The sequence below is a fragment of the Euprymna scolopes genome, chromosome 19 (genome assembly GCF_053919585.1).
Source record: "Euprymna scolopes isolate OS-2025 chromosome 19, ASM5391958v1, whole genome shotgun sequence".
NCBI classification, from domain to species: domain Eukaryota; kingdom Metazoa; phylum Mollusca; class Cephalopoda; order Sepiida; family Sepiolidae; genus Euprymna; species Euprymna scolopes.
Genome location: NC_136500.1, coordinates 86,197,381 through 86,341,559, shown reverse-complemented (window position 1 = coordinate 86,341,559; position 144,179 = coordinate 86,197,381). Strand labels below are relative to the sequence as shown.

The 144,179-nt window shown below is 34.1% G+C and overlaps 2 protein-coding genes across 2 annotated transcripts; one reads left to right on the top strand and one right to left on the bottom strand.

Moving 5' to 3' along the window:
- Positions 1-25,399: 25,399 nt before the first annotated feature.
- On the top strand, positions 25,400-86,254 carry LOC145239817 (mitochondrial carrier homolog 2-like). The gene is made up of 12 exons (XM_080103347.1): positions 25,400-25,557; positions 42,179-42,263; positions 47,273-47,379; positions 51,542-51,667; positions 54,392-54,449; positions 58,203-58,254; positions 61,542-61,601; positions 63,138-63,231; positions 66,446-66,478; positions 69,168-69,235; positions 77,086-77,161; positions 85,518-86,254. Exons 1-12 carry the CDS (start codon positions 25,477-25,479, stop codon positions 85,635-85,637), a joined length of 960 nt encoding a protein of 319 aa, XP_079959473.1. The 5' UTR covers positions 25,400-25,476; the 3' UTR covers positions 85,638-86,254.
- Positions 86,255-95,168: 8,914 nt separating this feature from the next.
- Positions 95,169-126,469, bottom strand: LOC145239816 (uncharacterized). The gene is made up of 5 exons (XM_080103346.1): positions 126,198-126,469; positions 110,980-114,087; positions 103,421-103,481; positions 99,415-99,494; positions 95,169-95,453 (listed from the first exon to the last, which is right to left on the bottom strand). Exons 2-5 carry the CDS (start codon positions 114,075-114,077, stop codon positions 95,321-95,323), a joined length of 3,372 nt encoding a protein of 1,123 aa, XP_079959472.1. The 5' UTR covers positions 114,078-114,087; positions 126,198-126,469; the 3' UTR covers positions 95,169-95,320.
- Between the last annotated feature and the right edge of the window lie 17,710 nt (positions 126,470-144,179).

The window sequence follows — 144,179 nt, the reverse complement described above, 5'->3', positions numbered from 1 at the left end:
CGAATGATCTAAGAATGTGATAGAACCCTGAGAGACGCCAGCACTGATATTATGAGTTTCTGATCTTTGTTCATCGACTACTACTCTTATAAGCCTACTAGAGAGATAGGATGTAATAATTGAGAGGACATTTCCCGCCATTCCAAAGCTAAAAATTGTAGAAGTAGACCTTTATGCTATACCCTATCAAAAGCCATGGATATGTCAAGAGCTATTGCTTTAGAAACGAAGCCCCACGCCGAGAGATTCACTAATCCTGTGTGGTATTACAGTTAGCACATCAGCTGTAGATCTAGCAGAATGGAAACTATATTGCATGTTACTGAGTAGGTTATTTCTGCTGAAGTGGTTCTATTTATCACAGATTCCAGCAACTTACTCATGACACGCAGAAGACTGAGTGGTCTATACTGAGAGGCAGATGACCAATCTCCGGAATTTTTAAATATGGGGCAGACTGATAAAGTTTTCCAAGATTTTTGGAAGCACTTCGCCTTAATGCAACGTTTAAACAGCTTTATAAGTATGGGAGCTAGTTCCGGTTGAAACTTTTTCAGCACTATGATTGGAATGCCATTGGAGCCAATTGCTTTACTGGAATCAAGATCTTTGAGAAGCTTGGCAACATCACACAGATCATCACATCAAATTATTTGGGTTCATCAGACTACTGTTCTCATCTTGACTATGATTTTCACGTTTCGATTGATGTAACCTCCAACCTTCTTCAGTAGTATCTTGTCACTCGGGAATATTTTTGTTGAACTTGGGATTTTGGATGGAATTTCGAGCGGAACACTTTATTTACTTCACGGGGGTAGCATGCTCTTGTTTCGTCAGCCATGACTGGATAAAGGTCCTAAATAATTTACAATTGTATTTTTTCAGTCGTCCACACTCAGGATTGAACCTTCAACCTTCAGAAGAATATCACTTTTAACAATTGATTTTTCCAAGTACTCTAACTACTGCGCCACGTGTCCACACTCAAGATGAGAGCAGTAGTCAGATGAATCCAAATAATACAATAACCAATACTCATCTCGAAAATTTAAAAAAGTCATCACACACAGATATTTGCATTGTGTGTTTTCAGCCACAGGAGGAAATACAGGAGGTAGGTAGCCATGATCGAAAAGGGTAGAATTTGCTGCAAAGTCTTTAGCAAAGAGTTTTGCTTTGTCAGATGCTGATGAAATTATCTTAGGTCCATTGATGATGGTTGGGATAGAGGACACATTACGGTTGAGTACTCTGTTATAAAAGTCGGTCTATCTTTTATGAGTTATTGGCCTCCCTTCAATTCTCTCTCTCTCTCTCTCTCTCTCTCTCTCTCTCTCTATCTATCTATCTATCTATCTATCTATCTAACATATACGCATTTATCTTTGTTTTGTCATAAATAAAACTCTTTAAAACCAAACCAACATCGACGTGGTTCTTGATTAATACCCAAATTCAACAGGTTTGGTGAAACCTAGGTTACAACCAAAGATGCACGGGTGTATAATGTTTATACACTTATGACAGTAAGTTGTAATCATGAACAGGTATGTAACATTAGGGCTTGCAAATCGAGCAAGGTTTGGTTCAGAAGACACAAAAGAATGGTGTTTGCACATGTGCAGAAGACACAAAAGAATCCTGATTGGATTGTGAGCATAGAGTAACTTAACTCTTTACTGCCAAATTGTACTTTCAAATCGCCTTTCAAAATAACCACTTGTATGGGAAATATTTCTTACTCTTATGGCTTGTCAGCCCAACTGGTCTTCAAAGTACAGGTCTATGCATGGTTCAACAAGTGAATGAGGGGTTTGTTTATGTTCGTGCATCAATTGCATGCTAACTTCGATCACGTATGGGTTTCATGATCAAAAAATGTACTTATTGCATAAAAAAATCATGGCGGTAAAAGGTTAAAGGACGCCTCTAGGTTGTATTTGAATTTCTTTCTTTTTTTGCTAGAGATCACATAACAGAATAAAGTTTGAAGATATGACCGGAAATTGTTTCATTCTATCAAATTGCAGAGGGAAATTATTAAACTCGTCTCAAAAGTGACTGTATTTTCCCCCTAAAGACAAGAAATTATTTTACATTTGAACATGTGCAATGAATAGAAATAATTTCTTACTGGGGAACTAAGAAATATTTATAGCTTTTAACAAATTTATTTATTTATTAAAATTCGAAAGTTAAGAAAACCAAAACAATATATGCGTTTTTTTTTTTTTCTGTAAAAATTATTTATTTACCTTTATAAACAGATAAATATTTATTTTTCAAAGAAATCTTTAAATTCTTCTTCTTTTTATTATGGTGAATCATTTTTTCTTTTAATTGTATTAATTTTTAACACTTCGATGCAATATGCCTTGGTTGATGTAGACAAATGTAAAATATTTTAGTTCCAAAACAAAATGTTTTCTCACGCGCCCCTAGCGTATCAAAGAAAAATAAACAAGTAGGTGCTAGCTATAAAAAAAAACGAAAAAAAAACAACAAAAAAAAAATGCATAGCACAAATTCATAAAGATGGCGACTACGTTTTTTCAACAGTTTTCATATTGTTGTTTCACCTGTACAGTGTAACTTGTTATGACTTTTTTTATTATCAAGTTGACAAGAAAGGTCTTGCAGTTTTTAACTTTTAACTTTAGATGAACATATCTTAGCTCAAACAAAAATTGATTGATCGAAATAAGTACCATCAAAATCAACACACTTTTGCAATTGTATTTATGTCAGTAGCGTAAAAATCTTGCACTCTGGTGGCAACGAAGTCGCTGAAGGCATTTCTAATATCGCTTAGGTTTTTGAAACATTTCTCACACAGAAAGTTGTTGAGATGCTTAAAAAAGTGGTAGTCGGTAGGTGAGAGATCTGGGGAGTATGGCAGATGAGGCAGAGTTTTGTAGCCCAATTTGTTCAACTTCTACAGGGTCGGTTTACAATGTGCAGTCAGGCATTGTCGTGAAGGAGAATTGGGCCTTTTCTGTTGATTAATGCTGGGTTGGATGTTGTTGTTGAAGTTTCTGATGCATTTTATCCATTTGTTTATAATACTTTTCTGCCATAATAGTTTCGCATGCATTCAAAAAAACTGTAATGAATGAGACCAGTTGCAGATCACCAAACAGTCAGAATGAACTTTTTTTCGTGCAACTCTGGCTTTAGGAAGTGTTACGGAGCTTTGTCAGTGTCTAACCACTGAATTGAGCATCGCCGGTTGTTGTAAAGAACCCTTTTCATCGCAAGTCACAACCCGGTTGAGAAACAGGTCGTTCTTGTTGCGTAAAAGAAGGGAAGATGACACTTCATAATAGCATTATTTTGGTTGTCATTCTATTCATGAGGCACCCATTTATCAATTTTTTTTCCAATCACTCTCATGTAGTTAGAAATCATCGTATACATTATGTCTAATTCAGAAGCAAGTTCTCGAACAGTTGTGCGTGGATTGACTTTGACTAAAGCTCTTTCTTAATTGATCATTGTCAACATCCGATGACCGACCACTATCATCAACAAGACTCTCCAAATTTCTTAAGCGACCATTCAGCTGTGCATTCAATAGTGATTCTTGGGCCAAATGTTTTGTTGATACCGTGAGCTGTTTCAGCAGTTTTTTGGCCTAGCTTGAATTGAAATAAGAAAATTGTGCAAATTTGTTTTTGTTTTTTTAATCTTGTATCAACGTTCTGAAAAGAAAACATAATTGTTTTAAAACGATTGTAATTCAGACGATTAGACAGAGCGAAAAACGCTCTTTCAAATGATATATAAAGTAAAGGTATTATAATAAAAACTTATTTGAAAATACATCATTTGAAATCAAAATTTAAAATTCCACAAGAACTTTCTTCTCAACCTAATATTTCGGTACTGATGCAAGAAGGTACTGTACTGAAATAATAAAGTTTGTTTTGCAACTCATATGTAATTCACTTAACAATTTAATAAACAAAAGCTACTGTAAAACTATAATTCCACTAAAAAATATTATTCAAAAAATAGCACGATACCGTCTCTGCATAAGCACCATTATTTCTTTTAAAAACATGGTTATAGTAAATGAAAAGTTTAGGAACAGTGTTGAAACTCATTTCTCTAAATAATTTATGTGACTGAAATAGGAATTTCATTTATTTGAGGTAAATAAGCTTCATTAAAAAATGGAGTTTATCTCAATTTGCTTGAAATAACATAACAATTTGGGGGTTCACAATAATATTTTGATGGGCTATGACGAAAACCAACTTTATTATTAACTAGCGGGGGTACCCGGCGTTGCCAGGGTGTTTGGAAATAAAAAATGGAAAATAAAGAATAAGCGAACTTAATAACCCTGTTTAAATATTATTTAAAAAAAAACAAAAAGAAAACAACGTGATGCAAAATAAAGAATAAGTGTACGATGTTAAAACTTCTTAAAAATATCGAAAAAACCAAAAAACAGGGAATGCGATGGAAAAATTTTTTTTTTAAAAATGAACGAAAAATGGCATAAATAACACTGTTTCAATATTAAAACTTCAAAAATCAAAAATATATATATATATCTGATACGTTGGCTTGAACGTGCAATCTTAAGATAACGACACTGTTATTATAACAACTGGTCTTTGACCGCATGAGCGAAATTAGGTCATTTTTTGTTATATTTAAACTAATTCAAGAAAGAAATATGTTTGCGCATACGTGTATGGCTAAATTGTCATGAAAGAACAATTGTTTTGCTATGTCTCCCTGTAGAAAAGTGCCCTGTTGAGGGTGAAGGAATTAATGTTTTTAACCAATTTTTCGATATTTGTTGTCCGAAGGGCCAAGCTTCAAAATGATACTGATCTCGTGAAAATTCGTTGCCTGTGTCGAAAGGTTTTGCGAGACATCCAAATATACATACATACATACATACATACATACATACATACATACAAATAGATGTTTGCCCTTTATATCATTGATAATTTAATTTCTACTGTAATTTTGGTTTGACGTGAAAAACGCTGAACGAATTTGAATGTATTTTCTAGATTTCAAAAAATTTCCATAAAATTGCCTTGAAAGCAATAAAAAAAAGGAAAAAAAGTGATAGGAACTGGTTTTAAATATGCATCTCAGGCAATCGATACTTTTCCTATTATATTATCTGTCTGACCTTAACCCTCCCATACTAATCTCCTTAGGGATTTATTCCAAGAATTACTTCGATCTGTCAAAACCTTCTAAGAGAAAATCTATTAAAATGCCGAATTGACCCAAGCAATTCACTTTAGTTTAACGCTGAAATCCATTGTGGAAAAATTAGAGATATTAAAAGTTTTTAGTATAGATATTCTTTCGCATTTGTTTTTCATTTCTGTATGTCAACAATGAAAAAAATTATTTCCCAGCATAAAAGTATAAAAAAGGCTGAAGAGAAAAATGGCAAATTTTTCACGTTTTGATACAAATTTAAAATATCAAATCATATCTTGGCAGTTATCTGATATAATTATCAGTTTTGACGAAGTTAAAAATGTCAATGCTGACCCTAATGATAATAATGAATGACTTGTATAGTTTTTTTTGTTTTTGTTTTTTCAATCATTCAAGTTATTTTAACATTTACCAGTTTTACCTCAAATATTTACCTTGCACTCGGTTTCTAAATATGTGCGATATTTGTCAAAAAACTTATAAAAATAAATGCCAATTCATTATATAGTTAGATACTATGAACTGCAATAATTGTATTACCAGCTGTATATATAATTATGTTGACACACTGGTTCTCGTTAGATCACCAAAGTTAAGCAACATTCAGCCTGGCTGGTACCAGATGGATGACGATTTGGGAATTCTAGGCACTGTATGTTCTCTCCGCTTATCTTGGCATTGTTTCCAGTGGTCATGAACCTCCACTTGCCATTGGAATTTAATAACGCCGACTCAGGAAAGGTGTGGTTGGAGATTGCACAACTCTTGCTACAAAAATTCCACGTGCATACACCTTTAAAGTGGGTATCCATAATCTGTTAAGACTGAAGGAAGCTACTATATATAAATATATACAGGGTGACCCCAAAAAAACAAAAGCTAAATGGAGGCCATCTAGAACATATGCTGTAGAACGGAGAAAAAAAGGCCAAATACCCTAATGTTTTGATGTGATGTTTTGAATATAATAAACTAGTTATGACCAAAGTTTAATTTCATTCAGACAAAACACTAAGAAACGAAGCCTTATTATAGTTGGGACCCGTTTTTTTTTGGGGGGGGTCACCCTGTATATATATATATATATATATATATATATATATATATATAAAGCTGAATGTGTGTGTGTGTGTGTGTGTGTGTGTGTGGTCACGAATAGGCTCCTATATGGTTGACTATTTTAAAAAACTGATTACATATAATGATAGAAGATGTATCGACACACAGGAATGGGTATGTTTGATCTGGCAGAACAGTGGTTCATTAAAATTTTGGGGGTCTGCATTCGCGCCTGGTCCACAAAGTATGGAAAAAAAAAATTTTTAAATGAAAAAAAAAAAACGTTTACAAGTGTTTTTGATATAGATGTACATAAGAATTCTTTGATAAGTATGTTTTAACTAAAATAGGGATGGTATAATAAAATTGTGGGGTCTGCGTTCACACCTGGCCTCCATAGAATAGAAATAGGCACAAACTTTAATAAAGACTTTTCCTATCTATCTGCATAAGTATACTTTGATAATTATGTTTCAGTTTTAAGAAATATGGTATAATAAAATTATGGGGTGTTCGTTTGCACCAGACCTCCATAGAATGGAAATATGTCACAAAGATTCTGATCTGATATCTAGTAAAAGTGCAATTGCAACCTTTCTGAGGAAACTACAGTTGTATACAAATAATACCATGCATTTGAACAGTTTCCTTGTTTGGCTTCTGTTAGCAGCGATTTGCAAGATGAAGATCTTGAATTATATGGTGAATGTATGGAAAATATGCATAAAGATAAGCAAACTCGGTTTAGTGACTTACTCATGATGGTTGTACTGCTTTGGGTTTCAATTCCTTTCTAAGTTAATTTTGCTGATATAGACATATTTTTGCGAGAGCCTCTCATCGAATTACAAAGTGAAGAAATTATGTGTGCAAAATTCAAAGATGGAAAGTACAATGTATGGAAGACAAATGATGTTGCTACGAAATACCCTATGCTCTGAGATTTATCTCAGAGCAAAGGGTACTTTGTAGCAACATTGTTATTGATTTTCCAGCATTTTATCTTTTTGAATCAGGATTCAAAAGCTCACAATAAACTTGACATTGTGAAAAAAGGTGATCTTCGATTATCATTAACATCGATTCGATGGAACCAGATTTAAAGAAACTCGCCGAGGAGCATCAACCACAGGAATCACGTTGAATAATTATGCCCATCTCTCTTTTTTTTTTATATAATACATTTCATTTTAACTATTTATCCAAAAATTTGACTAGTGTACATAATGCTACAGGGAATTCAATTGCCTAAAGAGCTCTGATCTCCATCGGCTTGACCATGGAAGGAACATTGTAATATTGGAAAGGAATTATTATCACTATAATTTGATTATTATTATTATTATTATTACTAATTTTCATTATTATCATTATTATTTTAATTGTTGTAGAATACTTTATTTGGATTAAATTAGTTTTATTTGAAAAGAAAGCTTCATTACATACTATTTCTTTGTTTATTAAAACCTCAAAATTTATATTAGTGAAAAATATAATATTGTTTTATAATCAATAATTATGAGGAGGTCTACCAAGAAAAACAAGGGAAAAGGGGTCCATGGATAAAAAAAGGGTTAAGAATCAGTGCTCTAGAGCTTTGCAGTAACCTAATATATAAACGGCTATATGTCTGTCTGTTTGTCTGTCTCTCTATCGGTCTGTTTGTCTCCATATTTTCAAACTCTATCTCATCAGAAATTAAAAGTCGCAGAACGGCACTAGGGACCTCAAATGATTGAATTTTTTACAGGTCGTTCTTTTATGGGTCTTTAGCCGGTCTTTAGAATTGTTTTTAAGGGGTTAAAAATGGGTCAAAATTGAAAAAAATCGTTAAAAATTTTCTACATTCATCTTAATTTATTTTTTATTTTTAATTTTTAATAGGTTTACGTGCGGGTCACATTGGTACAGTGGTAACATCACCAGCTTTGAATGCTATAGGTTCGGTTTCGATTCTAGCTGATGGCACCTAAATACTTTTTTTTTTTACTTTGGAAATCACGACTCTTTCATAATATATACGAATTAAGATATCATATTTAATTTAAGCGTATTTTATGTCCCCCACCCCCCGCTAGTATATAATGCACGCTTATTGAAAGTGATTCATTCCATCAAAAGAATTTGTCAGACCAACAGTTAGCCCGGGGAATTCTTTTAGTAGAAAGAAACAAACGTTTGTGTAGCTCACTTGTTATAAGTATGTATTTTGACATTATTACATATGTTGCGGTTTCAAAATTACTGCCTCCATTTTTCTTTCTTTCTTCACCCCCGCTGTTTCTCTTCGCCTTCCCTTCCCTTAAAACAAAGGACGCAATAGGCTAATGCAAGCTAAATGTATGAACAATATCCGGGTTCAGCGAACACATTCACCTTCCCTTTCTTTCCGTCATTGACTCCTCTATGCACGTCGGAATTCAAATATATCAAGCTTAACGTCAACAATTCAAACAACTGACTTTTTACTTTTAGACAAAATTAATTTAAATGGAATCAACAAACTCCCAAGCTACTTTTGATTGCAAAAATTTCGTTATGGAATTTTTTTTTTTTTTTTTTTTTTTAATTCAATTTTCACCCCAAACAAGGCACAGTGCCACTTTGAAGCAGGGGGCTACTATTAGGGAATTAATTAGCGGGGTCATTATGAAGGGAGAAGAGTAGAAAGATGTTTGTTAACATTACACTTGAACTTCTGCATATCATTGCAGTTGGGAAAGCAGAATCCCGGAAGGGAGTTCCAAAGACCCGCAGTTCTGGGGAAGAAACTATTGGAGTAAAAGGCTTTCTTGCACCTAGGGATCTCCACTGTAAAGGGATGAGACTTAGTAGCTTGTCGGGTTTGTCGGGGGTAGTTACGTCGGGGAGGTACAAGTGTTTGCAGTTCGTCAGAGCATTCACCATTAAAGTATTTGTAGAACAGGCAGAGGGATGCAACATCTCGTCGATGGGACAGAGGTTGAAGCCCAGATGACAGTTCAGGACCTATCAGGTTTGCGACTCTTTTTTGAACCCTGTCCAGGAGCGAGAGACAAGCAGCAGATGCACCAGCCCAGATGTGACAACAGTACTCCATACATGGGCGAATGGTTGCCTTATAGAGGTATAGGATACTGGCAGGCGTAAGTAGTTTTCTAGCACGGTAGAGGGAGCCAACCTTCCTTGCAGCAGCCTTGGCAATGCTCTCAATGTATCTATTCCAGTTCATATTCCCTGTAAACGTTAGGCCGAGGAGTTTAAAAGAAGTACTTTCAGGCAATGTGTTCTTGGCCATTGCTATTGGTGGTAGAGAAGGTTTCTTGTAGTTATTGAAGGAAACAAGCTTAGTCTTAGCAGCATTGAATGAGACCAACCATTTTTGTCCCCATTCCACTACGGATTGGAGGTCATCCTCTAGTGTTTCTGCCATTTTCTTGGATATGTGTTCATTTGTTTTCCCCTCATATCTGTTATAGAGAGTGGTGTCATCGGCAAATATACCCATCTCCGAAACAATATTATCAGGGAGGTCGTTTATGAATATCAGGAACAATAGAGGTCCAAGGATAGACCCCTGAGGCACTCCCGCATTTATGTCATATTGTTTGGATGTACGTCCGTCGAGGACAACTTTGATTTTTCTATTACTTAAGAAGGATTTAATTACGTTATGAATTCTTCCAGTGATTCCATATGATCTAATTTTCCTTAGAAGACCATCGTGCCATACCCTGTCAAAAGCCTTAGATATATCAAGGGCCACCGCTCTACCCTCCCCTGTTTTATCCAATGAACGGTATATACGTTCAGAAACTACAGTTAAGATATCTGCTGTTGAACGGGCTTGCCTGAATCCATATTGTTTGTCAGTCAAGAGTTTAGCAGCTGTTAGGTGCTGGACTAGGGCTTTATTAACTAAGGACTCAAATATTTTGGCGAAAAGCGGGAGGAGGCTAATGGGGCGATAATTTAGTGGGTCAGTTCTTTCACCAGAATTCTTGAAGACTGGTACCACAGAGGCGGTTTTCCAGCAGTCGGGAAAACAAGATTCGTTAAGGCATTTATTGTAAAGTTTGGACAGAACTGGAGCAACCTCGGCAGAGCATTTTTTTAATAGCACAGCCGGGATGAGATCTGGTCCACATGCTTTAGAGGTGTCTAGGTTTTTTATAATAGCATGTACCTGAGAAGGGGTGATTTTCAAGTCGTCAAGTGTGGCGTCTGTTCGCAGAGGAAAATCAGGGAGTGAGTGGTGTACCAAGTTCAGTGTGGAGTTTGAGGCAAACCGACTGGCAAGCAGATTAGTCTTGTCAGTTGCCGTGCAAGCAACCTCATGATTGTTTGTTAGTGGGGGAATAATTGACTGTCCATTATTAACTACGCTGTTGTAGATTTTCCAAAAATCCCGGGTTCCTAATTTCTGTGCTTCGATGCGCTTTCTGGTGGTTTCAGAGTAATCTGACTTAGCTGTGTCTATCACTCTCTTACAATTATTTCTAGCTTCTATAAACTTCTGTTTATTTGAGCTGGACTTATGTCGGTTGAATCTGCGGAACGCATGCTGCCTTTGACAAATGGCAGCTGCACAAGCAGAAGTAAACCATTGGGGGGAGTGGGGCTTGCTATAGTATTTCCGTGCGGGAACATGTGCTTCAATAGCAGTTTTGAACCATTCAGTTGTCTCATTTGCACACTGTTCCGCTGGAAGAGTAAAGATATTTTGCCATGGGGCATCTCTGATGAGCTCCCTGATGGCTTCCCAATCAGCCTTTTTGTAAAACCTCGTTGTTTTGAGTAGTGGGTCTTCAGTTTTAGGGCGAGAATTTAGGCTGATTTCTACCATTATCACAGCGTGATCAGCATTCCCGAGTGGGCTATGGGTATTTGTTGTACAGTCATTGGGAACTGTTGTCAGAAAGAGATCTAGAAGTGAGGCATGTTGATCGTGCTGGTCTGGGAAACGTGTCGGAAATGTAACCATCTGAGATAGGGAATGAGATATAGAGAAGCTATATGTGGCGCTACCAGCTACGTCTGTGTGATTTGAGAATCCGAGCCAGTTACTGTGGTGGACATTGAAGTCACCAAATACATGTATTTGTGCGCTAGTATCGAGGGAGAGTGCTATATCTATGCTGTCTGAGACTTTGTTTATTAGGGTACAGTCTTGGTTTGAGGGAGAGCGGTAGAGAAAATATAAGTAGCTAATATTGTGTTGCATATTTAGTCTGAAGCACATAAAGGCCTGGCCCTCTGATTCTAGTTTTATTTCTCTAGTTAGGGGGAGGGTGTTTCGAATATAGACTCCAAGTCCATGCATATGTCTGTCCGAGTCCTTACGGTAGAGTGGGAGATAACCAGGCATGTTAAAGTGGTTAGAGGGTATGGAGGAGTGAAGGTTAGTTTCACTTAATGCTAAGATATCCGGGGTGTTTACAAGGAGAAATGACTCAACATCATCTAAGTTAGTTCTAAGCCCGCGGATATTAGTAAATGCAAGCCTCAAGGGAGGAGGCAGGTTGGTTTTCTTTGAGTTTGGTCCTGGTTTAAACGTAACTTTTGCTTGAGCTGTCATTTCATTTTATTTTATTTAAAAGTTTCAGTTAGGGTGGATGAGTGAGGGGGTGCTGGACAAGTAGTTGTGCAGAATACCAGACATGCAATACAAGTAGACCATCAGCTGTCCTCACCCACAGGATTGTGGCCTCAGGAAAGCCCACCGGGGATGAGTGCAGGGTCCCTTTCCATGCGCGACATGGCACTACAAACATCCCGATATTTTACAACTGTTGATGGAGCAGCCGCTCTAAGCGCTACCAAAGAGTTAGGGCTCCTGTACTATCAGTCGGAAACAGCAGCCAGGAACTGTCAATCCGGTACCCTCAATCCATTAGGCAAAGCCAGCCCAGTCCAACTGCACTGACATATATGGCACTGAAGCACCCCACTGTGTCCAGTTAAGGGGGATGGGATGTGGCAGGAGTGGGGAAAAGCGGCGTTCATTACCCTAGTCAGGAAACAAGGTCAACCACTGGGTGATTCAAGCGAGTCCCTGTGATAGTACCTCTACGCCTGGCCAATAGGCAAAGAAGGAGTATGAAAGCCAAGCGATAGACAGAGTCTATCTCCTCCTTAAGCAGTTTAGGTTTGCCAACCGGTGATTTGTTTGAGTCACCAGCTCTAGGAAGGTTGTCGTCCAGGACTGAAGAGACCTCCCTCCCCTAGGTTTAGTTTCAGAGTTTTCCTTCTCCTAGACGGATGGCCTGGGAAGACCTACGGGTCCATCAGCTCCGAGGGGGTTCGCCCCGCGCCTGGGTCCTAATCCAGGTATTTCTGCGACCCCGCATGGGTAGTTAATATTTATTGGTTATTTAGGTTAATATCTCCTGGAAAAATCGGGCATTTAGGTTAGCTTCTACAGAAGATTTTCACTCCTCAAGTGTGGTTTAAAAAGGGCATTATTATGCTGTCCATTTTCATTTATACTGAGAGAGGGTATACGTAAAATTCATGCAGTGGAAGCAGTTAAATTTGCTACAGTATTGGATCGAGAGAGTCGAGTTGATGTATGGTTAGATATAGTTTTGTAAGTTTAGCAATGTATGGTTAGATATGGTTTAGTAGGTTTAGGAATGTATGGTTAGATATGGTTTAGTAGGTTTAGGATTAGGATAAAGTGTTAGAGTATGATCTACTTTCTATTAGAAATTCTGATTTGGTGCCCAAACCGGACATTTAGTAAGACTGAAAGATTAGATATGCTCAGTATAGAGACAAGAGAACATTTGATATGGAGTACAGTTATACCTGATAGATATAGGTTATTGCATATTCTGTAAGTATAGTTAAAGTATAGATGGATGGATAAGTAGTATTGTATACGAATGCATGGAATTTTAGACAATTTGAGCAAGTTGCCTTTAGACTACAACTAAGGAGAATGACTTCGCCTTTCTCTTAATATCCGGAAGTTTTTATTTCAATGAGTACCGGTTTAGTTTGTGTAATAATTATTGCAATACTATCTCTTAATAAAGAGATATTAACGGTTACTGTTCATTATAGATTACTTTAAGTCAATGTATTGGACTAAGGCTAGTAAGTATTTACTTAGAAGCTTGGTTATGGGTTGGGAGTTATAATCGGGAGCATGCCTAGGAAATTTTAGGTGTTAATGGGTATCGATTTACGAGTTTGTTAAGGTCAAGGGCGGAGAGCAAGGACCCATCTAAGTTACGTGAGACGGATTTGTTTAGTGTCAACTTAGGAAGTAGAGCAGATTTGATTTGTTAGTAATCAGGAGAAAGAGAATTTAAGTAAAAAATAATAAGGTTTGTCATGCAAAACAGACAAGGCAGTCATCTTGGAGGTAAAGTATCTATAGGAGGTACTTGCTTAGTATACAAGCAGCAGTATTTTGTAGTTTGGAGAGGAATTTTAGGTACAATAGTTTCATGACTTATTGCAGAAGTCCGTAGTCAAGGTGAGGGACGATGTACTTCTAATATTGAAACTGGGTTTATCTAATTTTAAAAGTAGTTGACTAGAGTGTTATTAGGTGTTCTACTTAGCTTAGGGATAGAATAAAGATTTAAGGTAATATTCAGGGTGATATAAGCAGTTTCATGAGGATTGGATATATGATCACTGGATGTTGAACTGCTCAGGAGGATTCTTGTATCAATTAAGAAGGATGTCTTCGTGATATAAGATTTGAGAAATTAAGAGTCTGGGGATACAGAGAGCTTTGAGCCGATGAGGATTCAGTATAGGCGATTGTATATAGGTAACAAAGGTTGTTTAGTGTAGTACGCACGTATTGTACATATTAAGTATACCGCTTCAGTTCAATCCTCTAACGCAAAGGAAAATCCGTTTGTATTCCGGTTTGCAATTTTGTCAAGAGGGGAAATTTAAAAACAGCTTATCTAATTGTTGATGATATCAGTTTATAGACAATAGTACAGACTGATAAATTGCTGTGTAAGGCATAAGAGCCCCTCATCTTCAGATGAGATGATGGATCACGAGCATAAGTTCGGAGCAGGGATCCGGAAAGGAAATGGCAGTGTACAAGCAAGGGGGGGGGTCACTGATGTTTATTAACTTTTTATTTTTTTTTTTTTCTTAAAAAAAAAAAAAAAAAAAAAAAAAAATTTTTTTTTTTTTTTTTTTTTTTTTCGATGGCTGATTATATTAAGTATCGTACTTAAATAAAGTTTTCATGTCCTCTAAATAACTTAGCATAATTTCTTTTTTTACCGAGTTTGTCTTTACTATAGCATTGACTTATTAATTAAGTGACATGGCATTGTAAGCGGCGAAATAGTCTATTTAAGTGAAGAAAAGTTATCGGTTACAATATGCCTGAAAATGGAAAGAATATTAGCTTTAAATTATATGCGAACAGTTAGGAATTTTACTTAGCTTTGTTTTTTTTTCCTTGGATACTCGAGGCTAAAAAGCATGGTGGTCGTTTCACATTGGCCTCATACGGTCAAATGGCACTTGTGGTACCAAGATGCTATCTAATTAGGGAGACGGTGTGGGCTGATTTAGAGGGAGGGGGGTCACTTAGTGAAAAGTGTTCCATTTGGCGGCGCGACATATTTCTTTACATGTGTATCGTTTTTAGAGGTATTAATGTTAACAATTGAATACGCGTTTCAAACAAATATGATGGAAATAAAATATTAATAGATATAACGTAAAAATAATGGCATATATAACGTACAAGGTGAAAAGCGGAAAAAAACTGAAAAGGAAATGTGCAGTTGAAAAGTACAGCTTTAGGAAAGAATTTAAGTAATAAACTTACGGTGCGTAAGGATTCGTTGAAATAAGTTTTAACCGTCGTGAAGGAAAACCATCAATAAATTGAGAATCATAGAGTTTTAGGTTTAATTCAATAAATCTAATTATTTATGGGTTTTTTTTTTAATATATGCAATAATTGAACATGCAATAAGTCTGGATTTATAACACGGTGGAAATGATATTTAAATAAGGTTTTCATGTCCTCTAAATAACTTAGCATAATTTCTTTTTTTACCGAGTTTGTCTTTACTATAGCAGAGTAGTTTGTTTGTCTTGTGGGGAGCGACATCACTAACATAATTCTTCCCAAATAAATATAGCCCGCTTTGACCCAGTCAAACCAGGCTCGGCCAGGGAGTAGGAGGCGGCTCCCGAAGCACAACAACTGACGCTACCAGTCACGTCGACCAAATTCACCAGCCAAAGGATTCCCAGCAGCAGTTCAAACAGCCCTTATCAGGGCTAAATCAGCAGCCTTATCAGGACTAATAAGTTTTTCTACTCATGCGATTCACTACTGCTTGCCTCCTGAGACCCACCAGCTCACTTCAGTGACTTTCTGTTCACTCCTGCACCTTCCACCTCCTTCTGCAGTTTTCCAGTTACCTTGCATGTACCTCACTCCTCCGGCTTGCAACCTTGCATGCACCTTGCTCCTTCAGTCTGCAACCTTGCCTGCACCTGGCTCCCTACCAACCGTCCGTTCCTTAACACTGGCCCTACGTTCTCAGTGTCATTCATTCCTTAATACTGACCCCGCATTCTCAGTGTCAGTGTCCACCGACCGTTCCGGATCACCCTGACGGCCAACTGGTCATCCAGACCCAGCGAGCAACCTTAAACCATGCTACATATAGAGTACCTGCTCCAGACCTCCAGACTTTAGCCTCTTGTGACGTGCTACCTTCAGGACAACCAGCATCCAGATCATACGATTTTTCGCTTCCTTTGCAAATAAAAGGTGAACTCTCGTCTTTAACCAAATAACCTGTGTCTGTCATTCTTCTTTGCCTTTTTGCTGTTTACTTTTTGCCCGTGTCTACCTTGTTAGTTGTTGGGTCGATTGTCCCCGGACAACCAGCCCTGTAACGCATATATACACACAAACGCTTACATATTTGCAAAACATTATGGTTTGTTCTTCAAATGAAAACAGTATTTTTATGTGAAGAAAAAAAAATTAATGTCTATTTTATTAGTAAAAAGCATAAACATACTTTATTAGTTTGTTTTAACATAAAAGTCGTGGTTTTATGGTTGGCAGAAATAATTTAAAAAAAATGTATTTTTTAGTATATAATTTCTTAAAATGATTCATAAAATTTTAGGAAAGATCAACTTTTATAAAGAGAAAAAGAAAAGAAAGGTGGCCATAAATGCAATTATGTTAGTAGCTAAAAATCTGTAAAACTTTTGTAAAAACCTTTTATTATTAATAGTCTGACTGTTTGGCAGATTTTGATTGCTAGGACTTGCATGGCATAATTTTTCAATACAAGTACTGAATCTATATTTATGACGGTAACGTCTGAGCGACCGTGAATGTTGAAAGAATTAAAATAGTTCTTCAGAGAAAAGATTGAATCAATGTGCTCTACAAGTTCATTGGTCAGTGTATGACCAAATCACCTTGCAGAGACAGTTCTCTACAAGAGAAAACAATTCTTTATTCATGACTGTTATATCTCAGTTTGAAGCAGTCGTAAACATTTACATTTCTTCCTCCTCTGAGATTCGTTGTGAGAACTCAGAGGGGGAGGGGCATTAATTCACCAGAGAAAATAGTTCTCTGTAACTGCTACAGTGCTTTAGTTATATGAGGACCAATCAGCTTTCAGGGCATATTAATTTCAAACGTCCCTCGAAGAACTACTTCAGCCCCTTTGGTATTTGAACAGCAACTCCAGAGAGATGATGCTGGCTAAGTGGTTAATGACATGGATTGATAACTTGGGTGTGTCAAGTTCGAATTCAGTTCATTTCATAGAAACGCTTTCACATGAGGATGTTGGTAATCTTCATGTGATGTCTTTCTAGAAAGAATTCTAACTAGAAAGATATCAGGGTAACAAACGCAATAATCATCAAATTTCAAATGAAATGAATGAATGATTTTTTTTTTTTTTTTTACTTATGTTCACCCCTTACAAAGCATATCATCACTTGAACGTAAGGGGCTACTACTTGGGGCCATGTCTAGGAAAGATTAACAAGATATTTGTTTATGTTACATTTAAACTTCTGCATATCAGTACAGCCAGGGAAGCAGTCAGCAGGAAGGGAATTCCAAAGTCTAGCTGTTCGAGAGAAGAAACTATTAAAATAGAAAGCTTTCTTGCATTTAGGGACATCAACAGTGAAGGGGTGAGATCTTATTGCTAAGCGGGTTTGTCGGGGATATGTACGTCGAGGGGGTACAAGTGAAACGAGTTCATCAGAACACATTCGATTAAAATATTTGTAAAACAGGTACAGTGATGCAACATTGAGGCGATGGGACAGGGGCTGGAGCTTAATTGATAAAGTGAGATCGATTAGATTGACAACTCTTTCTTGGACCCTATCTAAGGGAGAGACTAGTGGTAGATGCACCAACCCAGATGTGGCAACAATACTCCATGCATGGGCGAATAGTGTACCTTGTAGAAGTATAGGATACTCTCAGGTGTGAGTAGTCTTCTAGCTCGATAGAGGGAACCCACCTTTTTTGCAGCAGCCTTTGCAATGTCCTTAATGTATTTGTTCCAGTTCATATTGCCCGCAAATGTTAAACCGAGTTTGAAGGTAGAATTCTCAGGTAGGGTGCTATTTGTCATGGATAGGCAGTTGGAGAGGCGTCTTGTCATTGTTAAAGGAGAGCAGCTTAGTTTTACTAGCATTAAATGTTACCATCCATTTGGGCCCTATTCCACTATGGTCTGGAGGTCATTTTCTAACAATTCTGCCATTATCTTAGATTTATGTACATCTGTTCTTCCCTTATGCATATTCAACAACTTAGCATTTGTCAAGTCTCCTCCATATCCCCCTTTTTCTGTTTGGTTGAAGTGAGTCTGTTGATTGGTCTGAGGAGTACCTACCAAGCCATTTGACCAGCATATCCATCTCCTCATGGAGAGCAAGTCTCAATCCTGAGATATTTATGAAAGAGTATTTCCAGGCTCTGTAATCCTCCAGCTGGTCGAAAAATCTCGTTAAACTTGAGGAGAGCATTTCCAGATGAGTCAAGTAGAGTGGAGGTTGCAGAGTTCTGCTAAAGGAAGGAGGCTGATAGTGTTATTCCGCACGGGTTTGACCAGTACATCTGACTGCTTTAAGGACGTCTGACTAACAACATAATCCATGGTGCGTTGCAAGGCATTGAGAGGAGTTGGGCCGAGCATAGGACTGACTCTGTGATGATGAGAGGAGACGACCGAGTCCTCATCTCCACTAGCACTGGTGGCTGTGAGGGCCACTTCTTTTTGGGCCTTTATTTTCTTTAGTCTTGTTTTCAGTTCTATCTCTTTCTGAAGCGTGCTGATTCTCAATTTATCAAGCTCCTCTTCCAAGTCTGCTTCACTGTCAACAATGAGGGAGAGGTGAGTTTTAGCTGCATCCACTTTGGCCCGAGCTGAAGAAGTTGACAATTGAGGCTGAAATTCTTTCTACTGCACACAGGGGTAAACATATTGTTGGGCAAGTTGGCAGAATGAAAGGACAGACTATCTGTAGGTAGCTTTCTCACTGTAAACTAATCGATACAGAGTTCTGTTGTAGCCATATGGTTGAAGATTCCTGCTGGCATTGAAAATTTCACTGTAGGCAGGAGTAACCCATTCAATGCCGCTCCATGAGATTTTTTTTACTGTTCTGCTTCTCGGCATTTATTCTTCGGAAATCTTGTTGCAGTACCTACAGTACTTTCAGCAGTCAGACCTGGGAAAGCACGTATTAGTCAGACAGAATAAACTCAAATTATTTCCACATAGACAATGTATTGTGTTGCAGATGCTTTATTAACTAGTTAAAACAAAATCTCATGGTTGTATTGGGAGGTGCCTTTCTGGAGTGGAAAGAAAAAGCAGTCTTCTTGGTTCAAATTCAGTGGTAAGAAGCAACAAGGCAGAGAAACATAAAAACGAGGTTATGATGAGTTCACATGCTGACGTGAAGGCTACAGTATAAAAATAGTGAAGATTGTAACCACAATTTTTGTTACGTTACAAACAATGTTTACCCCAAACAAACGGCCAGAAAAGAAGGAAAATTAACAGAAACGCTTACACAGAAGAGTAAACAAAAATGAGATTCAAACTTGGAGAGCCAGTTACGACTGAATGCGTCCCTTCCTCAAAAAAACACCCCGTTTGAAGATGTGACACTATCCTTACAAGGAGTCTAAAAAATATTGACAAACATTCTATATTTTTCCCGTTGATGTACTTCCGTTTAAACTTGTGTTTATCATATAACATTTCTATCACTTCCTCATATATAATAAATAGTTTTCATTGGAAATGTTTCCCTAAAACTCACAAATTGGAATGCCTAAATGAGGACCCTCTAAACATTCAACTTTGTGTTGGGTTTGTCAGTGGTTATCTCTCATATGAACTTATAATTAGGTGTCAAAGGTAATAAAAGATGATGCTTTACATTTTCTTCCTATTTCTTAGCCACAAGATGTCTAACCCTAATCCTAACCCTAACTTGTCACTGCCAGGAACTCACCATATTGCTTGGACTGATCATAAAACTTCTCTTTTGGAATGCAACAAACATTGCCTGGCCATTTGGCCCTAGGTTTAACAAGAAGATCCAAGAATTCAATATGGCGGCAACCACACACATATGAACTTAATGTAACACACACACACACACACACACACACACACACACACACACACACACACACACACACACACACACACACACACACACACACACAGACATGGTCTGAGTTTAATACCTACATATTTACATACTTTCTCAAATTCATATGGACTTTTATCTATTCTCTACTAATGGGACCATACTGTATATCAATACTCTATGGCTGACTGGGATAGCTTCCGTATATTCATATCTGATCTACCTCTGCATTCCATGTTTAAAAAGGATGTGTCCTCTATAGTGTCAGACCTGACCGAATGGTTAATTGTAGGCATAGACCGATTCATACCATCCAAAAAATTCCAACAAAAACCTAACAGCCAGCCATGGTTCTCCCCAGAATGTGCTGCTGCCATCACGCACAGAAATCACTTTTTCCATTGCTACCAACGTAATAGATGTACTGAGACTAAAGATGCTTTCAGGGCTGCCAGCAACCACTGTAAAAGAGTAATAAAAAACGCAAGATAGCTATATGCTCAGTCCGTTAAATCCAAAGTAGCTGAGCAGCGGCTTGGTTCCTAACAGTTTTGGCAAATAGCAAACAGGATCCTGAACAGAAGCGTGCGTTCTATCCCAACCATCATCAATGGACCTGAGGTCATCTCGTCAGCATCAGACAACACCAAACTCTTTGCCAAGAACTTTGCAGCTAATTCTACCCTATGCGACGAAGCCCATCAACTCCCTGTATTTCCATCTATAACAGACAACACACTGTGCAACATACAAATATCTGTACGTGATGTCGCTAAGCTAATCAAGAACCTTGATTCCGGTAAAGCAACTGGCCCAGACGGCATTCCAATTATAGTGTTGAAAAAGCTTCAACCAGAACTTGTCCCCATACTTACAAAACTGTTTAAGCATTGCCTTAAGGAGAAGTGCTTCCCAACACCCTGGAAAACCTCATTAGTATGCCCTATATTTAAGAATTCAGGTCATAAGTCATCTCCCTCTCAGTACAGACCAATAAGTCTCCTGTGTCATGAGTAAGCTGCTGGAATCCATATTAAATAGAGAAGTAGTCAATCACCTCAGCAGAAATAATCTTCTTAGTGACATGCAATATGGTTTCCATTCTGCTAGATCTACAGCAGATGTGCTAACGGTTATAACTCATAGGATTAGTGAATCTCTCGACAAAGGCTTCCTTTCTAGGGCAATTGCTCTTGACATATCAAAGGCCTTCAACAAGGTATGGCATAAGGGCCTACTTCACAAGATTTCCAGCTAAGGTATAACTGGAGATGTTTTCTCAATTATTAAATCATTTCTCTCTGATAGGCTCATAAGAGTAGTGGTTGATGGGCAGAAATCAGAGGCCCAGAGTATTAATGCTGGAGTCCCTCAGGAGTCCATCCTGGGCCCAACTCTCTTCCTAATCTACATCAATGATCTCCCAAAACACATATTTAAATCATTTGTTGACATTTATGCTGATAACACTACCATCTACGGCAACACATCAAAGGCCATAAATGACAAAGTTCTCTCTGGTTCTCTCTCCTCTGATCTTGGGCGTGTGGTACAATGGGGGAAGATGCGGCTGCTTATTTTTAATGCATCTAAAACCGAGCTTCTATCTTTACATCATCAGTGCGCTGATCCCCATCTGGCATCAATTGAAATGGATGGCTTTCGTCTTGGGGAGGCTCCATGTTTTGACAAGCTTCTGGGTTTGACCTTTACTCCTGATCTGAAATGGAACACGTACATTGTCTGTTGCCCAAGTCGCTGGAAAAATGGTGGGATCCTTCTACCGCTCCAGAAGATATCTCACTACTGATGTAATTCTCCATCTGTATAAAAGCCAAGTACGTCCAAGGATGGAGTACTGCTGCCACATCTGGGCTGGAGTTGCTAAAAACAGCCTATCCTGCCTTGACAGAGTACAAAATAGACTTTGTGACTTATTGGGGGATGGCCTTTTCTCTTCCCTGCAATCTCTCTCCCACAGAATAGACGTTGTGAGCCTATCTTTGTTTTATCATTATTTCCATGGCAAGTGCTTGTCCTAACTCCAATTTCTGGTCCCCCCCCCCCCGCCAATCTTTCATGAAAAACACTTGTCTAGCTGAAACCTCTGTCAGTAATTTTCCTCACTCTTTATCTGTGCCTAAATCAAAATGCATATTCCATGAACAAAGCTTCTTTCTTAGAAGTGCACGCCTGTGGAACTCTGTTCCATTTGCCTGTTTCCCACCTGACTACAACTTGGATGTCTTCAAGTCCAACATAAACAAATTCCTGATGAATCGCCTCCTTACGTAAGACACTTTATCAAATCTCCAATACTAATGATTACTACGATACTATCCCATTGATTACTGTGAACGCAATAACCCTTATCCCTGAGTGGCTTCCAGGCTTTGATAAGTGGTGTCCTCCATATAAAAGAAAAAAAAAATGGAACACTTATTCCCCATTACATGAACACTCTAACCTTTTGTCAGATAAATCTAAAAATTCAGTACACAAAAGTAAGACGCTGGAAGTGGACTCGGGTTAGCTAAATATGAAACGGAAGTCACTAAGCATGAAACGAAATGCGGAACCATACAGAAGCACTTCTTGTTTTATCATGAAACAAAAAAATAATAAACTTATTTTTTTACATTTTTATAAATATTTTTTTTTAATATTTAAAATATATACAGATGGAAATATTTTATTTCAAAAAAGTAATTTAAACTTTCATAGTTTATATTTCTATAAATAATTTTCTAAATATTTAAAATATTTTCATATGGAAAAAATTAAAATTTACACAAATGTGATCACATAATTTTGTCATAAATAAGATATCATAAATTGAATTACGAAACCAAAAGTTATTATTTTTTTTATTGTTACATGATAACACAAGATGTGTTAAAACTAAAATAATTTTTTAAATAAATTATTTCCATATGGTTTTGTATTTCGTTTCATGTTTAGTGATTTCCGTTCTGTTCCATATTTCAGCTTAAACCGAGTCCACTTCCGATGTCTTAACTTTGTGTACTGAATTTTTTTATTTAACCTTTGTCTTCATCCATACGTATGAACTTATTCAATTACTAACACTTCCGGTTCTGGATATGACCTTAAACTATATCCGATGGTGAGGTCCCAGCTTGCGGGCTTTGGGGAGTGTGGAGCCACCTCTTAATGTCCATGGCTCCCAGGTCCACTCTGACTCAGAGTGGCAGTACCTGTTAGGGTCCCAACTATGGGTTAAATAAAAACTGACTTGAAAAAAAACCCAAATATATCCTATTAAAATATTTTTCTTCAAAACCACTGGATTTGGCATTAAATAACCTGAAAAGGGTTGATATGCCGTAAAACAAAAACAAGCAACCAACCAACTAACTACTAACACTTCCATTTTATTTCCTTTTATTTAAACCACAATGAAGATGGCCCCATAAAATTGTTTAAATGTAAAAATTGTTGCATACGGGGAGCACTGTATTTTAACTCTGCTTGCAATGTCTCTTTGTTTGTCAGGAATCCACTGTGTGTGCGCACAACCAGTGATAACTTTGGCGTTGTCCAGCTCAATATGCAACAGAATGAGACTAGGCATCTTATTTTACACAAAACAAAGTCGGCATAGAATAGATATGTAAATCGAGTGTGAGAAATGGTCTGGCTGTGCCCAGCTTTACCCGACGGGTAAGCGGAAGAAGGAGAAACGCATGTTCGGTTAAAATAAATATGTGGCAGTGAGATACCTTTTTCTTAAGTGGTGTTGAAACAATTATAACGATAACAAAAAACTTTTTTTCAAATATTTTACCCATATTTTTATTTATTCATTTACTTTATTTGTTTGTCCATTTGCAACAGCAGCAACATTACACCAGCAATTCCACTGCAGTTCTTGTTCAGCCAATGCTTACAAGTACCACAAAAAAATGAACTGCACCCAACCTCCTTTTCCACACACTATTTAAATTTAATATTTAAATTAATAAAAAATTTAATATTGGTATTTCAAATAATCTATGTATTAATAGGATAGCGTGTGTGTTATTTATTTTGTGTGTCACGCTTACATCTGAGTGACTGTCGTTTAATTGTTATGGACTTCCATTTCTTATGATAAATAATTTTTTTTTTTTTTTTTCAAATCATAACTTTATCATATATAAAAATTGTTAGAACATTAACTCTATAATAATATATACGAAATCTGCAAGAATTAAAATATCATATTAAGCATACTTTACGACCGGGCTACCCCAGGCGTCTCTTTTGCAGTTTTAACAAAAGAGCTACAATAATATCAGAGCGTCTCCATTTACGCTGAATATCTACAGAATTTCAACATTAATATATTACATATGAATGAGTCCACTGTGGAATTTCCACAGGTCTCGCCTTACAAAATACTCAATATATATTTTGTGGCAGTTAAAGTTTCTATGATTTTCTATTTTTCAAATTTGGCTTTGTGGCCCCTGAAAATATTTCATCACTTCCAAAGGGGTCACATGGCTCCTGCTGAGAAACCCTGGTGCAAATTAAACTATAAAGAACAGCATTTCTCAGTTCTTTTCCTTTTTACATGCTCTTTAGGTGACGAAAATAGAAGAAACTCTGTTTTGATTACAATAACAACATGCGCTATGATATAATTTAACTTCATAATAAATTTAATATTTTAAATTTTAATTTTAAATAATATTTAATAATTACAAAATACATATTTTTATTAAAAAGAAAAAAAGGATAGATTTGGAGATTAATACCGTCAGCTACCCCCCCCTCACACACACACGCACAAAAAAAAAAAAAATAAAAATAGATTTCACGTATCTTTGTAGGCGATTACGTGTGAACAACTTTGAAAATATTGGCCGAAAGAAGACCCCCTCCCTCCGCACAAAAATTTTGAATTTTATAAATTTAACATAAAATGATTCTCCATTTCCGGGCCATTCTAATTTTTTAGGGCTATTAACCAAATTTGTTTTACCACTAACCCTAAGTTCGACTAGCAAAGTCATAAAACAAAAGCAATCGCCTAAAAAAATAGTCCCTCCCAAAAACCTCACAGAATTTATCTCCCATAGCAAAAAAAAAAAAAAAAATAAAATAAAATAAAATAAACTATTGTTAACTGCCCTAAAATGCTAGGATGATTAAGAAATGAGAGATCATTTTGTGTTAAATCTATATGCCAAACTGATCCCCCAATCTAATTTCTAAAAAATAATTGCGTTATATTTTTTTATTTTATCTTTTTTTTTTTTTTTTTTCCGCCAGATTTTGTAGTGTTTACATGCCTAAAAATAAAATATCGTTTTTGGAAGAGAGTGTCATAATACAACAATACTAAAAACACAGATACGTTTTGTGACTCTTGAATTTTCTGTTGCACTCCGTTTTTCAAATCTAACTTTATGAACTCCTGAAATCCCCCCCCCTCGTAAATGAGTCATACGGCCCCAGTTGAGAAACGAAATTATTTTGAGTTTGTTTAAAATTGATACTAGAGTTATCGTTCTTTGTTGCAATTCGTCTAAAATAAAATCCACCTTTACAATGTCGAAAGCTGAACACGGTTTCAGTGCTTTCTTGACCACTGCCTTTTATCCAGTGTCTTATGCCAAGTTCTTGATACAGGTATTATATTATCGTTCTTTTTTTATTTCCTAATTATTGATTTAAACATCCATTTATTATTAGACATTTATGGGGGCCAATCCATCAAATCGCAACTGACTACCACCACCGTCTCTACTTTTTACCTTTAAACTCTCAAAATACATACCTTCCTTTTTCAAAAAAAGGCCAGATAAAAAAATGTTATTATCTTTTTATATTGTTATATTTTTTCACAGCATAACACTGTTTTAATTATTTAATAATTAATATCCGTGTATTTTTAAAAAAGTCATTTCGTCTTTATTTAAAATATAGTTGTATAGTAAGTAATGTCGTTCTAAAATGAAATAAATTAATAACTATATAATTATTACGTTAACTATATAAATAACCTTCAAAGATATATATCTGCTTAAATTAGTTTTAAAAGATTTTATTTTTAAAACTAGCAAAAAAAAAAAAAAAAAAAAAAAAGTCGTTGCTCAGGATTGAATGAGGAACCCTTGTATCTTTCTGCGTCCAAATTACCCCCCTTCTTTTTTCTTAACATTTAATAGTGTTCAATTTTGGAGGTAGGACCCAAGGATGTTTGTTTTCTACTCAGTATCGACTTTAGTAATTCAAGAGACATTAATTGAAAACGATTTCGTCTAATTTATAATTTTAAAGACCAACCAACCTCCGCCGCCCCATAGCGGAACACCTTGCGCTTCGAAATCAATGAGAACAACTTCCTTGTTAACATTTTTATTTTTTAAGTTCTATAATTTTTACATTTTTAAAAAGTTCTATAATTTTCAAGATTTAAAAACCCACTAGCTTTATCTGGATGTCAAGTGCGAACGCACACCTCACAATAATGTAACTTTAAGAATATAATATATCACTAAAATAGGTTTTTTAGATACCTCCAACGCGCGCCACAGATTTACCCCCCCCCCATATGTAACACGATGTAACTGTAATTTAATTTAATATTATCATCCTAACTCCTTTTACCTTTTAAAAGTAGAAGCTTCAAATAAACTGCTGATATTTTAAAAAAAAAATTTACAGCATACAAAAAGAATCAAAATTCTACACTAAAATCGTGTTTACATTATCGACGCCTTTAAACAACGTTCATATGTAGTGAAGACGTTCGTGTTTAAAAAATCTAGCAAAAATCAACTAATGGTCAAATTGTCATGACATTTTCGATACTTATTCATTTTTAATTTAACTTGCGTATTAAAAGTAGTTTTCATTAAATATATGAAGGGAAATATTTTTTTAGATGTTCTACTCCCCCCCCATCATATTTCATGTTACGAAAACTAAACAAAATAAATTCAGGTCCGTAAAAATTGCAACGTTTTATAAAGCTGAAGTGTTCAAATAATTAAAATGTATATAATTTTTGGATTTGTCCGAATAGTCTTGAAACAATTCTAACTAACGATGAAATACACTATTTGTTGCTATCAACCCATTCTTTGAAGTCTTAGTTTTTGTTAAAACAATATAATATATATAAGCCATTATAAAATTTACTTGAAGTTGTAAACAAAATATGGACATGAAATCCATATCATTATGTTTTTAAAAAATTTACGTTTTTTTTTTTCTTTCTCAATATTAACTTAATATATTAACTAGCCTTGGTACTCGGTGTTGCCAGGGGTTTTGGAGGTGTGTGTTGTTGAGCAAAAAAAAAAAAAAAGTGGTAGTAGGAAGGCAGGCTCGAACCCATACTGCGAAAGAGGAAAAAAAATGTGAAAAAAAAAAAAAGTGACGCGTTAGCTGTTGTGTCCATCGCCAAACCGGAAGTGACATAGGTTTAAATTAAGGCTAGACAATCGAAAAGAGGGGATGACTTTTGAAAATATTGGTGAAAAAAGCGACCCCTCCCTGTAAACAAGTGCCAAGTTGAGGGTAAAGGAGTTAATGTTTTTGATATTTGTCATCCGAATGGTTGAACTTCAAAACAATACTAATCTTGTGAAAATTTCTCACCTGTCGAAAATTTTAGGCAGACATACTAACATACATACACACATACACTAACAGACAGGTGAGATTTATATAATAGAAGATAATTAGTTAAATTATACCAAAAAACTGAATTCTAAAAAATATTTAAATAGAATAAAATTCCAATATTCCATGATATGAAGTTTTAAAAATAGATTTTTGAGTAAGATTTTCCAATTTAAAAAAATATTTTCATAAAAAATGACTATTGGCAATTATAAAATAGCAAATTCAACTACAACTTGAAATTATTTTAATTATTAAATGATTATTTTTGCGGGGGTGGGGGGGTCAATTTGATTTTTAGCACCTATTTTCAAAAATTGTATGGATGCCTCTAATTAATAAAATTAACATAAACAATAGCAAAAAAAACGCTGCTTTCCTGATTCAATTAGTGTCTAGTGGCTTCTGTAAAAAGTATGCACAATTATAGGTGGATGTAAAATGCTGATGTGGCTGATAATGCGTAAAATGTTGGTGAATTTTACACAAAAATTTGGACATCCCTAAGGTTCTTATTTAGAATTCAACCTAAGTAAAAAAAAAAAAATAAATAAATAAATAAATATGGAAAAATCTTAATGATTTACATCCTTGTCATGGAATGGAAATGTCATCTTCTAAAAATTGCATAAATTGATCAAGTAGTTTTATTTTTATAAGGAAAGTCATTTTTAATTGATTAATGGGAAACCACTAGTATTACAAGGCTGATTTCGCAAATTTGAATTATTGTGGACTTATCTGCCCTTATTTTATTTGTTTTTCAAGATGGCGACGCAAAACAATCATCCCTTTTTGCTTACTTATAAAATTTGATTTTCTTTAAAAGAAAACACATCAGAGATGCCCCATGGACCGATATCTTCTCTCTTCCTGCTGAACAGTGTGCCAACTGAATGGTGCAAAGCAGGAATTGAAGCACATTTTTCCACACGGAAGTATTACAGCAAGCCCCACTCACCCCCATGGTTCATTACAGATTATGCAGCTGTTATTGCACAAAGACAGCATGCATTCCGCCAGTTTGTACGTCATAAGTCAAATACAAATAGGCAAAATTCGTAGATGCTAGAAATCGTAAGAGGGAAATAGCGACAGCCAAAAGAAAGCATGCTGAAATAATTAGGGAACGCATAGAATCGCAAAAGATAGGAACTCGTGATTTCTGGAAAATCTATAATAGTGTAGTGAATAAAGGACAATCAGTAAGTTTTCCACTATCCAACAACCAGAAGGTTGCATACACAACAATTTGCCACCAACTCCACCTTAGAGTCAACAAACAACTCCCTCCCAAATTTCCCTATGCAGATTAAAGCCACACTAGATGATGTAAAAATCACCCTTTCTCATGTCCGCGATATCATAAAAAAAACTTAGACACCTCCAAGGCGTATGGGCCTGATCTCATTCCTCCTATACTAATTAAGAAATGCTCAGCTGAGCTAGCCCCCATATTTTCCAAGCTCTACAATAAATGCCTTGCTGAATCTTGCTTCTCTAATACCTGCATGATGGCCTTTGTGGTACCAGTGTACAAGAATTCTGGTGAAAGGATTGACCCTCTCGATTATCTTCCTATCAGTCTCCTCCTCCTCTTCGGCCCTGTCGGTGGGGCATTAGAATATGCCGACTGCCCCCCTGCAGAGGGTAAAAGTCCCTCAATGGGGGTCCTGGATATGACCTTAAACTATATCCAGTGGTGAGGGCCCCAGCTTGTGGGCTTTGGGGAGTGTGGAGCCACCCTTTAATTACTATTGCTCCCAGGTCCACTCTGACCCGGAGTGGTAGTACCTGTTAGGGTCCCAACTATGGGTTAAATAGAAACCGACGTGAAAACAACGAATATATTCTATTAAAAAAATTTTTCTTCAAAATCTTTGGATTCAGCATTAAATAACCCGAAAAGGGTTGATATGCCGTAAAACAAAAACAACCAACCAACCTCCTCCTCTTTGCTAAAATCTTTGAGACCATAACTAATCAAGCACTAGTCCACCACCTTACAAAAGCAAAACTTCTCTCTGACAAACACTGTGGATTTAGGCAATATCGTTCTACTGCAGATATTTTAACAGTCATCTCTGAACGCATATACTATGTACTGGATGAGGCAGGTGAAGCAAGGGCTATAGCCCTTGATATATTCAAGGCCTTTGACAAAGTCTGGCATAAAGGGCTGCTAATGAAAATTAAATTGTACGGTATAACTGGATGTATACTAAATATAATTAGATCCTTCTTGGACAATAGAAGCATAGAGGTTGTCATTGATGGACGTACATCCAAGCAGCATAATTAATATTAACACGGGAGTACCTCAGGGGTCGATCCTTGGACCATTATTATTCCTGATATTCATAAACAACCTCCCTGATAATATTGTGTCCAAGATGGGTATATTTGCTGATGATACAATGCTCTATAATATGCATGAAGGAAGAACGAATGTACATAAATCTAAGACAATGGCAGAATCGTTAGAAAATTGCCTTCAGACTGTAGTGGAATGGGTCCGCAAATAGATAACATTTAACGCTACTAAATTGCAGGGCAGAAAAATACCTAGATAAATATTTTAGTTTTTTTTTTTTTTTTTTTTTCTTCACTTATTTTACAGAGTTTCTGTCTTTTTTTTTTTTTTTTAAATTCCTTTTTCATTTTGTCCTTTGTTAATCCATTTTGTGTTTAAAGGCATCCCCTCCCTCCTTGTCTGTGGAAATAGCCAAGATGCCCATGATACGATCAATCTCATTAAAATTTGATTTTCCTCTGGAAAAAGAAAATACTTGATTAAATTAAGCGTTTTATTTTTTTATTTCTATTTTTTTTTTAATGAGAACTTTATTCCATAACTGGTATGTGCAATGTAGTTCTTTTTCGATATCATTTTTTAACGTCTTTCATAAACTGCACAAGAACCACCAAAAACATGAAGTCGGAGCAAGTTTCATTGTACACGTGAAGTGCCAAAATAAAAACTCGACTGGAAAAATATAGACTTCATGTTTATAATAGACAAGTTGAAACTATGTTAAGGGCACATAATTATAAGTTCATAATTTTTTATTCAAGGACAATTACCTTCCTCCTAAAGAGTGAATCCAAAAACAATGAAAAGCATTATTTTACCATTTTATTTTGCAAAGTTTTCAACTAAGTTTTGGTGAATGTTTTTTATTTGTTTATTTTTTGTTTTTCTTAAAAGAAAATAGCTTAAACAGAAGTTAGTAATTTTCTCATCATGTGCTCTTACCATTGTTTCAACTTGTTTATAAAGATGACGTCTATATTTTTTACAGTCAGATATTCATTTCAGCATTTGACATGTACAATGAAACTTGCTGTAACTTACTGTTCTTAGTGTTATTTATTTTACGAAAACAGGCAAAAGTAAGAGCAAAGTTAATACCAAAACTTATATTGTTCAAAACAATTTATGTGATTAAAATGGGATTTAACCAAAATTCTTGTAAAATTTAAAGCAATACTTTAAATGTATTCAACGACAAAATATAGTTAATTAATAAAATGTTAATTTTCAAAACCAATATGCAAATATCGGGAAGCTTCAAAAAAATTCTTTATTAAAAAAAAAAAAAAATGAATAAATAATACTAGCTAGTTTTAGTAAGCATCATTTTATTGTGATTTTTATAAAACACTAACAGCATTAATTTTGTTTCTGCGTTACTACTTATTAAGGCCAAAAGCCACTTGATGATAAGGGATAATTTGATGGATAGATTGTCAGTTGAATAATGACGAATATTATGAGAGGACTGAATATGGGTGGGATAAGGTAGGGTTGCAGAGCGAGATTTTTGGAGGAGTCATGATCGGGCGCTTCAAAATATTAGGAGTCTTTTTCCAATATAGGAAGATTTTAAAACTAAGAAGTCAGTCAGAATTTGAGGAATTCTTTGAGTTGAAGTTGGACATTATTTTGACTCCTCAACCTTGTTTTTTCAAGACTATGTATGACACATATTTGCTGATATCTGATTTGAAGTGACTGTGTTGTTGTCTACAGGGAAACAGTTCTGTGGCAATGTGTTCCACAGATCGGAAAGTTCTTGGAAAGAAACTCTGTTCATGGAAATTTTGCCTGATGTTAGGCATGCAGAGGAAGAATGGAAAGTTCTTTTCAATTGTGGTAGCTAGATGAGGTCTTGTTGTGAATGTTGTAAGAAGGAAGCAGAGATTGGAACTTTGTCAAGCACCTGACTAGCATTTGTCATTCACTTGAGTGACAAAGATTGAAAAACATTCTTAGCAAGTTGGATTCTTTGGACTACTGTTCTCATCTTGAGTGTTATTTTCACGTTTCAGCCAATGTCAAGCTCAGGAATCTGTGTGGAATTTCGAATGGAACGCATTATTTAATCCACGGTCCTAAGTAATTTGCAATTGTCTTCTTAGTATTGCCTGCATTGAGGATTGAACCTTCTACTTCCAGAAGACTATCACTTAGAACTGAATTTTACTCAGCATTTTATTCGGAAAATTTTAGTATGAATTTGGGGAGGCTTAATAGAATTGGTACTCTTGTTTTTGGATGTATAATCTTACTAGTTATTACTAATAGATTATAAATTTTTATGACCTCTTACGGATCAAGTAAATATTAGATACCCGTAGCAGAAGACAAAGATTGTCGAACATTTCAAGTGGCACCGGTTGTTCGACCTTGACATTGCCGTTGGTTGTTTGTAAACACGTTAAGATTTAAAGAAAAAATATATATTTACAAAACATTTTCTTTAATATTAAATATTTATAAAGCTTTTAAGGATTAAAAGAAAAAACTTTTTTCTATTTACACAAAACTTTTTGTGTAAGTAACAAAACGAACATAAATTTAATAAAATTTATTAAAATAAATGGGTATCTTTCTGAGTGCGTTTTTTTTTTTTTTTTTTTTTTTTAATATATATTTACAGAACTTTAATAAAACTAATAATAAAAATAAAAAGAATGACCTATATTAATTACAAAACATTAGAAACTGAAAGTTTCAGACGCTAAACTTGTACTTAATTTGTCTTTATGGAGAAGTAAGCAAATAGCAAGTTTTTTTTTTTTTTTTTTTTTTTTTAAATGAAAATTATAAAAAGGTTTATCTTGTGATACTTCATCTTTATAAAAATAAAAGTTATAAAAGATATGTGAATAAAATATATTTTTTAAAGTCTTGATTGTTTATACTTGTGATTTTATTATGCATAAAAATTGCCTTAGTCTAGAAGGATTTCTCCTTCACTGACCACCTACATACATCACACTTTAAATAAATATTGAATTGTATTAAAAACGCACAAAGAAAGATTTAAAAAAAAAAACAAAAAAAAAAACACTGTACATAAAAATTAATCTTGGTCGCAAAAATCCGAACAAGTCAGTTATTTTATATTTGTTCCTGCCATTAAAAATTTGGTTATAATAATTTTATTTAATTTTTTTTTTTTAATTATGTCTTTCTTAATTGACATCGTCCGAAATTCTCAGTTATAACATCGGTTTATTTATTTATTTGGTATTATTTTACGACCAGCCTCAGCATAGTATAAACAACGCCAACCAACCCATGTTAAGAACGGCTTTTGAGGTTGGAGGTGTTTATTCCGAAAGCTGTTCTTAACATAGGGAGGTTGGAGTGTTTATAATATGCTTGGGCACGTCGTAAAAATTTACCATTTATTTATATTATTATTATTAATAATAATAATAATAATAATAATAATAAGTTTTATTAAAGTTCTGTAAATATATAAAAAGAACGTACTCAGAAAGACACCCATTTATTTATATATATTTTGTTTAAATACGTTCGTTTTATTACTTACATTAAAAAGTTTTGCGTAAATAGAAAAAAGTTTTTTTTTTTTAATCCTTAAAAGTTTTGTAAATATTTAATATTAAAGAAAATGTTTTGTAAATATATATTTTTTTCTTTTAAATCTTTAAAAGTTTTGTGAATATATTTTTAAAAAAATCTTGCTTGTGAACATTTGAACATGTTTGTTATTTGACGTGTTTACGAACAACCAACGGCAATGTCAAGGTCGAACAGCCCGTACCACTTGAAATGTTTGACAATCTTTGTCTTCTGCTACGGGGTATCTATTCTTTACTTGATCCCATCTTACGATATGCGTGTGTGATATAACCTTATCTATTTATAATTAATAGTTCCCATATTTTATTGAATAAAGTGTTTCAGTCACAATTCCATGCAGATTTCCAAGACCGACAGAAAGAATGCATTATTTAATCCACAGTCCGACAAGATACACCTGCAACCTCTCTCCCATAGGAGGGACGTTGCGAGCCTGTCTTTGTTTTATAATTCCTTCCATGGCAAGTGCTTGTCTGAGCTCCAATCTCTGGTCCCTCCTCGCCAATCTTTCATGAGGATCACCCGTCTAGTTGAAACCACTGTCAAAAATTTTCCCCACTCTTTATCTGTGCCAAAACCAAAGCGTAGATTCCATGAACAAAGCTTCTTTCTTAGAAGTGCACACCTGTGGAACTCTGTTCCGTCTGCCTGTTTCCCACCTGACTACAACCTGGATGTCTCAAGTCCAACATAAACAAATTCCTGATGAACTGCCCCCTTAAGACATTTTATCAAATCTCAACACTAACGTACTGTACACGCAATAACATTATCCCCGAGTGGCTTCCAGCCCTTGATAAGTAGTGACCACCTTGTAAAAAAAAAAAAAAAAAAAAAAAAAAAAAAAAAGGGTTGGAGATTGTGAAAATATCTCTCAAGATGAGAACAGTAGTCCAAATGATTCAAATAATACAAGTTATCAATCCTCGTCTAAAAAAACTCCAAAACATAGATCCGTGTGTTCTTTATAGAAAATTGTGTTGCCAAAGAAAAGTTTCAGTGTTATCGTTAAGAAGCATTTAATTTTTTATATTTAAATAATGTTGTAAATGAAGAAAGAATAGCCAATTGCAGCGATTACTAGCTGATATTTCAATTGTTATTGATAGGGGCATCCTAAGTGGGTGATATGTTGTCTTGCCTTCTTATATATAATCGTGTCTACGTCTTCTTGCTCTCTAACGTGTGTATGTGTTTGTTTTAATATGGCCTCTATGTGATCATCTCTTCAAGCTCGTCTGTGTGCATCTGTTCCCATTTCATTACATACAAGTCTTATATATACGGTTTGTATACATTTGTACAGTCTGATGTGTATACATGTTGTAGAGATCCTTTAAGAACCCTTAAGTTGTGTATCTACCTTAGTAGTTCTTAACTGTTTGTGTGTGTGTGTATATATATACGCGTTAAGAGTTCACCATGCCTTTTTTGTCTTCTGGGATGCAATTCTTCCCATCACTGGTCGATGATTTGTAAAGAAGCGTTCAAGATGAAAACACGGCACTGATTTTCTGGCAAGGATCTCTTTATTTGTCTTCGAGTGAACCGGGGGACCCTTTGCATTGCTTACTTAAGCTTTCTTACGTTTTCATCCGTGCATCTTTTCTGACCCTCCTGGTCTCGAAACTAACTTTATCTCCATTCAGTTACAACTGACTACCAACATTCCTCCAAATTCGATTGTCTACTCCAAAAATCCCCATGTGAATTTCTATTTATATCAGGGTATATGTATGGGGGTGGTGTACCCCCCCCCACCACCACCACCACCCTGTTAACTGGTTTGCACCCAAAGTGCACCAACCCACTTTGTACATGCTCTGTCAATAGAAGTCACTGATTTTGATATGTGTCACCGGAAACCCCTAGACCTTTCTGCACCTACTCGACACAAGTAAGTTGGGTTCAAATCAGTACTGCATTAACCACATTACTGACACACAACATGGGGAGTTGTGCAATAAGATGCTTGTTCACTTTACATTTAAATTTTTGCATGTTGGTATAGTCAGGGAAGCCTAGTATGGAGGAAATTCCATAGGCAAGTTGTTTGAGGAAAATAGCTATTGCAGTAGAAAGCTTTCCAGCATCTGGGAACCTCTATAGTGAAGAGGTGTGATTTTGCTGTTTGTTGGAGATATTTACGCTGAAGGGGTGGGATACAAGTGTATTATGTTGGTCAGAACACATTCTATTTAAAAACTTGTAAAACCATAGGGATATAATATTGCATCTTTCGGAAGGAGGCTGAACCTTGATAGACAATGTAGAGCAGGAATCGGCAACTCATTCGAACTTGCAGGCTGAATCATGTTATAATTACAGGTTGCAAGCTGGACGAAGGTCATTAATGAAAAAATAAGGAAAATTATATATGCAGACCTTCTGTCAACTTCAATGTTTAAAACCATAATTAAAACAAACATTGAGTAATAAGGAAACAAAAGAAAATCTGAAATTAAAAAAAAAAAAAAAACTAATAATAATTAGGTTTCCTAAAAGTACGGCAAAATACTTCAAAGTGAAAAAAATCAACCAAACTGAAATGGATGAAATTATGACGTGTATGTTTGAAAGTGTTATTGAAAATTGTACAGCAAACAAACCACACGCACGCAAACAAAAACGAAACGCTTATACACATACATACGAGTACAAAATGTTGCAAACATAGACATTTACGTTTTATGTTTATTTGAAATAGAGATAGTTGGGTTTTGATCACATTTTTGCTGTCATAGTCTTCAAATTTGGTTGGGTGGATCAGACAAAGATGACAGCAGGCTTTTTGTTAAATATGAAAACCTTGTCCTATGTTAAAAATAGTCATTGGTAATCAGGCTTGCGGACTGGTCAAAATGTCTTTGTGGGCTGGATCTGGCCTGTAGGTTGCACACCCTTGATGTAGAACCTCATATTTGGCTTCTTCAAACTACTGTTCTTGTCTTGTGTGTTATTTTCACATCTTGGTCGATGTAACCTCCGACCTTCTTTATGTGTATCTTGTCGAACTCGAAAATTTGCACAGAATTTCGAATGGTACTCTTTATTTACTTCATGGGGGTAGCATGCTCTCGTTTTATCAGCCATGACGGGATAGAGGTCCTAAGTAATTTTGCAATTGTATTTTTTGGTTGGACAACCTTCAGGAAAATATCACTTTACAATTGAATTTTCGTCCACTCTCTATCTGTACCTAAATCTAAACACAGATTCCATGAACAAAGCTTCTTTCCCAGAACTGCCCTCGGTGGAACACTGTTCCACTGGCCTGCTTCCCAGTTGAATACAACATAGTAGCCTTCAAATCCAATGTAAACAAGTTCTTGTTGAACTGTCCCTATAAATAATCAAATTCTACCTAATTTACACCTTTAATGATTACTGCACTATCACTTTACATCTATTAACCCTTTTCGTCGAGTGAGCTTTGGGTCTTGATAAGTGTTGATTCCCAAATAAAAAAACAAGACATTTTGAGTAAAAAATGAAAGTGAAATGATTCGTTGGGTTTGTACAGTAAATAAAATAATTTTGGTTGTAATTATTGTTTAATCGACCTCATAACAACTCAAACAATTCAAATATTAAAACTTGTTTGTATTCAGTATTCAATCTGCTGTACAAAAAATGACTCAACAGTCAACACCAAGAAACCTGTCACATTCAATGGTTTCATCGACATGTCAAAGTGTCTGTCACCAATTTTTATTTGTTCGCCTCACTTCATATATATATATAAAGATGTTTTCTCTGTGAATAAAAGTTGTTTAAGTGCAAATTCAAAACGTAAGTTTAGTAAGCCAATTCAACGCAAATTTTGAAAAAAATAAACAAAACATACATTTGTTTATAAATAAAACTTTTCAACGTAATAGCGTCCTCATCAGAATAGACATTTTTTTCACCCCATTTTTTTTTTTTTTTTTAACCCTCATAAAAGTAATTCTGTGAAATGAACTAGATTCAAATGTGGCACACTGAGGTTGTCAATCTTTGATGCCCCTGATGATACTGATAATTTTTTGATTAATTAGTCCTGGGATGCGTGAATTTGATTTCCTGGGAAATTAATTTCAATTCCTCAAATAAAATTTGAAGAAACAAAAATTTTAAAATTTAATAAGTTAGAAAATATTCATTATATATGTTATGTTTTCTCCAACATAAATTGAATAACAGTTCAAATTAAAATTACCTCTTCCTCCTCCCTCCGCACCAAAGGGTCATGTGACCAAAATCCCAGAATGTGCATTTCAAAGAATGGTTGATTCTACGAAGCTGCTCTTCATGTTAGATGACAATATATTCAATGAGGAGTGAGAACAAGATCTTAAGCTGAGAATCCTTGTTCGGTTCGTTCTATGTACAACCCAAAAATATATTTCTCTGGTACTTGTCGAAAAATTAATTTGTTCAAAGGAAAATGGTCAGTGGGTTGGCTCATAGTATGCTTGATATCATGAGGGTAGGGGTAAAAAAAAAAAAAAAAAAAAAAAATGGAAGGTTAAAGAGAATCCACAACCCTCACAATATTCTATGTACAATGCAATGTTTTGTCTTTTTATGAAAAAATTAGCTTTCACATGGATGGATTGTACTGCATTTTTTTTAGATTTCTATGTCTCTTTGATGTAGAATACATAGCTATCGGTGTGTCTGTGTGTGTATAATATATATATATATTTATCATAATGTTTTCTTTTAACAATACAGTTATTTATTATTAGCAGAACCCATGAAAATTACATGGAATGAGAAATATATTTAATCAACAAATGTTTGAAGCTGATATTTTTCTGGATAGTGCAAAAAAATTATTTTTTTTTTAACTGAAAAAGCAATAACACGTAGTGAGTTTATTAACATTTCTATGAAAATAGTGTCCATTGTAATTTTAAGTATAGAACTGATCCAAATGGGATAAGCTAACAAATATTAATAAATACTCAGGAAGTAGTATTGTGCTACATAGTTCAATATAAATAATAAAATTGTATTGTAAGAGACAATCTTTTACTCCTTCAGTCCAGTACCTATTTCTTTTGAATGCTCCCCTTTTGTTTCTTATGTAATGTTTCACGGACTTCTTTCTTCATGGTGAACGACTGCATGTCGAAATTACTATGTATTCCTTTCTCACACCGTTACAACAAGGATCATATATTATTATTTTATTAAAAAAATGAATCAACATATACCCGGTCATAAAAAAAACTTGTGGTAGGTTCCCGATCGTAAAATCTGCTTTTAATAAAAAAAAAAAAAAAAAAATTGTGACAAGGCGGGGGAGGGGGGGGTCATTTGGTGCCATCAGCCAGAAGCAGTGTGGAGAGGTGGTATAGTAAGGATATTGAACAACCAAAGTCTCTTCAAAAAGTAATTAAATACCCGTAAATACTCGTGCAAGCCAGGCTTGAACATGTAACGCGATAGTAGAAAAAGAGGTAAAAAAAAAAAAAAAAAAAAAAAAAAAAGCAGATGTTAGCTGTCTCGCCCAAACAACGTTACGGGTCTTCAAAATAACCTTAAGCGTACATCAAGATAGCGAAGCATGAATGACTTTGCAAAAATGTTAGCACAAAAACTGACCTCCTCCTTGGAAAAAAACGGCACAGTTGACGGTGAAAGAATTAATGTTTTTGGCTAATATTTGGATATTTGTTGCCTGAAAGATTGATGTTTCTAACAATACCGATTTTGTCAGTGGTCATTACGTGTGCCGAAAGTTTTTGGCAAACATACAAACACAATCACGAATGCTTGACGCATGCGCAGTCGTTTAGAAAAGACAATTTTACTGACCCTCTCTTATTTAAAACTTTATTTGTATATGAAATAATTGACCATTTCTTTTGTAATTCTCACATATTATGCGGCTGAGGGATCGCTTTTTCAGATTGTACCAGTCTCAACCCAGTCCGATGCGGCGGACAAGAGTTTTAGCGAGACAAGCATACATACATTCAAACACATACACATACACCGATGTTTGAGATTTATATTATAGAAGATGTATAATATTTTTCAATATCCACATGTTTCATCTTAACCAAGAATCACCAGTGTGGCTAGATATAACTGTACCACCGGTCACAGTATTTAAACCCTGAACTAAAGTTACTTTTGACTTTCATCTGACACCTTGGCTCCCCCACGGCCACTGAAACAAGTATGTGACTAAAGAAAGGAAATATTTCTGTCATTCATTTAGCAGATATAGTAAATGTCTATTAGAGTGTTCGACCATGGAGAGTGAACTTCTCAATTGGTCAATGTAGCTGTGATGAGGTCTTTCAATTGATCTTTTGCCGTAATAGATTCCGTATTAGAAGGGTTTCTATCACAAGTTCTGACTTATTTATCCAGGCATGATCAACAAGTTGAAGCACCCCCTCTCCCTCTCTCTCAGCAAAACTAACAAAGAAGGAAGATTCCCTTATCGGCATTTATTGGTTTGATTTTCATCTGACGGTACTTATGCAGAGAGTGATCCGTGCTGAAATAATGTTATTTAAAAAGCCATTCTTAACATGGGGAGGGGAGAGTGTTTTGTACCTATTCTGTACTTTAACCTTACAATTGAATAAAAAACATCATAAAACTTTAAGTAAACGTGGAAATACGATTTAAAAAATAGCGCGGATCACTTTCTGCATTAGCACCCATCTGACCGTTGTTCAATGAAACTTGTAATAACGATTGTGTAAGTTCTGTCAAGTGATGTTAATGGTGCTACCAGATCAGGCTGTCAGAAGATATTTAACAAAACATGAATGTTTTTGTTTTTTCTTTCCCTTTGCAAAACTACATCATGTTCTGCAAAGTCAACAACAGTTTTTCTCTAAAAAAACAACCGAACGAAACCCCATGAATAAATCTTTGAAATATAAAGGTTTTGAAGAATAAAATTACTGGATTCAGCATTAAAAAATCTGAAAAGGGTTGCCGTGCTGTAAAACAACCAATCAAGTGACGTTTCTTGTTCATTAATGCCCAAACTGTCGAGCTGTAGAGAAAAGAAAACTCTACTGTGATCCTAAAAAGATCCATCTTAAAATTGTCTGTCGAGAAAAACTGGATATCTATAGTTGTCCTTTTTTTTTTTTTTTGTGTATGTGTGTATCTTCCAGCCATCCACAAGAGCAAAGCTCCAAGGAAAAAAAAAACAATGTCCATAGTAGGTGCTTGACTGAGCTCCAATCTCTGCTCTCAAAAAACCTTGACAGTAAGAACTCTCCTTTCTTCCAACACTGTGAACCTAAAATCAAATAAAACTGCCATGAAGAGTTTCTTTCAAATAACTTCTCACCTGTGAAATGCGTTACTGTAGGACTGCTTCCCTATAGTCTACAACATGTTAGTTTCCTGATCCATTGTCAATAAAAAAAATATCCAGGTCTTTTTGAATTAATCCAAGATCATTCTCAATCCGTTCACAGTACTGATCCAACTAAAAATTTTGTTGAGCCTTTTATTCTCAAGTTTTTGATTCGTAAATAGTGAAACATTAGTAGTTGAACAACAAAAAAGGTTTTGATGTGAAAGTGTGTCGCCATGTATGTGAGTTGGATTTGACTGAGCTGGCTTTTTTTTTTTTTAATTTTTTTATTTGGCCAAAATGCTCATATAGATCACTTGCCTCAGAATTGGATAATGAGTCGCGTGATATGATATTACCACTTCCCCTGTATGTCCCAAGATTTGTAGATATGAAAAAATAAGGTTAAAATCAGAATTTTTTTTTTTTTTTTAAATTTTTTTTTTTATGCAAAATTCCAAGTTAGGAGATTAGTATTAAAAGTTATGGGCAGAAAGTTTGGTGAAGAGCATAGCAAGATCTTTCTCTTTGTCCAATGGACTGTGAATTAGTGAATCCTATTAGAATTTGGTCGCACTTTTTAGGATTGTTTTTGTTTGCTCCTTGCAGGGAACAGATAACGTAAATATTAAAGATGTAATTTTTACATTAGAATGCATGTCGCCGTTAAGCAAGAATATTGTTTTGTTTTCCATCGCACATACACATCCCTGCAGCAGAATGCATCGAGCAATAAAATTATGACTTGAAACTTATTAATTTTTTTTTTTTTGTTCTTATTGATTTAAAAAAATTAAAATTTTACATAACAAAAAACGAAAATCCACGCTTTTCAAAAAAAAAAAAAAAAGTTTTAAGATTTTTTTTTTTTTTTTTTTTTTTGTTTCTGGTGCTACCAGATCAGGTTGTCTGAAGATACTGGCTTCCTGAGACAAATGCACCTCACAATGATGTTTTTTTTTTTTTTCTACTTCATTTTTGCAAAACTCATGTTCTACAAAAACAACAACCCATCTCTCCCCCCCCCTTTCTTTTTTCCATTTCCTCTTTCTCTATCTCCCCCACTTCCTGCGTGGTTTTCTAAAATGTACCAAACATTAATACTGTAACCCTTTTCCCTCTCCCATTGCAAAACTCATTCATGTTCTGCAAAGCAGGGAACATAAACGATAAAATCCAGTATAAAACAACCAAAGCAAACACTATAAACTAGCGATTGAAGATACAAAGAGCTTGAAGAATAAAAACCTTCTACAAAATAACTGAATGCAACATGAATACTATTTCCAAAATAACTGGATTTGGCATTAAATAACCCGAAAAGGGTTGATATGCCATAAACAAAGCAACCAAACCAACCTAAGACTTTTTTTTTTTTTTTTTTTTTTTTTTTTCAGATCGGTCATGAACCGTTACCCTTATATGAGACCCGGACGATCACGGGAAAACCAATTTTGGCATACCCAAGTGTTTTCCGATATAGTAAGTAATTTATTTTATTTTATTTATTCAATGTTTTTTTCTTATTTTTCTGTTTATAATGCACATTTTCAGTCTTATTAGACTGAGGTGAAAAAGAATTGTTCCATTTTATAGTTAGGTCCACATTTTAAGTCTAACATTTGTCAGAAATCATTTCAACAAAACACATTCTTGAGTTGTGAAGAAACATAAGTGTTAGACAAATATGTGGGATGTCGACCTTTTGAGAAAATAAAACGATTAAATAAAGAAAACTTGCTGTTTTGTTTTTTTAATCTTTGTTGACCATTTATCTATATATTAATACGATAGCGTGTGTTATTTTGTGTGTCACACTTACATCTTTTTTTCTTCCGAGCGACTATCATTTGTTATGACTTAATTTTATCAAGAATTCTTCCAAAGTTTTGGTTTTGATTATAGCTGATGACACTCAAGTCATAATTTTTTTTTTTTTTTTTTTATAAATAAGTTTACCAAGAATTATTCATAAGTTTCAGTTTCGATTCAAGCTGATGCACCAAAGTCATATGGATATATTTTTTTTATTTTTGAAATCAAAAATTTATAATAGATAAGAATCAATAGAAAATTGACGATGAAATCTGCATAAATTCAAATATCATATTTAAGCATAATTTACGACCATGTGCCCCTGCAGTTTTAACAAAAGAGCCACAATAATATCAAGGCGTCTCCATTTATGCTGAACATCCACAGAATGCCAGCATAAATATATTACATATGAAAAAGTCCACTGGAATTTCCACAGGTTTTGCTAGTTATTTATTAGGACAGTTAGCAGCATATATTAATGTTTTCTTTGTTTTTGGCTTGTGAGGCGATAAATTTCAAATATCTTCCATTAAAAAAAAAAAAAATAGAAATTTGTTTTAAACGCATGCATTTATTAGAACCAACATGTGTTTATTTAAAAGAACTATACGAGTTTCAACCTTTACTTGTATCGTGGATTTGGAGTCCATCTCGGTTAGATTAAAATACATTTTATTATAAGGTATCCATGTATATTCCATAAGTTAGACAAGTGTTTTATTTCCTCAAGGCTGATAACACTCATTTTTCCTAATACACAAACCATAAAATTTATTTTGAACCTAACCTGGGCAGACTGCAAATTCATGCTAATAGAAATAGTTGAGACTTGTATGATTTAAAAAAAAAAAGAAAGAAAATCACGTATATAAAACAAATAAATTTCTACTACTTTTCACATCCATGAAGGACAACGGTTTTCTAAAAATTATCAGTCTTTCAGAAGGAGAAAAATAAATATTAATATATGCCTCTAATTAACCAACCAAATGCTGAATCGAGTACACTCCAAGAAATACCAGCAAAAACGCAACAACTAACTGTGGTTTACTCCAGAATGTGATGGTACTTTTGTGCACAAAAACTATTTCTATTGCTTTCAACAATTAGGACAAATGTTTTGAAACTAAAGCTGCCAGCAACCACTGAAAAAGAGTAATAAAGAATGCAAGAGGGCCATATGTTCAGTCTGTCAAGTCTAAAGTAGCTGAGCAGCGACTTAGTTCCCACGAGTTTTGGTAAATAACAAACAGAATTCTGAATAGAGGTGTGTCCTCTATCCCAACCATCAAATACAGGAGGTAATTTCATCAGCATCTGACAAAACCGAACTCTTTGCAGCAATTTTACCCTGTGTGATCAGGGTCGCCTACCTCCTATGCTTCCTCCTGTGACTGAAAACATGCTATGTGACATACAAGTATGTGTGCATGATGTTACCTTGATTCCAGTAAAGCAACTGACTCTGATGGCATTCCAATTATATTGCTCAAAAAGCTTCAACTGGAGCTAGCTCTCATACCTACAAAGCTGTTTAAACATTGCCTTAAGGAGAAATGTTTCCCAATACTTTGGAAAACTTTATCAGTCTGCCCCATATTTAAAAAATTCTGGAGATCGGTTATCTGCCTCTCAGTACAGACCAATTAGTCTTCTGTATGTCATGAGTTACTTGCTGGAATGTGTGATAAATAGAGAAGTGGTCAATCACCTCAGCCAAATCACCTACTCAGTGACAGGCAATATGGTTTCCATACCGCTAAATCTACAGCTGATGTGCCAACTGTAATATCACATAGGATTAGTGAATCTCTCGATGTGGACTTCGTTTCTAGAGCAATTGCTCTAGTATTTTGATAGAGTATGGCATAAAGGTCTACTTCACAATATTTCCAGTTACAGTATAGCTGGAAATATTTTCTCAATTATTAAATTCTTTCTAGGAGTAGTTGTCGAAGGGAATTGATCAAAAGCTTATCGTATCAACGCTGGTGTCTCTCAGAGTTCCATTCTGGGCATAGCTCTCTTTCTGATCTTCATTAATGATCTCCCCAATCACATTCTTAGATCATTCATAGACATTTATGCAGATGACACTACTATCTCTGGTAACACTTTAAAGGCCAGCAATGACCAAGATCTTGTCTTCTGATGTTAGGCACATGGTACAATGGGGAAAAAGGTGGCTGATTAATTTAAATGCAGCTAAAATCCAACTCCAACTTCTCTCTTTCCATCGTCAATGCTCTGACGCCAATCTGGCCCTAATTAAAATGAATGGATCTTGTCTTGGGGAAGCTCCATGTTTCAACAAACTTCTGGGTTTGATCTGCACTCCTGATCTGAAATGGAGAACATACATCAAATCTGTTGCCAAGATCGTTGGAAAAAATGGTTGGATCATTCTGCTGCTTCAGTATGTATCTCGCTACTGATGCAATCTTCTACCTGTATAAGAGCCAAGTATGTCCTAGGATGGAGTACTGTTGCCACATCTGTGCAGGAGCAGCTCGGAGCGTCCTATACTGTCTTGACAGAGCTTTTCTTTTCCCTGCAACCTCTTTCTCACAGAAGAGACGTTGCAAGCCTGTTTCTGCTCTATTTTTATGGCAAGTGCTCAATTGAACTCCAATCTCTGCCCCCCCCTTGCCAAACTTTCACAAAAACACTCTACTAGCTACAACTGCTATCAACATTTTCCTCCACTCTTTATCTGTGTCTAAATCTAAACGCAGATTCCATGAACAAAGCTTCTTTCCTAGAACTACCTGCCTGTGGAACTTTGTTCCTCTGGCTTGCTTTCCAGCTGACAACATGGTTGTCTTCAAGTCCAATGTAAGCATGTTCTTGTTGAACCGTCCCATTAAATAATCAAATTATTCCCAATTTCTGCCACTACCGATTACTCCACTGTTGTTCCGATAACCACTGTACGCTCATCAACCCTTTGAGCCTTGATTAGTGGTGACTCCCCTTGTAAAAAAAATAATATAAAATAAACAAACGATGCAGTGAGGTTTCTCTATTTGGTTTGTTTTATTTTCTCAGATACACACACTAGAAGGCACTCTTCAGTGTTGCCCAGGAATGAATAAAGGTTCTCTCTGGGTACTCTTGCTCCCAGCCTTGAACCTTAATTTATCATTTATTTTTTAATTTTTATAATTTTAAATTTAAGTTATAAATAAAATGTGTATAAGGGTGTGCGTAGAATCCCAGGATACAGTTTTTTTCAGGTTAATGTGTGGAATATAATGTTTTTCCGGGCCCTGGTTATGGTATTTACCTGACTAAAAGGTGGTATTTATAATGTTATTTGATTATATACATGTGTATTATATACTGTACTGTATTTTGTTACTAATTTTTAATGCTGTAGCCTGAGGCTCTACTGTATTGGAAAATTAATTTCAATTTTGACATGTTTTTCTAAACTTTCTAAGCTTCTTCAAAACTGTATTAAAAATCAAATGTGGATGGCTACTCTCGACAAATGTTCATACTTTAAATATAAACAAAATGTAAGGTTTCACGTTTAGAGAAAATATTTTAATTTCCAATTTATGGAGATGCTATCCTTGTGTAACTTCAGTCTGCTAGTTATTAGATGTAGATCTATTTTCTGTTGAGCATAACATTTAATCTGAGTTTTATTCACTGTTGCTCCATTATAATAAGATGTATCCCTATGATACGAAAATGCTAAGAATATATTATAGTGTAAATTAAACAACAAATAAATGTTTTTATTTGGTGATATTTAAAATATGAGCAGAAACTAATCAGCAAAAGTTGCAGACGTTTACTACTTTTTGCCAAAAAAAATCTCATTGAAATAATAAAAACGTCTTCTAGACACCACACCTTTCCCAAACCAGCATTGTTTGAATTCAGTGGCAAGAAGTTCAAAATGACTAAAAATAATGCCAGGACAAGTAGAGAGCACTCTCACATACAGCTCTTGCTATTCCAAGGTCACCCACCTGGTACTGGCCAGACTGAACAGGGCTTAACTTCAGTGATCTAACAAGAACTATTGTCAACATGATTATACTATATGAAATAAACATAACTTTTACCTTTTAACAGTCACGAATCCTAACATCTAGGATTAGGGATGGGGTACTTATTTAGTTTACGACCAAATCTTCAGCATCTTCTGACAGGTTACATAAGCAGACAGAAGATGTTGAAGTAATTATCCAATCAATTGTCAGAAAACAAGTTTCAATGAGAGCATGAAATTTATTAAATCCAAAAAAAATTTTCAACCCGGAAATGACTTTCAACATGTTATGTTAACATGAAATCTCCCTTGCCCCGTGTTAAGAATGGCTTCCAAAATAGGAAGCCATTCTTAACATGGGGATGTGGGGAAACGCCACATTTTGAATTAATTGTCTTTGCTTTGGCAATTTTTGGCTGCTTATGTAACCTACCAGAAGATACCACCGCAAAATTGCTGGAGATTGGGTTGTAAATTGAATAGGTATCCCCTTTCCCAAAGCTATTTTTTTTTTTTTTTTTTTAAGTACTACTCTCTTTATTGGGTCAATAAAAGAAAATAAATGTCTTAACGTTAAAGTGATTTTTGTTGATAATTTTCTGCTCCTGTTGTTCCGAAGTAAATGTTCTTCAGCAAGTTGTAATCTCACTATATCTCTCTTTTCCAGTTGCATATATCTATGGGATAGATGGTTTCTTCGGTCTTTACAAAGGATTATGTCCAAAAGTCTTGGCAGGAGCTACTGGCAGTATCATTCAGAACAAAATGCTTACTGTAAGGAATCCAAACACGTATGCATACATACTGTGGATCTTTTCACTTTTCTTCTTGTTTTTCCCCTCGAATTGTTCTATACAAGAAATTTTTAGCAGAAGTTGTGCAGTAATTTTTATCTGAAATCTTTAAAAAAAAATTAACATGTCAAGATATAATATCAAGAAAAAAATTAACATATCAAGATATAATATCAAGAAAAAAATTCACTTTGCTATGTAAATCTAATGTAAATTTATCTTATGATTTTTTTTTTTTTTTTTTTTAACAGAAAAAAACAAACCGAGTACTCACTATACTGGCGGTTCTCAAACTTTATACAGTCTGAGTGCATTTACAATACTCTAAATAGTGACAGGCACACGCTATACTAAAAAATAGGGCTAATATATTATGATTAAGTATATTATATTAAAACAATATAACCTATTTAATAAAAGCAAGATGAACCTATCTTTACAGCCAGTAATTCTCAAACTTTATAAGTTTATTCATTTCCATGTTAAAGAGAATAAGGCCTATACTCTCCAGAATGTGTGTATTTTGTAGAAATGTGTGCAAACCTTTTATTCACTTTTATATTTTACACAGGTTTACTGATTATCGACACAAGTAAAACTGAAAAGGAATAAAAAAAAAAACAAAAAAACAAAGTTTCTTCAGAAACACATAAATATAAAATGAAGACAATGAGTCTGTAAAGAGAGTCATAGACTTGATAAACTTTCAGAATAGAAAATATCTGGGCATATCTTGTAGAAATGAAAACATACTAATGAAAAAAAAAATGTTTGCATTATTCAGTTTTATGATCACAGAGAAGAAAGGCAATAACATTTACTGGTGATGTCCAAAGATTGTTGAGATATTTAAAGGAATAGAAAACTATGCCATGGGGCTGTGCAGAAGGCAGCTAAAATAGATTGGAGACAATCCCTAGAAAAGCCTCAGTCAATTTTGAGTCAGAAAGAAATCCTTAAGCAAAAAGGGGCCAGCAAAGGGAGATAAAGGTTATACTCAAGTATTTGCTGAAGACATCTTCAGGATTGTTTTTTTGCAGGGTTGCTTTGCCATCTTCCTATATATAACACCTGTTATTCTCAAATGGTCACACATCTGGTACTAGTCAAGTCCAATGTTGCTTAGTTAGACCCAAGTGGCATTTAAGCTGACATATTAAAATTTGATTTTTTTAACTAGCCAATTTTCATTTGTTATTGTTGTACCATGTTATTGGCACTATGATAATGCACCTGGCTACAATTTATTAAAATATTTATGTAGCACCACCCAGACAGCTGGTAATATGCAAACATTTTTCAATTATGTCCAGAAAATAAAAATCATATTTTTTAATTGAAGGATATAAAGAGTTGTCTGTTTTACAATATTTTTTTATTTTTCTGTTTAAGTTAAAAAATAACAATTAAACACTAAAATGATTTCACTGCATTTCTAGCAATGTTCAGGTACTTTTGAACTTTCTTAAAATTTTGTATTAGTTGATGTTATTTTTTCTATAGCCTGTAAATACACTGTTTATTTTCTTTAGCTTAAAATGTGAGGCTAAGATGTTTTTTCTTTTTGGTTCACTTGACACTCATTTACAGTTAGTGGTTCATAATTATTGGCTTTTGAAAATGTTATTGCTTAGATTTTAAACATCAAATTACTTTTAAAATATGCAAACTTAGGTAAATCGGCTGTGAAATTTTACAAGAATTAAGACAGACAAAAATAAAGTTTATTCAAAACTTCAAAACTAGCATTTCAGCCCGGTGTTGCCCAGGTGTTTGTAAGTGTATGTTGGGCAAAAAAAAAAAAAAAAGCGGTCAATTTTTTAAACTTTGACCCTTTCACTATTATGGCCTCTTAACATTTATTGTTTTGGGCTCAAATCAAGTTAAGTTAGATCCATGTCCAAGGAACCTAAATCTAAAATTTTAAGTGTTTAGACCCAAAATTGTTGGAGTTTGGTAGAGTTCTTAAAGGTCAAATCGTTGAACTTTGACCCCTTAACAGCCAAATTTCTGGCCGAAAACCGATCACATAGATTTTCCCAAATCTCACTACACTGTATATCAAATTTCGAGTCTGTAGACTTAAAATTGACAGTTATTGTGTAGGGAAATGTACACACAGATACAGACACGTTCACTTTTATAGATATATAGATAGACAAGTGACATCACTCTAACAAAAAATGTGATGTTTGTGAAAGTATCAAGTATTTTTTCCCACCTATTTAAATGTAAAAATGTTTTTGCTAAAACTAACAAATCACTTGGATGAATTTGATTTTTATTGTCAATTACATTTTTTGTCTTTATTCCATGAGTGACAAATTATTTCATTTTTTAACTTTTCAGTGTTTTTATTTTTTAATTTCACTATAAACTGAGCACTCCCTACAAATATTTAAATATTGATTCTTTTTTTTCTTTTATTTTTTTGATAATCTGGTTGATTAGTACCCATTTGATTATAAAATGGAAAAAATCGTGAAAAAAAAAAAACCCAAAAAAAAACGAAAATAAAAAAATGGTAGGGGTACCACTTGTACATGTCAACCAAAAAATCAAATTTCACATTTTCGATTGTACAAAGCAAATCAGTTTAATTTGCTGTTAAAAACTAATGCAATGGATAAAGGTACATGCAAGTTTAGATATTTAGAAAGCTTAATTTTCTTGTCTTTTTGACCATATAAATATTTTTAAGATTTGACCAGAAATATGTGAGAAATTGCAAATTAAACAGGTGATCGTGAGGCTGGTTGAGATTGCTTTAATTATATATTCTAACTAAAGAGATCTAATTAAACAAATTATATTCTGGTAACAATAACTCAGTAAACATATAAGGACAGTTTTTATATTTATATTTTAATTTTTTTTTTAATTTAAGAGGTTGCTGGTTTCAATATGGTTAGGGTTATCCGTTTTAAAACCAGGTGTAGTTTAAAAATTATTTTTTGATATGTTATCATTACTGACTGATAAGAGATAAATAAGAGATGAAAGCAAGAAAACAGGGGGGGGGGGAGAACAGGAAGGGAGAAAAAAATCAAAGTTATTTATGCGTAAAAAATACATAAAGGGGGGCAACTCTGAAACTCTTTAAAAATAATTGTTCTTGTCAACTAAATCTATATACTATTAAAGCATTATACTGTTTTTTGTTTTTTTTATGGCTCTGTTTGTGTACAAATAGAAACATTATTTATTGTCTAGAAAGAAATAAGCATTTTAATTTGCAAAACTACTGTGTTAATGTGTATATTATTAACACAGTAGTTTTGCAGATTAAAATGCCAGGTAGAATTTCACATAAGTTTGTGAAACTTGAGACATGTTTTATTAATGTAAAGGAATTCACATAACCATAAAAAACTAATCAACTAGATGATATCCTATCTTGAGCAATAGATCATTATAATTAGCTAGACAATATTCAAAATATCATTTTTTTTTAACTGGATATGTGTGTTTTATGATTTTAGAAAAAATTTCTGAATTTTTATGAAGATTGACTCTTTATATTATTTGAATTCTTCAGACTTCTGTTCTCATCGCGAGTGTCATTTTCATAATGTTTTGGGCGATGTAATCTTCTTTAGGTGCATCTTGTCAAACTCTCAAATCTTTCTATCAAACTTGGAAATCTGCATGGAATTTTGAACAGAACCTTTTATTTCACGGGGGTAGCATGCTCTCGTCTTGTCAGCAATAACTGGATAGAGGTCCTAAGTAACATGCAATTGTATGTTTGGTCATCCAAACTGAGGCTTGAACCTTCAACCTTCAGAAGAATGTCACTTTTAGAACTGAACTTTTCCAATTCATATGTAGTAATAAATATTGATATTTACATCCAGAAATAGATTTAAGGGTTCGTCAATTCATACTAGAATTGTCAGTAAGGACCCGTGGTGCAGTGGTTAGAGTACTTGGAATTCAATTTTGGAACAATTCATTTTAAAATGATAAAGTCAGAATTTATTACCATAACAACACAAATTGTTTCAATTACTTTTTTGCATTTCATCTTTGATGATTGGATGATCGTTTTTTTTATTTATTTATTTATTTTTTTTTTTTTAAATGGATGTGAAAAGTGACTAAACATTTATTATACTAATTAATTTTTTTTTTTTTCTAAGTACTTGAAAGTTGAGGATGACCGTGAGAAGCTGATCGAAGATTCCGATGAAGACAACAGTTCAGAAGCTGAATATCAAGATGAGGATACAAACATCCTTGTTGCCATGAAAACTCTATCCAAACTGGTTAGTGCGCTGAAAACAAAGTTTATTTCTTGTCTAGAACTCGCCCTATATTAAAAAGCAAAAATAAAGAAAAATCTGTATTGTGACGAAACAAAATGATCATATTCCAAAATTCACATAAATTGATAAACTAGTTTTATTTTTATAGAGAAAATAATTTTCAAGCCATTAATGGAAATTCATAGGCATAAATCTAATAAGAGTGAATTATTCTTGAGTTATCTTCCCTTGCTTTTTGACATTTCTTTTCAAAATGGCAAGTGAGACAATTACTTCTCAGATACTCATAAAATTTGATTTTCTTATTTAAAAATAAAACTACTTGATCAATCTAAGTGATTTTTTTTCTAAGTATAATTTCGTTTTGTCTGTTACAAACATCACACAAATTTTTCTTTAATTTTGTTTATTAATATGAGATTATGTACACAAAGTTTTAATAAAAAAAGAAAAAAGTGCATATTTTATTTTGATAGTTTTTTCTTTTATTTTTTAATGTATAAGAGAGTTCACATTTAAAATCATTTCTAAATTATAAAGGAAAGGAATGATAAAAAAATAGAAATATTATACCACATATGGACTGGTTCATAAACCTCTAGTCTCTTTCTATTAAACAGAGTTTAAAAAAGGTGTTTCCAATCTAATAGGTCCCCGTACTGTCAACCCAGCTTTTAACCCCTGCCCCATCGCTGCAATGTTGCATCCCGTGCTTATCTAGTACCAAGGTCACGGACATGTATGTAACAGCAGCAGCAGCAGCATCTCACATATGCAAATGACCAAGCTGCAGTGTGAGGTTACGTCACAGAGAAGGAAAAGGAAAGTGTTTGAGAAGTACGTGTCAGTATGAGAGGAACTTTTAAATGGTTGGATGACTGTGTGCCAGGGGACGAGCTGCATACATAGCACCTGGTTGTAGCTACAGACTGGGGAACAGGCAATAGGCCAGAGAGAAATGCAGGGATGCACTCATTGTCGCTGGCTTGGAAAATTATGTGTCCATAGTTTGGTGATAAAACAGCCATTAATAAATGCCTTTTTGTTTCAACTGAAAAAAAAAGCTAGTGAAATTTCTTTCCTTTGTTTCTTTGCATACAAGTCGGATCCGAGTGAAAATGTAACGGTCACATTACAGTTTTACAAATACTTTAATGAATGTGTTCAGATAAACTTATGGTGGCCCCTTGATGGAAATACCCCCCCCACACACACACAAGCACACACCTGATTTACCCAACAAGCAGCAAAATCCCACGCTTTCACTGTAGAGGTCCCTTGATCTCATATTTTGCTTCCTCAACTGTACTAAATGCAGAAATTTAACTGTAAAATGGACATCTTGCTGTTCAACTCCCTGTAGACATGGTTCCTAATTAATTGTAGTTCTACATCTCTGTGGCAATTTGCCGTGTATAAAGTGAATATGAAAAAAAAAAAAAAAAAAAAATTGATAAAAAACAAATAAATTAACGGATCATATAATTAAAAAAAAAATAAACAACTAATAAAATAATGATCCTCAACAAAGCAGTAATAACTCTTAAGAATTTAGATATAAAATTAAGGCAGGGGTGGGGGGGGGTGTCTGTTTCTGTCCATAATTCACCTCCATATTAAAAAAACAAAAATGAAGAAAAATCTGTATGATATGTGTACTTGTGATGAAACAAAATATAATATTCCAAATAGTTTTATTTTTCTAAAGAAAACTATTTTTAATGGTTAATGGGAATTTGTAGGCATTACAGCATAAATCTAGTAAGTAGGAATTAATGTTGAGTTATCTTCCATTACTTTTTTTTTTTTTTTTTTTTTTAAATGGTGGACAAAGTAGTCATTTCTCAAATACACATAATATTTGATTTTTCTTATTTAAAATAATCTTAATTCATAAAAGTTCACAGAATATTTTTTTTTTTTTTTTTTTTTTTTACAAAATAAGGTTTTAAATCATACATTATAGTTAGCACTGAAAACTATATTATAACTGATGCTTAATATTTTATATTCAATCATTTCATGTCTAAAAATAGAGTGAGAGCAAATAAATGCCTTGCCAATCTACTATTTTTCTCGGCACTTCTACACTATGAGGACGAAATTTTGGAAATTGTGATACTGGATTTCATATGAAAACAATGGTATTTCTCGTATTTTTAAGATGATTATAATCCAAAAATTACAAAAATCGATAAGGTAAAAAATAATTTATTAAAAAAAATAGAATTTGATGAAAACGATCATAAGACACTGAGTTCAACAGGGAGGTAATTTTCTGTTTCAGTTTAAACAAGATGGCCGAAATTTTTCACCTACTAACACGATTAGTTGGGTTTTTTTTTTTTTTTTTTTCGACTGCATAATTTGGAAGCTACCATTGTAATTTGTTAGAATAGAAAAAGACATCCGTAGAAAGCATTGTTTTTAATTTGAAAACACCATTTATCGACTACAAAAACTTAATAGTGTAGAAGTGCCTTTTTCTTTTTTCCCTCCCTTTTTCGTCCTCCAAAAAACGAAAAGATTTGTAAAATTATTTTTCTATCTGCTTTAGTTTAGTTGGTATGATAATCTTAGGAATTTGGATTTCAAACGAGATTGCAACTGAAACATATATGCATATATGTAATCAACAATGTTTGTATAAATAAAGGAATTGATACTTATATATCTATATATAATAATCATTTAAATAAATCTTTCTCTTCATCTTCATTATAGATCTCTAAACAATTGGCTGCCAGAGTGGTTGCCGTCACTGCCACTCATCCATTTCATGGTGTGTATTTTTTTTTTTTTTTTTTTTTTTTTTTCTTAACCTTGATTTCTTAATGTACAATTACATAAATAACTACAAACCTCCGGCCAGAAATCTATAAACTTGTGTCAACACAATAAATTGCATTGTGGGATTAAATTTTGTCATGAAAAAAATTTCCAACATAAGTAAAATTACTTTTTATATTTGTTTTGCAACAATCTATTTTTTTGTATATACCTACCAATGTTTTCTGAGGGAAATGTTTACGCATTTATCACCATTTTTTTTTATGATTTACGTGAATTTTGATTCAGAATATTTTTATATTAGGATTGATAATTTTGATTATTTGAACTTTTCTCATCTTGGATGTTATTCTCACATTTCAAACTATGTAACCTCTTTAGTTGCATTATGTTGAACTGTACAGGATTTTGAACAGAACCCTTTTAGTCCATAGTGGTGGCTTGCTCTCATTCCATCAGCCATGACTAGGGAGAAATCTTAAGTAATAAATAATTGTGTTCTTAGTATCCCTCGTTCTGAGAATAGGAACTGCCACCTCCAGAAGAGTGTCACTCGGAACTGGTTATGACTTAACAGTTATATCTGTCCCACTATGAGTCCTTGAAAAGATTGCAGAGTTCAACAAGACCACATTAAGATGAAAACAATAAATTAATCTGAATTACCTGAATTTATATGTGAAGGAGGAGCATAATACACTAAACTAAGCATAGCCTACTATACCCACCTTTATGCCATGTTCCAGAATTCATAATGATAGAGTAATTACCTAAGAAGTGAATCCTATACTTAGAAATATATGAGCGTCTACACATACCTAACTTAAAAAAAATAAATTGAGATAGTGTTGCCCGGGATCTACTACATTCAAATTTATTTCTAAATGTTTTTATCTTCTATAACTATCCTCTTTTTGTTAATTTCAGTGGTTAAAAATAGCAAATAAGAAATACTAATTCTTACTAAAAGAATGATTTATTTGCCTTATTTGATATATGTATTGACGGATTGATTGTTGCTATTTCTTCTGATGAGTTAAGGGCATTCACTGATTGATATAATAATTAAGTGATGGATTTTGCGCTATGAAACAGATACTGTCAAGAATTGTCAACTGAATTAAAGGAATAAGATGGTCAGCATCATGAATTTTGGAATATAGTTTTTTGCCATTTATTCACTACACTGAATATTCGGCGTTTCATCCAGTCTAGGATTCGTCAGGCTTATGCGTGAATTCTGTGGTTGTTTATCGTTTTTATATGGTCCTCTTTTGTTGAGGATTTTAGTTAGCCAATCAGCTTTCTAGTATCCACCGCGCCCCTTCCTATCAGCCAATGGGCATGCATTTTATCGAACAAAGGATCTGTTTTAAAACTAGGTTAGTGGTTTAAGGCAGACATTTTCTTTCTTTTTTCTTTTTTTTTATATATATATATATAAATATACATATGTGTACATACATATATATACATACATATGTGTGATCGTTTATGCATATTCATGTTTATTTTATTTGTTTATTTTCTATTGTTTTTGTTAGTTTTAAAACTATTTTGTATCGCTATCCTAGAGTAAGTTTTATTTTGTGAACACAGTTATTTGCTATTTCTCTTCTACAGTTTAATAGATTTTGGGGTTCTTTAATGTACAGGATAGCAAATTTTTCATGAAGGCATAATTTACATGGGTCATCTAAATGCCTACACGTGGTAGCTTGTCTTATTATTTTCCATTCGACTACTGGCGAATGTCCGCTTTCTTTGAGTTCCCAGTATTTATTCGCTAGTGTTGTTTTTATACGGTGTTTTTTATTGTTGAATGTACTTTTGTCATCATAGTATCGGGTTTTGAAATCTTTTGTGGTCATAGTATCGGGTTTTGAAATCTAAGGAAGTCATGCCTACGCCGAATATTCAGTGTAGCTTAATCGCCATATTTTATAAATTACTAACTAGCTCTACCTACGTATTGAGCACTTTTGAAGTAAATACTTAAAGTTTACGCATAAATCTATACTTTCATATATTAATTTTATGTGAGTAAATGAAGTAGTTATATATATATATATATATATATATATATATATATATATATATATATATATTTTAAGAATTTCTCCATCTTAGAAAACTTCAGAATCATATTTTTTAAATAAATTCTAGGAAAAGTCACTTTTGATTAATGTTTAGTTTTAAAATATTCAAACGAATAAATGATTTGCAGCAATTTTATATGGTATCTTTTCTTTTTATCGTAAATTGAACTCTTTTATAAGAAAAAATTGGTGAGGTACACATGGGCTTGAACACAAGATCATTGAATCTGTAGTTGAATGCTCAACCATTAACCTATATCTCCAGATTATAACAGATCTGTTTTTTTGTTTTTTTAAGAAGAAATGATTTGCTAAAAATTTTATGTTCTTTGGCTGATGTAATGTAAAATATTCCCCTGTAAAAATTATTCTTAGAGAGAAAACTATTTTTAAGATTGGATTTTATTTTTTATTTTTGATACTTATCAGATGAATTTCTGTACAAAATTGCCAGACATAAATTAGCTTTGTGTGAAATTTGCAAAAGGTAGGCTCAGCCATTTCAGAACCTATGAGGAAGGAACACACACACACACACACACACACACACAAAGTAACTTTTATATAATAGTAGAGATAACATGGCACAATAATACCAAATGAAAATTGGTCAGAATCAAAGTTGAAGTTATTAACTTTGGTAATATATATGTCCAAGTTTTAAAAAGCTAACTGACAAAATTTTGTGTATTATTTAAGAAGCCAAGAGCTAGAGATGCCTAATTTGCAACCAGGCCGATAGAGAGGTTGGAAGTGTTCAGTATGTGATGAATGAAAGAACAGAACTCGTTATGTAGCATTGGCTTTGGGTGTTAGTGAATATGGAGAAGTGAGTGAATATTACTGAAGCTTGAAATAGAATTTCATTTAATTTAATGCTCTTGCATTTTTTGATTTCAATAAATATTCGATTAATCGTAAAATAATTTCGAAAAATACTAATTCCATGCGTAACTGTCAATGTTATGTTGACGTGATAAAAACGTGTTGTCTTATTTTATTGCGATGCCTCCGTTCGGTCTCAACAGACAATAGACACCCCTGTAAGGTTAGCTGCATTTGTAATTGTGAGATAAAGGTTGCACAAACTCCGACACCTCCCTTGAATCAGCACTGCTTGGGTCCATTGGCAAGAAGAGGCCCAATACAGACTACGAGATAAATGGAGAGCACATACAGCACCTGGAATTCCCAAATGGTCACCCATTTTAGTACTGACCAGGTTCGACGTTGCTTAACTTTGGTAATCTGATAGGAACCGGTGTGTCAACTTTATTTAATCTATGAGGTAGATTGTTCTCATTTAATCAGCCATGACAGAGTAGAAGTGTTCATTTCTATGCTGTTCTTAGTTGTTATCGCCCATAGTAAGGATTGAACCTTCAATCTCTAGAAGACTGTCATTTAGAACTGATTGTTAAGCAACACCTTTCACTTTTACACCACACGTCCACATTAACCCATTCCATTTTGAAGGGAGGTCTAATGTCTCACAGATCATAAATATAATAAAATATAACAAATCCAATAAAAAAAAAGATTTGGTCAGATATATATGATTTTATTAATATGAATGATTACGTGCATGTAATTTCTATTTTTCTTCTTTTCACAACAATTTCAAAATGCTTTTCTGTCTTTCACAGTAATAATGGCACGGAACATGGCTCAATTTGTTGGTGGCGAAAAAGAATACAAGTAAGAATGATTTTTTTGTATAAATAATAATTGGAGTATTTCATTGTTCTGTGAATATGAAACTTATCGGATGATTCGGAATGATTATTCACAATAGTTCAACCTATGTAACCTGCTGCTTGCTGAAGCTGCTTATTTTTAAACTCGTCTCTGGAATCTTTACACGAGTAGATTCTTTTCAATCCTTACTGCAGCTGATAAAAAGAAGATTAATATAAAATTAACTTCTACCCAATTTTAGCTGATGTAAAAAAAACAACACTCTCATCAACTCTGTGTGTGTGTGTATATATATATATATATATATATATATATATATCAAAAATTACATTAGGCGCGTTTGAAAACCAAATTACAATGCAATATTACGAAAATAAACAAATATTTTACTTGTTTGAAATTTATTTCGGAGTCAGACTCCATCCTCAGTATTTTGTTTGTGTTTTTTTTTTCGTCTTTCTTGCCATGTTGTAAAGTTGGAGAAAGAAAAGTCGTAAAGATCTGCACATTGTCTCTCAGCGGTTGTATTTTGAAATGCTGGGAACAGTGTGTTGGCTACATGAGATTAACATCGGGGTGTGAGTTCCGTTATAGAAGTGTTGATTTAATTTGAATAAAATAAAATATGCATCAGGCACGCTTGAAAGCCAAATTACAACGCAATATTATGAAAATGAATATTGTTTGAAATTGATAGTGACAAGAAAGAAAAAAAAAAAAGAAACAAACAAAATACTGAGGATGGAGCTTGACACCAAAATATATTTAAATTATAAATTTCAAAAGTAAAATATTTGTTTATTTTCATAATATTGCATTGTGATTTGGCTTTCAAGTGCACCTGATGCATATTTTATTCAAATTAAATCAACGCTTTTATAACGAAACTTACACCCCTGACACATATATCTGTGTGTATGTGTGTGTGTTTTCTCTTTCACAAACTTAAGGCAGCAATGGAGACAGGGAAAAAGCAAATTAGACCAACTAATTCCTCCATCTAAAATGATTCAAAAGAAAAACAAAATCTTTCACTCTATTTCCATGATTCAACTAATCGAATAAAGAAAAAACTATAATTTAAAACTCTTCTGGACAGTGAAAAAAAACAGTGAAAGAGAAAAGGTTATAAACTGACAAAGTTTACATCTACAAGGTTTCTTAAATAAGTTTTCAGACTTTTTTCATACAAGCATTTAAAATTGTCATAGATGCTTTAAAATTCAGTTGTTATTGCTCTACATCTTATGAGATGACTGACCAATTTTTATGATTTCAGGTTCAAATAAACAGCTACAGCAGGAATTGGAATACACCCTACTAAAGCCTGATTGTCACAGCTGGTGAATTTAAAAAGTGCAATCTGGACGTGAGAACACCTTAGAAGAACGATATGCAATAAAATTGTGTTTTAAACTTGGAAAAAATGCAACAGAAACATATGGAATGATTCAGACTGGTTTTGGACTATCTTGCATGAATCAAGCATCAGTTTTTGAGTGGCATAAGAGATTCAAGGAAGGCAGGAAGCCTGAGGGATGATAAGTATAGCAGGAGTAAGGAAATCAGAATACCAGAGTTGATTGGCCAAATAGTAAATTTCATAAATAAGAAATGTTGTGCATCTATAGAGACAATAAATGAACAGTTTGATGTCAGTGTGGGAACTGTGTACACAATTATTTGTGAGGAACTGAAGATGCGGAAGATTTGCGCAAGTTTGTCCTAAGGGTGCAGCATAACTCCATTCTTGTCACAGACTATTTAACCAAGATGGGCATCAAGACAGTTCCTCACCTTCCCTATTGTCCAGACCTTGCTGTGAATTTTTGTGACTTTTGGTTATTCCCTGAGCTCATCGAAAAGCTTAGATGCTGTCGCTATGAGACAATTGAGGAAATGAAAGAGGCTGTGACGAGGGTCATTGACACGCTCCCACATTGATAGTACTCACATGGAGAGGACTTCATGTGTGTACTATCAATAAGAATGATTATATGAAAAAGTCTGGAAACTTATTGAAGGCACCTTGTGTATTATAAGAATAAAAGTCACAGCTGTGTAGCTAAAACTAAAAACTATACAAAATACACTTTAATAAACTATACATCATCAAATCCAAATAGGAACTCCCTATCCTATTGCATCTACCACCTGACGAAGGCCAGAGGAATAGTTGGCCGAAATGTCGTGAAACAATATCTAAGAGAAAGATGAGGATGATAGTCTGCAATAAATAAATTAATAAATAATACTCATCTCAATAATGAATTCCAATTAAATAATATATATACCATTCAGTACGGACCCGACCATGTAAGATCAGATAATAAATAAACATGAATTCATAAGACCAAAAAATTCAACCTTGGTCACCTTTCGAGGCCCGTGGCGCAGTGGATAGAGATGTTGAATCTCTACGGTTCCAGGTGAGAATTGTCTGAAGATAGCAATTTCAATCCTATCCAAAGCTAGCCAGAGGCTTACTTGGCCAAAAAATGTGCTGAGACAACAACAACAACTATGGATGGCAGTAATTGCTGAGAATGCAGTTGGGAGATTCGAAGTTCCTATCTGTCGCGGTTAACCACCTGATGAAGGCCAGAGGAATAATTGGCCGAAACGTTGTGAAACAACATCTAACAAAGATGAGGATAAGTCTGCAATAAATAAAATTAAATTACTTTTTATTTTTCATTCTAGATATTGTTTCAGAAACAACACTGAAATTGAGTCAGCTTTTTTTTTTTTTTTTCTGCTTTTTTTCTATTATCTTCACTGTCTATTTATTTATCTTTATCGATTCCTCTTGCTTATGTAATAATGGATGTCTGCAAATTTTCTTCCTAATTCTCCTTGTTTACTTTGTGATATTTCTAACTGGAATCCAGATAACTTTTGCATTGTTTCCACTTTGGAATTTCATTGGTTTATGAAATCCTAACAAACTATTCTGACCATTATCCATTGATGCCATAAAACTTCTTTACACAATTGCGCTTTTTTTAATTCTTTCACGAAAGGATTCACCTTTTTATTTTATAGTTAAAATTTTTTTTTTTTCATCAATAAACTAACTACATCTATTGCCCATCACGTTTCAGATGTTCTCGTAACCCAGTCCATGGTTAACAAAGAAAAGGAAGGGTTATAGTAAGCATGTTTGTCTAATTTTAGTTCCTACTAAAAAAACTATTAGTGATTTAAAATGATATGCTTTAAATAAATAATTTGACTAAAACAACAATTTTTATCACTATTGTTTTTTCTTCTTTTCTCTTTTGCAGTGGTATCATTTCCTCAATTGGCGTGATTTTAAGACATGATGGTCTGCCTGGATTTTTTAAGTACGTATTATGAAATTTATTTATTAGACATGCATATAGCTATACAACTAATTAATGATCTAACAGAATAACACATCATTAAGTCATTGCCTGATATATAGATGGCACCATTAATATAAAAAAAAATGCATATGATTTTTATAAAGTACTAACCTTCAAATCGCACATGTTAAAACTTGAATACAATTAGATTATTACTTTATAAATTAGTTATTTAAGTGACACTGCTGTTGGCTGTTTTCGCAGCTTGAAAGAATGCTCCAAAAAAAGAGATCTAACTTCAATGAAAAACTGATATTGGAAACTGAGGTGTATTCTAAGGTCAAAGACTAAACGTTCTACCAAAAAGGCATCGAAGTGTTAGAGAAGTATTATAGTCTGTGTATCACTCTAGAAGGAGACATTATAGCTTGACAAATGCAAATGACACATAAAAATTCAATTAGCTCCCACTAGATGCATGTATTTGCTCCGTGTTTTCCAGTTCTCATCATTCAATTGAATCTACTACTATACCTTCCTATATTAGTTCCAGCAAAATTAACTCTCCCACACATTACACAAACAGAGGTAGATAGTCAAACTTTACGCTTTTTGGAGGGAATTTGCGTTTTATTTTGCTAGATAAGTTTGTAGTGTTTTTATTTATTTGGTTTGAAAAACAAGTAATATTGAGCGCTACCGAAAAACAAGAAAAAATGGCCGCAGTGTCTCTTTACATCTTTGAAGTCTCAACAAAGATTTAAAAAAAACAATGGTGGTAGAAACCCACCCGATAAATGTTACCGTGGCATTTATTGGGTGGGTTTGTACCATCATTTTGTTTTATTTCTGATTGTTTGATGAAAGTACAGAAATTTTATTTAGGCACTCACCCATCCTATGTTATGAATGAGTTTTTAAATAATCTACAACTATTTATTACTCTTTTTTTAACTTCCTTCTTTTAAGTCCTCATTGTCAGAATTTACAATTTTGGGGAGAATTTGCAAGTTCTTTTTAACAAACTGTGTTTAGTATATTGTTAGATGTAATTAGTAATGAAATAATCTATTTTAAAGGTTTCAAACACAATAAGCACGTATTGCTAGGGCAAATAATTATAGAGATCCACGGGTAATGTGAAAGTAAATACAATATACTTTGATAATATCTGGGAATCCTTAGGAAAGGGTCATACTAAAATGGCAAGCTGTCTTGAAAGTCTCATCTAACTGTGACCAAAAGCAATGATTTGATAAAACGTCAGAGTTATGAAAACCATAGTAAGATGGAGTGAGAGTCTGAATGGTTTGAAACTCCAAACTAGGAAAAGCCTCATTCTGAATCTTGCATGTATCTTAAGTGTCTTTTTGTACTTTTTGATAGAAGAGTGCATTCACTAGTTGGCAAGTAATAATTTGGGTCCAAAAAAATAACTCCTGAATATTCTAAGTGAACACCACAATATCTCTTCTTGTTGCCACTTGAAAGTGATGAATGGCAAATGTTAAAGCAGTTAATATTTTTTTTTTTTTGTTGTTTGTTTTTTTGCAGGGGCATTATACCACGGCTGATGGGAGAGACTGTCAATCTTGTTGTAACAGGAGTATCGACATATATGTTGAACAAATATGTCATACAAGACAAGGTATTTTCGTTTGAAATTGATATTGCACTGTTTGAAAATTTGGAATATAAATTTTTTTTTTTTTTTTTATGGAAATTTCTCCAGAAAAGACATGAAGGCACTTAATGTAAGAAGGTAAAAAAAAAAATTTAAAGGTCAATAATTAACCAATGTTAAATGGATCGATAGTGATCCAGAAAACAGCAATTCTTTACTCTTTCGTGTTATTTGGATTCTTTGAACTACTTGAATTCTTGAGTGTTATTTTCACATTTTGGTGGCTGTAACTTCTAACCTTCTTCAGGTGTATTTTGTCGAATTCTAAAATCTGCACAGAATTTCAAACAGAACCCTTTATTAAATCTGTACAAGGACCTGTAGTCAAGTGGATAAAGTACTTAGTAAAATTCAGTTGTAAAAGTTACACTCCTCTGGAGGTGGAATGTTCAATCATTCGAAACAAGATTCAAAATTACAATTGCAATAGGACTCATGACTGATGGAACAAGAGCATACTACTTCTGTGGTAATTATTTTTATTTTATTTATATTTATACTTTAAAAAGGTATGCATGTAAAAAAAAAAAAAAAAAAAAAAAAAAAAAAAAAAAAAGTGGGGGGGGGCGTTTGAAATTCTGTGCAGATTCCAGAGTTCTACATAAACTTCCAAGTTCAACAAGATACACCTGAAGATGGTCGGAGGTTACACCAAGATGAGAACAGTAGTTTGATGAATGCAAATAATACGAATAATTAATTCTCATCTCCAAAATTCAGAAAAATTTAGTAAACATTCATCTTTTAAATATCACTATAAAGAAAGGAAAAGAAATAGGTCAATTTGCCTTTTAACTTGCAATTTAAAAATTGTAAGTTATTGCAAATCAAGTTAGGGTTTCTAAAGAAAGAAACATTTGAACACAAATGCTAAACATTTGTCCAGGAAATAAAATATTGCAAAATAGAATTATTCATTAATAAAATTGAAGCAATTAAAAAAAACAATAACAACAGTTAATTAATAAAATGTCCCTTCTCTAAATCCATATGCAAATTAGTTAACCTTGCAACTGATATTGCATATATGTAAGCAGTATATAAAAAAAAATGATGCATCTCTTGTGTAACATTGAATTGAAATGTGCTGTTTTGACTTTGCTATTAGTGCGAGAAATGAGCTCAATTTTCATGTTTATTCATTTAGAAATTAAAATGGCTGACATGTTTACTATTGTGACCTTTTGTAATACGAAAGTAATTTGATTCCTTTAAATTGATAAGAACAGAGTAATTTCTGACTTGAATGAAAGATGAAAAGATAAATTTTTCATGTGCCACTATTATAGTAAATAACTGATAGTGCATGTGCTACCACTTCTGCAAAGGAGATTCTTTTTTATTTTAATTGTTCATATTTATTAATCTCTGACTGGATTATTTTGAGTTGTAAGCTAACTATGACTATGATGGTATGGTTACAAAAATGGGAAGGTTATATTTGATACTGCCATTTTGTATGGAACATTTCTTTTCTGAAACTAAATAGTTTCAGAAAAGAAATGTTCCATACAAAATGGCAGTATCAAATATAACCTTCCCATTTTTGTAACCATACCATCATAGTTATACCAAAAATATTGCACCCCTCCACACGTACACACACTTTTTTAGCAAAATTGGAAAGTCTTTTCAGTTTCAATTTTGTTAAAAAAAAAAAACAAAGGAATGTGTAAAAAAAAAAAAAAAAAAAATGATTTTTATTTATACTTTATAAAAGTGTGCATGTAAAAAAAAAAAGAAAGAAAAAAAAGCTATTTTAATTTTGTTAAAAAAAAAATATATATACACATATGTATTTGTAAAAAAAGAAAAAAAAAGTATTTTCTAAAAGTGTACTTTTTTTTTTTGTTAAGTAAAAATTTTAACATGTTATATATATTTAGTATGTTGATTTTGTTTTTAAATCAAATGTCTTGTTGAATTTTACACATTGACCTCATCTTATTGTATTTTTGTCTGGAAATAATACTAGATATGCCAAACTAGTTTTTGTAAAAACCTAGAAATAGACCCTATTCATTTTTTAGTTTGCTTGTCTTAACTATGAATTTGAAGCAAGTTGAACTAAATATATGTATTCGATTTAAATTTGTTTTTTTTACTACAAGATGCTTCACATGGAGTTTTACTTAATCTTTTACATAGATATGTAGTTGCCATTAATGTATACATCAATGTTTTTGGGAAGTTTTGATTCAATAAGTAGACATGGTGTCATTTCAAAAAAGGGTCTGCCACCATCTTTCAGCAGTTCCATTTTAGTGTGATGAATGAGGCGCTGATTTCTCATGTTTAATACTATGGTTAATTAATAAAAGTTCAAAGTCTTTATTAGTAAATTCTGTTCCATTGTCAGAGCGAATATACTGCTCTATAAGGGGCAATATTAGCTAAGTATTTCTTCGTTGCTAGCAGAGTATCAGATTTGTTCACTCCCATAGGCCGAGATAATTTTTCTCAGCTGATGGGAGCAAACAAGTTTCTTCTCTCATTGTGAGACTAATAATAAATTTTTTTCACTTAGAATATTTTCCAGTGGAAAAATCTACTACTACAATTTTAAGATACCATATTGGCATTTGGAATTTGCTTATGTTTTCTGATTAACCACTTTGATTATTACAGTTACTTACTATTGAACTATTTCATTTGCATATCTACATTTCACCAATCAATATTTTCTTTGGATTGTACTACACTTTCAATTTTTTTCTTCACTGAACCTGGACTTAATTTGGAATATCCTTTTAAACCTATAAATTTCTGCATCATCAACTTTTATACAAATATGACTTCTTTCGTAGTTTGTAGTTTTCAATTTATGTGCTAACCAACAAAATTATGGCTGGCTTATGCATATTATTTTGCTAACTAGTTTGCTCTGAGGATAAGAGCCATTCTTTGAAACTCCATGGATTAATGAAAACTAAGTTGTATTCCTTGTCGAATTGTTGTAAATTCTAATTTACAAAGTTTAAATTGAAATTCTTATCTATGCTGTATCTCGAATATTGAGCCTTTTCATCTGGTTAGGATTGTCCTATAAATATTAGTAGTAATATTTACACTCACCTTTTAGTTTACAGAATTATTCAATTTGTTAGCTTGAAATTTTTTTCATATAAATGTATGCATCATCATTAATTTAAAGGAAACTCTTTTTTTTTCTTTTCAGAAAGCTTCCATCTACACAGCTGCATTTGTTGGTGTAAGTTGTTTTAAAAATCTATATTTATATAACATTTGAAACATAATACTCTTTTCTTTTTTTTTTTTTTTTGTACTTGCTTTGCCTGTTTGTATGCAAATCTCAAAGTTTGATTACTTCAGCAAAACAGTATGAACTAACATTCAACATTTCATTGAATTGAGCTCTTTATTTTTTAAGGTTTTTGTCAACTGAAATGTTTAGAGTTCGATTGGTACAAAATTGGGATGAAAAAATTCAAGGGTGTTGAGATGGGTGAGGTTATAGAACACATACATCGTATTTATACAAGTTAATATATCGGTGGTGAAAGTTGTCTGGATTTTCCAATTTTAGCATATGAGAGAGATAAGTGAAGGCTTCACATTGAAAGAGAAAAGAAGCCGAAGACTTGAAAATCTCAACAAAGCAAACTAAAATAATTTGACAGTTATGCATACTTAAAATTGTCTACCAAGTTTTGGCAAATATTGATTTGCCAAAACTTGGTAGACAATTTTAAGTATGCATAACTGTCAAATTATTTTAGTTTGCTTTGTTGAGATTTTCAAGTCTTCGGCTTCTTTTCTCTTTCAATGTGAAGCCTTCACTTATCTCTCTCATATGCTAAAATTGTGTTTTTAAAAAGTAAAAACTTCATTTTGCAATAAATTTCATCAAATGAGTTTTATTCCAATCAACAGCTCTTGTTTTGATAACTGATATAAGGGAAGACAGGGAAGCTAACACTCCCATAGTCTCAAGTCCTCTTCTTGCTACCAATGACACTAAAGAAATCTGATTAAGCAATTTTCAAATTGTCACTGTTGGAACCATCTCTCTCCTTTTTGATCAATGATATTCTTCCAACATCATTTGCCCTACTAGCGCAATAACATTTCAATAGCATGCCTTATAATTTGTGCATTAATAAGATTGGCAGAAAAGACAAATTGATGAGATGCTAAGACATGATTCCGAATTCAATTCACGTCTGAAAACACCAAATCTTTTTTACATATGTTCTTGTATCATAATATATATAACTGTGGTTAACTTTTTATTTTAACAGTAGAAAGGGGGAAAAAAAACTGTCAACTTTTTATTTTCTCTCGCACCAGAAAGCATCTTATATCTTTACAAAGCCACCATTCACCCATGCATGGAGTATTGTCACATATGGGCTGGTGCATCTACCACGAGTCTCTCCCTCTTAGACAGCTAATAGTTCCCGCATTATTGACCAAACTCCAACCTCACTGCAATGTTGCATCCATGTTTCTGTTTTACAAGAACTTTAAAGAAATGTGCTTTGAGGAACTCGTAGCACTTGTGCCCCCGCAACATAACTACTCTGACTAAGACGACAAGCTGCAAAATCCCACCCCTTCATTGTTGACGTCCCTAGATGCCAAAAAGCCTTTTACTCTAATAGTTTCTCCCCTTGGACTGCTAGACTTTTCAATTTCTTTCCCTATTTCCTGCTTCCCTGACTGTACTAACTTGCAGAAGTTTAAATGTAATGTGAACAGACATCTCACTGCTTAACTCTTCCACAGTTCCTTGTTAGACACGATCTCAAATAGTCTTATGTTGCAAGTGGCAATATACTTTGTTTAGGCTGAAAAAGAGTTAAAAAACAGAAACAGTTAACTGTTTATTTATTTTTTTAGAAGAGGACATTAATTCTTTTTTATAGTAAAACTAGCCTGGGTGCCTGGCGTTGCCCGGGTGTTTGGAAGTGCGTGTTGAGGGAAAAAAAAAAAAAAGTGGTAGTAGGCAGGCAGGCTCCAACCCATACCGCAAAGGAGGAAAAGAATGTGAAAGAAAAAAACCTGCCGTGTTTGCCGTTGCGTCCATTGCCAAACTGGAAGTGGCGAAGGTTTAAATAAAGGCTAGTCAATCGAAAAGAGGAGATGACTTTCGAAAAGTGTCCAGTTGAGCGTGAAGTAATTAATATTTTTAGCCAATTTTTCGTTTTTTGTTGCCTGAAGGGTCGAGTTTCAAAACAATACTGATCTCTTGAAAATCTGTCGCCTCTATAGAAAGTTTTAGGCAGACATACATACATACATACATACATTTAAACACAGGAGATTTATATTATAGATAATTGTTTTTTAAGTTGTTTTTTTTGTTTTTGTTTTTTTTCAGAAGCTCTATTTTTTATATTCTCACAATGTAACCTGTTTGCTAGTATTACAAAGAAATTCAAAGTTTGGAATTATTTTTTAAAACAAGTTGAAATATTTTTTATATTTAATGGGGTATGCTCCTTCAAAGTTGGGAGGTTCTATTTGTAAACGATGCTGCTAGGAAATTAATTCATGTTCTGCTTTCAACCAATCAGAAACCAGAATTTTTCCATAAAAATGAAATCTTTTAGCATTCCAGTGCATAATTTTTTCGTATCTACACAAGGATCTTTTGCTCTTTGGCTGCAAAATTAGAAAATCCAGAACCTGTACAGAACAGCTGCCCACCGAGAATTCTTCATATCCAGGACTTGTATAGAATAACTATGCATCGGAAACTCTTCTGAAATTAGACAAGAATGGATATTGAGATGTACCCATTTAATTTGCATGTTTAGCAATGAAAATTTTTAACTTCAGTCCACTTAATGGATGAAGCCTCTTCATAGTGCTGCATGAATGCGCATCTAAAAATATATATTGAGTGAAAATTATTATTTTTTTTTTCTTTTTAGTTGGTGGTCAACCAGTTGGCGTATCCTTTCAGCTTAGTTTCTACCATCATGATGATCAGTGGCAGCGGGTAAGTAATCACCTTTTCTATCTATTTCTAATCAATCTATCAGATACCCCCCTCCCTCCCCCATCATATTTTCCATGACAAATGTGCACCAACATACAAAGTTATCTTCTCAGAGTTCAAAAGTTGGATCTTAATACCATTTAAGCTAACATTACATAGTGATATGGGACAAGAAGGAGAAAGAAGCAACCTTAGTAGAAGTTAATGTCCCCAATGATGCTGGGTTAAACAGAGCTGAAAGGGAAAAGATAACAAATCACCAAGTTCTTATGTATGACATGAAAAGAAACTGGAATCTTAGGAAGATTTCCATCATTCCAATAATTATAGATGCATTTGGACTCATGAAAATGAATTTCAAAAACTACCTGGCAAATATATACCCAATGAATCAAATTCAAGAGAGATTCAATTACACTTAAAGGGATGGTCAGAATCTTAAAAGGCTCTGTTATGATGTATGAGATAGTGGGTGAATGTCTGGCATCTGGTAGGATGACCCATCCCCAGAAAACAAAATGATATTTAAACACAAAAAAAAATAGCTAATTTTCATTTGTTATCACTGTATTATGTTATTGGCATGCATCGCAATGTATTTTGGTAATTGTGGCAACGTTGGTGTGCCAAGTTCAAATCCAGTTTGTTCCACAGAAATACTTTGTTCAAACCCACACTTGACCTTGTGTCTAACCTCTTGAAGAAGAGGTAAATAAATAGCAATAAACTTTTCTACAATTTATTTTTAAAAATTATGTAGTCTCATTTGTTTGGAAATATTTTTCAATTATGATTGAAAAATCAAAATTATCAAGGGGAATAATTCATTTGTTAATTGAAGAATTGTCTTCCTTACAACTAAATTTTGTTTTGTTTTCTATATAGAAAGTAATTTAATAGAATAAATTGCTGAATGTATTGAATAAGTTTTGTTCAATTTTAATGTTAATTTTGAAGAGAAATAAATCAATACTTTGTACCAGTGATTGACATAGTCCAAAGTACTCCATTTTAATATCGAATATCCATGTATGAGCCTTACAGTCCATAATAGAACATCTCCTTTTTTTTTAATTGGCAAGAAAAACACAAAAGTTGCTTTATTTACATATAATATATTCGCAAAATCAAGACAACCAAATATAAAATGAGAACATCATATGTTGTATTTCCTAATGCGTTACAATTGTTTCGTAACCATTTGGACAATTTCAAATTTTATATAATTTAAAAATATTTCAAAATAGCTACTCTTCAGACGGCGAAATACATTTGTTATACATATAAGAATACATTCATAATCCCTACTTTATGGAATTAGGCAGTTGGACTGGTGCTACCAGATCAGGCTGTCTAGTGGCTTCCTGAGATGAAATGCACCTACATTAAACTTCTGTTTTTGTTTTCTATTCTCTTTTGTAAAACTTAATTATGTTCTGCAAAAACAAAAACATCCCCCTTCCCCTTCCTTTTTTTTCCTTCCCTACTTCCCAACCCCGTCGGTGGGGCATTAGAATACACCAACTGTCCCCCTGCAGAGAGTAAAGGCCTCTCAAAGGGGCCACCTGTTGGCCATGGGTGGCAACCCGTAATGACTCGGAAAAGGATCCTGGTGGCTGAGCAACTGGTATCTAGGGAAATTAAAGATATCGGTTGCAACACTCCATTTTGGCCTCGTACAAGGCTAGATGGGATAGTTATCTTCTACTTTTCTATCAATTTCCTCTAAACCGTAACAAATACAGTTCTACCCTACACCACTATAAACTATATAGATTTTTTCCCCTCTTTTCCATGTGTAAGAAGACGGTGGCTATGGTCAAATGTGCCAAATGATTAAAGTCATGACATGGCTGTATAGTGCTGGAAGTTACCATAAATGACTTGGATTGTGTTAACTAAAGGATTATGGGTGCTCATGGCTCCCATTTGGAACATGTATACTGTTTATGTAGCCCTGGCATGACAAGGCGAATGGGTTTCCCCCTTAACATGCCCCAATATTGGAGCATAAACAATGAATTAAAAAATATATATATATATATATATATATATATATATATATATATATATGGCCAAGTATAAAAACTTCAAGCGCCAACACGTCAACTCGGATAGTTCAGATAATGAACTACATCAAACATCCTCAAAATTTATTGCATTGGAATTCACCAAAGAAATCAAAATAACTGACTTATCACCGTTTATTATGCATAAAATTATATCGGCATATATTACCCCAAAAAATGTAAAAACTTTAAAAAAAATAAAACCCTACTGGTGGAAGTGGAAAGAGAAAAACCTGCCACTTTTCTCCTAGGAATGAAAACTTTCCACAGCATAAATATCAAAACTTATCTACAGAAGACCTCGATGTGCACTACTGAAGAAATAACAAAAGAACTTAAAAACCAAGGAGTAACAAACGTTAAAACAATTACAAAAAAAAAGAGAATCAGCCTATACTTACGAACACTTACATTATGCAGTTCGATAGACCCACTATCCCAAAACAAATCAAAATTGGGTTCAACGTTGAAAAAGTGTAACCCTTTATACTAAACCCACTTCAGTGCTTTAAATGCCAGAAGTTTGGGCACCATGAGGATGCATGTAGGGGATGAGCCAGAAAAATCCAGACCACACTGTCAATGACTGCAATCTTGATTGCAAATGTGCAAATTGTGGAGAAAACCATCCTGCTTATGCTAGAGCATGCAGAATCTAGAAGAAAGAAAAGGAAGTAGTGTCAATAAAACATACCAAAAACATCTCCTTCCTTAAAGCCAGAAAAATAGATGGATACATGAAGGAAAAGATGTACTCTCAAGTCACTTCAAGTATATATCATCCAACATCACTAACCAAGACTCCAAATACGAAATACTAATAAACAAATTGTTACAATTGGGACCAAACGACTGGCCAAATTTATATATGAAATCAAACCAAACATATCATCAAAAATTAATCATCCCATTAAATCATCAACTAATGTTACCAATAAAACAAATTCTCAACCAAAATCAGAACATCCAAGATAACAAAGTCGATCAAAAGAAAGACTACAAAAATCACCAGTATGTCGTGCAGATGCTGAAAAAGACGAAACTAAGGAAAAACAACATTAGTCAAAGGAAAGACCACACAGGTAACCAATACGTCTTCCCCGTGGCGAAAAAAACACTTGAAAAACAAATAAAAGATACATCTACCAAAAAGCAAAATAATATAAAGAAATTACCACAAACAGAAGCCACTACTACTACAAATAGATTTACGGAATTAGAAGACATGGAAATTGAAGTTACTCCTCAAACCAAAAAAAAATCATCATGAATTACAAGATAATCCAATAATTTCAAACGTTAGTAGTTTTCTAGCACAGTAGAGAGAGCCTACCTTCTTTGCAGCATGTTGGCAATGCTCTCAATGTTCCCTGGTAATGTTAGACCGAGAAGTTTAAAAGAAGTACTTTCAAGTAATGAGTTTTTGGCCATTGCTATTGGTGGTAGAGAAGGTCTCTTGTAATTATTGAAGGAAACAAGTTTAATCTTGGCAGCATTGAATGTAACCATCCATTTTTGTCCCCATTCCTCTACAGATTGGAGGTCATCCTCGTGTTTCTGCCATTTTCTTAGACATGTGTTCATTTGTTTTCCTGTCATGCCTATTATAGAGCGTGGTGTCATTGGCATATATACCCATCTCAGAGACCATTTTATCAGGGAGGTCATTTATGAATATTAGGAATAATAAAGGTCTAAGGATGGACCCCTGAGGTACTCCTGCATTTATATCAGATGTACTCCCGCATTTATATCAGATGTACGTTTAGATGTACGACTATCAAGGACAATCTGGATTTTTCTCAAAACTACATAAGATAATGGCTATTAGGCTATATTTATTGAATTTGTATATGGCATCTGTTGTTGCAAACCTACAATACTTTAGTCCAGGAGGGAATTTCTGCAGTGATTTTATTATATATTCAATTAATCTTTTAATGTGTTTTTATAATTTTTTTTTCCAATTTATTTTATTGATTTATTTCCCAAATATGAATCTACACCTTGAAATTCTAGTTTCTATTTATGTTTAACTATTCTTTTTCAATCCACCATAGTTTTGTATAAATTTTATTTACATGTTACGATCTACTAGTTAATGTTTTTTTTCTTTATACGTTAGTTCTTAAGAAAAAATTATAATTAAAAGATTTCTTTAGATAATATTAATTAAAATTCATGTTCATTTCTTACTGTTTATGTCAATAATTTAAGTTTTAAATTTAACTTATCTAAGTATTATATTTTCATTTTTAATCCTTACTATCCGTTATCCTTCCTAATACAATTATGTTGTAAGGGAGATAACACTTTTCCCAATATTTATCTATTTAACATTTATCGAAATTGCATGTATTTTTACTTTTATGTATTGGCTTTAGTATTTAGTAATCGCCTTTGCTTAATTTAAACTCATAGTTATCATCTTCATATCAATTTAGGCTCAATTTCTCCTTTGCTTTATATCTGGATATGAGATGTGGTTGATGACAAAATGGCAAAACGACACGATTCTGTCTGTAGCGATTTGGATGGAGAAACTTGCCAGTCTCACTGTAAAGAATCGTATCTCAATTGGTGTGGCCATGTGGCCTGCTATCAGTCATCTGACACACTTCAAAGGATATCGAACATCAATGTCATGGCCTACACTTAACACATAGAATGGTCTTAAGCTGCACTTAACACATAGCATGGTCTTAAGCTGCACTTAACACATAGCATGGTCTTAAGCTGCACTTAACACATAGCATGGTCTTAAGCTGCACTTAACACATAGCATGGTCTTAAGCTGCACTTAACACATAGCATGGTCTTAAGCTGCACTTAACACATAGCATGGTCTTAAGCTGCACTTAACACATAGCATGGTCTTAAGCTGCACTTAACACATAGCATGGTCTTAAGCTGCACTTAACACATAGCATGGTCTTAAGCTGCACTTAACACATAGCATGGTCTTAAGCTGCACTTAACACATAGCATGGTCTTAAGCTGCACTTAACACATAGCATGGTCTTAAGCTGCACTTAACACATAGCATGGTCTTAAGCTGCACTTAACACATAGCATGGTCTTAAGCTGCACTTAACACATAGCATGGTCTTAAGCTGCACTTAACACATAGCATGGTCTTAAGCTGCACTTAACACATAGCATGGTCTTAAGCTGCACTTAACACATAGCATGGTCTTAAGCTGCACTTAACACATAGCATGGTCTTAAGCTGCACTTAACACATAGCATGGTCTTAAGCTGCACTTAACACATAGCATGGTCTTAAGCTGCACTTAACACATAGCATGGTCTTAAGCTGCACTTAACACATAGCATGGTCTTAAGCTGCACTTAACACATAGCATGGTCTTAAGCTGCACTTAACACATAGCATGGTCTTAAGCTGCACTTAACACATAGCATGGTCTTAAGCTGCACTTAACACATAGCATGGTCTTAAGCTGCACTTAACACATAGCATGGTCTTAAGCTGCACTTAACACATAGCATGGTCTTAAGCTGCACTTAACACATAGCATGGTCTTAAGCTGCACTTAACACATAGCATGGTCTTAAGCTGCACTTAACACATAGCATGGTCTTAAGCTGCACTTAACACATAGCATGGTCTTAAGCTGCACTTAACACATAGCATGGTCTTAAGCTGCACTTAACACATAGCATGGTCTTAAGCTGCACTTAACACATAGCATGGTCTTAAGCTGCACTTAACACATAGCATGGTCTTAAGCTGCACTTAACACATAGCATGGTCTTAAGCTGCACTTAACACATAGCATGGTCTTAAGCTGCACTTAACACATAGCATGGTCTTAAGCTGCACTTAACACATAGCATGGTCTTAAGCTGCACTTAACACATAGCATGGTCTTAAGCTGCACTTAACACATAGCATGGTCTTAAGCTGCACTTAACACATAGCATGGTCTTAAGCTGCACTTAACACATAGCATGGTCTTAAGCTGCACTTAACACATAGCATGGTCTTAAGCTGCACTTAACACATAGCATGGTCTTAAGCTGCACTTAACACATAGCATGGTCTTAAGCTGCACTTAACACATAGCATGGTCTTAAGCTGCACTTAACACATAGCATGGTCTTAAGCTGCACTTAACACATAGCATGGTCTTAAGCTGCACTTAACACATAGCATGGTCTTAAGCTGCACTTAACACATAGCATGGTCTTAAGCTGCACTTAACACATAGCATGGTCTTAAGCTGCACTTAACACATAGCATGGTCTTAAGCTGCACTTAACACATAGCATGGTCTTAAGCTGCACTTAACACATAGCATGGTCTTAAGCTGCACTTAACACATAGCATGGTCTTAAGCTGCACTTAACACATAGCATGGTCTTAAGCTGCACTTAACACATAGCATGGTCTTAAGCTGCACTTAACACATAGCATGGTCTTAAGCTGCACTTAACACATAGCATGGTCTTAAGCTGCACTTAACACATAGCATGGTCTTAAGCTGCACTTAACACATAGCATGGTCTTAAGCTGCACTTAACACATAGCATGGTCTTAAGCTGCACTTAACACATAGCATGGTCTTAAGCTGCACTTAACACATAGCATGGTCTTAAGCTGCACTTAACACATAGCATGGTCTTAAGCTGCACTTAACACATAGCATGGTCTTAAGCTGCACTTAACACATAGCATGGTCTTAAGCTGCACTTAACACATAGCATGGTCTTAAGCTGCACTTAACACATAGCATGGTCTTAAGCTGCACTTAACACATAGCATGGTCTTAAGCTGCACTTAACACATAGCATGGTCTTAAGCTGCACTTAACACATAGCATGGTCTTAAGCTGCACTTAACACATAGCATGGTCTTAAGCTGCACTTAACACATAGCATGGTCTTAAGCTGCACTTAACACATAGCATGGTCTTAAGCTGCACTTAACACATAGCATGGTCTTAAGCTGCACTTAACACATAGCATGGTCTTAAGCTGCACTTAACACATAGCATGGTCTTAAGCTGCACTTAACACATAGCATGGTCTTAAGCTGCACTTAACACATAGCATGGTCTTAAGCTGCACTTAACACATAGCATGGTCTTAAGCTGCACTTAACACATAGCATGGTCTTAAGCTGCACTTAACACATAGCATGGTCTTAAGCTGCACTTAACACATAGCATGGTCTTAAGCTGCACTTAACACATAGCATGGTCTTAAGCTGCACTTAACACATAGCATGGTCTTAAGCTGCACTTAACACATAGCATGGTCTTAAGCTGCACTTAACACATAGCATGGTCTTAAGCTGCACTTAACACATAGCATGGTCTTAAGCTGCACTTAACACATAGCATGGTCTTAAGCTGCACTTAACACATAGCATGGTCTTAAGCTGCACTTAACACATAGCATGGTCTTAAGCTGCACTTAACACATAGCATGGTCTTAAGCTGCACTTAACACATAGCATGGTCTTAAGCTGCACTTAACACATAGCATGGTCTTAAGCTGCACTTAACACATAGCATGGTCTTAAGCTGCACTTAACACATAGAATGGATTAGTTGATGATGACCTGATCTTAGTAGGTAGCATAAGCAAAAAAATGGCAACAAACAGAAGTCATATATACGAAACCTCTGTGATTGCCTTAAGCATGAAGGTGAAAAAAAACAAATTTATAAAATTGTAATAATTCTGTGAACATTATTTTGTTACTTGTTTAATTGTTTTGTTTAATTGTGTTTTGTGCAAATTTTTTTTTTCCAGTCTGATTGCTGCTTTACCACCAAATATGCCAGAGTATTCATCATGGATCGCATGCTGGTCTAACCTGGAATCGATAGTGAGTATATATATTTTTTTTATATGATAATTACTCCCTTCTTCATGTGTATATTGTCGAACTTTTGAATATTTCTGTCCAACTCAGGAATTTGGACGGAATTTCGAGCGGAACCCTTTATTTACTTCACGGGGGTAGCATGCTCTCATTCCGTCAGCCATGACTGGATAGAGGTCCTAAGTAATTCGCAATTGAAGAAGGTCGGGGGGGTTACATCGCCCGAAATGTGAAAATCACTCAAGATGAGAATAGTAGTCCGATGAATCCAAATAAAATGACAGCTTTACTAGTCCAAATATGACAACAATGCTCCATACAATAGATTTGTAGAGATGGAGAATAGACTCGGGTGTGAGAAAGATTTCTGAGTGATAGAGAGAACTGACTTTATAAGAAGCAAAACGAGCAGTGCATCTAATGTATGAACTCCAAGAAAGATTTGACAAGAAAGAAAAACCAAGAAGTTTCAGGGTCGATTTCTCTTCAAAAGCAGAACTATACATGAGAATCTCTTGAAGAAAAGAGACACGCTTGTGATATAGATCAAATACATGTGAACCAATTAGAAAAACTAACCTTTACACACACACACACACACACACACACACAAATCTGCTTCAGGATAAGAACAGGGATTGATACTCTTTTTGTTATTTAGAAAAAGTGGATTTGTGCTTAAATTTATTTTTCTCTTTCATTTTAACTTTTTCATGTTTACAAGAAAAAGTTGGTCTTTATTATTTTTGTCATTTGTCTGGATTTTATCACTTTCTTTCTCTGTTCCTTTTTTTTTTTGTTTCTCTCTCCCCCTTTCTTCATCTAGTCTTTCCAAATGTTATTTTTGCCATACTTCAAATGATTTACAATGCAAGTGCGAGGGGGGGGGCGTTGAAGACTTTTGCTTTATCAAAGAATGACTTCCTGTCTCCCCTCACCCCACACATACATACGCACTGGCACTCGGTGTATTTCTCTTAATTCTGAAGTTATGAACCAAGAGAATGTATCATTCAATTTTTTCTTTATTATTATACACAAAAAAAAAATGCTAATTTATACAAAATTTAGCTAATTTAAAAGCAAAATGAACTTAAAACATATTGGTCAATATTTTCAGTATAAAAAAAAAAGTGTAGGCGAGATTATGTGTGAACACCATAAAAAACTTGCACAAAGAAGAAAAAAAGTTAGAATTTAGTGAGGGATCAATTTTGTATATGGATGTAACGTAAAATGATGCCCCACTTCAGAACCAGTCTAGCGTTTTAGGGCAGTTAACTAATTTTCTATTTGCTATGGGAGGTAAATTCTGTGCATTTTTTGGGGGGGTGGGGGTGGGGGGAGTCTACAGTTTCCAGGCCTATATAAAATATCTAATAATGATATGGGAGTAATTTCTTTGAAATGAACTAATATTATGTTACATACAAGGTTGCAGACAGGATGCAGACTCTGACTCCTTTGATATCTCCAACTCCGACCTCTTTACCCCTATGTGGAAATCTATTCTGCAGATCCATATACTAGCCTCGCACACCTATTCAGCATGCGTTTTATAGATACTTTTCATGTATATCATTTTTTACGTTATCACTTGTATGATAAATATACTCACATATGCACTCAACCAACTTTATAGAATACGTTAAGATAACAAAGGAATAAAAAAAATTTACGATGAAATTTGATGCTATCAGTTCAAAAGGGAATACAATTAGTGGTGGGACGATTAATCGGAATCGTTAATCGTAAGAATCGTGTATTTTGGGAGGTATCGGAATCGGAATCGCATCGTTAAAAAATACCTTAATTTTCCGATTCCTTCATTACGATTCTTTTAGGCTGATGTTGAAAAAAAAGAAAAAAAAAATCCTGATATTTCTAACCGCAAGAGAGAAATGTAGCATGTTATAAAAAGAAACCAAAGAAATTCATTATTAACAGGGCAATGCTTAGTGCCCCTCCCTTACAAGGTTCATTCATTCAGATCTGTTGTAATCAAAACTACAAAAGAGTTAACTTGAAAAGAAGTATGCAGGGCTCTACATTGCAAGTAAAAATAAAAAAAAAACGCTTATCTTTTTGGCAATTGTTTTTTTTTTACTGACAAATCTTCTAATACTGAATGAAAATGCTTTTTCAACTTATATTTTCTTAAAATAAAACGAGCAAAGTCAAATTATTTAAACAGTAAACGGTTTAATAGAACAATGTATTTTTTTTTCTTTTTTTTAAAGAAGGCTTTTGAAAGAAATATCTCTAAAATGAAATTGATCACGTATTATTTCGCAAAGTTTTGACAGTAGTCGGCTTCTTTTGAAGTTATAAAAAAAATCGACCCCATACCTATCTCTTCCAAACCTAAAGTTATTAAATAACCCCTTCGTTAATTCAAGGGTAATTAATTCAATTCAGTCAAGTTTTTTTTTTTTTTTTTTAATTTCATTGAAATAAAATCCATTTTTTAAAATTTTTTCTCCAGAAAGATAAAACCCTGAATTTGATTATATTAAAAGCAGAATAATATAATCTTTTTTCTAGAATTTTAAATTGAAAATTAAGTGTTTTGCACAGTTTTTTGCCGAACGAAAAAGAAATTAATATATATATTTTTAAAAGGTTTTGTAATCAATTAATTTTTATGTCTAAATAATATTTACGATTAATTGAATAATTTCATTTTAAAAAGTATTTATAAATAGAATTTTACTTAAGACTTATAGTTAATAGTTTAGCAATATTGAACCGCATCAACCATGTGTGAATTGAACACAGTCAACCAAAAAAAAAAATTCAAAAGAAAATGCATATTTGCATTTCATTATGTAAACTTTTATACATTAGTTTCAAAAATTAAATTCTATAAGTTTTTTTTGTTAACTACCGGTTGGTACAATTTACTGCCCCATCCCTTTATATTTTTTTCTTTTTGTCTTTTTTAGCGGATTTAAAAAAAAAATTTTTTTTTTACACAGTGATCACTACTTATCAAGGCCCGGAAGCCACTCAGGGATAAGGGTTATTGCAAGTACATTACGTTAGTGTGGAGATTTGATGAAGTGTTTAATTAGGGGGGGGGCGGTTCATTAGGAATTTGTTAACATTGGACTTGAAGACATCCAAGTTGTAGTCCGGAGGGAAGCAGGCAGACGGAACAGAGTTCCACAGGCGTGCAGTTCTAAGAAAGAAGCTTTGTTCATGGAATCCGCGTTTTGATTTAGGCACAGAGATAGAGTGGGGGAAATTTTTCCCAGTGGATTCAGCTAGACGGGTGTTTTTCGTGAAAGATTGGTGAGGGGGGACCAGGGATTGGAGTTCAGACGAGCATCTGCCATGAAAGTAATGATAAAACAAGGATAGGCTCGCAACGTCTCTTCTGTGGGAGAGAGGTTGCAGGGTAGAGAAAAGAGCATCCCCCACTAAACCACGAAGTCTATTTTGTACTCTGTCAAGGCATGATAGGCTGTTTTTGGCAGCTCCTGCCCAGATATGGCAACAGTATTCCATCCTTGGACGTACTTGGCTTTTATATAGATAGAGAATTGCATCAGTAGTGAGATATCTTCTGGAGCGGTAGAAGGATCCCACTATCTTTCCAGCGACCTTGGCAACAGACTTGATGTACGTGTTCCATTTCAGATCAGGAGTAAAGGTCAAACCCAGAAGCTTGTCAAAACACGGGGCCTCACCCAGATGAGAGCCATCCATCACAATTGATGCCAGCTGGGGATCAGAGCGTTGATGATGTAAGGATAGGAGTTTGGCTTTGGATGCATTAAAGGTAACCAGCCACATCTTCCCCCACTGAACCACGCGCTCGAGATCAGAGGAGAGAGAATCCGAGAGAACTTTGTCATTTACAGCCTTTGATGTGTTGCCGTAGATGGTCGTGTCATCAGCATAGATGTCAACGAATGATTTAAGTATGTGTTTAGGGAGGTCATTGTTGTAGATCAGGAAGAGAGTTGGGCCCAGGATTGACCCCTGAGGTACTCCAGCATTTATATTGCAGGCCTCCGATTTTTGTCCATCTACCACTACTCTTATGAGCCTATTGAAGAGAAATGATTTAATGATTGAGAAAACATTTCCAGTTATACCGTAACTGGAAATCTTGTGAAGTAGACCCTTATGCCATACCTTGTCGAAAGCCTTTGATATGTCAAGAGCAATTGCCCTAGAAAGGAAGCCTTTGTCAAGAGATTCACTAATCCTGTGGGATATATCCCGTCAGCACATCTGTGGTAGATCTTGCAGAGCGGAAACCATATTGTGTGTCACTAAGAAGGTTATTCCTGCTGAGGTGGTTGACTATTTCTCTATTTAATATGGATTCCAGCAACTTACTCATAACACACAGGAGACTTATTGGTCTGTACTGAGAGTGAGAGGACTTATCACCTGAATTCTTAAATACAGGGCAAACTGATGAGGTCTTCCAGGGGGTCGGAAAGCACTTCTCCTTAAGGCAGCGCTTAAATAGTTTTGTAAGTATGGGAGCAAGTTCTGGTTGAAGCTTTTTTAACACTATAATTGGGATGCCATCAGGGCCAGTTGCCTTACTAGAATCAAGGTTCTTTATTAGCTTGGCGACCTCATGCACGGATATTTGTATGTTACCTAGCTTGTTCTGTGTTGTAGGAGGAAATACGTCGCATAGGGTAGAATTAGCTGCAAAGTTCTTTGCAAATAGTTTGGCCCTGTCTGACGCTGACGAGATGACCTCTGGTCCATTGATAATGGTTGGGATAGAACGCACAACGCCAAAGTCCAAAAAAGTCTTGCATGGAAACTTTTTGAAGTTGATGAAGATGATGAGTTGAAAGCCATTTGCAAAGTCTGTCAAATTAAAATATCGCGAGGAATAAAACCATCTAACATGACCACAACCAACATGTTAAAACATTTAACTATGAAGCATCCAAATAAATTGGAGGAGCAAAATAAAAAAGAAAAGGAACAAAAAATTACGAACTAGTCACTCAGAGCAGTTTTATTAGTGAGGGTCGAAATCGCAGTGTCTTTTTTTTTTCTTTTTTTTTTTTTTGCCTACGTCACCATCTAGGTGTCACCAATTTTTTTAACCCTCCCTAACTTCAAAGAGTAAATACAATATATACAACTAAAAAAATAATTTTTAAAAATGCTGATTCTATTCATGAAAAATTCTTTTAACTAGAAATTAAAACTTAGGTAAAGATAGCTGACTGACAGCAACAGGAGCACTGGTTAACTACTGAACCATGTGGAAAGGTGTGGGGGAGGGAGAAAAAAAAGGAAATTAAATGATGATAATAAATTATGATAACCGTCTTTGAAAGGCACTAAACTCCTAAAATTTACTTCTTTAAAATTTTAGGTGGCACTCCCCGGCGATTTTAAAGCACTCTCTCTCTCTCTCTCTCTCTCTCTCTCTCTCTCTCTCAAAAAAAAAAAAAAAAAAAGATTTAATTTTTAAGTTTGGGAAAGATATATTTATTATAACCGAATTCCTGTATGAAGACTGGATCTACTTTATTGGACGTTAATTTGGGAGATAAGTATTTTTTCAATGTTTAATATGTTTTTAAAGTTTCAATTATCAATTAAATTTTTTTAATTGCGTTTATTTTTCAATTTATTTAAAAAAAACAGGGTTTTAAATGTATTTTTCAAGGTAACAAGCTTCGAAAGAAGTCTAATAAAAAAAATCACTTAATTTTTAATTTTGACAACCCTGAGAATTTTATTATTAAAAATATATTGAAATGTGACATTTTTTTAACATTTCTATTAGTTCAATTAATTTTCTTTCAATAATTAATTTCACTCAACAACCTTCACCATTTTTTTTTTTTTTTTTTTAATCTTTTTCTGTAATTTTGGTAATTATGTTTGCTCAATTTTATCTAGTATTTCATTTGTTTTTTATAGTGGTATCATTTTTATATGTGTTCCTTTGATATACCCTATTTCAAAATTAGTTTGGCTAAACTTATTCTTCACGTTAGAAACAACATGTAAAAGCAATGAAAAAGTAAGAAAAAATAATAGGTGTTAACTACTCCTTGTGAATTATGGAGGTCTGAAGAACTGCCGTCACAAATACAACTATCAATAGCCAAACAAAAAATCGTTTTTGAAATTCCTTTAATTGTAACTTTTCGCTATACCTACCTTTTTGGTATAAAACACAAAGACTTTCGATTAATGGTATTTCTCATATATGGTCGTTAACTTTGGAAAGGTTATTTTGTATCTACGGCGCCACGTCACATGGTATATTGTTTTTTTTTTTTCATTACGCACGTTCATTTATAAATTATTAAATTAAATATTTATCTTTTTTATATTTAATTAGTATATATTTTCTTTCTCTTCCGCTATATTTTTTTTATTTAATTCATTAAATCTGTTAATTATGAGGACCAAAATAATGAATCGTGTGTATTTATTCTCTAATTTTCTTGTTTTTTTTCTGTTATATAAATTCTATTTTATTTGTTTTTTCTCTGAAGGATAAATTCTATTTTCTTTGAGTTTTTTTTCTGTATTCCAATTAAGTAAAATAAATTTTCTCTAAAATAAATTTTGCTAAGTTTTCCGTTTAGTTTACTATATAATAATTTTATTTAAACCAAAACACGACGTAAATATCTCTTCCAAAGTTAGGGAACATATTTGGGAACTACCGACCATAAGTATAAAACTACCTGATATATTTCAAAACAATAATTCCCTAGGAATCGGAATCGTACTTGGTATCGGAATCATTAATCAGTATTTTCCTGGAATCGGAATCGTATAAAAATAAGGAATCGTCCCAACACTAAATACAATATTTAAGGATAGAGAAACCTCTTTAGGCCATGGCATTTCGAAGCCAAATGCTTCTCATCGGAAGAGGGAAGTAAAGACATATTATACAGAGAATAAGTTTTTTAAAAGATAATATTGCCTTTATGGAAAAAGGATCAAAGGAAAAACAGGAAAAAGCTATAAAGGTTTATAGTAGCATGCGTTGCTTCTTATTGATTTAGGCCCATTTTTTTCGGATAAGATTGTAATTCCAGATCGATTCCAGACTAATCCAATTGCCAAATTCCATTTGATTCAAGAACTGGATAACTTTTGGATTACAATCCGATTGTTATCCGATGTAATCCACAGTGATCTCACCCAAAGACGGAATTTTCATTGATCCTGTGTGACGTCACAGCCAAAACAAAAACTGCTGTCCAGATAGGATTTGCAGTGATCCAATGGACCGAGATATGTTCATCAAGTAGAAGCATTGCAGTACAATACAAAATATGATGTATTTCCGAAAATAAAAACAAAACCATACAAAAACTGCTAAATCATGCAACTGGTAAAAGCAAATAGGAAAACCATGTAAAATAAAATAAATTTATCTGATTTAAATTCCGACTTCTAATACTCTTGGAAATCAGACTCCAAATCCAGCTAAAACCTCCGACTCCCTCCCACTCCAACTCTGCAACCCTGGTTACGTATGTAGTCTTATCTTAATCAAACCTTTAACTGTTTCATACAAGTGTTGCATGTAAAGGGGACAACAAACACAACTTGTTTTTTTTTTTTTTTTTTTGTCTCCCATTAGTGTAAGAGTTGCTTCCCTTGGTATAAAGCTCAAAATACTTTTTTAGCTATATTTTGTCACACCAATTTTTTCTTTGTGAGTTTTCTTATCTATAACATTTTAACTTTAAACAAACATTTAAAAAAAAATGTTTACACATATCGTTCTAAACAAACGCATTCTTGGGTACTTGTGGGGTTGTTGCCAGTGAGTAATCAAGAAACCAATGAAATAATATGAAAGACATGCACTAATGTAACCTTTTCCAAAATTCATACTAGTTAACATATCATACTTTACACAATTGCACCAATTAGCTAAAAGTGCTCTTTTGGCAACCACGCATATAAAGAGCACTTATTTTTAGTTGCCGCAATTACCCCCCCGGATTTTGGCGCGATTACCCCAAAGTACGGTAATCTCTATTTACTGGCATAAGGTCTCAATATATAACAATATCTGTCAGGTCAGATTCTCTTTTCTCTCAGGCACCCAAAAGCACTCTGTTTATATACGCTTTTGTTTACACCATCTGACATGAACATGTGTGCGATTTTTAATCACAGATTTCTGTGACAATACTATTGTTTTGTTGATCATGTTTTTCAACGTACTCATGCTCTGGACAAAGAATGCTTTTGCTTTGTCATTTCTATCCAAAATAATTGTTTTATTTTAACTTCAAATCTATCTGCAGATGATCTAGGTCCAAGACCATTTCCCTACCTAATATTATACGATATTAAATGCTTCTTTTCTTTTTTTCAATTTCAGGGACAGTTGAAAAGAGGCTCGAGTCTGTTGTGGCGTGTCTATTCTGGGCCTATTGAAGTTAACCAAATTAGTGACAATGCACAAAATGAGTCGGCATTACCAATCAGGAACAAACACTAGTGGCTCCAAACGTGCCGACTGATCGGACTTAGAAAAATAAAATTGCTACATGATGATAATGCTGAAAAAAGAAAACAGCAATTTTTTTTTTTTTAATTTGAAACCATTTTTTTTTTTTTTTTTTTTTTTTTATTTGAAACCATTTTTTTTTTTTTCTATAATCTTAATTTTCATGATTCCAATTCCATTTTTCTAGTTAGAAAACAAACTTGTTCTGAAAACAGTGGCTACCAAAAAAAAAATTGCTGTAAAATTATTCTGATTTAAAAATAAAAAAAGTTATTCATTCAATCGTTACGTTTAGCAATAAAACTGCTATTTCAAACTTAAGTATCGAAGACCAGCGAAAAAGAAAATTTTTTTTTCAAACTTGAGTCTGACAAACTACTATAAATGCTATCTCAACTTGAAGTCTGGCAGACAGATTGTGACGGAACCTCTTATATATAGATGCATGAATGAAAATAGAATTTAAAAAAAAATAAAAAAGATGAATCATTTCTCAGCTATTTTTAAGTGAACTGTTTTTTAAACTACTAGTTTTGATTACAATGATGATGATGATTATATTATTATTGAAATCCCAAACCAAGTAAATCTCTTTGCAAGTAGCACAACGAGGATTTGTTTTTTTGTATTGTTAATGAGTTTTTTAAAAAAAATGTTTTGCTTGTTAAAATCTGGAAAACTTTGGGGCAATCTGCTACCATCAACAATTGTATTTCTTATTCAACCTTTCAACTGTGGTTGTTTTGACCCTCAAAAAGTCTTCACATTCGTATCTGTAGTTAGTGATTTTGTTTGGGTTTTTTATTCATTTGTTTTTATTTTAAAATCACTCTTTCCCTCATTTGTGTGTCATCTGTATTTATTTTTAACATATCTGTTATGTAAATGGCAGTTGTCTGTTTGTGTAGTTCAGTCAGAAACTATACAAGATACATGCACAAAGCTAATGTTTTACTTTTTCAGCATTGTGTCCAATTTTTTATAATCATTTTGAGGGTCAACAGCAATAAAATAAGGGTGGGGTCAACATTTAGAAGAATTTTCTTTTCTGTTTTTTTCTTTTTTTCTTTTTCCTCCTTTTTTCTCCTTTCTTTTTCCCCCTTTTCTTTTTCCTTTTCTTTCTTTTTTCCCCCCTTCTTTCCCCCCTTCTTTTTTTCCTCTTTTTTCCCCCTTCTTTCCCCCTTTTTTTCCTCTTTTTTCCCCCCCTTCTTTTTTTCCTCTTTTTCCCCCATTCTTTTTTTCCTCTTCCCCCCCTTCTTTTTTTCCTCTTTTTTCCCCCCCTTCTTTTTTTCCTCTTTTTTCCCCCCCTTCTTTTTTTCCTCTTTTTTCCCCCCCTTCTTTTTTTCCTCTTTTTTCCCCCCTTCTTTTTTTCCTCTTTTTTCCCCCCTTCTTTTTTTCCTCTTTTTTCCCCCCTTCTTTTTTTCCTCTTTTTTCCCTCTTTTTTCCCCCCCTTCTTTTTTTCCTCTTTTTCCCCCCTTCTTTTTTTCCTCTTTTTTCCCCCCCTTCTTTTTTTCCTCTTCCCCCCCCTTCTTTTTTTCCTCTTCCCCCCCTTCTTTTTTTCCTCTTTTTTCCCCCCTTCTTTTTTCCCCTTTTCCCATTTCTTTTATTTTCTTGTTTTTATTTCTTTTTCTCTTTTTTTTTTTTACTATTGGTCTGAAAATACTCGTTCTGGGCCTTCTGGTTGAGATCATGGTGGAGTATTTGTTCTTCTGTCCTCTGCTGCAGGAGAAAAACACTTGATTGGGGAGAGGGTAGAGAGAGAAGCTTGAAAAGAATTGAAAAGAAAAATATACATTTTAACTATTTTATTTTATTATTCATGCCCTCGGGTAAGACTAAGTAGCCATGTTAGTGTGCATATATATATATATATATATATGTGTGTGTGTGTGTGGTTGTAGTCAAGATTGCTCTTTCTGTCTTCCAATTTCTGTTGTCCATTTGGTTGGATAATTAGACATGGTCAAGCGAACGAGAAAGCCATGTTATCTTGGAAGATGGGACCATGTTTTGCTTGTCACCACTATCCCATCTGCGGAGCAGAAACCGAAAATAAAAGAGAACAGACAATTCTTATGTGTATATATATATATATATATATATATATATATATATATGTGTGTCAGATATGGTGACAAGCAAGACATGGTCCCTTCTGATTAACAATTATTTTCCAAAATAACATGGCTTTCTCATTCGCTTGACCATGTCTAATTAGCCAACCAAATGGACAGCAGAAATTGGAAGTCAGAAAGATATATATGCAATCACTCTTAACAGAGACAACTTGTAACCATTTTGGTCACAAATTGTCTATATTCTGTTTTATTGGATTATGTCACAAAATGATGACACCATCCATTTACAATGTCATAAAAGATCTTCCTGATGTCTTCCACCTGTTTTGGTGGATGACATCATCTGTTGTACACGGGGACAAACTTTTTTTTCGTTATTATTAGCAAAAACTTCCTTTTGTTAATAAAGAGAAACTATTAAAAGTAAAATCGGTTATTTTGATTCTATTGTTTGTTTGTTTTATATACTTTTCTCTGTTCATCATTTCAGGTTTCATCAATACTTTTTGCATTTATTTACATCTATCTATTTTTATATAAAAAAAAACAAAAACTTTGAGTTTGTTACCTATGGACTCGAAAACTGCTAGGACAATTTTTATGTAATTTCACATAAATGTACTTTATGTATGTGACAATGTTCTTAGATAGATTTTGTGTTGGAATGTCTCCGATAAGTATCGATAATCGAAATAATCTGTTGAAAGAAGGAACAGGCAATTTTGACCAAAGTTAGCACCTTACACGGCCTAACATCACAAGTGTATTTGAAAAGTTTTATTGCCACACAAGCAGAAAGGCTCAACATATAAAATCAACAATAAGTTCTCTGATATGAGAGGAATGTGTTCAAAATGAACTAAAGCACAATTTCACAATGAAGTATATATTAGCAAAATATGCGGTGTTGACCAGGGGTTTGGATGAGGTAGGTGGAAATATATACTTGCAGAACACCCGGGATCGCACGGGATTGGATGCGATAGGTGGAAATATATACTAGCAGAATACCCATCAGTTACAGAGATCTAATTGTTATACGATGATCTATGCATAAGAGCTAAATTGATCGACTTAATTCAACTGAAAGTGCTCAATGATAAGAAACGAGTTTCTTAAAGAGGCTGACATTATATATATATATATATATATATATATATATATATATATATATATATATATATATATATAGAGGGAGAGATCTATCATATATATATATTGGGGAGTTATAAGAATAAGATCGATTCTTTAAGAAGAGACTTATCAGGATAATCCAAAGCTCAACAAATTGTTTTGGAGCTTATATAGAGTATCAATAATAAAAAAAAAATGGCAATATAAAATATATGTGTATAGATTTATTTGTTTATTCAATAAGGATGATACATATTTTAGGGGTGTAGAATAAGTAAAACTTTTTATACCATGGTATTTCGAAGCCTTATGCTTCTCATCAGAAGAGGAGATAAGATGCTAGGTAACATAATAGCGATGCAACGTCTAGTGATAGCTACATTACTACGATTATTTCACTCCTAATGTAACTATCGCTAGACGTTGCATCCCTATTAGGTTATCTAGCATCTTCTCCCCTCTTCTGATGAGAAGCATTAGGCTTCGAAATATCATGGTATAAAAAGTTTTACTTATCCTACATCTCTAATTGACATGTCATCCTTATTGAATAAGCAAATATATCTATATGCATTTGTATATATTTTTATATTGTCGTTTTTTTTTTTTTTTTTTTTTTTTATTGATACTCTATATATATATTTCTATTTATTAAAATTAAATTGTATTTTTTAAAAACTTTTCAAATATTAAAATATTTCTTTTCAGAATATACAGATTTTCTTTTTCTTTCGTGTCATGGTCGAGGAGGTAACACCTGACACGTCCTAAAAGGTAGGAAATTGGGACTGAATGAGATTTAAATTTCTGATAACATCGTGAACGCATGGGTCAATGACAATAGGAAACTCATCGTTTTAAAAAGCACTCGATATTCAGAATTTAAGATTTTACGGTTGAAAAGACCGGACAAGTGCCAAATTGATTTTAATGATAAACATGTTTATTTATGGATTTTTTTTTTTTTTAATTTTCCAATAGTAAAATATTTCTCTTCAGGAAATACAAAAAGTTATTTTTTCTTGTTTCGTGTCATGGCCGTGGAGGTGGGGAAATTGAGGCTGAATGAGATTTAAATTTCTGATAACATTGTGAACGTTGGTTGACGCATGTGTCAATAATAGAAAAGACATCATTTTAAAATATATGCATATATGTATATATATATGCGTTTTATTTTTTATTACCGTATCTTTCTGTTAAGTTACATTGTTTCAGCTACCCGGCCGTTTTTTTTTTTTTTTTTTTTTTTTTTTTTTTTTTTTTTTTGACCGTCTGTAGCTTCCTCAGACTTTTACAGAATCCCTATGCCCTCAGCCACACCAGAAATGAACTTCCCAGGCCCTCCCCTACAAGGTCCTTAAACTCCAAAACTAAAACATTACCGACATACCAAGCACCCCCCCTCCCACCTTTACCCCTTGTTCCCTTCTTTTTTCCGCTCGCACTCCTCCCATGACATCATTCACTCTTTCATCCCATCATAATGAACATTTCTGTAAAAGTCTGAGGAAGCTAGACGGTCAAAAAAACGGCTGGGTAGCTGAAACAATAATGTAACTTAACAGAAAGATAAGGTAATAAAAAATAAAACGCATATTTGCTCTACAACAATATTGAGCACTTTCTTCAGTTTTTATTAATTACCATTTCTACTATATATATATATATAAGTTAAAGACGACAAATATCGAAAAATTGGCTAAAAACATTAATTTCTTCACCCTCAACTGGGCACTTTTCTACAGGAAGGGGTCGCTTTTTTCACCCATATTTTCGGAAGTTATCCCCTCTTTTCGATTGTCTAGTCTTAATTTAAACCTACGCCATATCCGGATTGGTGGTGGTCCTAACAGCAAAGACGTCACATTTTTTCCCTCTTTCTTTTCCTCCTTTGCGGCACGGGTTTGAGCCTGCCTTCCTACTACCCCCCCTTTTTTTTTTTTTTAATTTTGCTCAACACACACCTCCAAACACTGGGAAACGCCAGCCACCCATACTAGTATATCTATAAAAGTGAAAGTATCTGTCTGTCTGTCTGTGTATATTTCCCTATCAAATAACTCTGTCAATTTTCAGTCTAGACTCAAAATTTGATATACAGGGTACTGAAATTTGGGAAAATCTTTGATCGGTTTTCGGCCAGAAATTTGGTTGTTAAGGGATCAAAGTTCAATGATTTGACCTTTTAGAACTCTACCAAACTCCTCCGAGAATTTTGGGTATAAACAATTGAAATTTTAGATATAGGTTCCTTGGACATGGATCTAACTTAATAACTTGATTTGAGCCCAAAACAATGAATGTTAATTGGTCATAATAGGGATCAAAATTAAAAAAATTTGCCCTCTGCGGTCTTTATCAAATTACTCGGACAATTTCTGGTCTAAACATTTGAAATTTTACATAAAGGGTATTTAGAGATAGAGCAAGCTTTATAATCGGTTTGGGTAAAAAATTTGAACTACCAATATATAAACGTATGTTTGCATGTCTGCCTAAAACTTTTGACAGAGGCGACGGATTTTCACAAGCTCAGCACTGTTTTGAAACTCGATCTTTTAGACGACAAATACCGAAAAATTGTCTAAAAACATTAATTTGTTCACCCTCAACTGGGCACTTTTAAACAGGGAGGAGTTGTTTTTTTCGCCGATATTTTCAAAAGTCATCCCCTCTTTTCGATTGTCTAGCCTTAATTTAAACCTACATCACTTCCAGTTTGGCGGTGGCCTTAACAGCAAAGACGTCACATTTTTTCTCTGTTCTTTTCGTCCTCCGCAGTATGGGTTCGAGCATACCTTCCTACTACCATTTTTTTTTTTTTTTCTCAACACACACCTCTAAACACTCGGGCAACGCCGGGCACCCATGCTAGTCTATCTATAAAAGTGAACGTGTCTCTGTGTGTGTCTGTATACATTTCCCTACGCAATAACTCTTTTCGGCCAGAAATTTGGCTTTAAAGGTCAACGATTTGACCTTTGAGAACTCTACCAAACTCCTTTGCCAATTTTGGGTATAAACACTTGAAATTTTAGATATAGGTTCCTTGGACATGAATCTAACTTAATTTGAGCCCAAAACAATAAAGGTTAAGGGGTCATAATAGGGGTCAAATTTTAAATAAATTTGACCACTTTGGTCTCTACCAAATTACCCAGACAATTTCGGGTCTAAACATTTGAAATTTTACATAAAGTGTATTCAGAGATGGGGCAAGCTTTTTAATCAATTTGGGTCGAAAATTTGAGTTACCAATATATAAATGTATGTATGTTTGCATGTCTGCCTAAAACTTTCGACAGAGGCGACGGATTTTTACAAGATCAATATCATCTTGAAGCTCGACCTTTCAGATGACAAATATTGAAAAATTGGCTAAAAATATTAATATCTTCACCTTCAACTGGGCACATTTCTACAGGGTGGGGGGGGGTCGCTTTTTTCGCCGATATTTTCGAAAGTCATCCTCTCCTTTAGATTGTCTAGCCTTAATTTTAATCTATGTCACTTCCAGTTTGGCGGTGGTAATAACAGCAAAGACGTCAGGTTTTTTTCCCGTTCTTTTCCTCCTTTGCGGTACGGGTGTTTTTTGTTTAACATACACCTCCAAACACCCGGGCAACGCCGGGAACCCATGCTAGTATATATATATATATGCAGACATTATGCATATATATATATATATAAGTGAAAGTATTAGTTTGTCTGTGTGTACATTTCCCTGCACAATAACTCTGTCAATTTTCAGTATACAGACTCGAAATTTGATAGAAAAGGTTGTGAGATTCAATTTGAAATTTATTTATCTTCAAAGTGCACTTTCATAAATTTTACAAAGTAAGGTATAAAAATTTAATTTAAATTGAATAAAAAAAAATTACCTTTAAAAGAAAATCATTGAAAATTTTATATCATTAGTTGCTAGATGAAAGATAATGATTTTAAATTGCAACAAAATGTACATTACATAAAATAAATTCAAGGTAATTTTTGATTCAATTTAAATTAAATTTTTATATTTTACTTTGTAAAATTTATAAAAGTGCATTTTGAAGATAAATTTCAAATTGAATCTTGTACCTTTATTTTTAAAGCTTATAGTAAAAACATTTTGTTTAACAATTTTCATGCCTTGGATGAAATGCTTTTCTAACTTGTATCTTATTTTTTTAAGATTATATTTTAAAACTCTCCTCTCTATTTCAGTTTGTATTTCTCCTCACACCACACTCATTTTTGAAACACCCTCTTTGTATTATTACAGGTCTGAATATTCTCTCTGTTTCAGTTTGTATTTCTCCTCACACCACAACTCATTTTTTGCAACTCCCTCTTTGTAATACAGGTCTGAATAATGAGAAAATCTGAATTTTTTTTTAACAAAAACTTTAAAATAACTTTTTTTAGATTAAATTTTTTAAAACTTCTATCAGAATAGAAAATCTTCTAAATTTAATGAGGAACATATTTCATATAGATTTCATTAACAAATATTCAGTACATAATGAGAAAAATAGAGATGAAAATTTCAAAAGCACTGTCTAACTGGTTACGGTCAATAGTTGTCCTCACCAGTGAAAGTCTTTGTGATTGTTATTATATTATTATTTAAAACTTTTTGTGCCCTGCTTTTTCGCGTGAGGACTATATATATACACTAAAAGCCAGACTACCCAGTCGTAAAATACATATAAATATATTTTAATTCACAAAGAAACTGAGACATGTGCATGCGAGTATTATGTTTTTTTTTTTAAACAGTTCACTTGTAAGTAACAAAAAAAATACTCGAGCTGAAATCGAAACCAAAACCTACGGACAGTGAGTCAAGTACGATAATCATTAGGCCAACTTGACACGATCTTTAAAAAGTGTTTTCAAACCTACTTATTCTTAACATAAGGAATCTGTCATATGAACGATTCACGCTTTCATGAAACAGTTGACAAACAGATAAAAATCCGATGATCTCCATGCACCAATTTTCTAGTTTTGATCCCTTAGCAGCCCTTTTTTCGAATGAAAACGGATTAAAAATAGCGTGGCAGACAGCTGAAACAATCTTTCCATTGGTGATACAAGCACCAAAATTTAAATTTGTCAGATTTGCTTTTGCAGCCATCTTGAAAACTGGCAGCCATCTTGAATTTTCTGATGGCTAACTTTCTTTTCTTAGAATGTATGTTCTGAACGTCATTTGCGCCAATTTTGGTGCTTGTATCACTAAGTGAAAGATTCTTAAAGGTTACTGAGATAACCTGCCCCACTAAAAGTCTTCCACATGTCTGAATAACCTATATACCAAATTTCAAATCTATAGATCAAAAATTTGTTGAGTATATACGTTGAGAATTGTCCACACACACACAAACTTTTATAAATATAGATTTTTCCTCTTGTCACACTAGTAAAAAATTGTGCCTGATGAACCCATTACAAGTGTTTAAAGGATGCGAGAAAGTAAATAATAATAATAAGCAAATCGGTCAACCATTTTCCATCTGAAATGAATTTGGAAAGAAATCTTTCATCTTAAATAAAAAGTCACTGGTTGGTGTTTTGATCTTTTCTTTTTTTTTAGAATAATTATATATGAAAGCAAAATGTTTTTCTGTAAAAAAATTAAAACAAAAGCAAAAAAAAAAAAAAAAAAAAAAAAAAAAAAAAAATGGAGGACGTGTTAAAATCGTACTGTAATTTGAAAATAGAATTTCTTACAACATAAAATGTGCTCTGATGAATTCATTGCACTAGTGCCTCCTCGACAGAGGTACATAATCCCAACAAACCGGTCTAGCAGCAAAATCCCACACCTTCATTGTAGAGGTCCCAAGATGCCGAAAAGTCTTCTATTCTAATAGCTTTCCTCAGGTTGCTAGATATCGGAATTCCCTCCCTATCTTGCTACTATGACTACGTTTAATTGTAGTGTGAGCAGACATCTCACCTACCTCCTTAGTAGCCCCTTTCGCATAAATGGCTATATGTTATGTTTTGCTTGACGTGAATAAGAGTAAAACAATAATAATAAAAAAAAACATGGTTTTCATTAGACACAAAAGCTCCATTATAATAAAAAAAAAGTAGTAAGATACAACACGAAAACGTTTACACATTTGCATGTATTTATGAGTGTTTATAGATTTTATTTGTAATTTTATACACCTACTTTGTACACGAAAATGTAACAAACATTTGTTGAAGTATAATTTATATTTATATATATATATATATATATGTCATTATTTTGGATAACAAGAACAGCATCAGTAGTGACAACCACAGGAATCTGATTATTTAGCGCGGGAGGGGGCATTTACGTTGAAAGACGCGCAACAAAGGTGTTTGGCGATTTCTCAGAAGAATTAAATTGTCTGTTATTCGTACTTGATTCGTATTTTTGGCTTCTTGTGGGGTTCTGTTGCCGTATGGACTGCAGTTTCAATCACGGAAGTTTCAAAACATTGCTGCAATAAGCGAACTCCATCTGTTCCTCACTGCCAGATCAGCTTCTTTTCGGGTGCGCATGCCCAATAGAGCGATCAAACCGAAGATGGCTGTCCGGGAGAATTCACGACGCCAGTTGAGACTATTAAAAGAAAAGAAAACATGCGTTTACAATTAAAATGGGATGAGTGTTTGAAATCCGGAAATAGATAAATTGCGTTGTTCTTAGCCAGAATTCACCCTATCTTTTTTTTTTTTTTTTTTTTTCTTGAGAGGGGGGATCTATGTACGTACCCGTCATATAACTAAAAATTACGTAAAGTTGATTAAGTAGTTCTACTTTTAAATAAGAAAATCATGCTATGAGTATCAGAGGATTGACTGTCTCGCCCACTAAATTGAAAAAAAAAAAAAAAAAACTAACAAAAAACAAGGGAGATAACTCAACAATAATTCAAAACTTGCAAAATTTATGTTGTCATGCCTATGAATTCCCATTAATGGCTTTAAAATGATATATATATATATATATATATATATATATATATAGAGAGAGAGAGAGAGAGAGAGAGAGAGAAAACTACTTGGTCAATTTACGTGGTGTTTGGAATATGATATTTTTGTTTCGTCATGGGTACGTACATCATACAAGTTTTGTTGATTATGTTTTTTAATGTACAGGTTATTCCAGACAAGAACCAATTGTGCAACTACTATGATAAATCGGACAAATATCTTCTTTTTTTTTTTTGATAAAGTTTTTATATTGAGTTACTACGTATCAAGGCCAAGGGCCACTCGAGGGTTAGGGTTGATGAGATGGAATGATTGTCAGCTGAAAGATGAGGAGCACTTTGTACAGACATTGATGAAAGGTTAAGAAGTAATAAAATCACATCCCTTCACTGTGAAGGTTCCCCCCAATGCCAGAAAGCTTTCTACTTTTGTAGTTTCTTTCTTCAAACTGATAGATTTGGGAATTCCTTCCCTGTTTTCTTCTTCCGACTGTACTAACATGTAGAAATTTAAATGTAATGTGAATACGCATCTCGCTGCTCAACTTCCTACTTGGAGTGTCTGTTGGAATAATCACTAATTTGCAATAGCCTCTTGCATCTCAGTGTCAATTTGCCTTGTTGCGGATAAATATGAGTAAAATAAAAGCAAAAAGAGTAGCAATACAACAGCTCAATAAAAGATTACGTTTAAGATTACAATAAGCAAGATCTTCCTAAATAAACTCACTAGAGAATTGAATACAGTATCGGAACCAATAATTATTAATAGTAGATTGGAACACCAGTAAAAAAAAAAAAATTGCAATATGAGTGACATAAAATAACAAAATACGTTAACTGCCCCCCCCCCCCCAAAAAAAAACAAATTGGTAGTGTTGGCATCGACTGACACCACACTAAATAGTCGAAAAGAGTCAAGGAGAATGGAAAGATTGAGGAGAGAGAACACTAATCAGGCCTCCTCTGTGAAAAAGACTGGCACCTTGGGGAAGCTTGTTGCCACCCAAATTCTAGTGAAGACCAATGGCTACTGCCATAAGTCAATGGTAAACAGTTGTTGCGATGATGTAAATTCATTTGAAAAGGTTATCGAAATTAATTTCTTGCAAAAATTAGCAGTAACCCCTCAGTTCTTTCAATAACTCCCATACGATATAATCCTGCTGGATCACCAAAGTTAAGCAACATTGAACCTGGTCAGTACTAAATGGGTGACCATTTGAGGCTTCCAGGTGCTGTATGTGCTCTCCGCTTATCTCGGCATTGTTTCTAGTCGTTCTAGACTTCTCCTTGCCACTGAACTCAAACAGTGCCGATTCAGGAGGGGTGTGTTGGGGATTGCGCAACTCTTGCCTCATAATTAGATGTGCAGCTGCCCCTACAGGGGGTATCCCTTGTCTTTCAAGACTGAACAGAGGCATTGATTTCAATAACTCCTATAGGTGAATCATGGTTGGGGGGGGGGGGCTCTTTTCTGAGCCCTTTCTCCAATTTTTTTCTATTGGATTCAAGTCGGTGTTCTGGGCTGGCCACTTCATTAGGTAATTCCTTTTTCTTCAAATGACGTCATAACTATCTGTAACATCTGCAAAAATATATGCACATATTACGTTTACGGGTGATGCAAAAAAAAAAAAAATAAAAATAACCCAACTCTATAACAAATATTTAGAGAATCAAAGTTGGTAATTGTATCAGAATCGGGGGGGAAATATTGGAATTGTCTCATCACTAAAGGCCGCCTACCCAGTCGTAAAATACATATAAATATATTTTGATTCACAAAGAAACAGAGACATGTGCATGCGAGTATTATGTTTCTTTCTAAACAGTTCACGTCTTGCAAGTAAAAAAAAAAAAAAATACTCAAGAAGCTGAAATCGAAACCAAAACCTAAAAACAGTGAGTCAAGTACAATAACCATTAGGCCAGCTTGACACGATCTTTAAAAAGTGTTTTCAAACCTACTTACTCTTAACATAAGAAATTCTTAATATAAGGTGTATTGGCCTGCATGAACCTAGGAGATTCATAAAGATGACAGTGTAACATTGGTACCACATGATGCTGAGAAACCTTGTGTAAATGTCAGTTGTTGCGATGATGCAAATTCATTTGCAAAGGTTATTGAAAGAGGTGGACAATACTAGTAACCTGGGGGAGGTTTGTTGTCAGCCGAACTCCAGCAATGCCATCGTTTTTTTTTTTTTTTTAATGAGCAATCTCCTAGTGAGTATTAACTCATTAGGAGTTCTCATGCAGGCAATCATCAGAGATTGCTCATTAACAAAAAAAAAAAAAAAATGAGTTAACAATATGGCAAGTGTCTGCCAATGCCAGAGTCTTTTAATCTGATGGTTTCTTTGGCCAAACCTTTGCTAAACTTTGGAATTCCATCCCTCTTTCCCACTTCTCTGACTGCACTAACATGAACAAATTTAAATATGTGAACAGATATTTCGCTGCTCAACACCCTACTTAGAGTGTCCTTATAGGTATATCATATTGCTACAATGTTGCATCTGTGTGTGCCTGTTTTACGAGTACTTTAATGGAATGCGTTCTGATGAACTCATAGTACTTGTGCCCCCCCCCTCGACGTACATACTCTTGACTAACCTAACAAACAGCAAAATCCCACCCCTTCAGTCTTGCGTTCCCTATATATCAGAAAACCTTCTTCTCTAATTGTTTCTATCCATGGACTGCAAGACTTTGGAATTCCATCCCTGTTTCCTGCTTCCCTGACTGTACGAATCTGCTGAAGTTTAAATGTAACGTGAACAGACATCTTGCTGTTCAATTCCCCACAGATTCCTGTTAGACATGATCCCTTACATTAGAAGTGGCAATATGTCTTGTTTTGGGGGTGAAAAAGGATTACACAAAAATATCGAATAATCGTTTATGACTTAGTGGCCATGTGCCTTGTTTGAAGCGAATTTGAGGAAAAAAGAAAAATAGAAAAAGGCATGTACTATTGGCAAAAATTTGTTTATATTAGACCTAAATACAACAACGTTGTAGTGAGTAGGAAAGTAGTCTGATAAAAATGTCTTTCACAGGCAGGGGATAAAGCTTGCAAAAAGGTTCTGTACAAGGAGGGAGAAAAAAAATTTGTTTTCTGTCATGGAATCTTTCTTAGGCATGATCCCAATTAGTAGCCCTTTACGTCAAAGTGGCGATATGCCTTGTTTGAGGTGAAGGTGATTAAAAACAAAAAGAAAGAAGTAAATCCAAGCAAAATAGAGAAGCTTTCCCAGGCAAAGAATTAATCCAGCCATGATCAGCAGAAACGTACTAGTTTTCCCATTTTGACAAAAGTTATTTTATAAAGCTGTTCTAACATCTGATTGGTCCGTTCTTATAACACATAGTTAAAAATAGAATCGTTCAAATTTATGGGGGCATACTTTTCTATGATGCCAAAAATGTTGCAACAGGGATAATACAGGATACTCCACTCTTCACAAATATGTACAGCTGTAATCGTCGTTAATAAAATTCACAATTCTTTTCTGTAATCCAATGATATTTGACCCAAATAAACCTCAATCTATGCTTAAATTGACCAACTTTACTTACCCAAATGCCAGGTTGGACATATACTCTGTGAATTCAGCGAACATACTTTCAGAACTTTCTTTCATCTCTTTTGTCAAAGCCTGGATAAAATAAACCAAAAGCAAGTGTTAATGTTTAATCCAGAAACAGCCCCCCGCCCCACACACATTAGATAAATTGTGACCCGTTGGATCACCCATTCAGCTCAGATTAGATTGTTTGAATAAAGAAACAGTGAGTTTGTAAAACAAGTTAAATTTTAAAAAGTAGAAAGACAAAATTAGTCTCTTTCAGTTTCACACACACGCATATATATATATATATATCCCTCTGTCTTGCTGTTTCACCAGTTATGAGTCAAATAGTATCAATAATTGTAGTGATATTACCTAATTTTATAATGTAATTTTCAAACATGTTTTATAGTTCCATTTTACAATCTTCCATAGAGTAAGAGAGAGAAATGAGAGATAGAGAATATATATAGAGAGTAGGTATAAACTACAAGCGCATGGAGGAGGAGGAGGAGGATGTTAGACAATATACAGTCAGAAATCAGATTAGGATGGGCGCGGTGGAAACTAGAAATTCAATAGCACGTTAGTATATAAAAACGCACGGTAACCACAACTCTTCACATAAGCTTGACGAATTTTCACGAGAATGAAAAGCAAAATATTGTGTGTTGCTTAATTGCCATATATATTTTTATAACTTACTACCAAGCTCTACCTATGTATTGAGCACTGTTGAAGTAAATACTGAAAATTTACGCATGAAATTATATTTTTGTATATTAATGTATATGATTAAATGAAGTAGTCATATATATATATATATATGGCTATGACAACAGCATACTCTTTTCCTTGTTTTGATTCTTAGATATATATCCATTGATATATTATGTTTTTATGTAGAGTGATGTGGTTCTTGGTTGATTAATTGTGTTTGTGTTGGATATATACACGAGAGTCAAAACAATGAAAAGAATATGCTGTTTTCATAGCCCTATACATAAATGACAAAAGGTCTATATTCCAAATTTCAAGATGTTGACCATCTTACCGTTTATTCCTTTAAGCACGTTAAAATGTTCAATTCTTAACAGCACCTGTTTCGTAGAGCAAAATCATCCATGTAATCATTATGTCATTAAGAAATTAAATTTAAATTCAAAGATGGCGTTACTAAAAGAAAACACAGTTGCAACTTTTCTTCCGATCTTCTGATTTTGTAATCATGACCATATTCCTTTATTTCCTTTTAAAGTTGAAGAGTTCTTATTCTTCTGATGAGTAAAGGGTAGAATGAATTCAAAAATTGACATGATAATAACATGAATGATTCTGTGCGATCAAACAGGCTTAACATGCTTAAAGAAATATATATATATATATATATATATATATATATATATACTAGCATGGGTGCCCGGCGTTGCCTGGGTGTTTGGAGGTGTCTGTTGAGCAAAAAAGAGAAAAAAAAAGAAGAGTTGTAGTAGGAAGGTAGGCTCGAACCCATACCACGAAGGAGGAAAAGAATGTGAAAAAACCCTGACGTCTTTGCTGTTATGACCACCGCCAAATCGGAACTGACGTAGGTTTAAATTAAGGCTAGACAATCAAAAAGAGGGGATGACTTTCGAAAACACCGTAGAAAAGTGCCCAGTTAAGGTTGAAGAAATTAATGTTTTTAGCCAATTTTTCGGTATTTGTCGTCTGAAGGGTCGAGCTTCAAAACAATACTGATCTTGTGAAAATCCGTCGCCTCTGTCGAAAGTTTTGGGCAGACATGCAACCATACATAGACTTATATATTTGTAGCTCAAATTTTCAACCCAAACCTATCTCTGAAAACTTTTTATGTAAAATTCCAAATGCTTAGACCAGAAATTGTCTGAGTAATTTGGTAGAGACCGTATAGGTCAATTTTTTTTTTTAACTTTGACCCCTATTATGACCCCTTAACAATTATTTTTTTTGGCTCAAATCAAGTTATTAAGTCAGATCCATGTCGAAGGAACCAATATATAAAATTTCAAGTGTTTATACCCAAAATTGGCGGAGGAGTTTGGTAGAGTTCTTAAAGGTCAAATCGTTGAACTTTGACCCCTTACTGCCAAATTTCTGGCCGAAAACCGATCAAAGATTTTCCCAAATCTCAGTACCATGTATATAAAATTTCGAGTTTGTAGACTGAAAGTTGACGGAGATATTTTGTATGGAAATGTACACAGACAGACACTTTCAAATATATATATACACTAGCATTTCGGCCCGGCGTTGCCCGGGTGTTTGGATGCGTATGCTGAGCAAAAAAAAAAAGAAAAAAAGGTCAATTTTTAAAAATTTGACCCCTATTATGACCACTTAAAATGTATTTTTTGAGGCTCAAATCAAGTTATTAAGTCAGATCCATGTCCAAGGAACCAATATATAAAATTTCAAGTGTTTATACCCAAAATTGGCGGAGGAGTTTGGTAGAGTTCTTAAAGGTCAAATCGTTGAACTTTGACCCCTTAACAACCAAATTTCTGGCCGAAAACCGAACACATCGATTTTTCCAAATTTCAGTACCCTGTATATCAAATTTCGAGTCTGTAGACTAAAAATTGACAGAGTTATTGCGTAGGGAAATGTACACAGAGACACACACACACACACAGGTTCACTTTTATAGATTTTTTTATCTAACAATCAATTGGTATGGAAACCTGTGAGTATAGATCTTACAAAATATATACGTATATAATAAATTTATGCCTATATAATAATTTATTTACCGGACTCATTATATAAACAAAGAAAATTTCCAAGAAAATGCCTACTTCGGATTATTACCTTGTGATGTGGAGTACTTAAAATACAGATCGGATCACATTACCTCACTGCTATCAAAGACATTTACTTCGGATTTTACTATGCAATTTAGATGTGAATTTCTATATCCTTTTCATGAACTTCCCTTACTCTATGATATTAAAATACTTTAAAAAACTTAATTGTGATTTTCCATGTCTCACTGACTTTAGTAAATAAGGTTTAAACTATTATAATTATTTGCTAATATTTTCTCCTCTGAAGAGATGGTAGACATCGAAAACCTATAGGATAAAGCGTTATAATATTTCAAATGTATTCTTTGTCTTACATAGAATAATTAAATTTTTTTTATTTGAAATTTTACTATTTCACGTCATGAATTTTTAATTTTATTGAATGACTAAAATTTCATATATATATGTGTGTGTGTGTGTGTGTGTGTGTGTGTTTGTTTATTTGTTTTTGTTAGCGATTCTTTCTTGAATGAATTCAAGTATTTATACGAAAGTGCATTTTTACCTAATAATAAAATATAATAAAATAATAAGTATTCTAAAAATTTGTTTCTGGAGTATTCTGTAGAACAATAAATTTAATTGTAAATTTCTTTTCATATATATATATATATACATATATATGTGGTGTGTGTGTGTGTGTGTGTGTGTGTGTGTGTGTGTGTGTGTGTGTGTGTGTGTGTGTGTGTGTGTTGAAGTATAGGAAGGCTACAGCAATGCATGGAAACGGGTGTTAAAATAATGTGACCTAAGGCGTCGGATTTTCGTCAAAAGTTCGTGCAACCAACGAAAGTTATATCTAGCCAAATTGGCGATTTTTGGTTAAGAGGAATATGTGGATAGTAAAATATTTATGTATACCAAATAATATATATATATATATATATATATATATATATATATATATATATATATATATATATATATAATTATTACCGTTTTATCTGCTTTGGTACTGGTACACATGTTTCGATTACTGAATCATATCAACCATTTGATAATTTTATCAGACTTTACAGAAATTATTATTATGATCATATATATATATGCAGAGAGAGAGAGAGAGAGAGAGAGACAGAGAGGGAGAGAGGGAGAGAGGGAGAGAGAGACGCGCATTGTTTATAGTTTGGTTACTCCTAATAACACAAAATTAACAACCTACGGATACAGCACAAATAAATGTCTTACCTTATTGGTGGCAATGTTGTCTCCATCGAAATTACGAGATTGTTTGCTTGAAAACAGTGAACTGAAGAACAAAAGAACAGAACAATTTCAAAACAATCCCAGAATATGGACATGAATGGCGCAAGAAAGAAAAAAAAAAGAAAGAAAAAAAACGGAACTAAGAAAACGATTTCAGCGTCGTCTACACGTTTGTGATCATGCTATGTTATTCTATGCAAGGGAGCGGGGTACCTCTTGCGGGTGAGGTATTTCATACTGGAAGCAAGGTTGAATACATAACCGCCGTGCTTATGACTTGGACAGCGTGCTTTTATTTCCAAGGGAAATAATTTACTGCAATACACATTGTCTACGTCCAATCAGATATGCTATTAATATAGCATAAAAGATTTTATCCCGGGCCCCAAAATCAACAAGGATTAGACCATTCCTATAATGACCTGGTTCCACTTGATTTTGCGGTCGGTGTTAAGTTCTGTGCAGTTCTAGGAGGTCCCCAGGCTTTGCCTTCTCTCTTTAAGGAGGGGTTAGTTTATTGCTAATCGCCTAAGGCGCCCTCACTGGGAATGCCGACGGGGCTGCCCAGGAACCTCTTCCACGGGGGCGCTGACTTCTCAATCCCACTTTCCAACCCTTGTGTCACAGTTCTTGCAGTGGGAGAGAACTAAAGACCATATAACATCATCCGTTGACACACGTTGTAGCCTGGTCAGTATCAGATTGGTAACCTTTTGGGAATATCAGGTGCCGTACTTGCTTTTTGCTTACCTAAGCTTTGTTTCCAGTCGTCCTAGACTTCTCCTTGCCATTGGAATCAAGCAGGAGAGGAGTGATTATAGATTACGCAACCCTTGCTTCACAATCCAGTTCGTGTCATCCATCCTCCATACAGGATGATCAAATGATCCTCATTGTCCCGATGGACAAAACAACCATTAACTAAACAACTATGATCAAATGCTTTAACGCAGTGTGAAAGTAACTTCAGCAGACTCCACTTCTCTGTATTAAAAACCAATATCTCTATTCGTATTATTTGGATTCATCAGACTACTATTCTCATCTTGAGTGTTGTTTTCACAACGTTTCGGTCGATGTAACCTCCGACCTTCTTCAGGTGTATCTTGTCGAGCTCGGTAATGTTTCTGTCGAACTCGGGAATTTGGAAGTAAATAAAGGGTTCCGCTCGAAAATCCGTCCAAATTCCCGAGTTCGACAGAAACATTCTCAAGTTCGACAAGATACACCTGAAGATGGTCGGAGGTTACACCAACTGAAACGTTGTGAAAATCACACTCAAGATGAGAACAGTAGTCCGATGAATCCAAATAATACGAATAACCAATCCTCATCTCAAAAATTCAGAAACGTCAATATTTCTATCTCTACTATTATAGAAAAGTCACTTTATGTGTGTGTGTGTGTGAGAGAGAGAGAGAGATCCTACCTCATAGGTTCCGAAACGGCTGAGCATATCTTTTGCAAATTTCACACAAAGCTAATTTATATGTCTGGCAGTGTTCTTAGATATATTTTGTACAGAAATTCATCCGATAAGTTTCGAAAATCGAAAAAATCCGATCCTAAAAATAGTCTTTCTTATAGATAAATTTTTTTACAGTGGAATATTTTATGTTACACCGGCAATGGAGATAATAAAATTTCAGCAAATCATTTCTTCTTAAAAACAGTTTTTTTACCATCTAGAGATATAGCTTAGTGGTAGAGTATTCGACTACAGATCGAATGCAGTCTTTTTATCTTTTAAAGAAATATGTGCATTCTTTTATTTCCAGAAAGATGTATTTATTTATACGCTTAATCTTTATATACGCGTATTGTTTTTACTGTTTATTGCAGACAAACTATTACTAAATTAAATGTCTTCGCCCCAAGACTTTTTAACGGTCTTTTATTTTCCGACATGCAAAAAAAATTCTCTCCCCACACGTTGCTAATTTTGATGTATTTACAAAATCAATTATTATAATTTTTCAGGGTCATTTATTATTATAAACTAGCTGGCAGCCTGGCGTTGCTCGGTCGTACAGTACGCTTAAACATGATATTTTAATTTATGCAGATTGCGTATGTATTATTATAGAATCAATCCTTTATTGGTTATTATATATTACGGGCAATAATTTGCAAACAAACAAATAAATAAAATAATAATAATGTCATTCATCAAATACCGTCTGTATTTGTTTACAATATCACGTCAGCAGATATTTGGACTTGGCGATGAATGACCTAGAAAAGTCACTTCTGATAAATGTTTAGTTTTAAAATATGCCAACGAAGAAATGATTTGCGGCGATTTTAAATGGTCTTCTTTTATCGTAAATTGAACTCATTAATAAGAAAAAATTAAAATAAAATGGTGAGGTACACCTGCGCTTGAAAAGGGGATCATTCGATCTGTAGTCGAATGCTCTACCACAGAGCTATGTCTCTAGATGGTAATGAATCTGCTTTTAAGAAGAAATGATTTGCTCAGATTTTATTATCTCCCTTGGCCGGTGTAACGCAAAATATTCCCCATATAAAAATTATTCTTTTTCATCTATAAGAAAGAAAGACTATTTTTAGGACTGGATTTTTTCGATTTTCCATACTTATAGAATGAATTTCTGTACAAAACATATCTATGTATCTAAGAACACCGTGTGTTTTGTCATACGAGGGTCATTACAAAAATAAAACCTTTTTTTTTTCACTGAAAATGTTGAAGACTTACGAAAACGGTTATAGTACAATTAAAGCGAGCGACTTTTTATGTTCCTGAATTTATTTTTCTACATAGTCACCACCATTCTCAATGCAATTTTGCTAGTAATTCAATAACATATCTCTGCTTCTGACGCACGTCCATGAGATGGGCTGCTTTCTTAGTGTCTCCCACCGTCCATATCTGCAACAAAGAGACGAAACTTTCGGGTCATAAATGCATAAGTTCATCATAATAATGCAATTTGCAAATCCCCTCTGATCCATTCGAGCGAAATTGAACAAAAAAAAAAAAAAAAAAAGGAGGCATTACGTTTGAAACGACACTCGTAAATGGCGTTTTTGTTTTTTCGTTTTTAGGTCAGTGTAGGATATTAGATTCAGCGAATGAGGTCTTAAACGACTTCCGATAAGATCCAGCTTTATTACAAGTGAAAAATTCACACACACACACACACACACACACACACACACACACACACACACACACACACACACACACACACACACACACAACTATGCTAACATGCAGTCAATTTCTTTTCCATTTATCATATATAAAAAAAAAAGGTTTTATTTTTAACATAATTAATTTATGCAAAAATGTTTCTGTAAATAAACATATTTTTAATGTTAATATATAATCTCACAAATCATCATCACCGGCCAGGTAGTTGCATCATTATTTCCATGTCTTTAGACAGTCGGTTTCTTAGATGCGCATGCGAAAACAACGCCTTCTCACGGACACCTGGCTACCTCGTGTGTAACGTTTTCTATTAATGAGTTATGAATAGACCAAAAGTCTTCATACACACACGTGCACGAGGTATTTATACGCGTCGGCCTTTTATGACCTTTGCGTGATCGTCTCGTCTTTTTAACTAAAACAATAAAACTATTTTCGTGCAAAACACACACACAAAGGAGACATCCGCCTGGTTTTCTTCAAGGTTTTATTTGGGAAGAATGTACTTAGGAAAGAGAAAGACTCATGTTATCTTATTTAGTTATTTACTTCTTAAACTTAACTGTATAACTTAACAAAAAGAGTGAAGCATACGGACAGAGACGTTAGAGTAATGTTAGCTTCAATTATTTCTATATTATTCCGTGTCTCGTTCGCATGGCTTCTCGGAATAGACTAACTTAGAACCTCAGTTTTCTTCAATTCGAAAATGTGACGTCATTCGTCGTCGTTCAGCTCTGATTTGTTTTTATTACTTTTTGCTTATTCAAGTTTCATTCAACCCTAGGAACAATTGTTTTACAGATCTGGTCGATTATCATGCACGCAGTATGTCGAAACTCACACTAGCTAACTTAATCTGTAACGTTGTATGCACGTTTACACACGGAGCCTACACGCTGTAGTAGTCTACGTCGCAAAGGAGACAAAGAATAGAAAAGAACTTCAACGACATTTATTTTCTCATTCTCCTGCCATGCGTGATTTCTTGTTCGTGTTCTCAGACGTGCCCTCGAACGTCATCCACGTCTTTAACGTGACCTCTCTTCTTTTTTATTGTCTTTTTCCTAGCAGTGATGTCATTTCGCATTTCGTATGCATTTGTATACGCACGTCCGAACTCTACAAATCGCTACTGATGTTGAACCCCTAATACATAAAACGTATATTTCACCAGCTGGCAAGTTAACAGCTATTTCAAAGGTACTCTCTTATCGACTATAAGTGATCGCCTTTGTTATCATCTAGTCCTCCTTACTATTAGTGTCATTCTGCAGAACAGCTGTGGCTTAGATGAGTAACACTAAGCGGCGAAGTTTCTTCCAGAGAAAATTTAATGGAAATGAAGAGGATTTTGTAGTTTGCTTGAAGCATTGTGTGTAGAGTAAAATGGATTATGTTTGAGGACTATGACAACGCAATCTGCATGGGGGAATGCTGTGGGCACAAGTGAATAGACTCGTGCCCACAGTGCAATCAGAAAAGTGGGGCGAGGCTCGTCAGGGAAACCGACAGGCTGAGGATGTAACGCCCTCTTCAGTGGGAGACAACCCCACTAAGAGGTAAGTAGTGATTCTAAGAACTTCAAATGCACCCGGGAACTCGGCTACCCTCGATGACCGACAGACCGGTTCCATTAGCGACGGGAACCATTCTCCTTTCGTTTGTCCTTGTGGTTGTGAGTTTGCAACTGGTAGAGTGCTATCCCTACACTATCGAAAACTCCAAGGATGACGCGCTGTTGCGAACTTTGTGCGGGTGAGATGAAAGGTCGGTTTCGAACGAACGAATTTCATGTTATTCTTGCACAATTGACCAGAGATAGATTAGTTTAGGAGTCTATTTCTAAAAGTCGCGCAAGGCATGCCAGCACGCAAAACGGTCGTTAAGCCGATGATGATGATGATGACGACGACGGCGATGAAGAAAGAGAATGACAACACTGAAGGAATTTCAATAATTTTCAAGGATATGTATTAAACCATATCTATTATGCAAGACGGATATAAACACCGCACTTACGCGCATACGCGCAGTGTACATTAAATGAATGAATTAAATGAACTAAATTGCGCAGCAATACTATTTGATGAAAAAAAATTAAAAATTTAAGACAATACCTAAGACTTATCACAACACAACCCATATTTCGGAAATTGACTTAATAAAAATGCAAGCCAGTTCGCTTGCATGACTGACGCCTAGATCCAACTTCCGGTAACCGACACAAACAAAATGTAAGCCCCGTTCAAGTAACTCTTCACGCTTTCTTTTTCCCGTGACGAAGAAATATATTCTCGAATATTTTGGGAAATTCACACATCTACTATTTTGTACGACACACTATGTTGGTAAATAAATACATATAATTGAAAATTATTGAAATTTCTTCAATATTTTTCAATTATTCTTTAACTACATAGACTCATGAATACAGTATCCCCCCCCAACAGACTGCATTGTCCTAACCATCAAACATAATTCATGTTATAATGCAAATAACATTACGTCTTACATATAGAAAAATATGATCACATTTTTATCAAAAGCGAAACAGATCAAAGATATAAAATTATGCCAGCCGGAATTGAACCTGGATAGCATTCACGTTTACATGACAAATCAAACTTTGATTCTGATTAGTTAGTGTCGCGCACTTAAATCTGGACAGTATATATATAAAAAAGGGACTTCGATGGTATCGTCACGTTGAACGAATGGATGAAAGTTCTTGCTTAGCATATATAGTACAGTTGAAGTAGCTGATTCAGTTTACAAGGAAAACACGAAAGGAAGTGATAATAATGGACTCGAGAAAAAAGACTGGACAGAGATAGGTTAATTTGGGAGTACATTTCTAAAAGTCGCGCAAGGCGTGCCAGCATGTAAAACAGACGGTAACGAAAAAACAAAAAACAAACGAACGAAACGAAAAAACAAAAACGCCATAATGATGATGATGATGATGATGATGATGATGATGATGATTTGGTTGGTTGGTTGGTTGTTTTATGGCATATCTACCCTTTTCAGGTTATTTAATGCAGAATCTAGTGATTTTGAAGAAAAATTTTAATAGAATATATATTTTTTTACAAGTTGGTTTCTATTTAACCCATAGTTGGGACCCTAACAGGTACTACCATTCCGGGTCAGAGTGGACCTGGGAGCAATTGCAATTAAAAGGTGTCTCCACCCTCCCCAAAGCCAGCAAGCTGGGGCCTTACCATCGGATATAGTTTAAGGTCATATCCAGGACCTGACGACGACGACGACGACGACGACAACGACGACGACGATGTCATTGGCAATGAACTAATTTGCTTTGCTACAAATTATTTAAAAAACAAAAGCTAATTAATCTGGTTCGGCAGCTTTCTGAAATGGAGACTTTCTTAAATAAACAGCTAAAATGAAAAATCAGCTAAAGGGAGATATCGGTAATAATTAACTTTGCAACTTTGAGTATATTAATTATGACAAAAATATGCGCGCTTACGAGTACAACGATGGCCACCACATTAAACAAAAAAGAATTACATTGCTTAATATCTGGAAACTACTTATTTGCGGAAAATTTAAAAACGATAGTTGTTTTCAGCATACCTGAAAACCTTTAAAAGTCGTCATTTTAAAGGACACCAAGTAAAAATTCACCAATACTTTTATTTTTATATTTGCGTAAAAAAGTTACATTATATACAGTGTTTGTCATCTGAACCTTGAAATTTGTCTGGCGTCACTTCCGCTTTGTAAACAAAAAAGTGCGATTCTTAACGAAAGCACTTACCACAAGTCAACGGCTTTGCTTTATCTATGATAAATGTTTTGCGTTTGTTTCTGCGGCTCAAAATGTAGCATGAAAAAAATGAATTTAAAAAGTTTTAAACTGCTAAAAATTGAAAATGAAAGTTTTTTTAATTAAAAAATCGTACTAAAAATTTTTGTGACATTTCCTGAAGAATCTCGGATTGGATTGGAATTATTGTTTCTTTTAAATAAAAACTAATATTTTGAAAACGATTCTAACTTGCAATGAAAAATACAAAGAAAATTCGCCAAATGCCGATAAAAAAGGTAAAGCGGGTTTATTTTTTATTTTTATTTGCATATTTTAAACGCGAAAAAATTATCGATTAAAAAAAACAAAAAACCTTTTCATGGCTTTGTTTTCATGTAAGTACGCATGCGCAGAATTTTTCAAACCGGATGTACGATTTAAACGCCTAAGCAAGCAAGCTGATATGAGTTTTATAGTTACATAGATATAAATATTTACAAAATAAATGCTATGTCATGGAAGCCGAGCAACACGGGTCAACACAACTAGTTTGAAAAAAAAAAAAATGTAAACTCTTACCTTTCTTCGATTCGAGGAATATTTGGTGATAAAGTACTGTTTGCAGAATAGAGTTTATCATTCATCTTCGTAGACAGTTTAAATACAAAATATCCCGGCAATATATCAACGTGTGAACGTTGAAAGTCAATGAATGCATTGTCCGTATATCGATCAGAAAACAAAGATAAATCGCTGATTTCTGGAGTATTAAAAGTTTGTTGTCTCGTATAAAATTCAGAGTCCCAAGCTTTGCTCACAGAAAATATACGATCAGCTTCATTGTTTGTGGCGAGGTTACTTGATAGCAGAAGAAATTGTTTCGACTGCAAAGCGTGGCTAGAATTGAATGTATCCACACTTAATCGAGTGCTCAATGAAGACAAGGTTGGTCTTAGAAAGGCGCGTCTGTTTGCGGATGTTCTGCTATCTACATATCTAGATAGAGTAAGCTGTCTAGATCCCATAGTAGGTTCTCTAGTCTCACGTGTCAATCTTATAACGGACAATCTTCTGTTAGCGTTAGTTCTACTATCTACAGATTTAGATCGAGTCAGTCGTCGGGATTCAATAGTAGATTTTTTGGTCCCATGTATCAATCTTGTAACGGACAATCTTCTGTAAGCGTCAGTTCTGGTATCTACAGATCTAGATCGGGTCAGCCGTTTGGATTCGAGAGTAGGTTCTCTGGTCTCACGTGACAATCTTGTAACGGACAATCTTCTGTTAGCGTCAGTCCTCCTAACTACAGATCTGGATCGGGTTAGCCGTCTGGATCCGATAGTAGGTACCCTGGTCTCACGTGTCAGTCTTGTAACGGATAATCTTCTGTTAGTGTTAGTTCTACTATCTACATATCTAGATTGGGTCAGCCGTCTGGAATCGATGGAAGATTGTTGGGTCTCACGTGTAAATTTTGTGACTGACAATCTTCTGTTAGCGTCAGTCCTGTGATCTACAGATCTAGATCGGGTCAGCCGTCTGGATTCGATAGTAGGTTCTCTGGTTTCGCGTGTTAATCGTGTAACGGATAATCTTCTGTTAGCGTCAGTCCTCCTATCTACAAATCTAGATCGCGTCAATTGTTTGGATTCGATAGTAGGTTCTCTGGTCTCATGCGTCAATCGTTTAACGGACAATCTTTTGTTAGCATCACTCCTCCTATCTACAGATGTAGATCGGGTCAGCCGTCTAGATTCGATAGTAGGTTCTCTGGTCTCACGTGTCAATCTTGTAACGGACAATCTTCTGTTAGCGTCAGTTCTGGTATCTACAGATCTAGATCGGGTTAGCCGTCTGGATTCGAGAGTAGGTTCTCTGGTCTCACGTGTCAACCTTGTAACGGACAATCTTCTGTTAGCGTCAGTTCTGGTATCTACAGATCTAGATCGGGTTAGCCGTCTGGATTCAATAGTAGGTTCTCTGGTCTCACGTGTCAATCTTGTAACGGACAATCTTCTGTGAGCGTCAGTTCTGGTATCTACAGATCTAGATCGGGTTAGCCGTCTGGATTCGATAGTAGGTTCTCTGGTCTCACGTGTAAATCTTGTAACGGACAATCTTCTGTTAGCGTCAGTTCTGGTATCTACAGATCTAGATCGGGTTAGCCGTCTGGATTCGAGAGTAGGTTCTCTGGTCTCACGTGTCAATCTTGTAACGGACAATCTTCTGTTAGCGTCAGTTCTGGTATCTACAGATCTAGATCGGGTTAGCCGTCTGGATTCAATAGTAGGTTCTCTGGTCTCACGTGTAAATCTTGTAACGGACAATCTTCTGTTAGCGTCAGTTCTGGTATCTACAGATCTAGATCGGGTTAGCCGTCTGGATTCGATAGTAGGTTCTCTGGTCTCACGTGACAATCTTGTAACGGACAATCTTCTGTTAGCGTCAGTTCTGGTATCTACAGATTTTGATCGGGTCAGCCGTCTGGATACGATAGCAGGTTCTCTGGTCTCACGTGACAATCTTGTAACGGACAATCTTCTGTTAGCGTCAGTTCTGGTATCTACAGATCTAGATCGGGTCAGCCGTCGGGATTCGATAGTAGGTTCTCTGGTATCACGTGACAATCTTGTAACGGACAACCTTCTGTTAGCGTCAGTCCTCCTTTCTACAGATCTAGATCGGGTTAGCCGTCTGGATTCGATAGTAGGTTCTCTGGTCTCATGTGTCAATCTTGTAACGGACAATTTTTTACTAGCGTCAATCCTCCTATCTACAGATCTAGATCGGGTCAGCCGTCTGGATTCGATAGTAGGTTCCCTGGTCTCACGTGTCAATCTTGTAACGGACAATCTTCTGTTAGAGTTAGTTCTGCCATCTACAGATGTAGATGTGGTCAAACGCCTCGATCCGAGAGTAGGCTTTCGGATCTCACGTGAAAATCTTCTGTTAGTTTCCGTTCTACTATTTACATATGTAGATCGGGTCAGACGTCTGGAATTACTAGTAGGTTCTCGAATTTCACGCGTAGATTTCATAACGGACAGACGTGTATTAACACCTATTTTACGTTCAAAAGAATCGCGCGTTCTCAGGCTTCCGTTAGCGCTAGAAGTATTCTGAATTTGTTGCACAGATTTTCGTGTATTTCCTTTTAAGCTTTGACTCATTAAATTCCGCCTTCTGAAATTGCTCGCGATATTTTTGGATTCTACCCGTCTTCGCACGCTTTCCTGAAAAATACTTTTTCTGCTGATGTCATTTCTGGTTGTTTTTCGAATCTCTGGTATGCCGCTTCCGCTTAAGTGTATCGACCCTTTGACTTGACACACTCGTCTTTGGTTGAATTTGGACTCGTGTCTGTATTCCGGTGCGCGTCTCTGTCTTAGACGCGACTTGTCCGTGCCGAGGGAAGAGCGTTTCCAGTTTGATAGCAAACCCGTAACAACTTGAGTAGGACTTGTTTTTCGACGATTATTTGAATTACGGGAGGGTGGGGTTGTCGCTTTCCGCTGCAAGTCACCCGTTTTCGTTACAATCAAGTTGGTGTTGTCCGCCAGAGGATTAAGCTTCGTATTTTCGCGGTGTTGTCGTTTAAACATGCGTTCGCCATAACAGGCGGGCGAAAGTAGAAAACAGCACCAAAATAATCCAATGGCGGGGCCAATGTGTTTCATTTCGGGCGGTCTGAAATTATAAAACAAAAACAAAATATCGACATAGATTAATAGGAAAATAATGGATCAAATAGATTTGAGGTACTTCTGAAGGGGCAGCGGTCAAAAAGGACACATTTTATTTTAACAACGATTTTTTTTTTAATTTTACTTTTAATTTTCCGTTTTATTGCCTGTGATAAATTAAAGATTTTTACAGCAAAAATCATATGATTAAAAATATTTTTAAAAAAATATAATCCAACATTTTTAATACCTTTTGAAAATATTGTGTGACATCACCTCTCCACAACACGTTTCAAAAATGTATTTTTGTTTGTTTTGTTAGTTTATACATTTTGCTTAGATTTGTGGCGACTTAATCGCGAAGTGATTCCAACGAACACTAAAATGCAAATGCCTATAATTGTAACGCTCTTTCTTTTCTCGTTTCATTGGAATTCGCTTTCTTCCTCACGCCTCCAAAGCAAGGAAGTTTTCACAGGGATGTGTGAACTCAAACTATTTTGACCCCCCCCCAAAAGTAACACGTCTATGTGAAAGTAAAAAGCCAGTGCTTACTTAAATAAAATATAAGACCTGGTCAGCATGTTTTACTCTCGATTGCCGGGGACGGAGTAACTTAGTGTGTTCGTATTGTGGGGACGTTTCTAGAATGGTTGTTAAGTCCTGTGAACGGCAACCATCTTCCCAGGTGTTAGACATGATAAAACAATAGACACATCCTCTTTAGATCAAGAGGTTGATATGTCGTCACTACATCCGCTGGTGGGTCATCACTTTGAGTTCTTTGTCAGCGTCATCACTGACAAGACGGTTGGGATGGAATTGAATGCTTGTATAAAATAAGCGACAGACAATTTGTTTTTTTTTTTTTATATAAAAATAGAATTTTATTGAAAAATTTAAAAATGAGAATTTTTTTTTAATTCAGAGAGATGAAGCATGCGACTCCTCGTCGCCTTCGGGGGGGGGGTCCAATTTCAACTTTTACGACCCACCTAGTACAGCACGCAGACGGTTTACGAGTTCAAATTCTAGCTGAAAATACAATTATAATTCTTCCCTCATTGAGAGAGAGAGAGAGAGAGAGAGAGAGAGAGAGAGAGAGAGAGAGAGAGAGAGAGGATTCATGTGAAGAAAATAAAATACCAGTACAATATTTGAAGAGATACAACAAGTACATCTCCAAATATTGTATTGGTATTTTACTTTCTTCAATTTAACCATTTCGAGAAAGTCTTGAAATAATAAAGACGATGAACATATAATTTAGTTTGTTTCTTTTTCATTTCATTTCTCTCATTATATATATATATATATATATATATATATGTGAGAGAGAGAGAGAGAGAGAGAGAGAGAGAGAGAGAGAGAGTCAGCCACTCTGATGAGTCGTAGACGACGAAACACGTGTCAGTGGATAATTATATTTTAAAAATTATATATCAGGTTGACAAGAAAGTTATTGCAGTTTTTAACCTTTAAATTCAGATGAACAAACAAAAATTTATTGATAAAAAAAAAGCACCATTAGAATCAACACACTTTTGCCAACGTAAAACAAGTTTATTTATGCCAGTAACGCAAAAATCTTGCGTTCTGGTGGCGATGAAGTCGCTGAAGGCGTTTTTAATATCGCTTAGGTTTTTGAAGCATTTCTCATGCACAAAATTTTCGATATGCTTGAAAAAGTTGCAATCGGTAGGCGAGAGGTCCGGAGAATACAATGGATGAAGCAAAGTTTCGTAGACGAATTTGCTCAACTCCTGCAGGGTTGGTATAACAACGTGCGGTTGGGCATTGTCGTGGAGGAAAATCGGTTCATCGCAAGTTACAACCCGGTTAAGAAACGGGTCGTTCTTATTACGTAAAAGAATGGAAGATGACACTTAATAACACTTTCTTTTGGTTGTCGTTAAATTTATGAGACACCCATTTAATCAAGTGTTTTGTCTTTCCAACTCTCTCTCAAGTGGTTGGAAATCGTTGTATATGTTACGTTTAATTCAGAAGCAAGTTCTCGAACAGTTGTGCATGGATTGGCTTCGACTAAAGGTTTTAAATTGATCGTTGTAAACACCCGATGGCCAAGCATTATGCTCATCATCATCATCATCATCAAGACTCATCGCCGCCACGAAATTTCTTAAACCACCATTGTGCTGTGCGTTCAATAGTGGTTCCTGTTTCAAACGCTTTGTTGATATCGCGAGCTGTTTCAGCAGCTTTTTGGCCTAGCTTGAATTTAAATAAGAAAAATTGTGCAAAATTGCTTTTTTTCCAACTTGCATTCAACGCTGTGAAAAGAAGGCGTAATTGTAATTTAAACGATTAGATAGAGCGAAAAAGGCCCTTTAAAAAGATATATAAAGTAAAGGTATTATAACGAAAACTAACTTGGAAATACATCATTTGAAAACAAAATTTAGAAATTCCGCAAGAACATTCTTGTCAACCTAATTCTTATAAACGTATATCCTAAACTATGAACATATTGACCTACACATTTCTAAGCAAGACCCAGTCGAACAGAAAAAATTACTACCTACTCATATGCACTAACAAGTGTTGTGTAGTGGGTCAGAGGTTCATACTGGAGACACATAATAACGGGGTACATATAACGGAGATAACGACGACGATGACAATACTGAGGAAGATATTTCTCCCTTCGCCTCTAAGGGGCTCCCAGTCTCCAACTGACTATCACTGTGTGTGATCTGCTCCGATTATCTCATTTCTCTCTAACTTCGAACCCTCAATTCATATATTAAGAAATCTTAGTTTATGATGTCAGAAGTGTGGTTCCCAACGTGACTAACTTTCACGTGGATTTACATATGTCTGTCCAAATACACCTTTGGCAAGAAAGAATTTCCAATTTTAATTGTTCAATATCTAGCCTATTTTTAATTTATAAACTCGTATTGTCCATTTTTTTAACTGACATATCTAATATCCAGTTATTCTAAAAGAATGGACAATCCCTTTATTTCTGACATGAATAATATTTAGTTATTTCTAAAAGAATTAACAATGGACTGCATTTCTAGGATTTCAATTATCTACTTGGGGTCGATTCTAGCCTTTTCCTAATATCATTTTCACCTATCTAGTCTGCCTTCTTACTTACATGAGAAGGGGACAGCCCTTTTTATCTAATACAAGAACAAAGTAAACCAACGCACATGCATACACAATGCCACGCTGCCAAATACTTACATACATGTATTGCTTACATACGCATATATTCACACTATGAACATATTGACCTACACATTTCTAAGCTTTGTAACTATTTACGGAACTTTCTTTACCAAACACAAGTTTGCACTATGAACATTTACTAATGTAAAAATAACTTTTATATTCTTATCTCTTGTATAAAAATGTTTTATAAAATTTTGTTTTTCCCTTAAATTCTATTTATGAACGTCTATGTTTTAGGTAGAACTTGCTACCTGGTGACCCTTCTATTCTTTTCACGTTTCATTTATTTCCATCTTATATGCATGCCTGTATATATATATATATATATATATATATATATATATATATATATATATATATATATAGTAATTCATAAAATATATATGGCGATTAAGCTACACTGAATATTTGGCGTTTTATCCACTCTAGGATTCCTCAGGCTTATGTGCGAATTCTGTGGTTGTTTGTCATCTTTATATAGTCCTCTTCTATTGAGGATTTAGTTAGCCAATCAGCTTTCTAGTATCCACCGCACCCCTTCCTATCATATATTACTCTAGGATAGCGATACAAAATAGTTTTAAAACTAACAAAAACAATAGAAAATAAACAAATAAATAAATTAAATAAACATGAATATACATAAACGATCACACATATATGTATGTATGTATATGTGTATATATATGTGCATATATGTGTGTACACATATGTATATTTATATACAAACTAACAATAAAAAAAAATTAAAAAAAAAACACTAACCTAGTTTTAAAACAGATTCTTTGTTCGATAAAATGCATGCCCATTGGCTGATAGGAAGGGGCGCGGTGGATACTAGAAAGCTGATTGGCTAACTAAATCCTCAATAGAAGAGGACCATATAAAAACGACAAACAACCACAGAATTCGCGCATAAGCCTGAGGAATCCTAGAGTGGATGAAACACCGAATATTCAGTGTAGCTTAATCGCCATATATATTTTATAAATTACTAACTAGCTCTACCTACGTATTGAGCACTTTTGAAGTAAATACTTAAGGTTTACGCATAAATCTATACTTTCGTATATTAATTTTATGTGAGTAAATGAAGTAGTTTATATATATATATATATATATATATATATATATATATATATATATATATTACACAGATCAGAGGAGAGAGAATCAGAGAGAATTACAGCCTTTGATGTGTTGCCGTAGATGGTCGTGTCATTAACATAGATGTCAACGAATGATTTAAGTATGTGTTTAGGGAGGTCATTGATGTAGATCAGGAAGAGAGTTGGGCCCAGGATTGACCCCTGAGGGACTCCAGCATTTATATTGCAGGCCTACGATTTTTGTCCATCGACCACTACTCTTATGAGCCTATCGGAGAGAAATGATTTAATGATTGAGAAAACATTTCCAGTAATACCGTAGCTGGAAATCTTGTGAAGTAGACCCTTATGCCATACCTTGTCGAAGGCCTTTGATATGTCAAGAGCAATTGCCCTAGAAAGGAAGCCTTTGTCAAGAGATTCACTAATCCTGTGAGATATCACCGTCAGCACATCTGCGGTAGATCTTGCAGAGCGGAAACCATATTGTGTGTCACTAAGAAGGTTGTTTCTGCTGAGGTGGTTGACTATTTCTTTATTTAATATGGATTCCAGCAACTTACTCATAACACACAGGAGACTTATTGGTCTGTACTGAGAGGGAGATGACTTATCACCTGAATTCTTAAATACAGGGCAAACTGATGAGGTCTTCCAGGGAGTCTGAAAGCACTTCTCCTTAAGGCAGTGCTTAAATAGTTTCGTAAGTATGGGAACGAGTTCTGGTTGAAGCTTTTTTAACACTATAATTGGGATGCCATCAGGGCCAGTTGCTTTACTGGAATCAAGGTTCTTTATTAGCTTGGCGACCTCATGCACGGATATTTGTATGTTACCTAGCTTGTTCTGTGTTATAGGAGGAAATATGGGGAGTTGATGGCCTTCGTCGCATAGGGTAGAATTAGCTGCAAAGTTCTTTGCAAATAGTTTGCCCTTGTCTGACGCTGACGAGATGACCTCTCGTCCATTGATAATGGTTAGGATAGAACGCGCACTTCTGTTCAGGATCCTATTTGTTATTTGCTAAAACTGGTGGGAACCAAGCCACTGATCAGCTACCTTGGATTTAACAGACTGGGCATATAGCTCTCTTGCATTTTTTATTACTCTTTTACAGTGGTTGCTGGCGTTCCTGAAAGCAGCTTTAGTTTCAGTGCATCTATTACATTGGTAGCTATGGAAAAAGTGATTTCTGTGCGCGATAGCAGCAGCACATTCTGGGGAGAACCATGGCTGGCTGTTAGGTTTTTGTTGGAATTTTTTAGATGGTATGAATTGGTCTATGCCTACAATTAACCATTCGGTCAGATCTGATACTATAGAGGACACTTCCTTTTTAAACATGGAGTGCAGAGGTAAATCAGATATGAATGTACGGAAGCTATCCCAGTCAGTCATAGAGTATCAGTATACAGTACGGTGGAGGGGTACATCTGGGGACTTATTACATTTCATTTTTATCTTACCTGATACGACGGAGTGGTTGGAGGATCCTAGAGGAGAATGAACGGAACATGAACATAGCTCAGGGGAAGTTGAGAGAAAAAGGTCTAGGAGGCTTGCATATTGACCGGGTGTATCGGGCACACGGGTGGGTTCGCGAACAATCTGAGTGAGGTCATAAGCAATGGCAAAATCATGACAAAACCTCCCCTTCTCGTCTGTCTTATTTGAATGGGTCAGCCATTCCACGTTATGGACGTTGAAGTCACCACAGATGTGGATGTTAACCGAGCGATGTGCAGACAGTATGTGGTCTATTTTCTCAGATATACTCTTAAAGATAGTAACTCCACTGTTGTGGGGCCGATAGAGGGCAAATATAAATGCAGTGGTGTTAGCAAGTGCAACCCTGTAGCACATATAGGGTAAATTAGAATCTTCTCTAGAGATATCCCTGCCACACGGGAAGCCATCTTTAATGTAGGCACATATTCCATGCCCATGGCGATCTTGGGGGTCAGATTTAGCTGTTAAGTTAGAGTATCCATTAATTACGAACTCATCTAGGGAAGTGGTCGGCCCTATTCCAGTTTCACTTAGAAATAATATGTTCAGTTTCGTCTCCTGTAATTGGGTTTCAACCTCTGGAAGGTTGGAACGTAGACCCCTGATGTCGGAGAAGGAGACCTGGTAGTAGGCGTCTATGTTGGAAGATGGGGTTCTAGGTTTATTCGAGTTTTTATTCTGGAGATATTTCATGTTGAGGTTTTGGGATTTGTGAAATAGGTCGGCATACTTAGTTAGAGCAGTACAGAGAGGGAAAGTAAGAGAGAAAAAGACAGGAAAATTTTTTTTTTTTGTAGCACACGAAAAGGTAAAGCCGTAACAATTACCCACTAGTATGGCATCGAGAGCCCCCACCAGAGACTACTGCATGGTCCAGATCCACTCACCAAATGGCAATACAGCAGTCCAAATACTTTGCGCCTGCTGATAGGACAGCCTCCTTAGTGTTTAATCCAAGGTTCGGGTCCCTGACTATCAGGCAGATAACGTCAGCCCAGACAAAACGTTTACCTCCAGCACCCTTACTAGTGACATGGCCACAAGGACAGACAGAGACAGAAACATTTCCGACATCTCAGACTACTGTTCACCAAGTACTACCGACCTTTAAGCAGCTTTTTCTTCACCCTTTGTCAGAAAAATCACTCATTGAATGAGGACTGAGGGACAAAAAAGGAGAAGCGAGAGTTACTGGAGCTGCCGATAACACATCCACTGTATTATCTACTCTCTATTAAAAAAAAAAAAAAAAAAAAAAAAAAAAAAAGGGGAGGAGGGGAATGGGTACAAGTGACTTATTTATATCTAAGTAGTAAGTCCGGTGCTAAGTTATCAATTCAGGACACTTTTGATGATAATCTCCCCTCTCATATTAATGGGTGGAAGTTTGTCGTTATCTATCGAGTTTGAATCATTGGAGTTTCACCTTATAATTAATTAAAATCCAATAATTAACTTTTATCAATTTGTAAAGTCGGCTTAATATTAATTTACATTCGAGTTATATATATATATATATATATATATATATATATATATTCCATTTTCCTCGTTTGTTACACATAACTTTAATACCCAATTTATATTAAATGTTGGTATCGTTCTTGGCAACACTCGAAGACGCCATCGTCATCTAAATTGGCTTTTACGAAAGCCATTGATCACATCACAGATTTTGTAAATAAAATTATACTTTTAATTTTTATAAAACTCCAGTGAAAGTTTACAACATAAAACGTTTTGTAAAAATAAACAAAAAAAAAACAAAAAAAAAAAACAAACCTGCGTACAACGAAACGTGCTTGTGTTGTGCAGCTGGTGTACATAGCGGGGACGACATTTATAACGGATTGGAATCTTCTATTATATAAATCTCACCTGTCTGTTTAAATGTAAGTATGCATGTATGTATGTCTGCCTAAAACTTTAGATAGAGGCGACGGATTTTTATGAGATCGGTATCGAATAGAAGCATACATTTTAATACAGACAGGTAAGATTTAAATACTAACCTGGGTTCCCGACGTTGCCCGGGTGTTTGTAGGTGTATGTTGAGCAAAATAAAATTTGTAGTAGGCAGGCAGGCTCGAACCCGTATCGCGAAGGAGGAAAAGAATGTGAAAAAAAAGTGACGTCTTTGCTATTGCGTCCATCGCCAGACCAGAAGTGACGTAGGTTTAAATTAAGGCTAGACAATCGAAAAGAGGGGATGATTTTCGAAAATATCGGCGAAAAAACGACCCCTCCCTGTAGAAAAGTGCCCAGTATAGGGTCAAGGAATTAATGTTTTTTAACCATTTTTTCTAACTATTCGGATGACAAATATCGAAAAATTGGTTAAAAACATTAAATCGCTAAGTGTATAGAAATCGGGGAAAATGTTGTAATCGTTCCATCACCAGACTTTAAAGTTCACATAAATATCGATTCTATGCATAGTAGCCATCTTTAGAGCCACCTACTTGTTTAGATTAAACAAGATGACTACTTTGCTTAAAATCAGTATGTACGGTAACTTAAAAAGATTATAACTTCTAATAAATATTAAATGACCAGATGAAGCATTTAACCCTTATCCCTGAGTGGCCTTCTTAAAAAAAAAAAAAAAAAAAAAAAAAAAAGCAGAATAAATTGTTTTGGTTAGTTTGTTAATTGATTTAAAAAAAAAAAAGAAAAGAAAAAAAAAAAGTTTTTTGACTACTTTTCACCCCAAACAAGGCATGTTGCCACTTGGATGTAAGGGGCTATTATTTGGGATCGTGTCTAACAGGGGACTGTAGGAAGTTGAGTAGCGAGATACCTATGCATATCATATTTAAACTTCTGCAGAATAGCACAGTCCGGAGAGCAGGTAACAGGGAGGGAATTTCAAAATCTAGCAGTCCGAGGGAAGAAACTATTAGAGTAGAAAGCTTTACGGCATGTAGGTACTTCAATAATTAAGTGATGCAATTTTGCTGCTTGCCGGGTTAGTTGGGACTATGTAACGTCGAGGGTGGGGGCACAAGTTCATTAGAGCACATGCTATTACTTATTACTTATACAACAGACACAGGGATGCAACATTGTAGTGATGAGACAGAGGTTGGAGTTTGGCCGACAATTTTTTTTACCCCTGTGTTAGAGTGAGAAATTAGTGATAGATACACTAGCCCAGATGTGACAACAATGCACTATGCATAGTCGAATTGTGGTTTTATAAAGATATAGGATGCTGTGTCATTTTAATTAATTCCTAATGAAAACAGTTGGTAAATTTTACCACCTGCCCCAGCGTATTATAAACACCCTAACCTCCTCATGTTAAGAACGGCTTTCGGAATAAACATCCCCAACCTCGAAAGTCGTGCTTAACAAAGGGAGGTTGGAGGTGGTGTTTATTCCGAAAGCCGTTCTTAACATGGAGTGGTTGGGGGGTGTTTATACTACGCTGGGGTAGGTGTATCAGAATTTGGGGGGAATTTTTGACGCCTCTAACACGAAACTGCGAATAAAATATAAAAAACTCATAATTTCTCTTTTAAAAGTGGGTTGTTTATGGACTATACTTCCAAAATAAACTATTAAAGTTGTTTAAAAAATAATAGAAATATTATTTATTATTAAAAAAAAAAACAGTGTTTACAAAGTGCCGGCGCGCCTTCATGTAGCCATTTTTTTTTTGCGTAATGAAATCAATTGAATTTTATGAGTTAATTTTTTTCTAACTTTTAAACTTTAAAAATCTATCAAATTTTTTTATCGGTTAGATTTTTACAATATTTTCAGGGTCTATGTAAAATTTTATGCTCTTTCCAATTAACTGAATATAATATTTTAGACAAACGTTTGTTTGTTTTTAATTCACCCCCCCATTTTGAAAGGTCTATTCAAACTTTAATAATTAATTTATGTACCAAAGTTTTATATAGCACAAATTGAAGATAAAAGATCAATAAATAATATATTCATATTTAAAACAAAAAAGTAGTGTTTTTTTTAGAAATTTACATGTAAAGTCCAAAGTTTAAAACCTTTTTTTAAAAAAAAAAAAAACAGGTTGTTTTGTTTGTTTGTTTTAAATCTTATATTGTACAGAAAGTTTTATTACGAAAATTATTTCTATTTCATCCAATGTTTTTTTTTTTTTTTAGATATTAAAAAAACATTCACTCCATAAAGTGGAAATTAAATATATTAAATAAAAGCTCGTGTATTTTTTGAGAACAAAAAAAAAATTCTTGAACTGTTTTTTTTTTTTTTAAGGCAAAAAATTATAAATAAAATGTGACTAGTTTTCAGGTATGGAGGCACAAATTTCTTTACGAGCAAAGGTAGACGGCTAACACGAACGTGTGGTTTTTACTTCCTTCTGTCCACCCGTAATTCAAAGCAATAAAAAACTACTTCCGGTTTTAAATAAAAACTTAAAATGTTTGCATCATGGCGGGTTTTTCAAATAGGCGTTTAAAAAAATATTTTATTTAAAAAATAAATGGCTTTTAAAATACAAATATGGATAAATTCTTAACAATGAAGAATGCAACTACACATTGATTAGTAATTTTTATAGGTAAGTGTTTTTTTTTTAATTTATATCGATTTTTTTATAATCGACCTAAGTTAAATTTCGTTTATTTTTTTCCAATCTTTTAAAGAAACCCGATTTAAAAAAACAAAACAAACAAAAAAACAAAAAACAAATATTGCATAATTTGCTATTAAATCTTTTAATTTGGTCTTTGCTCCTGAAAGACAGGAGGTCGAATTATTCAATCTTTTTTCACGCATTCGTAAGGTCAGTTTATGACACCTAATGCTTGGGCAGGTCGTAAAAAAAATACCAAACAGTTTTCGAAGACAGCAAATATTGAGTTTTACAAAAAACGAACTCGAAGCCTTCGATTCGTACCAAAAGAAGGTAAATATTTTCTGAAATCTTCGGCCAATTTTAACAAAACTCAATTTTCGCTAATTGTCTTCGAATACTGTATTCATTAATAATTTTCTATCGTATCGTTTTTCGTAATTTTTGGATATGTTCATTACTACAACATGAAAATGTAGTAGATACAATTGGTTTAATTTGAAATTCAATATTTCGATTTCCAATTTCACTCTAATAACGAAGAAATACCGACTGTTTTTTTTTTAACGAACTTTGGCGCCTGTACACTATTGGAACGAAATTTCGGAAATAGTAATACTGAATTTCACTTGAAAACAATAGTATCTACGTATTCTTCGTATTTTTAAGATGATTATATCCAAAAATTACGAAAATCAATTTGATGAAAACGATCGTAAGATATAGGAGAGTTCAAAAGGGAAGTAATTTTCTGTTTTGATTTAAACAAAATGGCGGCAATTTTTCACCTGTTAACACAATTAAAGTTGTTGTTTTTTTTTTTTTTACTAATTCAGTAATATTGAGGTAATTTCGATTGCATAATTTGGGAGCTAGCATTTTAATTGGACATTGGAATTGACAAAAAAGAAATCAGTTGAAACTATTGTTTTTTTTTATTATTATTATTTGAAAACTCCATTTATCGACTACAAAATCTCGTCCCAATTTTGTAGAAGCGCCCGAACGTTTAATGAACAGTCTAAGAAAATACATTTCTGAAATGAATAAAAATAATCATTATATGAAAATGTATCACTTCAAAAATTAAACGGTCGACAAATCGATTTTTTTAAAATACATTGTTTTAAACAACAACATTATTACGTATTTAACTATCATGCCGAAAATAGTGATATATCTAAAAATTATGAAAATTAGTCGAGTGGAACAACTGCTATGTTTTTAGTAAAAAGAAAAAAAATAGTTTATCGCTATAGACAACAAATATTGCAGCCATGACAAAAGTAATGTAAAATATTATTTTCGGAGTTATTTCCTGTGTTTAGCTTCCTACCGTCTACTTTATATCGTCGAAGAAAAATGCAATTTTACCCAATTTTCCGTAAAAATTACTTTTAACTTAAAATAAATTTCTATTCAATTATTTTCATAATTTTTGTATATATTACTATTTTCGGCATGATAATTAAGTACGTAATATTGTTTTTGCTTAAAACAACATATTTTTTAAAAAAATAAATCTGTCGACCGTATGTTAACAAGCACTAAATAAACTTTCGAAATAAATCAGAATAGTCATTCAAAGTTATAAATTTCAAGAACTTCTGGAATTGTCTCCCCTTAGAATTCTTCAAAAATGAAAACAATAAAAATTCTCCTCCAAACTTCAAATGCACAAGTGTCTTTTTTTTTCTAGAAAATTAAGAAAATAACACTTACCTGCCAACTTTTATAGCAGGTTATCTGGTCCGAATTTACTTTTATGACGGGGTGGAGAGTGCACCAGTCACCACACTTGCTAACCCACCCGATAGGGAGCGGGTGCTATCTTCAGCGAGCCAGGAATGTATCGTTATTCGCGGACAGCTCTTCGAAAAATATTTATCAAGGGGTCTTAGTCGATAGACGCAAAACGTAGAAATTGATAAGTGCAAATGCCAGCTAGAAGCGGAAGTAGATTCGTCTTCTGCAAAGACTTTTGCGATTCTGGTGAAGAGAGCTTTTATAATGCGCCTTATATATGTGTGGTACGTGTTTGTCGGTTTGGTAGTCGAGGTGATTACTGGCTGGATATTATAGAGGTGGGAGTGGTTAATAGTTCAGAAATAAATTGAAAGGATTTGTTCGTTTGAAGAGGTTAATAAAACCAGGGTGGACTGAAAGGCGTTGTTTAAGACTGTTGCAAGCGGCACACACACACACACACACACACACACACACACACACACACAATATATATATATATATATATATATATATATATATATATATATATATATATATATATATATATATATATATGAATAACGAATTAAGATGGACGCTGTGGGCCGGACATGATTGATTACATATATATTTATCATTAAATTTTTTCTTTTTCTTTTTCCTCTCGTACTTTTTCATTCTTCTTTTCTTTCATTTCTCTCTTTTCGTCATCATCATCGTCATCATCTCCTCGGCTTCTTCTTCTTTATTTTCTTCTTCTTCTTCAAATATTCTTTTTATATTCTTCTCTATCTACTTTTTCCACACTTTCTAATTCTCGCATTTCTTCTTTTCCCTCAATTTTTCTTTCTTTCTTTCTTTCTTTCTTTCTTTCTTTCTTTGACTTTCAGAACCCTTTCTCCGTTTTCTCTCTTTTTCATACTCCCCCCCACTCTGTATTTATTACTTCCCCTTTTTAGTGACCTCCACCCACCTCGTTTTTCAATGAATTCTTCTTTTACTCCGCCCACAATTCCATCTGTTTCCATAGTTCTGCTTACGAAATATTTCGTTCAATTCGGCCAATTCTAGTAGTTATAAAATTTCTTTCGTTGCATTCATTTTATTTCAGTATTTATTTTTTGCTTTATCAATGTTCTTTCTTTTTATTTATTTTTTATTATATCCAATTATTTTCGCTCCTTTATTTCTTTCGTATTTTCAAATCTTAATTTTTTTATCGATTTTCCCGTTTGCCATTTCTCGCATTTTCGTTTTCGTATGTTCTCTCTTTTGCTTCCCCCTTTTTTTCTTCATTCTTACTCTTTCTTTTATCTTTTTTTATCTTTAACCATCTTTCTTTCTTTTTTTTTCTTTCTCCCTTCTTTCCTTTTCTCTTTGATTCTGGAATGAGTTATTTACTCCGATCACAACAATTCAATTTGAGATTTCGTTTTCAAAATATCAGGTTGACAAGAAAGTTCTTGCGGTTTTTAACTTTTAAATTCAGACGAACATATCTCGGCTCGAACAAAAATTCATTGATCGAAATAAGCAACGTCAGATTCAAGACACTTTGGCCAACGCAAAACAAGTGTGTTTATGCCAGTAACGTATAAACTTGCATTCTGGTGACGATTAAATTTTTGAAGGTGTTTTTGATATCGTTTAGTATTTCTTACGCAGAAAGTTGTCGAGATTCTTGAAAAAGTGATAATTAGTAGGATAAAGGTCTGAAGAGTATGGCGGATGAGGCGGTTTCGTAGCCCAATTCGTTCAACTTACGTTAGTTTAGCAACGCGCGGTCGGACATTGTCATGGAGGAGAATTGGGCTTTTCCTGTTGACTAATGCTAGGTGTTGTCGAAGTTTCTAATGCATACCATCTATTTGTTAACAGTACGTCTCTGCCATAATGGTTTCGCCAGCACCCAGAAAACTGTACTGGATGAGACCAGTTGCAGACCACCAAACAGTCAGTATGACCTAACCACTGAGCTGAGCGTCGCCGGTTGTCGTAAGGAACCAACTTTTCATCGCAAGTTACAACCCGGTTGATAAACGGGTCGTTGCCGTTCAATTCGTGAGGCACCCATTTATTAAGTTTTTTTTTTTTTGTCTTTCCAATCTCTCTTAAGTGGTTGGAAATCGTCGCATATGTTACGTTTGATTCAGAAGCAATTTATCGAACAGTTGTGCGTAGATTGGCTGCGACTAAGGCTCTTAATTGGTCGTTGTCAACATCCAATGCTCGAGCAACACGCCCATCATCTTCAAGACTCTCATCGCCGCCACGAAATTTCTTAAACCACCATTGTGCTGTGCGTTCATTAGTGGTTCCTGAACAAAACGCTTCATTGATATCGTGAGCTGTTTCAGCAGCTTTTCGGCCTAGCTTGAATTGAAATAAGAAAATTGTGCGAATTTGCTTTTTTTTTTCAATCTTGTATTCAACGTTCTGAACAGGAGACGTAATTGTTTTAAAACATAAAATAAAATATGCATCAAGTGCGCTTGGAAGCCAAATCACAACGTAATATTAGGAAAATAAACAAATATTTAACTTGTTTGAAATTTATCAAAATATATTTCAGAGGTATACTCCATCTTCAGTGTGTTGTTTTGTTTCTTTTTTTCCTTTTCTTCTTCCTTGCCATGTTGTAAATTTGGAGAAAGAAGTCTGTTTGTATAGAGCCGCGCGTTGTATCTGGCGGTTGTATTTTGAAATGTTGGATCTGTGCGTAGGTAACGCGAGAATGACATCAAGAATGAGAGTTCAATAGAAACGTTGTTTTAATTTGAATAAAATAAAATACGCATAAAGTGCGCTTGAAAGCCAAATCACAACGTAATATTAGGAAAATAAACAAATATTTTACTTGTTTGAAATTTATCACAAATATATTTCGGGGGTAGACAATTGTAATTTAAACGATTAGATAGAACGAAAAACGCTCTTTGAAACGAAATATAAAGTAAAGGTATCATAACGAAAACTTATTTGAAAGTACATCATTTGAAATCAGAATTTAAAATTCCGCAATAACGTTCTTGTCAATCTCAACAGATACACGCCAACTCTTTTCAACGATATAAATTTTAGCATATATAAAATAAAAGCTATTTTTGTAGCTTAAATTTTTAACGTAACAAAAACTTTAATCACCAATGAATCGATATATATATATTTATAGTCTTATATAAGTTTTCTTTTTAATTAATAATAAAAGTTCATGTCAATAGTCCAATACTAGAGCTGTTACTTAATTTTACCATTGTATAAATGTTAGTTAATAAAGGGAACAGATTTCCATAAGTACATCTAAACAGGCATAAAATTTGTGTTTCCGTGGTGTTTAGCTAACCAATCAGATTTATTGTGATTTCTTATTGATTATTCTCTCTCTCTTTATATATATATATATATATATATATATATATATATATATATATGTGTGTGTGTGTGTGTGTGTGTTTATATATATATGTGTGTTTATATATATATGTGTGTTTATATATATATATATATATATGTGTTTATATATATATATGTGTTTATATATATGTGTGTTTATATATATATGTGTTTATATATATATGTGTGTTTATATATATATATGTTTATATATATATGTTTATATATATGTTTATATATATATATATGTTTATATATATATATGTTTATATATATATGTTTATATATATATATATGTTTATATATATATATGTTTTTATATATATATATGTGTTTATATATATATATGTTTATATATATATATGTTTATATATATATGTTTATATATATGTTTATATATATATGTTTATATATATATGTTTATATATAAACATATATATATATAAACATATATATATATATAAACATATATATATATATAAACATATATATATATATAAACATATATATATAAACACATATATATATATGTTTGTATGTATATATGTTTATATATATATATGTGTTTATATATATATGTTTATATATATATGTTTATATATATATAATTTAAAGGAGATTAGAACAATAGTCTAAAGAGCAGAGTGTATTTTAATGTAATAGTAAAATTACTAGTTTAGTTAAAATACAGGAAAGAAAAAGTGCTCGTTGTAATTTAGATATATAATAAGCCCGATAGGTAAATATCCTAGAGCTAATTTAATATTTAGTAATATGATTGATAATTTAAAAATCAAATTATAATTAAATTAAAAATCCGTTTCATAAGAAGGAACAACAACAAAATCAATTATTTGTACGATCGTTTCGGAAAACAATGTTTTTATTGTGGTAGACATCAAGTTACGGACAATAATTATTACATATAGTTTTTTAACAAACAGGGTTTCCTCATCAGCAAATATTGTGAACGGTTTTTATTAAATTTAAAAGACACCATAAATAAACCTAGCATTATATATATATATATATATATATATATATATATATATATATATATATATATATATATATATATATATGCGAGATAAGTCACAGATTAAAGATCATGTGAAATATCCTGTTAGATATTACATTGAGGTAATACTTTCAGGGTGATCCTAGACAAAAAGGTAAAGCTCAATATTTAAAAATAGAGCAGTTTCATTTCCTCTGATGATATAAGCCATTATTGAAAGTCCATGGATAAAGGAAATTAACATAACTCCTCTCTATATATTCCTTGTGTCAAACAATAAATTCTTAACTGGAATATATGTGGTTATAGTTTGATTTTCAGAATTTAACTTTAACCACTAAACTTATATATATATATATATATTTAAATGTTGCAACGTAATAGCGTTTAATTTAAACGGCAAAAAAAGAGACGCAATTGATTTCAATATGTATAATGAAATTGAAATTATAATTATCATAACTATTAATTACATTATTTTTACCGTTCAACAATTTTGTTTCAATTTCATTATATATATTGAAATCAATTGTGTCGCTTTTTTTTGCCGTTTGAATTAAATGCTATTACGTTGCAACGTTTAAAAAATAAATAAATTCTTCTTCCACAAACGGCTAAAATAATTCACGTGAACTCTTTCGAACATGGTTGCTAGGAAATTTCCAGTTTTTTCAACGTCTTTCATTTTCATTTCGATACTTTTTTTGTGACCAAGAGCGGAGGACCGCTTGAAATATAAAAGAAAATAATAAAATAAAATATTAAATACAATAAGTAACATCGTTTCATGCTTCCAATCCAAAAAGCCTCACAAAATTTAAATCACTATCCTAGACTTTTAACATATATATATATATATATATATATATATATATATATATATATATATATATATATATATATATATATATATACTTCAGAATCATGTAATGCAATAAATTTACTGGTATGGAAAACCAGTGATTGTTGGTCTTACAAAATACTATTGGCTGTAATATTTTATAAAGACAATCCCAGCTAAATAAAAAAAAATTGCTCAATATACCAGATAGAGCAAATAAATCATAAATAAGTTAATGATTTATGGTATATATATATATATATATATATATATATATATATATATATATATATATATATATATATATATACTAGCTGCTCAGTCCGGCTTTCCTTGGGTCCTATGTACTGTTCATAACTTGCCCTACGTGTGAATACACTTTATGTAAGATTTCAAATGTTTAGGCCAAAAATTGACTGAGTAATTTCGTAGAGATCACAGAGGTAATTTTTTTTATAACTAGTACCTCATTTTTGACCCCTTAACATTTATTATTTTGGTCTCAAATCAAAATAAAAAGTTTTACCCATGTCCAAGTTACCTACATCTAAAATTTCAAGTGCTTAGACCCAAAAATTGGCGGAGAAATTTGGTAGAATCTGCAATGTTCATCTCTTTCAACTTTGACATTTTGGCTCTAAAACTGATTAGAATGCTTGCTGCGTGTCTGAATACTCGTTATGTATAAATTTTAAATGTTTAGACCTAAAATTGGCTGAGTAGTTTGCTAGACGCCGGATATTTTAAATCTTTTTAACTTGGACCTCTTGACAGCTCAAATTTTCCACCCAAACTGACGAAAAATCTTGCTCTATCTCTAAATACCCTTTATGTAAAATCTCAAATGTTTAGACCAAAAATTGGCTGAGTAATTTGGTAGAAGACCGCAGAGGTCAAATTTTTAAGAATTTTGACCTCAATTTTAGCCCCTTAACATTTATTTTTGGGGGTTTAATCAAATTAAAAAGTTTGATCCATGCCCACGTAACCTACATTTAAAATTTCAAGTGTTTAAACCTAAAATTGGCGAAGGAGTTTGGTAGAGTTTTCAAAGGTCAAATTGTCGAATTTTTACCCCTTGACAATCAAATTTTTGGCCGAAAACTTATGAAAAAGATTTTCCCAAATCTGAATACCCCTCATATCAAATTTCGAGTCTCTAGACTGAAAATTATCCAACGAGCAATCACAAAAGCAAATAAAAGTCATAAAACATACGTGTACGGGTCTTTTTATTCTCTTCATTATAGCTTCTTTTAATCTTCGCTGTTTCATGAGTAGCTCTTTCATCTAGTGGTCGGCGATGAATAAACTTCTCATGTAATAAAGACACAAGGAGATGTTCGCAAGGTTTTATTTGTAGAAAATTTACTCATGGAACGAGAGAGAGACTAATATATCTTAGTTATTATTTCCTTCTTAAACTTAAGAAATGAATGATGCAGACAGACAGGAATCGACATAACATTCGCTGTAAATTATTCTACAGTATTGGCATATCTCGTTCGCATGGCTTCCAGGAAAGAACTTTAGGTTTCTCTCGCTTGAAAACATTAGTCATTCGTCATATTATCATATCGTTCGGCTGTTTTGACTACTGCATTTGATCTCTAACCTTCCATTCTTGCTTCAACTTAGTATTACCCATCTCTTGATACAATTATGTTTTCAGATTAATGTTATCGTGACATGTGAGAAAGGTGATCCTTGTTCAAACTGTGATCTGATCAGGCTATTCATCTTACACTCCCTCCAAATCAAGTTTCTTAGCTAAGAGTTCGACCTGTATAGAGACGACTAATGCCTCTTCCGCAACAACAATGGTCAACAGATCGATAGGTTCAGAAAGCAACTGAGAGCATTCCTTAAAGAACTAGGATACGAAAAATAGTAACTGTTGTTGTCACGTCAGGGCGCGAAAGAAAGACACAACTCTGGATTCAGTAGAAACAAAATACGTTGAACAGAAAAGCAAATGCAACAAATAAAGAGTGTAGGTATACGTCAGTACGACTGCCATGTGTGCATGACTTGTTCATAACTTGTGCTCTAACGATCTCCCGATCTTTGTAATATGTAGAAGAGTTTATCATTATCCGTAGACTCACCACAACGATAACATAAAAATATAGTCTAATTTTTTACACTAAATGGTAGTAAATATAACGATAATACCCCCTCTTTCTCGCAGAAGAAACATTGAGAGTCTGTCTCTGCTCTATTGACAATTTTATGCTAAGTGTTCGACTAAGCCTTACTCTATGGTCCCTCCTCTGAAAACATTCACAACAAACACTCGCCTAACTGAAACAACTGGCAAAAACTTTCCTCACCCCATCATCTATGCCCAAAACTAAACGAACATTTCACGAGCAGAGTTCTTCACCAGAGATGTTCGTCCCTGGAACACAATGCCTTCTGTTTGCTTTCCGGCTGATTATAACATAGTCGTCTTCAAGTCTAATGTGAATAAATTCCTATTAGTTCGCCCATTTAGATAATCTTACTCTACCATGTTTCCTCTGCGACTCATATCGTCTCACCACCTACCTAACACTTAACACTTATCCTTGAGTGTCCTACGGGCCGTGATAAGTTCTGGCATTCTAAAAAGAATAAAAAAATAGTGTGGTCTTCTTAAACCCGCTGAGCAGCTCAAATGTATGAACCCCAAATCCTGGTAATTCATCTCTCATCTTTCATTCATCTCCGAAATGTTTCCAATAGATCGCCCGATATTACAACAAAGCCCCCTGTAAAAGCGGATACAGAGAAACAATATCATGCGCACCCACCCAACATACCAAAAAACACAGACCAAACAGAAAAAGAAATATTATCTGGTTTACTTTATTATTCATTCAATCTAAAATCAAAAATAGGTAAACAATTCCTCCAATTAATAGATAAACAGTTTGCACCATGCAATAAGCTTCACAAATTCTTCAACGTGAATATGGTTTAAATGAGTTATTCTTATTGACCCTCCGTGGCAGCCTCAAACCCCCAGCTCTAATCAACCCCCAAACCTCGACTGCTCATACAGAAGAAGTGAAATTTTCCTCTTCAAAAGGAGTTGCATAATCAGTTCCATAGTTTACGAATTGAAATTTATATCAGGTGTAAATCCCAGGAAAGAATAGATATACATCGGAAGGACACAAGGGATTCCTAAATAGTGGCTCTACGACCACAATATCTTTAAATACTCTAAAATAGGAGGCATCGTTTCTCTAACATGCAGCATTTGGATTCTCAAAGATTCCAATACATTCTATGAAGATGAAGAATAATTGAAAAACAAAATTAATCAATGTTAGAAGTTCGTTTATTCACAATTATTACGCAAAGTAGTTACTCTTTACTTTTATTTTACTAGTTATTTACTCTGGAGTGAAAAGACAATTGAACCCCCATGGAATAAGGGTTAATCTTTTTTACATATCTTGTTTGAACACTTAACGTTTATATATATATATATATATATATATATATATATATATATATATATATATATATATATATACGTGTATTTATATATATGCTTATATATGAATCAAACTTGAGTAATTCAATAAATTTCAAATTTATGACGTGAAATTGTTAAATTTCAAATCAAAATTTTTTTATTATTATATGTAAGACAAAGAATATATTTCAAATATTATATATTTCAAATGTATTTTCAAATGTATTCTTTGTATAATAATAAAAAATTTCTGATTTGAAATTGAACTATTCCACGTCATAAATTTTAAAGCTATTGAATTATTAAAATTTGATTTATTTGCTCTATCTTGTATATTGAGCAATTTTTATTTAGATGGGATTGTCCTTATTACTGCCAATAATATTTTGTAAGACCTGTAATTACAGGTTTCCATACCAGTTGATTGGTTGAATAACTTTATTCTGTTTATATATATATATATATATATATATATATATATATATATATATATATAGATATATATATATATATATATATATATATATATATATATATATACAGAGATGAGAGAAATTATCTAATGCGATTTGTATTATTTTTTTGTTATTCAGATTTTTAACACTGTACATCGTGTCCTGATATTTTATATATTTTTTTTACTAAATTTTGTAAGGGATAATTCACCTTATTTTACAGTTACATTTGTTTTTCAATTCTACTTTTAAGAAATGTCGATTATTTTCTTCTTTTTTCCATTTCGGTTATTTGTTTCCCTTTACCTGTTGTGCTTCCACCCTCCACACGCCATAAAGCGAGGGCAAGACATTGGCTTGAAATGGACAACCCACGTCAAGTGAAACTGTCGTCCTCTTTCTTCAATGGCTCCAATTGATTGAGATTGCATTTAATGGTTATTTGCTAGCGTAATCCAAGCGTTTATCGGGAAATTACTGAACACAGGTCCGACAGAGTGAAGGAAAGACTTTCCTTTCATATTTGGAAACTGATACATTCATTATTTTCATTCATTCATTTAAATTTTTTTTTTTCTTTTGGGGCGACTGATGCGGATTCCAAGAAGCCAGTTCTCTCTCTTTTGTGTCTTTTACCAAATTTGCAGCTACTTTTCAGAATGTTAACACAATCATTCTCTCTCTCTCTCTCTCTCTCTTCACAATCATTCTCACCCCCTCTCCCATCCCACCTCTTTCTCTCTCTGCCTGTCTCTCTGTCTCTCTCTATATCTATCTATCTATCTATCTATCTATCTATCTATCTATCTATCTATCTATCTATCCCATTTTCTCCCTTTATTCCTTCCTGTCTATTCCCCTCTCCCATACATACATTTCTCTTGTTCTTTTTTTCCATTATTCAATATAGAAAAATTATTTTCGAAGTTTGTTAAAAAGAATTGTATTCATTCCAACTATACGCATTGTACCATATTAAACAACACAGGGATACATTACTATTTTGATTATTAGCTTCTAGCATTCATCATCTCTCTCTTTCTCTCTCTCTCTCTCTATCTCTCTCTCTCTCTCTCTCTCGCTATATATATATATATATATATATATATATATATATATATATATATATATATACTAGCAGTATGACCCGACGTTGCCCGGAATTAAATGATGATCAGCGAATGTGTCACACTCCCGTATTTTATTGTCATCAAAATTGGTGAAATCGCCCATTTTTCAGTCAAATCGATTGCTTGCTTTAGTTGGGAACCCATCGGGGTGCATCAGGAGGAAGCTTCACAGTGACTTAGTTCACAATATATTATAGTGTACATTGCACCTTAGAGAACATCCGTGCCCCCTCCCACAGGAAAAATTATTAAGGTACGGTTGTTGTTGTTGTTGTTGTTGTTGTTGTTGTTGTTGCTGCTGCTGCTGCTGCTGCTGCTCAACCCTCAAAGTCCTCATGTTATGAACTCCTCATGGTAAGAACAGCTATTGGAATGTCAATAACAGGTGAAGAGAGGTGGTGTAATAAGGATATTGAGCAACCGCCAGCTTAAAAAAAAAAAAATTAAAAAATATCAGCGAGGAGGAAAAGAAAAAAAAAATAGAGGCATCGCGGGTGGAAAGAGGTGCAAAATAAAATAAAATAAAAACATCCATTTAGCCGTTGATACTGTGGTAATGCTGACTGGTTACTCATCGGCCCCTGCGACTAAAAATAGTTCGTCTCAAAGTTTTATTAAGAAGCAGAAATTCACTTAAGAATGAAAACATGGAATCCTGCCCTAAGAAAATGAAACGAAACTTATTTCGTGTATTAATCATTTACTAGCAGGACCCGTAAACTGGCGTTGCCCAGTGGAAGCATGACCCCCCCCCTTCATAAAAAATTAAACTTGTTGTTGGTGGTCACTGCCGTTCCTGGCCAATTCTGGACAGTGGCGGCCATGGCGGCTGTGGCCGAAATATAAAAAAAAAACAAGTAAGGGAATGCGTCAATGCGGAGATGGAGCTAATGTAAAAATTTACACTCTACACATAGTAAGCCAATGTAATTTACGTTCAAATTAAAGCTTATTTAATTGGTATTTTTTTATCAAGGCGTTTTTCTTTTTGGGGGGGTATCTGTTTTTCTTTGGAGGGCAAGTACAATGAACTAAATTTAACGTAAACTGCACCCACATGTTGACCCCCCCACTTAAAAAATATATTAGATGTTTACATTTGCGGGAAGGGTGCAAAAAAAATGAAAAAATGAAAAATTTTAAAAACCCTTTTTATTTTTGTGATAATAAATAGAATGTCGAAAACAGTTTTCTAATACAAAGTTATATATATATATCTGTCTGGTCACGAATAGGATCCTATATGGTTGACTATTTTAAAAAACTTATTACATATAACGATAGAAGATGTATCGAGAATCAGGAATGGGCATGTTTGATCTTACAGAACGAAATTTCATAAAAATTGTGGGGTCTGCGTTCGCGCCTGGCCCCCAAAGTATGGAAATAAAAATAAAAAATGAAAAAAAACCCGTTTACAAGGGTTTTTGATATAGATGTACATAAGGATATTTTGATAAGTATGTTTCAACTTAAATAGGGATGGTATAATAAAATTGTGTGGTCTGCATTCGCGCCTGTACTCCATGGAAATATGGCACAAACTTTAACAAAGACTTTTCATATCTATTTGCGTAAGTATACTTTGATAATTATGTTTCAGTTTGAAGAAATATGGCATAATAAAATTATTGGGTGTTTGTTCGCGCCTGACCTCCATAGAATGTAAATATGTCACAAAGTTTAACAAGGTTTTTTAAAGGAGTGAGGGTCCACAATAACACCTTAACTTTAATCTTAATTCACGTTAGCTTTTATTTATTTTTTTAGTTGAATCATATTGTGTCGAACAAATTCAACTCATAAATTCACGTTCTTATTAAAGTGAAAGTAAAAAAGAAAGCGGAACTTAAGACAATTCTCGACACAAATTTTTGCATAAGTCTGTTTTTTTCCTTCTCCACTTGCACATGGCACCCTTTCGAAAATAGATAAATAGATGAATAATAAAAAATAAGAACGTTTCTTGTTATCATGTCAAAAGAAGGAAAAAAATCCTGCTCACGTGATTACGTGTCTTTTTAAAAACATTTGCATAACCTTTTTATTTTTATTTATGTATTTGATTAAGCTTTTTTTTATTAATGTACTAGAAGGAGTTCAGTTGATTACAACCCTTTCTGCATGTTCTTTACATTACAATAGCACAACCCTGAATCCGACGGCGCAATACTACACCGTTCAATACTGTAAAACTGAAACGAAACTATTCTGCTTGAAAAGGGCGCCATTTTCTTCTTATTTATATTTATATCGATTCTTTGCTTTAAAAAACTAAAGTAATTACGTGTTTACTTTTTTAATATCCCATGCTGTTTAGGATTATTTTACTAAAGTAAGTAAAGCTTCATTATTTTTCAAAACTGTTTTATGTTTCTTTGTTTTTCAATATTTCGTCGATATTATTTAGTAAGAGTGTTTAGCAGAAAAGCCAACAAACGACTACCCGCAAAAAATAAATATGCAAGAAATAAATGTTACCATAGTAAATAAAAGTTCAGTTCATGTTTTTTTTTCTTTGAAATAGTTTTTAATGCTCTTTACTTGAAATAATTTCAGCGAACCGAAATTAAAACGAAATTTGAGGCGATAACTACTTAAATGAATTTTTATATAAACTACACATGCCATAATCGAATATTCCTACAGCACAAAATAACGGAAAACATTAAAATATGAATATGAGAATGTCTACTGAGTAGCCAATCAGCTGTGCCGGATTTCGGTAAGGGAGAAATTATTATCTATAAACAGGAATATGTAAAAGTTATTATATGTGTATGTGTCTAATACTCAGTTAAGAGCGATTATAACTCAGCAGGAATATGTAGAAATGATGCTAGTGTATAGTGGGAGCGGTGGAAGCACAGAATAGATACAGAGAAAAATACGAACTGCTTTCTTTAAAAGATGGTAAGATTGTGATCGTGGTGCTCCTCGGAACTAACATAAGATTTTATTATAACGCCTAAATATGTATGTAATGTCGTTCCAAAGTTACATAAGATAGTAACTAATAGTGTAGACATAATAAATTTGTATGTGGCATCTGTTGTTGTAAATCTTCGGTATTTTGGTCCAGAGGGGAAAAACTGCAACGTTTTTATCATATATATGGATATTATCTTGTATTAATTATTATGTTGTTTCATACTTTTGATTTTTGTACTAAACCATGTGTAAATTAGAATAAGCCTAAATGCCAACTCTGTGTGCCTGACACCATAGATTTTGAAGACGCCGGCGCCATTTATTTGGCGAACTGCATGATTGTCAAACATACCAGTGGAAGTTTCTCATCTTGACAATCAGCTTGCCACAAAAAGGCCATTTCGGTGGTCTATTTTGCTGAGGTATTCGTTCTGGGTAGTTCTAGGTGGTCCACCTTCCCATACCTTGGGGTTAAGTAAGTTATTACCTGAGGCGCCCCAAACGGGGAGTACCGACGGGACTACTCGAGCAATTTTTAATAGGCCCGAGTGTTCCTCCTTTAGGGGCACTAACCTTCCGACTTTGTGTCTCATTTTTCTGCGGTAGGAAGGAAGTTAATACCGACGTCACAGACTCCATTCTCCTCTTTTGAATTTGGCGTCTCGCAAGTGAAATCATATTCCTTCCTGCTCGTGTAATAATAGAGGTTGGGAAACGCAATCCACTGAGTTCACTGGGTATTTCGTCCAGCTCATAAGACTGCAGCAGAATCTTTGGGCACACCCTTTTTTGAGACCATCTTTGAGATTGCACAAGGAGAATTGAAACGAAATATTTAATTCGTCCATGGAATAAGACATCGACAGACTTTTGAGTTCCAGAAAGTTTGACGACCATTCCTGAAGGAAGCCCTTGGAAACTGTTAAGGACGAGAAAGAATTTCTTTTGTTTGAACAAATTCTGGGTGCTTGTGCATTATCTAAAAAAATAATATTAAAAATGCATTTTAAGTAATAAAAAACACTAATGCGTATTTACGTGTTTTGTTAAAATTAGTAACAATTCCAAAAATTACGGAAAATGATCGAGTAGAAAATAATTACAAGTCAAAATAAAATTTATCGACAGTTTTATCGTATTTATTAAGGTTCTTCTATTCCGTTTAAGGAACTGACTTATCTTCCTTGTTTCAGTAAAAATTTCAAATTAGAAAATGGCGGATCGAGAATAGTTATGATTTTTGTTTCGTAAAAATTGTTCTGACAGTTCTTCGACTCCATCATGTTTCGAAAGTTTTGGGATTTTTTTTGTTACTAATTTCGATATTACACTAATTATATAATAGTGTTTTTACTGAAAATATATTAAAACATTTTTTAGATATCCCTTTATAATGCACAAGCGCCGAAGTTTGTTATTAGCGCAATGTCGCCCTTTCAAATTATCAAATATTTTGTTATATATTCGTTATCATCGAGGTTATCCTTGAGGGGGACCAAATTGAGCTTTCGTTACATTTGAATATGTTATATAATGTTCTTCATTTAGGGGCACTTTTTACGTTTGGGTGTATACACTATATAACATCAAAGATTCCGTGTGATTGTCTCTAATATAAATGGTTGTGTGTTTGATTATCATAAAGGGAATCGTGTGTGTGACATGTAATTTCTGAACCTACCTCTGTTCTCGCTGTCGAACAATCTAGAAATTTCTCATCCTGGAGGGAGACTTGATACCTGTTTGACGAAGATTTATCACTCCAAGACGATGAAATGGTTTTATAGTTTTTATTTCACTTTCCCCAGAGGTCCTGCAGCAGGTGTAAAGTGAAATCTGCTTGTGTGGTTCTTCTTCACACACGTCAGCGTTCGTCTCCCCCTCCCCAGTTAAGAGGTGGGTGACCACGGAAAACGTCCGTCTTCTTCAAAGCTCAAATCAAATCTCACAGATCTAGCCAACCACGTCACACATACGTAATTTGGTCAGCTGACCTTTGGTTCTGGTAAACGTGTCTACCTCCACGTTTACTCACCTCTCTCTCTTTCCCTACCTCTCCCTCTCTCTCTCTCTCCCCCCTCTCTATTCTCTTATAGAGACACAGAGAAAGAAAATAGAAAGAGTAAGAAAGCCAGAGAGGGGGGGAGAGATGCTCGTTAACATTCCTCCACCCCTTTTTTATCAAAATGTATGGCAAGCCATACATTTTTAATAACTAACTAACTAAAAAAAATAATTATGTCCGAAGTACGTCTGTATTTTTTTCACTTTCCGGACTCACCCCTTTTCCAAGAAATATCAGGCACCAGTACTCTTCTACTACACTATCAACCCTTCTGCTGCTTCTCGAAAGTCTCTCATCGACATTAACTTGCTTCCAAGTTAGACAAAGATACAGCTTTGCAGATATACATCTTGTCTAGGCGGTCGCATTGTTGGATATTTTCCACTGACTCTGCTCTTTATTTGGACCACTTGACCAAACAAATGGAGACTCCATTTTCGATCACTTTTTCGAAATGGGGCCAGCATATCGCAATTACGACCAGAACGTCGGATGCTCCATGTTGGTGGTAGCTTTATCGCATGGGGACTCGAACCCCAGACCCTCAGATTAAAAGTCTGATGCTCTACCGACCCAACCATCCCACTCGCGTTCTCGACTTTCAGCATAGGCCTAAGTCCCAGTTTTTTTCATTTACTGTAATGCCCTGACGTCTTTCTCTGAGTGGTCCTATTACTGGAGCTTTGTTCTATTCTATCTACTACTTCGGGACTTCACAAAGCTCTTCTACTAACTCCCTTGGTTGGTCTAAGCCAAGATACGCCTTCACACTGATTCACTCGGAGCCTGTTTGAGTTCCTGGAACCCGACAAGATACGGAATTATCACTCCCTAACTAATGCGCCAAAGCTTACTTGCGCATCGATTTCTAACTAAGTAGCTTTCCCTTTGTGATTTTTCCGCATTCCCAGCAAGTCCCAAGATTCCAACCCAGATATCCCTCACACATTCCTCTAAAAAAATAAAAAAAATAATAAGGCTCTATCTTGTCCCTTACGTAATCTGCATCTTTCCCTTTCTTCTATCTCCCCGTGATTAGGCTTGGTACCGACTGTCCAGTCGCTCCGTACCCTGAGGAATTATCGCGACCTCGCACGCCAGACTTTTGTTGGACAAGACTTATTGCCGTTGCTTGGGCCTACGTGGCATCTTCCAACTCACTGGAACCACTAGTATTGTTTTAACAGGGTACTCATTACTCTAAAATAGTATTTCCCCTGCCAAATTTTCTAATTTGTGACTATACCGTGGCTTATAAAAAAAATAAAACAACAGAAAAAACTGCTTTCTACAGCCTAATCGCCTTGTAATTCTCATGAAAAAAAATGCAACTACGTGCTAAACGTCCCTAAAATATAACTAAACCAACCAAATCTATTCCAAAATAATTTAATTTAATAATACCAATTAAATTCACCCAGCATGGTTTTTTTTTTTTTTTTTTGGTATCTTTAATTCACAATAGGGTAACATTTTATTTTCCTAAGTACTTGCATACATATTTCATTCATCTTCTCTTGAGCGATTCGTCACATAATGGCCACGTCAGCCATTGCACCCCCTCTGCCCCTTACACCATGTCAGAGGGCATTTCATTTGCTCCCTGAAGTTGATTACAACTAGATCCGCTCACGCTGGACAGAATACATTCCGTTTACTGCTATGTCAGAAAAAACTTCTTTTTTTTTCCAAAGTCGGTAAGCGCAACCTGCCTTGAAGACACATAGCTTCACGGAAAACATCGGATTTCCACACATGAAGTACTCAAACTTGCTCCATGTTGATTCTACTCGAAATCAATAGAAATCACGATAAAAAAAATAAAATTCGAATCATTTCTCGAGAATAATGAAATTAATAACTACCCATGTAATTCAACACCTCTCCAAAATTCTAACATGCTTGCCACAGAAATTAAATTCCATTCACGCCCCACTTTTTTCTTTCATTTCTTCATATAGTTTATTTAACCCTATATTTATCCTTTTTTTTCTACCTTACTTATGTGGTCAAAACGTCACTCATGTCGAATAGAACATTTATTCTACTTTTCGAAAATTAAAATTAATACCGACTGAACCTTTTACTCTTCCGAAACTTTTTTTTTTTTAAATCATTTATTACACTGTTTAAATCTTATTTCTTTCTCTTTTTCCCTATTTTATTATTACTGTTATGATTATTAATTAATTGATTAACAACACGTTCTTTCTTTTATTAATCATTCTTTCAATAGACCCCACAAGCAAAGATTTCACCTCACTATTCTGCGAAAAAAAAAATACATGTCAAAGAACAAGAAAATTCTGCCAATACCGTTTGACAACACATCAATTACATAAAAATAATAAATTAAAAAATACAAAAATATCCTATAAGCAATCACAAAGTCCCATCTCACTAACAACAAAATTCCAAATAACAAAATTTTGTCCACGTCAGCAAAAAAAAAAAAAAAAAAAAAAAAATTCCTACGAAAAAAATTCGCACAATCAGCGAAAAAGAAAAAAAATCATTTTACAGGACATGACCATTGTCTTTTCATCAACAGTACATATTGTTTTTCATTAAAAGTTACGCTTAGTTCACAGTTTAAAAATGACACAAAATATTCATAACAACATTGACATGTTTATCTTTGTGGTAAAGGCTCGTTACAGTCATATCTTCTATT

Excerpts from the sequence above, each read along its gene's own strand:
- LOC145239816 (XM_080103346.1), bottom strand. The coding sequence starts at position 114,077 with ATGAAACACATTGGCCCCGCCATTGGATTATTTTGGTGCTGTTTTCTA. Across the intron at positions 103,482-110,979 it reads ATTCCTCGAATCGAAGAAAG|TTCACTGTTTTCAAGCAAAC; the intron begins GTAAGAGTTTAC and ends TTTGTTCTTCAG. Across the intron at positions 95,454-99,414 it reads ATGTCCAACCTGGCATTTGG|TCTCAACTGGCGTCGTGAAT; the intron begins GTAAGTAAAGTT and ends TTCTTTTAATAG.
- LOC145239817 (XM_080103347.1), top strand. The coding sequence starts at position 25,477 with ATGTCGAAAGCTGAACACGGTTTCAGTGCTTTCTTGACCACTGCCTTT. Across the intron at positions 54,450-58,202 it reads TGCCACTCATCCATTTCATG|TAATAATGGCACGGAACATG; the intron begins GTGTGTATTTTT and ends TGTCTTTCACAG. Across the intron at positions 77,162-85,517 it reads GGTCTAACCTGGAATCGATA|GGACAGTTGAAAAGAGGCTC; the intron begins GTGAGTATATAT and ends TTTCAATTTCAG.